Here is a 122,128-nt window from a genome sequence, read left to right as displayed (position 1 = left end):
TTTTAAAATGATAAAAAATATGAATAAAAAAATTGAAATAAAATAAAAATAAAATTCTAAATTAGCGGTCAAAATAAACGGTGCTACTCAAGCAGCAGAATAACACCACTTATAAAATAACCCCACAAATTAACACCAAGAATTATCCATTCTTAATTAGCATGGTCTTTGGAATTTGGGCGTCCATGTTTCTTAGACAAGTTCTTGCAGAGCTTTATAGGCTGAAAATTGGAAAACGTACCCCCCAAGTGGGATAGGATGATCTCTAGAGGGATCAAGCAATTTCCCCTTGGGTTTCTAAATGGTTCTTCAGATTTATTAAGAGGGATTTGATAGAAATTGAGAAGCATGAAAAATTAAGTGCTTGAGATAAACAGAAAATGCTTAAAAAATAACGGATTTCAATGCTAATAATTGTACTATGATAGAATTGGCATGCTCCCATTTGTTTTGTTTCCATCAATGTCATTGATTTATATTCCACTTTTCTGGCCGATAAGAGCAACAAAATAGCAGGGGGGCAGATACTTGAAATTGGGTCACATTCCATCGATTTATGCATAATGGATCCTGAACGACCCATTAGACAGTGCTTGTATGAAAAAGTGACTGAAATTTATGATAATCATGTCCAAGTTAGTTAACAAGTGCATATCATTTACCGACGTCGATTCTTTAATTCTTTATTCTCTTACGTAGGTCCGATAGAAGCTCATAAGTCATGAACTTTTTTTTATTTTTAACCCTCCTCAACACAAATTAAACGGTTACAAAGATATAAGATTTATTGAAGTGTGAGTTCTCGACAATTTTCTTAAAATAAACAAAAGCAGCACTGAAAATAAAAATAAAAAAGCAGGATAAGCCAAAAACTTGACTCCAACTCATTTTCACAGGAAAAAGCCGCTCAAAAACGATTTTGACATAGTCTGATAAGCAGCACAAGTCATGAACTTAGAGAACCAGACCTGATGAACCATGTTGAATCATCCAATCAAAATTTTAAACAAAAAAGTGGAGTTCAGATCCAACAATGATATATACCCAACTCAAAATGCCCGATCAATGTGGATTTCTTTGACTAATCTTGATAGGAATGAAACACAAAGTCAGGATTGGATGTCTGTCTACTAAAGCTGGATTTGTTCGAGCTCTTAAAATGATGCTACAGTTAAGACCAGACACTTGAGAATGAGAATAATAATAAAATGCTATAAAACGTGTGTGGGGGTGTCCAAGCGAATGCTAGCTTGTGCCATATCCTTCTATGGGAAGCAAACATGAAACTAAAATACGAAAGTTATATATGCGACGACATACTTTCCTGCACAAACATGAGGGGAGCGGACTCTCAAGGGGACTAGACATGAAAGAGGTCGACGACAGGTTATGATCTATGTAATTAAATTATGATGCAGGAGGATTTGGTTCTGATAATTCTGAATTGACAGATTCTACGTTGATGGTTAAACTATCTCGGAAATATATATCATACAAATACAGCTGAAAAATGTGAAGATTTTTCGAATTAAGATGAAATTGTGCATGCATCCGTATTTAAGCTATAATTTTGATTAAAAATATCAAATTCGTGTATATGATTCTAATTTGAAAACTTCTTGTTAGAGTGCACATCATGGTCACCACACTATGCTTCATAGTCCCCGTTTCAACCCCTAAATAAGTTATTTTTCTACTGAAGTGTCAGTTTAAGTTATTTTTTTTTTTTCTTTTATGATAATATTTCGCTGTCACTTTTAAAGATGATTCTTATTTCAATTTGGGTCAGATTTTTGCCAAGATATTTATTTTATTCTGTATTTTATTTTTTCACAATACTTGGAAGTTTATATTTTCGAACAAAATTATCAAAATATTGAATTTCCTTAGCTATTATTTAAGCACCTCTTATGGGTTTCAGAACCAATTTTCGACTATTACGAATAAATCCTATTCAAATTCCCTCAGTTTAAGCTTCCCAACTCAAACCTCAGTACTACTGTAATATGATCATCTGTACTTAGGTCTTGTTTTCTGGACAAACAATTCATTATCTGCAGGTGCTGTTTGTCCCAAAGCCTCTTTAACTGTTACTGGTGATTGAGTACTAGTAATCAGGGGTGCAGGGTAGGTGGGGGAGGCTACCCTTTTCTTCAGTCCTCTCTCCCTTTGTTTTGTTGGGACTGTATCTTCGTTATATTGATCAGTACTCTAATGGCCAATATTTTCTCGGATAATTTGTAGTATTGATCTAGATAATCAAGATACATGAGGCCGCACATTTGTATGGCCATGAAAGGTAGGACTGTACAGAAACCGACTGCACTGATGTGAACTGACCAGCCAGAATCGATGGAGAACTGGTCGGCGTGCGGTGAAAATTTCAAGAAATCGACATTTAGCAATTCGGTCTCGATTTGAAGCTGGACCGAATTGCTGAATCGACCAATATAATAAAATCTTTTTTTTTTTAATATACCCTTATCGAAACGATGCCGTTCCACTTAAGTGGAACAACGTCGTTTTAATTAATAAGTATTACAACAAATACTGGAAATGACGCTGTTTGGCATTAGCGTCGTTTTATTAAGGAAGGACGTAAGAAAAAAATAATAAGTTTGAAACGACGCCGTTCCACTTAAGTTTAAGTGGAACGGCATCATTTCGATAAGAGTCTTCTTCTTCCCAAATTCGATTTTGCAACTCTCTCTCTCTCTCTATCTCTCCTCTGTAACTCTCTCTCTCTCTCCTATGCATCTCTCTCTCAGTCTCTCTCATTATTCTCTCAGTAGAACTGCTAAAGAACCGACGCCGACCGAGAACCGCCTTGATCGATGTCCTCCTCCCCATCGATTGGTTACGGTCGGCGCTTCTCCCATTTTTCCAAACGTCGGTCGGCGTCGATTTTGCCCAAAAATCATACCGACGACGTCAATTTTCACCCCTAATGAAAGGAGTCACGTGCACTTTATACAAACCAATTCCTCAACAGACCAGATCAGACCAGACTAGACCAGACTAGATCAGACTAGGCTGCCGCTCAACATACAATTACAATCTATGGAGCTTATCTCAGTTTGAAGAAAATACTCTAGCCCTATCAATTTTAGTATCTACTCCCTCAAATTACTAAAAAATTAACATAAATATTATTAAAAACAAAATCAAAACATTTTGGGGGAAAAATCAGAATTGCAAAAAAAATTAAATAAAATATTCAAAAATAAAAAACGATAAATTAAAAATATTTTAAAACAATATAAAAGAAATTATCCTAAAAAACAAACAAATTAATTAAATAATTAATTGATAGAAAGCACACCAAATTCAATGAGGAAAGACCACCAAGTCAAATGTTAACGAAGTCATTGAATAATTAAAATTTGAATCGTCACGCAAATATTATACAGTATAAATTTTTTAAATATAATTATTCAATGATGAATTGTTATTGGGCTGGGCCTTCGGGCAAATATTACACAATCACTTGCTGGTGATTCGGAGTCCACATAACTCCGCATGCTGGCCTAATCCCTCCCCCCCCCCCCCCCCCCCCCCCCCCCCCCCCCCCCCCCCCCCCCCCCCCCCCCCCCCCAAAAACACAAAGCTACGGGCTGGTAATTTGATATAAAAAAACCGACTAGTTTGTCCAAGTCTCAACAAATATGAGCATGGCATCATTAAAGGAATCAAAAGGAGTGGTTTTAGAAGAGAGAATTAGTTCTTTACCTCATTTTCAACAGTTCATTTTTTTTTTTTTAAATAACTGTTACTGTTTTCAAATTGGATATGTTAATTATCACTGCTACAACTTAACTTAGTATTTCCAACCACTGAATTTGAAAACAAACATTGCTATTTAAAACAACACTAAAAAAAGAGATCTAATTGGCAAGCTTCATAATATCTGTGCATCTGAGTATACCTTTGTGCGTTTTTTTATGTGTTGCTTTGAGAGAAGTGACAAAAAAGGTAATGAATTTACACATCCCAATTAAATTCACTAGATTATCTTGCAGAGTTTCGGAAGGGATCGATGGGAATGATTGCGCTCCTGCCATCACAAGTAGCTAAAGCAGCTTGGAAGGCATGACCACTCAGCTGTAGATATGTATAGCTTTTATTGATGCCTTGCCTATTTGTTCTTTTGTTTGAGACAGTGAAAACAAACTAGATCCAGACAATTTTAATTACATCCTCGGCCACGAGGAATTGATTGCTTTTCGTTTGTTTCTGGTTTTACAGAAGCGACTCAGACATGGTGTCCCCCACTTGTGGCAATATTATGGATAAGGCTCTTTGGGAGTTTAACCAATTGCCTGACCAAGACCCCCAAACCACAATGGATCGATGGACAGAGCTAGCTTCGCAATATTACTATAGATGTTTCGGCAAATTTCATCTGGATTGTCAGCAAAGCTTGTGGGTTGCCACGCATCGATAAAAGTGTTAAGACCTATTTTAGGTTTTTTGATTTAAGAATTATATTTATACTAAAAATAAAAAAGCTCTACTTGAGATTATATCCGGGAATATGGTATATTATAACAGTAATTTTAGATATAACTGTAAAGTTCCTAATATCGCATAATTATTTAAAAAATAAATAAAATTTATTATTAAAAAATTAACTTTTTTTTATGTAAACATCATATTTTATTCATTTTTTTATTCTACAACAATGACACAATTCACGATTACAAATATATTTTCTCATATTACAATCAGCTTGTAGCGGCGACAGATTAGTTTTGTTTTGAAGGCGAGTGTTTGGGTATAGCTTATTACCAAATATTATTTATAACACCCACGTACAGTTCAACCTTGGAGACGAAGACAATAGATATCATAGTCATCAAGTTTCACTGCATGCATGAGATGATAAGATGCACAACCAGCAGGAAGTTTCTTGAACAGGAAGGGGCGGCACTTCTGAGTTTCTTGACTTACTCGACAATGTCCGTGGATTTAGGGTATTACCACCTAAAAGTCACAGAAACATGGGGTACCAACCCAAATTTAAGACACAAACAATATTATTACCCCCGGATCATTCTGGCCAAAAGGAATCAAAAGAAAGCATTGAAAATCGAATCACATTGACGTTGAGAAAAGTTGAACCGAATAAATTAAAGTAACATAGAATACAATATCCTAGTTTAACTTTTTGTTTAAATATTTTAATATCCATTAACTAGATGAGGCCTCATTGAATGATTGTCCCACTTCGGAAATTTATATATCTTTACCTAATCACAAAAGCTTAGTTCTTAAGCAAAACTTGATCATCCAAACAAAGAGTATAAATATTTCCAACCTCACCGCCGAGAAAATGACTTCCCGCCGACCAGTTATTCTAGTCCAGGCAATGCGAGCCAACTCAAAAAGAGCGAACTTTCAAGTGTCCCAAAAAGAGGAAGTGAAGATTAAAGAAGAGTTTCATTGAGAACGACCATATCAATATTCGAGTACGAATATGTAAAAACCCACCACCAAAAATATATTTCCTCCATTTTTTCTTTATATATTTTTTTCCTTTTGGGGGCTCGAGAACTTGGAACCAAAATAGAAATTAACCCAAAAAAGCGAAAAAAGAGAATTGAAATTTTGACCTAAACATTCGGACTCCAAAGGCTCCACAAACGAGAATTTAATAAACCCAACACGTCCGGCAGCACCTTCCGGGCCAAACCCTTGTGGTTGTTGCTACTGCCAGCCGCCACCATTGCCGCTTCAACCACCGTAGCCTCCTCCTCCTCCTCCTCTTCTTCCTTCTCTACCACGACCTCTTCAATGGCCACCTCATGCTCTTTATTCTTCTCCTTACCACTTCCTTCCACAAAAACATCACTCTTGTCCGTCCAGCTCGCAGAACCCAGGTCGTTTTCCAGAGAGGTCCCAGCAAAAGCACAGCTTTCCTCAATCTCCTGTATAATCGGAGTCTCCGAAACATCGGTAGACTTTTCTGGAGCGCGGCGACTGGTCGGTTTCTCTCTGCGTTTGCCTCTGCCGCTGACCTTCTTTGACTGTTCTCCATGGGCCAGATGGTCCTCGAAGGCCTCGATGGCCTGGTGGATTAGCTCGCGGTTGGGCGAGGAGTCCCACCTAAACCAGTAGCTGGTGTAGCAGTCGAAGCAGTCGCAGTCGAACATCGGAGGTTTGTGGGTGTTGTTACTGATCTTCTTGTTGTTGCTGCTGTTTAGGGATTTCTTGGGGTTTTTTCTCTTGGACTCCTGGGTGATCGGAGACGGGGTTGTGGGTTTCAAGGAGCGGGTAATCATGTAGGCCAGGACTTCACGGTCCTCTAGGGAGAGCACGGAGGCTAGAGCTAGAATCGCCGCTGGGAGGAGCTTCAACACGGTGAGAAAATCTCCATCGGAAGGAGACGGAATCGCAGACGTCGAAGACGACGACGGAGACGGAGATGGGTATACTTTACCTTTCTTTAGCTTCATCTCTGCTTTGCTTCGGATTAAAGTGGAGGTTTTGATGGTTTTGGAGGTTAAAAGAGAAGAAGAAAGAAAAAGGATTAGAGTGATTTTTATGGGTGAGAGATAGAGAGAGACAGAGACAGAGGAACAGTGATAGGGTTTTAATTTGCTTGATAGACAAGGCAGAAGGGTACGTAGAGGTCACCGTTCCTTGCAGAGAAGAATGGTCACGCTCTGTTATTGGAGCGTGTTAGCCACGGCGAGTACTGAGGAGGTTTGGATGATAGCTGCTAATTACCTCTTTTTAAAGGATTCAAAAGCTCCTAAGATGCTTTACTGTTTCATGTTAGAAACAAAGATATTGTCCAAAAACTGTTCTTCTGCCCTAAAAAGAAAGGAATATACTAGTGGCAACGTTTCATCAAGTCATCTATGATATGTTTGTCCATTTAAAAAGGAAAATGGTATTTCTTTTTAGAGAATATTTATACATAATATTTTTTATAATATTTTATACAATTATATTTTAAATAAGAAATATTTTTATAAAATATCTTATGAAAATAATATCATTTTATAAAATATTTTCATTTTATAATCTTATTATATAATATTTTGTGTAATATATTAGGTATATATCATTATTATTATTTTTTTTTTTATGTGTTGTTGGGTTAAGGTGAAAGTAATTGTTGCGTGAGTGAGTTCGTTTGTTTTGTGTAATTTGCAAAGGAGTTGCATGCAGTAATTATTTTTACAAAATTTTTTAATTTATCTCATTTCATATAATTATTATAAATTTTTAAAAGTTTTATATAAAATAAAATAAAATAAAAATTTAACTTTTTTAAATTTTAAAATAAAAATAATTTTAAAAATATATTTTTTAATAATATTTTATTTAACTTTTTATCGCATCTCATGTATAAAAACAAATAAATAAGAAACCTAAAACCTCTTAGAATTCTTATTAAAACAACATATACATGTTATCCTTTTCATTTCGTCACACATCTCATATAATCTGAGAGGTCAAACCTGAAACAGCATGTTTTTTTAACAATCGTATCGTTGGGGCCTTCGAAAAAGAAGTGATTTGGAGAGCGCTGATCAAAGACGTACGTGCATTTACTTCCCGAAAAGGTATACGATTTTCAGCCACGAATATTCCCATAAATTGAGGGTGCATTTACTACGTACTTGAAATAACGTGGAAATGCTAATATTCACCTCAAGTCCGATGCGAAGAACCCCAGATGTTGATTGTAGGAACATAAAATATTCTATGGTCGACACTAGCGAGCCACCCAGGCCAAAAGTAGATGCAATTTTGATATTGACATTCTAACTCATTGACTCGAGCTGTTCCTTCTTCTAATTTTCTTGGAACTTCCCATGAGATTAATTTTCATGATATCATAGTTACAATTTTTGTATGATCGAGACTATCCTTATCGTATCACTGTTCTTGTGTTTGCTTGGTAGGTAGACTCGAGTCGTGCCATCTTTTATTTTTTAGGTGTGTTTTTCTTCTTTTTTTTTTTTCTAAACAATATCATACGCCACAAAAGTAAGTTAATTCGGTTCTAATATCTATTCATAGAAAGAGAAATATTATTTTTTTAATTTTTAATTTAATTATTTTATTTAAATAATTATATATATATATGTATATAGGAACTACTTAAAAACAGATGTAATGGAAACGTCACGTTGTTTTCTTTGGGCCAGACCGATAAAAGATCTAAAAATCTCAAAAATTAAGGACCGCTCTTATTGGCTCGTCAACACCTTCGAGGAGATCATGTTGAAGATCATTTTCTTTGAGCTTTTGGACCCCTTCCTTGCGCCCCTCCAATGGACAGTGTCGTTAAACCAACTAATATAGGTTGTAATGTCATTTCTGGGTAGGTTGAAGAAAAGCCTTCCGTACGAGTCTCTTAAGTTTCATTAATTCTATATACTACGAAAGGCTTCATTGATCTATTTGGGTTTTAGTCAAAGTGTTTGGTTAATTATTAGGGCCCCCGTCAATCGAAGTGTACATCATTTGCCTTAATATGACTTTTAATGGGCAACTATCATTTCTATATATATATATATATACATTATACGTTTTGTTATTTATAAAATGCTTTAATTTGAGGAAGATATAAGAATAATAAATGTGGCTAATTAGAAGATAAACGTTTTGACTTTAAATAATAATGGAATTATGGAAGCCTTTTGAATTTTAAAGAAAGAAAACTATACACGTGTAGCTACAGATTAATTAATGCTTTAGAGGCCAAAATCTTTTATATATTCAATTTTTTAAAATTTGTAGGCCTTAGTTTTTGAGTATTTTTAAGTGTGTATACGTGAGACGGACTTGTTTGTTTTCAAAAAATATCTTATTTCATTTTACCTTATCATTATAATTTTTTAAAATTTTTACATAAAATAAAATAAATAATTTAATTTTTTTAAATTCTAAAATAAAAATAATATTAAAAAATATATTCTAACAATATTTTATTCAACTTTTTAATTTTAATCTCATCTCATCTTTGAAAACAAACGAGCTCTTAACCATTATAGATTTGTGATTAATTACACGTGATTTCGTTAATTAGTTAGTGGTGGGGTGGATAATTATATATACTCGAGGGTGCGTTGAATTAACATGGGTTAAAAGATATTTTAAAGTGGAAATATTAATGCACCCCTAAGAATTAGTAAAATAAAATTAGTGCATAATTGTCACCAGACAATTAAACATGCCGTAATGATCAGACAAAATAATTATTGAAATGCAATGGACCACATGGTGACTACTGCTTGCTACTACCCACAATCTCTGTTTTTTTGTTTATTTATTTATGATTTTCTTTTTCTTTTTTTTTTTTAAAAAAGAACACCATGGGCTCTGGTCATCTCCGTATAAGTGCTAAGTGCTTGACATGCAAGATCTTTTTGGTATTCCCTGTCTTTCGAAAATGGCTAAGATTATTTGTTATAAAGGACTCCCATCTTCCACTTGCAGCTATGTGGAGTGGCCCTACAAAAGGTAATATAAATTCTGCATTGCTAGCTTGAGAAGGAACTATTCTTATACTTTATTATAAATTTTCAATGAGCTTTAATTCTGACATTGGATAGCATTTTTTTCGAATATGGGCCGAGTGTTACCTTCGTAAACCATGTATTCAGTGTCTTTAAGGATTGGAATCACGCAGTAGTGTTTCTTGCAACTCTTCTACCCCTGATTTGCAAGCAAATCGAACAGATAATATCACATTAAAAGGCAGTATTGCCAGGCACCAAACAAATACCGAGCGAAGATGATTGCCCACATGATCATATGTTGAATAAAACAGAAAACCCATATTAAGACACTTGCAATCATGATAACGAAATTAATGACTCCACTAATAACCTCTGCAATCATCATGCATGCGTCTTAATTACTGTCATAATCACGATCACAACTAGTGTCGACCCAGAAATATAATATCCATTGGAAAAGATAAAGTGGCAATTAGTAGATATTTGAAAGGAAAATATATTCTGATTTCGCATTGATTGGAAAATTGGCATGATCAGTTCCCAAGGAGTGGAAATTACAGCGGAAGTTTTAGCAAACATGATTAATACAACAGAGATTTCTTTTTAACGACCAATTCAGGCAGCATGTTTAAAGAAACTACATTTTTTTTGCTTATACCAGAACAAAATCTAGTCCTGAAACTATGGCACCAAACTATGTAAGTACATGCAGAGCTAATCGGCCTTCTTATTATCTGTAGGTTGAGCTTTGTTAATGGCTGCAGAAAGCTTATCCTCCTCAGTCTTGGCATAAATCTCATTTCTATCCCTGAAATACTTTTCGAAGGACCTTGGAAGGAATTTCGGAATCAAAAATCCAAACAGATTGATTGAGAAATACACTAGGTTGGCAACTGCAAGGCTCCTTCCAAACCAAAACCACGCAATATCCTACACCACTAACACAATACCAATCAGATTATCAACTCCCACAAGACGAAAAAAAGAAAAAGAAAAAGGTAGTTTATTGTCAAAATGCATGCATGAAAAGGAACAGGCCGGCTGAGAATTACCTTAAGTTGTGAACTTGGAGGCAGTGTTTGGTTAGTCCAAACGTCGTTTAACCAATCAATGATAACAAAGATCCTCCGGACGGTATAGAGCAAAGGCACTAATGCCCTCACAGGTGGGGAAAATAAAGACAACCCAGTAATGACGTTCTCAGTCAGTATCTGGAAAGAGAGCAAGAACAAGTGAGGTGTGGCTGACCGGACAGCATGGTCATCTGCCCTGGAGAACCCACCCAACACGTAAGCCAGCGGCAAGAACAGCCCTATCGTGGTTCCCAAAACCACGTAGAACCTAAAGAATTTACTTCTCTGGGAAATTTCCTGCGACGTGGAACCGACACTACTGCCGCGGGAAGGAAAGACCCAGCGCGAGAGAACTAGAACATAGGCAGTGGTGAAGGCAGGGAAGACTAGATCGAGGAGTGGGACGAGACCGCTGACTGAGAAAACTAAGATAAAGGCTATGAGTTGGAGTTCTACTAGGCGCAGTGATTCCATTATGTTACCCATCACTGACTGTTGCCGCGGTTGGTTTTGGGGGAATGGCTTTTTTTGGGGTGGTGCAGCTGTGTCGGTTTCTTCAGGCTCCGTCCGAGGAGCCACAGCTAGAGATATGCCAGACATTTCTTAATTCCTTGGATGACTGTGTTTGTGTTTCTAGCTTGATTGCTATTCAGATCTTCCTGCCGGTGTTACTGAAACCTGGAAAAGAAAAGAAGCAAATTTTACTGGTGATTATTGACAGTAATGATTGCAAAGTTGCAACGCTAAAATTAACCATTCTTTCTAATTGGCGAATTCTTTTGGAAGTGTTTAAGATCATCCCGTAATCTGCAATTCCGGAATTAACTCTCTGAATTTAAGTTTTAGTTAGATGATCAAGAACGAAACAAAGCACCTTGTATCCTTCAAATTAATAAAACCAACGTCAAAATCAGATACACTACAACCAAAGCAAGATCTTAAGAAGAAGAAGAAAAGAAAATAGATCTTACTGATGGCTAGGAGCGAGAACATGTACACAGTGATTCGTTCGAAACCGGTGCCTCCGAACCAAAAAGGTAACAAACAAGGGTCATGGGGAGGCAACAAACAAAGAGCCGGTGACTGCCGCTGTGAAGCTATTTGAACGTGGAGCTATACTGGTCTGACAAGTGGGTTAGATCCACGTGGGGGAATCCCAGTCCGACCCCTATGTCTACTTGCTATGTTTGGGCTTATCACGTTTTCGTTATGCCACGCTTTGACCTTATGTATATATGAAACCAAAGAGATGAAGTTTATCAAGTGGATGTCAGACACGTCAGCTAAATATGAAACCAAAAGAAAGCAATCTGTTTAGAGCGTATCCGGGCTTATGCCCGGCTTGAAGTTAACATGGGGCCACCTTCGGCCCAATTCGCTTTTCTGAGCGAAGCTTCTCATAAAATTAGAAATTTGCAAATGTAGTATTAGGCCTGTTTGAATAGACAGTTCATATGAAATAAAATAATATATTTTAAATAATAATAAGATTTTTTAACTTAAAATGAGATGAGATAATTTATAAAAAATTATATATTTGGATAGTGAGATGAGATAGTTTTGATTTTTTGAGATTTGATAAAGGAAATTACTAAAACCACAACTGGATATTCCCAACTGAGATCTTGGTTTTTTTTTTTTTTTTACTTAATAATTAAGTAAGTATTTTTTATTGACGTTGTAATTTTTTTAAAAAAAATATTTAAAAACGATAAAAAAAAATGCATGAAAAAAAAAGAAACACACTGCATAGGATCCCAGTCGGGATCCCTTATGTATGGGTGTGAAGCACTATTTGATAAAGGGGTGGGTTCCACCAATGATTGAGTAATAGTTATGAATATATTAATAAAAAATAATATTTATGAGTAATTAAAAAATCTATCATAAATAAATTTAAATCCCAAAATATATTGGGAGGTTGTTGGCCGAAATTACTTTATAATTCTAAAAAATAATTTCTATTTTTTAAAAGATATTATTCTTAAAGATATTATTGTTCTAAAAAATAATTTAAATCTCAAAATATATTGGGAAGTTGTTGGCCGGAATTTATAATTTCTTTTTTTTTAAATATTTTTATCTATTTATTTTTCTATATATAATAAATTCATCATTTTTTATTCTAATTATAAATTATAATAATTTTGATATTGTAATAGATAAGTATATGAATTATGTTGTAGATTTTTTTAAAATAATTAATTAATTTCTAATAAAACTCCAAAATGCATTTCTATTCAATACTCACAAAATTATCAATTTCTTTGGGAAAATATATTATTCTAATAATGACTTATTGACTATTCTATTTTAATCACAAAAGAATTTATTTTACTGTGTGAGATTCTTTTTAAAGACTCATTTGAATAGTGAGATGAGATGGTTTTAAATGAGTTGAATAAAATATTATTAGAATATTATTTTTTAATATTATTATTATTTTAGAATTTGAGAAAGTTAAATTGTTTATTATATTTTATGTGAAAATTTGAAAAAGTTATAATGATGAGGTGAGATTGTTTCTCTATCCAAACAAGCCCTTACTGTTTATGTCAGAATATAATGAGATGAGTTTGAAAACTTATAGATGAAATAAAGATGTGGAATTAACCGTTTAGATGGACAAAACTATTTCATCCGTACAAACCAGATGAGATAGTTTCATCTCATTTGGCAAACCAAACCAGGCCTTATACTATTTTCCATTGTCTATCATTCTCTCGTGATAACCTTTTTTCATTTTTTTTCCCTTCTTGGATATGGACACAGGTGAAATTGGAAGATTTTAACTATTACTAAATCAAACTTCCCTCATCCCCGCAAGATTCAACAATTCCAGCCATCCCATGATTTTTAGCTAATTAGTTGTTACACATTCTTTGTACAACAAATCTTTTTTCTTTCCATGCATACATTATTTCACTCAAGCTTATATATGTGTATGAAATCAATGAATAAACAAGATAAATATTTCCCACATTCTGTTTCTCAACCTGGTATTAGGCAAATATCAACCCTGACATACCTTTTTCATACCTTCCATGGCTTCAAAAATACCTTCCATGGCTTCCTCTTCTGATGATTCCTCTTATTCTTCTTCTTCTTCCCCATATGTCCTTCACCCCTCTGATTCTCCCAGCCTTGTTCTTATTTTCGGTCATCTCACTAGTGACAATTTCCCCAAATGGCAACGTGCTTTTCGTCGCACCCTCAATGCCAAAAACAAACTTTATTTTGTTGATGGCACTCTCAAACCACCAATTACCACCTCCACCGAATATGCTCAATGGAGTAGGACCAAATACATGGTCCTCACTTGGATTCTCAACACCATAAATCCTTCCCTTACCAACTCTCTAGACTACCATAATAATCCTCGTGATGTTTGGCTCCACCTCGAGTCTCATTTTTGTCATGGAAACAACGCTCGTCTCTTCCATCTCAAATGAGATATCTCTAATCTTCACCAAAACCAACTTTCCATCCTCAACTACTATAATAGCATCAAACAATTATGGGATGAACTCGGCAACCTTCAACCCCCCACCGATGCAAATACCTTAGAAAAGAGGGCTGAGGACGAGCTGTGTGTTCCAGTTTTCTATTGGGCCTCAACGACTCCTTCGTTGCTCTCCACACCCAAATCCTTGCCACCGATCCCCTTTCTCCCCTCAACAAAGTTTTTTCCATCCTTTTCCAAGAAGAAAAACAACGCCTCCTCCATGTCAGCCATCAACCACCTGAAAACATAGCTCTTACTGCTTGAGCTTCTCATCCCCATCCCAATAAACCCCCTCTCAAATGCACCGAGTGTGGCAAAGATGGCCATCTTCGTTATCGTTGCTGGCATATCATCGACTACCCTTCTGGCCGTGAACCTCGCAATAATTGCACCACTTCTCTTCTTGGGAAGCCGCCTGTTGCTGCCAATTTTGCAGGTGATAGCTCCAGTTCAATCCCAGGCCTCTCACTAGAAAACTACCAACACCTTATGGACCTTCTTCAACCTCTTTCCTTGACCGAGCAATTCGTGGGTAACTCCCTCACGCCAACCTCTGTTTTTAACCCACAACATAATTGGATTATCGATAGTGGTGCGACCGACCACATGAGCCCTTGCCGATCCATCTTCTCGCACCTCCAGTAGCCACCCATGGCTCTGTCCATTCGGTTACCCACGGGAGAGACCATTCCCATTGAAGGGATTGGCTCTGTTTTTCTCTCTGAAACCCTCACTCTCCACAATGTCCTATATGTACCTACTTTCTATTTTAACCTCATCTTTATCACTAGTCTCACCACTCACTTATCTTGTATTGCTATATTCTCATTGTTTTTTTTAGGACCTTCAATTGAAGAGGCTGATTGGAGCAGGTGAAGCTTACAATGGACTCTACATTTTTTGGCTCCGAAAATGCATTGCTTTCTCCGTTCAAAAAATTGATAATAAGACCATATGGCATTGTTGTCTAGGTCATCCTTCAAGCTTTATATTTCTACTATTTTTTATAGTCCTTGTATTCTTTCTTATTGTGATACTTGTGCTCATTCTAAGCACACCCGTTTACCTTTTCCAGTTCATGCAAATAAAAATTTAATTCATTTTCATCGATTACATTGTGATATTTGGGGCGGTTATCCTACTGCCTCTATTTGTGGTGTTCATTATTTTTTTACTATTGTTGACGATTTTCTCGCATTTATTTAATGCGTTTTAAATCAGAAACTTTTAGTCATTTAATGCATTTCTTTACTCTTGTAAAAAATAATACAATTCCATGGTTAAAATTATTCGTATCGATAATAGTCAAGAATTTCTAATCTTCAAACCTACTTTCATGACCATGGCATCCTTCATGAACGTACCTGTGTTGAAATTCTTCAACAAAATGGTGTTGCAGAACATAAACACAGACACCTCTTGAATGTTGCTCGGACTCTTCGTTTTCAAGCTCATTTACCCCTTAAATTTTGGAGAGAATGTGTTCTTACTGTTGCTTACCTCATCAATAGGACCCCTGGTCGGTCTCTTCAAAATAAAACTCATTTTCAACTTCTTCTCAATACTGCACCCACACACTCTCATCTACGTGTCTTTGCTTGTCTTTATTATGCTCAAACCTTTACTGCTCATCGCAACAAATTATCTCCCCGAGCATCTCGTTGTATCTTTATTGGTTATCCTAGCAACCGCAAAGTTTACAAATTATACAACCTTGACACTGACTCAATTGTTTACTAGCGTGACGTCATTTTTTATGAAAATCAATTTTCTTTTCAACACTCAATTCCTTCCCATCTCAACCCATCCTAAATTTCATCTTTGCCTACTCCCAAACCTATTCCCTCCTCTACTCCTACACTGACCACACCTACAGACCCAAACCTCAATTCTTTTCTTCCCTTTCAAACCCTACCTCCCCTATTCCCTCTCAACCTAGCCGTGCTATCACCTGTCCCGCTTATCTTCTTGATTATGTTTGTCCTACCATTTTTACGGAGTCCAATGCATCTTCAATCGATGCACAGTCCTCAGGTACTTTTCATCCCTTATCTACTTTCCTTTCATACTCTCGTTTTTCACATCCTCATCATTCATTTTTAACTGCTCTCATTGCTTCTATTGAGCCTACTTGTTGCTTTGAAGCCAATTGTCACTCTCACTGGCGTGAAACTATGGCCTCCGAACTTCATGCCCTTGAGGAAAACTACACTTGGACACTTGAACCTCTCATTCCTGGCAAAAAACCTATCGGTTGCAAATGGATTTTCAAGACTAAACTCTACGTTGACGGTACCATTGAGCGCTACAAAGCTCGACTTGTAGCCAAATGCTACACTCAGGTGGAAGGTATAGGCTATCATGAAACCTTTGCTCCAGTTGTCAAAATGACCACAGTCCGTTGCATTCTAGCTATTGTTGCCACCAAGAATTGGGTCATTCACCAAATGGACGTTCACAATGTCTTTTTGCACGGTGAACTTGATGAGAAAGTTTACATGCAACCCCCACCAGGCTATTGTATTAAGGCCTCAAGCAAGCTTCCCGAAATTAGTTTTTTAAACTAAAATCTGTTCTTCTGAATGCAAGTTTTGTTCAATCTCAGGCCGATCACTCTCTATTTACCTTGCTTACTGCTACTAGTCTCACTATTATCTCGGTATATGTCGATGACATCTTGGTCATCGGTAATGATCTCTCTCAACTCACTTTCTTCAAGACTATTATTTCCTCTCACTTCAAAACCAAGGACCTTGGACCTCTCAAATATTTCCTTAGTCTCGAAGTCGCTCGCTCACTTTTAGGCATTTTTCTCAATTAGCGCAAATATGCTCTGGATAGTCTTGCCAATAGTGGTCAGCTTGGTTCTTGCTCTGCTCCCTTTTCCATGAAACAAAACTTGAAGCTCAATGACACGGATAGGGATTTACTTCCTAACCTTGCTCCCTACCAACGGTTAGTTGGACGACTCATTTATCTCACCATCACTCGACCTGATATTGTCTTTGCCGTCAACATCCTCAGCCAATTCATGCATGCTCCTAGAATTTCTCACATGACAGCTGCTACTCGTGTTCTCCGCTACATCAAAGGCACTCTAGGCCAATGTATTTTTTTTTCTCATTTTCAAATGATCTTCATGTTCGCGCCTACACGGATTCTGATTGGGCCAGCTGCCCCACCACTTGACTTTATACCACTGTTTCTTTTTTTTTTTTTTTTTTTATCACTTTTGGCTCTAGTCTTATTTCATGGCATACCTAGAAATAGACTACAGTTGCCCGTTCCTCTACCAAAGCCGAATACAGTGCCATGGTTGCCATCACTTGTGAACTAGTATGGTTGCAACAACTTCTTCGTGATCTTGGCATCTCACACAAAGGTCCCATGACTCTCTACTGCGACAAGTAATCTGCTGTCTTCATTGCTTACAACCCTGTCTTCCATGAAGGAAACCAAACATATTGAGATCAATTGTCATATTGTTCGTGACAAACTCCGCTCTGGTCTTCTCCCCACCGCTCACTTACCTTCTTCCAAGCAACTCACTGACATCTTCACCAAAGCTTTGAGTAGTGATCTTTTACATCATCTATCTCGCAAGTTAGGCATTACGGATCTTCATGCGCCAACTTGAGGGTGAGTATTACTAAATCAAACTTCCCTCATCCCCGCAAGATTCCACAATTCTAGCCATTCCATGATTTTAGCTAATTAGCAAATCACACATTCTTTGTACAGCAAATATTTTTTCTTTCCATGTATACATTATTTCACTCAAGCTTATATACGTTTATGAAATCAATTAATAAACAAGAGAAATATTTCCCACATTCTATTTCTTAACATTAACGATTAACATTATACACTAAGACCCCATTTGGATTGCAAGATCATCTCAACATCCAAGCAGCACAAATATAAATACTTTTCAATTTCAAATTTTCAACTTTTTCATCTAACCATTACAGCTTTTCTAAATTTCTAAGCAAAACAAAAAAAATAATTCAACTTTTTCAAATATCAAACAAAAATTATATTCTAACAATATTTTAACTTTACAATATTTTTATTTAATTTTTTCTTTCTAGTTTTTTATAAAACATCTTAACTCAAACTATTTTACTATTATTTACAAATCATATCATTTCATCTGACTATCCAAACGAGGCCTAATAAAACACATCATGCTGGATGGGTTATTGGGATTGGGATGAATGTAATCGGATAATTATATTCGAGTTGTATTTTTTTTTTTCAAATTTTTAAAATGGATTAGATATAACTATTGTGATTTACTTATAACTATAAATTATTGTGATTTACTAGATCATATATAAGCATGATATTTATCGAATTATATATGGCCTGAAGTGAGTTGCTTGATTAACATCAAATTAGCATGCATATATGTTAAATTCCAACTATAGGCATGATCTAACCATCAATTTCGCATGGGAATAGAATACTTTGTTTCTCAATTTTGGTTCTGATAAGGGTATGATAGGCTTATTACTTTCTATCACTTCTTTACTATATCATAGTATATTTGAAATTTTTAAATTTTTTATTATTTTCTTTTAAGTGTATTTTTTAATATCCTTAATCATTAAGAAAAAAAATAAAAAAAGATACAATTCCACTAATAACTATTTCTTTAACCATTAAGTAAAATAAAATAATAATAAAAAATTTAAAAAATAAGATAATAGTAAAAAGATGGTAAGAAATAGTAAGTCTATTATTATCCATACTTTATTGCCATTTTCATTTTCTTTTCTCTAAGTTAGTTCAGTAATGACAAAGATGTAGAAGAACTAGATAGAGAAACAACAAGAGACCTAATGGCTCGTTTGGATAATGAGATAAGATGAGATATGATGATTTTAGATAGATTGAATAAAATATTATTAGAATATTAATTTTTAATTTATTATTATTTTGATATTTAAAAAAATTGAATTATTTATTCTATTTTATATAAGAATTTAAAAAAATTATAATAATAAGTTAAAATGAAATAAAATAATTTCTGTATCCATGCATAACTAGATACATTCAAGCCCTCCAATTTGGATCATCATTTCTTTTTCTTTTTCTTTATTCAAGAAAGCAAATGTCTAAAATTTAATAATCTCCTATTTTCCTACCGTTACGATTTAATTTAATGGTCACAACTCACAAATGAAGGATGAGCACGACGTCGTGTTTGTGAGAGACTAGCGCCGGCCCTTTTTCGCGTCGTAGGTAGCCGCACTTACATACAAACGAAGTTGTGCCACATATGTCCGGATGAGTTGTCACTCCATGATTGGATATTGTATTTGCTGGGCCTACTGGCGAAGATATTACTGGCTGAGACTGGCCAATCCCATAACGTTTTTTGGGAGGCATAAAAATGAAGAAAATATAAATAAAAGCAATAAATTAATTATTTGCCAACTCAGAACGACAGAACCTAAACCAGCAACGTCTAGTGGCGAATATTATATTCATGTTTATATATTTATTATATTTATCTCTGGCTCAGGTTTGCCGGCATCTGTCCACCGGCTCACGTTAGCAGCTCCTCCCCACACGGTCAGAGTGGACCTCCCCCCAGATTTTGACACGTGTAAAAGTTCTCCCGCTTCTTACATCTATCCGTTAGCCCTACCTCCTCTCTCTCTCTTTTCTGCAACTCCTCCCTTCCCGGTTGAAGAACTAAAGGAAGAGGAAGAGAGAGTAGAAAAAGAATTGAAAAAAATAAGATTTTGAAAAAGAAAAGGAAAAGAAAAGTGGGCAATGGGGAAACTGCTATGTGATTCGACGACCGTTGGGGAGACATTTCAAACCTCCTCACCGAACCGTCCGTGGAGGGATCCGAAGTCTTCGCCAGCTTCTCTAGATGCAATCGACGCCGAAGATCTCGTTGACCAAACCACCACGACGACCACCGCTTGGGACGACGTTCATGGACTGGAGGACCAGCAGAAGCGCCACCTCCAGAGACTTCACGCCAAGGGGGTCCTCTGGAAGCGTCCCGAGGATGAGTTGTCCTCGACCTCGGTCGTGTTCCGTCTGTCGCACGGAGGGGAGGTATCGGCCGATGGAAACTGCCTCTTCACGGCGTCGCAAAAGGCCATGGCCGGGCCGGGGTCGGCGCGTGGGGTAGACGCGCGTGAGTTGCGGAGGCGTACGGTGAGGCGTTTCTTGGAGGATTTCGGATCTGCCGCGGCGGAGGAGAAGGAGGCCATCGACGAGGTGATTAGGCACATGTACGCGCCCGATCTGAAGAATGGGTGGGGGATCCACGTGGTTCAGGAACTTAAGTTGCTGGCCAAGAAATCGGATCGCTTGGCTTTGGATGCCGCCATTGACGAGCTGGTTCAGCTTGGCATGCTAAGGTTTCTTCGAAAAAAAATCTTGGATCTATTTGTTTTGATATCAAATTTTTTAGATCTAATTGCTTCTGCTGAGGCAAATGTGGTTCAGAAATCTCTTTATCCATAATGATTCTTGAATCAAGGAAATCTCTTTCGTATTTTTGGAATTTAACATCCTTTCTTTTTCAATTTTCCCATTCACCAATTTAACAGTTTTGGTGTATGTATGCTGACTGTTTCATTGCATTAAAAGAGCGATTTTTGTGGTTTAATTGTTTGCAAATATATAACAGACTACATTGTTGAATTGCGCATGTCTTTTTGCGGATTTTGGTGGCGTATATTTTACTTGTATTTTTAACGGGCTTACATTTCTGATTTGAAGAGAGGTGGCGGCGGAGTCTATTTACAAAGAAAGATGTATTCAGGTGCATGATGGCCCGAATTGGGCCAAATACATGTCGATCTCTGGTTCATCTGATGATGAATATGATATCGTCACATTGCAGTATACTGAGGAGGGTCTATTATCTATAGATGAGAATAGGGAAGGTCATGCTGCAGCTTTCGGAGATGATATAGCTATAGAATGTCTTGCAACGGAGTTCAAGAGGGAAATATACGTGGTAAGGATTCAGGAATAACATTTTGTCCTTACACTGATTCTGTCTTTTTTTGCTTAGGTCAATTGCAATTTGATTAGGATAATTATATTTACTAGTTGATTATAAACCTTCACAATCCTGCCTTGGATCTTGAAGTTTTATTGTTTGGTATGATACTAAAGTTTCGTAATCTGGTTAGGAACATGTTTTAGATGTGCTAGTTTCTACGCTATATTTAATAGTGCCACATGATATCTCACAGTTGTAAGGTCACTTGTTGAAGAATGGATCAGGGATGTGATTGGAACTCTGGTTATTGTAGTCAACTTGTTAGTTCCAGCTGTTATGCATTTCCAATTGTTTTTTTATTTTATTTTTTATCAAAGTTATGTGATATATGCAATTTGTCTGTTTACTTGAAGAGCACCAATTTTCTTACTTTCCATGTGTTGTTAACTTGTCTTCAGCCATAAGCCTTTGATAATAACCATTAGTTCTTTGTTTGGACGAGAGTTTTTTAGGTCAGTCCTCTCGCATCCTAATCATAAAAGCTCACTCCTTCTGGTGTTGCTCCACCATCTGAAAATGGAATAGATAAATAAGCGGCAGGCTGATCTGGCTTGCGCATCATTCTTTTGTGGCTGTCTGTAATTTTGGGATTGCCTTTCTATTTATTTGTTTGGGAGAGTTATTTCAAAATTTTCGTGGAATTTGGTACTCAAGATTGAAAATCAAATTGTCAGATTATATATGTAAGGTGTAAACAATTTCTTGTTTACCTACAGAAAATGGTAGAAATACTACTAACATTACCATTCTCAGAGCAACTGCAATTACTCTTTATTTTTTTTAACAGTACAATTACTCTTCGCTAACATCACTACCATTATTGCCATTGCCATCAAAGAGACTCCACCGCCTCTGTCACCACTGCCAGCTGCTGTGGCAACCTCCATCACTGTAACACGACCAAGTCACTGCCTCTAGCTACTATACTTTAATTTCTTTATCTTCGAGTATACTCATCACTAAACAAATCTAATGGAAAGTACAAGGGTGTCTTTAGTTCAGCTTGTCTTGTAGAATTCTCATTTGAAGTACCTGATCGTTGGTCATCTAGGCATATTATTTTAATCTGCTATATATGGTCAAGTAATTTGCACTGCTAAAGGTGATCAACTGTGATACATCTTATATGTTATTATATACACACTATGAATCATCATTAATTAAGCTTCCTTGTGTTAATTCATTTCTTACAGGTGCAAGCACATGGATCAGATGCAATGGTTGAGGAAGAAAATTGTGTATTCTTCCTCCCACATCGTCCTAGGAGTCAAATTTGTGAACCTCCCTTTTTCCTTTTCATGAAAGGAACAGGTAAGGGAATCATTATATAAATGCATTTTGTTGGTGATTAGTTTTCGTTTAGTTATGACTTCTGATTAATTTCCTATGAGCTCCTCGTGGAAAACCCACCCATCACTCCATATAGAGTTGTTATTCTGTCATGCCCATACCATTCTGGCATTCCCTTTTTCTTCTGGTTTTGCTTCTCAGCTTCTGCTTCATTTCTATGTCATCCCTTTAGATCCAATTGTAAGCATTTGTACTTGCAGGCTGGTGTGGTGCTGGAGCTGATCACTATGAGCCCCTGATTGCCCATCCTTCTTCGTATGTTTCCCTGGAGAAGGTTGCAATGGTACTTTGAGGATATTAGTTCTACAGTTTTGTGGCTCAGAGGTTGAATAGAAGTAGGTGTTCCATTTATTTATTATTTCTTCCGGTAATGTTTCACATACAATCTAGTTCTCCCTGATCCTTCTGGGTGGCAAGGAGAGTTTAATTGGTAGAATTCATTCTTGAGAGCAATCGGCTGTCTTTGACTCTAACAAGCAGGTCTTATACCTGCAATTGAGCAAACCTTTAGAAATGTTTTTGCCGGCTTCTTTTGTAGTTGTTGTTGTTGAGTGAGCTTTCTTAGTGCTTGTATCGTCTAGGTTCCAATTTTTACCGAGAATGGAATAGTGCCATTGTGTTGTATCTTAGTGCTGGCCAGGTTTTATCAGATCTATGAGAGATGTGACCATTTTTCTTGTCACCGCTACATGAATATCATGTTCTTTGCAATTTACCTGCCTGGAAGTTCAATAGTAGCAATGCATTGACATTCCATATAACGTCAAAATGAACTAACGTAAAGAATATTGATATTTTATTCAATAATACCTGTAATGAATTTTGAGTAAATGATGTGTATGTACGCCAGCATACGAATAACGTCAAAATTGAAAAAAAATATGAGATTAATTGTTAATTTATTGCCTTCGAACTCCCCTTGTCATATATATTTTGAATTTTATTTTCCCTAGTCTCTTTTCCAATGAGTAGATAAAAAAAAAAAATCTTTCTTCTCGTATAAGCAAGAAAAGAGAACGCCGTACTCGCTGAACGCCACACAGCGAAAATACACTTGGATAAGAAAGTATTGCTTTTTAACGTCTTTTGGGCTGAGCAAAAATCTGACTCTGCTCCGGCTTCGACTTGTCGGAGTCGGAGTCGGAGGTTTTTTCCTCTTGGAAGTCGGAGTCATTGATGAACTGATTCCGGCTCCGCTCTGATCCGACTTCGCCTCTAATTTTATACATATTTTATAAAAAGATGTGTTTTTCTATATATTAATTATTTATATTTTATACAACTATATCTTATATAGTTAGTTAAACTCAATAATATACTAGTTAAATAATATATTTATACTATAATATATAGACTAAATTGACTAATAATAGTTTAGTATAGACTATATGTAAATATCATACTATTATAAATTTACAATATTACTACCATGTAACACAAAATTACTAATGTATAAATATAATAGCATGTAATACTAATGTATATATAATATACTATAAACACTAAGATGCATGATAACAACAACATGTAATATTGTAATACTAATGGATAAACACTAATCTATAAATTTATAATAACATATAATACTAATGTATAAAAACTAAAGTATTATTCATATAAATTACTAATAGTATTAATTACTATATATAAATTAGTAAACCACTTTAAGCTTATATATAAATTACTATATAAATCACTATAGTATTAATTACTAATACTATATTACTATATGATACTATTAACTATAGTGATATACAAGTATTAGACATTAGTGTACTAATACAATCAGTGATATAGTTAGTATAATATTTATACTAATACTGTTATATAGTTATACTAAATTAAAATCATTATAGCAAATACTAATATATAATTATGCTAATCACTATAACTAATACTAATACTAATACTAATATAGACTATAGTTATAACTTATAGTATTATAACTATACTAAATCACTATAACTTATACTAATATAGTTATACTAAAATTTAAATCACTATAACTAATACTAATATAGTTATATTACTATAGGGTACTATTAACTATAGTGATATACTAGTATTAGTATTTAGTGATATAGTTATACTAAATTAAAATCATTATAGCAAATACTAATATATAATTATACTAATCACTATAACTAATAGTAATACTAATATAGACTATAGTTATAACTTATAGTATTATAACTATACTAAATCACTATAACTTATACTAATATATTATATAGTTATACTAAATCACTATAACTTTTTTTTTTTTAAAAGAAAGTGGGTCAAATATGAAGTTAAGAAAGATTAAAAAAAAATCAAAAAATCCGAATCCGCTCCGACTCCGCTTTGACAAGTCGGAGTCGGAGTTGGAGCGGATTCTGTACACCTCAGAGTCGGAGGTAGGATTCGACCTCCGATAAAGTCGGAGTCGGAGTCGGAGGGCCCAACCTCCAACTCCGAAACAGTCGGTGCTCAGCTCTAAACGTCGCTGTTACCATGAAAGGCCCTTTTGTGAAACTTCAACTCATATTCAAACATGTGAAGTTGTAGGATCACTCTTTTTTTCTTTTAGAGGAATCTGAATAAACCGACCATGCATCTTCCGAAAGAAAAGGCCAATAATTCGTTGAATCTTCGTGCATTCATGTCATCAGAGCATCCATAAACCAGTTTTGGGACTAATGCATGGTTTGACAATTGGAAAGTTGTAACGGGACGGCAATAATGTTGAAAATCTGGGGGGCGTAAATTGCCATTCCCAAAACCATACACACATCCACCAATAGGCTTGATTACCTTGGTCTGTTGCTTTGCTTTCTATAAATAATGTCTCACGTTTGCTTAGGATGCTGCTACTCGGCTGCCCAGCAGCTGGGCGTGCCTCTTAGTTCCGCGTGGATGGTAATATGAGTATAGATGGTTTTAGATTAAAGTTAAATAAAATATTGTTAGAATATTATTATTATTTTGAGATTTGAAAAAGTTGAATTATTTTGTGTGGAAATTTAAAAAAGTTCTAATGATGAGATGAGATGAGATGAAACTATTTCTGTATCCAAACGGGATGCAATTGTACTTTTTTATTTTTTTTATTTTTTCTTTTAGAGATTTTTTAAATATATTTAAACATTTAAAAAAAATATACAAATACACTAGTAGTAACATCTTTAACCATTAAGAAAAAATAATTAAAATGCATGAGCAGTCAAAACAAGACTAAGACAAAAAGAGAGGTAAAGTAACATTTTTCCTATTGCTAATTTCATGAATAGTGACTCCAAGGCCTATTATAGTATGGTCCTTTTGGTTTTTTGGGTGATGTTTACAGGTCTGTCCCTTTTTTCTTTTTTCTTTTTTCATTTTATCCTTTTACACCCTATACTTGGTGTAATTAATATACAGAACCAATATGCATGCACTAATCTCTTGAATATGTCCAGTACTTCCTGTTTTACATGTACTGGGCAATTGTAGGGACACGTACGTAGCTACGTCGGATCGTGAAATATTCCCAAAGGGATTATCAGACAAGTGATCAGATTTTGAAGTGTTAAGCTACGATCGATATTTGAAAATGGTGAATGTGTATAAACTCTTTGGGTTGGGCAGACGTACAGAATTAGATCTGACAAATTATTATGTACGGAGTGAGGAGTGTTATCCCCTAGACTAGGAGAAGGGCTCGGGTCGGAATCTAGACGAGTTAGAGGTCTGGGCCGAGCTGAGCACACTAAAAAGGCCCAGGCTCGAGCCCATATATGAGACATGGGTTGGGCCGAGCATACTTCAAAGGCCCAAACTAAAGAAGATGGGTAGATAGGAAATCATGACAAACATATAGCTGGGAAGGTAGTCTGACACCCCACTAGCCGACGGATAGGGACCCTCACTGACTCTAAATATCGATGCCCAGACATGACAGGAGGGTAGGAATATCTGAGTGAGGCAACGTCCCATTAATGAGAGGAAATGAGAGAGTAAGGCAACGTTGCATTAATGAGGTAAAAGAAACTTAGAGAGGAAGACATGTCACATTGGTGCAAACAATATGAGGTCCCGTGTCGAGGGCAAGTGCCCTGAGTACCTAGCAAAGGTCATACTGCATTGATAAAATGGAAAGAGCTGTGAGGGAAGTATACCCCGCATTCAATACATCCTGGAGCTAGGTACGCTCAACATTAAAGTCTAGTGTAAGGAACAGTCATTGTCAAACCTAAGTATCAAATAGCACGATAGGTGGGCAGCATAAGTATCTGATCTCATACAGAGCGACACACCACAATTATGAAGGCCAAGTCGACTGATATAAATAGGCATCATTTGCAATCAATAAAAAGGTTAACTTCTACACACATTTTTAAAATAACTTTCCTTAAGATTTACTCTCTTAATCTCTTATATTGAGTCTGACTTGAGCGTCGGAGGTATCACGGATTCCGAGCTCTCCATTCTCTTCTTTACAGAGAAGAGTCTAAGTGTTGCCAACGTGGAGTTATCCAGGCCTGCGAAAACACGACATACGTCATTTCTGAACAAATTAAATTAAATTAAATTAACTATATCGGGGAAAAACAACATATATAAACCGAATACATTTATATATATGACGAGGACCAGGTCTGAGGTCGTGTCTTTGTTCGAATTGCCTTCTTAATTGGTGACGTTTCCTTCATTTTTTCAGCTCTTTTATTTTCTTTTCGAACTGAATGAACGCATCTCCTTTACGAGCTGCTTTTTCTCAAATTAAACCCACGTGCCAGGCCGCTTCAATTATAATGTGGAAAAAGCATGCCAAGCCAAAGCAAAAATAAATAAATAAAAGCATGAAAATAACATGATTTGGTGTTTATTTAATTACAAGCTGGCTAGGAGCCTAGGAGCCCTCTCTCTGCCGACCCGCACCAAAGAAAAAGTCGAAATTGCATGTCACTACCTTTATAGTGCTAATTAATCTCTGCACGCTTGCTATCGTAAAATCTTTTATTTCATTATTAATTGTTTCAAAAGTTTAAATTAATAAGAAGATTATTATCACAAATAATGGAAAAGAAATTATTTAGCCTATAATAATTGCATACACTGAAGCGAGAAAAGAGATCAGCTTATATATATATATATAAGATCATGATGTTTCTTGTCATGAATATCTCCACTATAGCTAAATTAATACGCTTGGTGTGTTTAATTTTGTATGTTGCTGACGCAAACAAATGTTTCTTTGACATATTCGACCCAAAATAAATAAACAAATAAAAGGAGGATTCAAAACCATCAACAGTAACAGTACTGGAAAGCAAATTAATGGAGGCTAATATAAACATGAGATAGAAGAAGCACCTAGCTTATAAACAAACGCATACATTAATCTCACCTGCCATGGCTTTTCAAAAAGCAAACCCCTCTCGTGCATTACAATAATTTATAAAGTAGAGAGCCTACCTGGACTCCACCAAAATATCTTCCCCCAGGCCAGCCTCCCCAGACCAGTACTATATAAGTCATTGTTTCCACTGCTCCATTTTCAGTCAGATGTGAATCCTCTCACTCTGCATTTTAAGTTTATCAACTATTCCATCATCTCTACCTAGTTCCTAATTCTAAAGCAGTGTTCCCAAAAGTTCTTTTAACCCTACTTAGAATCCCTCATCTATATATTATCCTTTCTTTTTTTTCCCATTCTAGAATGGATTCAATTCGGGCTGAAAAGCTTAGAGCCATGAACAGCTACAAGAAGATCAACCAGTTCCTATACAATCTCATTCTTCATTCTCTCATATCGTTATCGTGTAGTTTACTGTTTTCCTACCCTTACTGGTTTCCCTCTCTGTGCTGTACAATGAAGCATTTCCTGTCTGCCTCTCTCCCAAATCTTTCTGCTGTCTTCGCCAACCCCAAGTGCTTGTTCGTAGTAGTCAATGTCATAGTTGTCTTCCTCGTGGGAGAATCAAAGCTTGTGGCCTCAAACTCATCCCCGGTCGGTGACCTTTACGATGAATATATTGAGAGGAGTCAGAATCTCAGGGGACAGAAGTACTCCACTTTTCAAGAAATTAGGGAAGTGGAGAAGAATTCTGAAACTCAAGATCATGGGTATAATAATATTATTAACCACGCATGTCTCAGGGAAGAGGAATCCAATCGTCCAGATGAAAAAGTAGAGAAGAAACTGGAGTGGAATTTGATTGAGGACAGTAGTAGTAGTACTACGACTAGGATTGAAGGGAAAGAAGTGATCAAAGAAAAAGAAAAAGAAAAAGAAGTTGTTAAAGCAGAAGAAGAAAAAGAAGTTAATGTTAAAGCAGAAGATGATGTTGAACTAGATGAAGAGGAAGAGACTGGATTGCCTGCTGAGGAGCTAAACAGAAGAGCAGACGAGTTTATTGCCAGGGTCAACAGACAGATGTGGATTGAAGCAATTTAAGATGTGCTTCCTTATGGAAGTAGATCACAAAATGCAAAGAAAAGGGCATGCACATATGCTCATGTACTACTACTGCATGCATGCATGAGACTTGCATGGCTGACGGGGATCATACTAATCAATATTTTCAATTAATTCATGATGATCAATGTTCGCTAGCCTATAAATTATGTAAGCAATCTCTTTAATTAGCAAAGGAAAGTAAGATTTGTACGTTTCAAGAGCTGATTATATAATGATATCGATGATGATCTATAGCGTTAAGATAGAATTATTTAGCGTAAGCCCTGATCTATATATAAATTATATTATTGGTGCCTTAATTATGAAGTATGATGCATTTCCTTTAATTCATCGATTAAGAAAAACTGATGTTGGAGTTCGGATTTAAACTCCAACAAAATTGAATTAAGTCGAAGCCAGATTTACTCACTTATCGATCCTACTCGATATTATATATTGTGCGTACTTTTCCATATACATCTCTCCAGTCAGAACAAAGATAAACCTAGAATTAATATGATGATTTTATTAGTCGTTGTAGATCAAGGAATATTAATTTATTCCTATATCAAATAACGATAATAATATTATAAATCATAAAACTATTTATATCATGAGAGAGTCTTTCTATTTGATACATATCCCATCCACATGATTCGGATAGTAATTAATTATATGAAGCGAGTCATGCCTTATATACTTGATACCAATTTTTCACATGACCCTTATAAATGAAAGGCATGCTAGCTAGACGTTCAGCTACATATACCCAATCACAATTTATTTACAATTTTTAATAAAATAATATTTTTTTTAAATATTTAAAAACAACAATCAAAATAAAATTCAAACTAAAGTATTTAAAAAATATATTATTTTAATCCATAATTGTAAACAAATTGTTAACAAGTTGTTAGTCTATCATTTTTTATATTGTAAAAGTCTTTCTACTTGAAAGTCGATTATAAGAGCTTATTACAAAAAATATATATAATTTTAAAATTTATTTATTTTTATCAATTTGACATGCATGCCAGCATATAAAAAATTTCTCTCTCATACCATCTCGCAGATAAAATCTTTCACACTAGTCCAAATAGCAGTGTAATAAAGCAATGGAAAAAGCTAGTATACTGCCTGACTTTACTTTCTCATTTTGACCGCTCATGTATTTATAATTTTTTGACTTAACGATTAATGAAGTGATTTTTAGTGTATTGATATATATTTTTTTATTTTTTAAAAATATTTAAATATGTAAAAAAATGTAAAAAGAAAAAAATGAAAATAGAGATATATGCTGACGGGCACGCTCAACGGTCAAAACTAGGTGGCACGCTAGCACTGCCCTAGAGCAATTAGCTATATTTGGGATCAATTTGCCCGTGACCTAGTGCAAGCAGTGTGACGATGAATTAATTAATGTTGGGGTTCTTAATAGGTTAAATATGAAGCTAAACAAAAATTCAAATCCAATTCCACTTTGACAAATTAGAGTCCGAATCGTATCGAAACTTATACAAGTACTCGGAGTTGAAAGTCGGAATTGAATCGGATTTAGAAAATTCCGATTCCGATTGAGTCGGTACTCACCCCTAGACAGGTGGGAGTGGGCTGGGAAGTACAAATATTCCATTTGGATTCGGGAGCTTCGACTGAGATGGGCCAGTGTCCATATTTATTGACTTTTGACCTTTAATTTTCGTCGCTGAAATTCCTTCCTTAGCTCCGAAGAGAGGTGAAAATAAATAAATAAATAAAACAAGAAGAAATTAAGGAAAGAAAAAGGAAGAGAGGAGTTGATCATCTGAAAGTTGGAAACAGTGACTATTCCAATTCCATGGTAGGGTCAGCTACTACGTACCTAACATGAGTTGCTGACAATTAAAACACATGCATCATTGGCATACCCAATGACGACGACGCATTTTAATCCACAAACAAACAAAACTTAAAAAGCATTTTACGCTTCATGTGGTGCATGTGAGTACTTCAGGCTGCAAGCTGGTCAAGATGTCCCTTTGATTATATTTTAATTTATAATCAACGATTTTCTTAATATAAATGAAGGATTACATGCAAGAGAAAGGGATATATTGCGTAAATACGTACAACAGTACTACTCCCTTGTAGGATATATATGTAATTAAGTGCATAAAACGAAAATAAAAAATAGACAATTCAAGATCGGCGTCGTTCCTCATGATCTCAATCAAGGAGGCTAGGCTAGGCTAGGGTACGTACCACCAAAATCAAGTTAGTTTGCATCATCATGTAGTACTTCAATTGGTAAAGTGTGGAGTTTGAAGTAATTTGAAAATCATGATCAGTATTGTTATGTCTTGTTTTGGTATCTTTGGTAGAGTTAGATATCTACTTCCTCGATCTTACTCTTCCTCCATATCCTTAATTGATTATAAAAAGTAAAAATATAGTTGGATATATAGCTTATAAACATAGAACATTAATTTAGATCGTTGATGACAAATTAAATAAGATCAACTACGGTTGTTTTAACGCGTGTGACTCATATGTTGGCGATGGATGTATGGGGTGATCGATGCAAATAGTACCTCAGATATTTGAGGCTAGGTTGAATCTAATAGTATCGTGCAAGTAGACATCGGATGTCTGAAGCCACAGCTAGCGCGCGGTGCATGAATCTCACATGTGACTAAGGACGACGCATGAGCCATGCATTGATCTTTTTGAGGTGTTTCTTGTCCGGACTGAATGTTAGTGTTATTGTACGCATGGTATAGTATGCGTGTGGGTCTTAAGTTGCTAAAACCACTAATATAATAATAGAAGAGGAATATAAAAAAGGAAAAACAACCTGTGAATAGGGGCCTCTTTCCGGGAAAATAATGGAACAATTTTATGTATTTTGGGAAATAGATTCGCTTCGTTTAAGAATATCCTCTTACTACTTTTGAGATCGATCGAGAACGTGTTTAGTGTACGTACGCTTCGTTATGAGATGGGATGATTTTATTTCTCTCTTTTGTTTTTATTGAGTTTTGCTACACATAAACTAGTCATGTGTTAGCACACCACTTACGGTAAGATTCTTTATAATTTTAAAAATAAATAAAATATTAATATTTTTTAGCATAGTTGATGCGGAAAACTTCAAGATCAACAATATATTGAGTGTGTAAAAAAAATATATAGTTTCTAAATATATTTTCTCTCTTTTTTTTTTTTTAATTGGAGGTGCGGTTTCCCGATAAATTTTTACGGTGAATGTATTTTTGTAATAAAATTAAATTAATTTTTATTAAATAGTTTATTCATAATAAAATCAATCAGTATTGTTCGAAAGTGCCAAAAGTTTTCTAGTATACTCTCTCCTTTAGCCTATAAGTAGTCCAGTTAAAAAAGACTGGACTGAGCCTTATATGGATGATAATGGTAAGCTGACGACAGAAAACAACATATAAGTCCTGAAATTGTAATTAGATTGGAAGTTTGAAAAAAAAAAAACAGAAAAAACATAGGAAACTCAGCCTCCATACGTGTATTATAAAAAAAAAATAATAATAATACAACTAAAATCGTAATACATGACATAATTCAATTTGAAGAATCAACATCATCTCAAATTTTGTCTGAATTCAAGAGTCTGATATGAGAAAGAGATAACACGTGAAATAGGTCCGATGAGAAAGAGATGATGATATGAAGTACGTCCTACCTACGACTCAATCCTAGAAGTTTATGAGGAATTTTTTTTGTTTCTTTCAATTAAAGAAGTAGTATAAATGCTCGGGCTCGGCCCATTACCATATGATGTAATTTGAGTCCGGCCTGCAAAAAGGAGTCATTATGATCTGCTAAGCATTCTTGTTTTTTTCATAATTAATAAAAGGAATTAGATGACTAATTCTCGTCTCTCCCCCTTTCCATCTCTTTTTCCGTCCCTTCAAATATAGTTGGCACTTGGCAGGCCGCAGGACAAAGCAGCCTTTCGGAGATCTCAAGAGCCTTGTAACCCTCGATGTTTCCCAAGTGGTTATTACCTTCTCTTCCTTTATGCACGCTCTGAAATATTGGACTTAACTCTCCCAATCCCATCCTAATCGAAAATTTCTTTCTTTCTTACCTTCCATTAGCAAACAAAGAAAGTAAGAAAGAGAGATGGCGACCCTTTCCTCAACACATTGCCGTTCATATTCGCCGTTACCATCATCTTCGTGTGCGTCTTCTTCTTCATCTTCATGTTCTAAACTCGGTCATCGTCAGAGGGTATCGGTCTCTTCGGTTCCTAAACGCTGTCTTGCGGTTAAGGTCTACTGCGTACAATCCCAAACGAGTTCTGCGGGCCGCATGCAAGATGGTTCGTTTCTTTCTTCAATTAGCTGATTCCCCGTTCATAAATATATCTGAGTATATCAGTTATCAATATTTATTTTTATTTCTGAAGTCTTTTATAAATTTATCTCTGTATATCAGTTACCGATATTGTTTTTTATTTCTGAAATCAGTTGTGCTTTGCTTAAATACGCAACGAGAACTGAAGGAGACCATTGGAAAATGATAGTTATGAATTAGAGTAATGCCTAGTACAGTCTTGGGGAAGCGCGGCAATCGTTTTGAAAAAGATTTGGCCTAGTGTTAAAAAAAATTTTAGGATCCGTATTTACTCACTTTTCAAATAGATTGTGCCGCGGTTACGCACTCCGCAAATATCATTTCTCTTTCAATTTAGGTTCTTTTCTTAACTAGTTCAACCTGGTTGATGTGGCATGGTTAACATAGTAAGTCAGAGTTTTAAAACTCAGTTCATTATCATCTGTTTCTTAGTTTTTTTATTAATCGGACTGGGAATGGTTAGATTTGATGTCTCATTTGACCCATTTGATATATGATTAAGCATGTTCCCTGCACTTGTCTGTTTCGATTGTTGCGATTTCCCCCTCTTTTTCTGTTTTTTTTTTTCACTTGGATGGCTAGTGGGTGTAGGTGCAATGGCAACCACAGCAACGCCAATTGAAAATGAGACCCCTTTCAAGAAACTGAAGGATGGGTTGTTGTCAGTTCCATCTTCAGTCGAGTATAATGAGGCAGTGGCATTTGATATCAACGAAAAAGAGCCTGCTGTTAGCATTACTGTGGTTGGGGCCTCTGGGGACCTTGCCAAGAAAAAGATATTTCCTGCACTTTTTGCACTATTTTATGAGGATTGTCTCCCCAAGGTTTCTGCTACCTGTGTTTTCTATTCTTTTCCCTATTTTCTCTTTTTCTTGGGTTAGTTTAATATTAGTGGATGTTCTATATATACTATTTGTTATTTAAGTATGAATTCATTTCGTTGCAGCACTTTACTGTGTATGGTTATGCTCGGAGTAAGATGACTGATGCTGAACTTAGAAACATGGTTAGCAAGACCCTTACTTGCAGAATTGATAAGAGGTAAATTTATCTTCCTTGACTTGATGCTTTTACTTTGGCTGTCTGGTATTTCATGTTATGCATGGTGTATTTCATGGGAATTTTGTCACATAGGAAATATTTTGAGGTGTTTAGGTTGTGATATGTTTTTTCTGCTAAATTTTCAGGGAGAACTGCAGTGAAAAGATGGAGCAATTTCTTAAAAGATGTTTCTACCATTCCGGACAGTATGATTCACAGGAAAACTTTGCAGAGCTAGACAAGAAGCTGAAGGAGCGTGAGGTAATTTGTGCATGGTCATCTTACTTGCAAGTGGTTCATAAAGTGGTGATGCTTACTGGCTTAATTTTTATCAATAGTAGTGTTTATCTTGGATACTGCATTCTAGCAGAAGCTGTATACTCTTTTTTATTTTATTTTTCTAAAAAAATACAAACGTTTTCATATCAGCTCATTTATTTTATTTTCTACAAATAAAATACAAACGTTTCATATCAGCTCATTGTGCAACACCTCTGTACTCAAAAATCCATTTACATTTCAAATATGGCAAACTGCTGTTTCCTCCACCAGAAAGCCTTATAATCTCTTTCGGAATATTATGCAGATCAAGATATTCCTGTGAAAGTTACTTTTGCACCTTATTTTGCTAAACAATTAATTAAATTCTTGACAACACCACCCCTTTGTAAATGCATACATTGTCTTGCTGCCAAAATATCTTCCCAAGCATCCATCACAAAGTCCAATGACACGCCCTTGCCCATATATTCAGTTAACCACAACTTGAGAATCTGATTCGAGATCTTTTTTTTTTATATATATAAGTAAACGATTATATTGATATGAATAGGCATAGCCCAAGTACACTGATTCGAGATCTACCTGAATGAAGTGCAAGTTCAAACATAGTTTCAGCTCACCAAGAATAGCTCTAGCTTCTGCCATAGTATTTGTCCCTTTTCCATTATGCTACAAGAAAGCTGCTGTGTAAACTTCCCCTCTGCATCTAAGGGACGAACTGATTTACAAAGACTGGAGTCCTGTTGAGAGGGGGATGATAAATGGGTGGGAGACAGAGACTCAGATATTAGCTGTTTCATGTGTAGGGCTTGGTGAATAACCTCCCCCACCCTGCCCTGCCCCACCCCGATAGAATATAAGCATGATTTCAAGCCAACCACCACCTTTATTTTCAGCATTAAAGAATTTAGCATTGAGGCTGACAATCTACTAGTGTGCACTGGTACACCAAGTCTTCCTTGAATTGAGTAGCATTAAGCACTATAGCTTTTCTAGTTGCACAGGCTTTGCAAGGAAAAACCACTGCTGAATTTGCCTTGTTCACTAACTAACCCAAAAGTTCCTCATAAGAGTTTAAACATCCCTGAGAAGGCTTTCAAGTAGTTTTTTGATCCATCCAGGATGACATTCTGACATAATTCAGACAAGCTGTCAATAGTCTTAGCATATCTATTCACCTTTTTTGTTGTTTGTCGTGTTCATCTATTCTGCCTTAAGGAATTTCAGTTTGTTTGTTTGATTGTTTTTCTCTTTTTTTTTTTTTTAATGTGAAAACGGTTAATGCACACAATCTTGTATTATAAGAAAATGACGTTACAAATGTCAAGTACTCAATCTCTGCCTTTAGAAAATGCATGTTACATTCTTGTAAAATTGACATTTTCATGCAAGTTGGACTTGCTGAACTTCTGTCTTTATGGAGCCACTGCCTTACTGATTTTGTGTTTGAATGGATAGCAAATGGTTCATATGCACAATTCTAAATTATAATGTTATGTTGCATCATTATACCCCCAAATGCAATGAAACTGCAGTTAATATTCCTTGTCCAAGGTTAAGATAGGATACGGAGTTTTTTTTTCTCTGTTTCAATTAAGATTCAAGTACTGCTCTCACTTGCACATGCATTTATGTCCTTTTTTTTTTTACAATGAGGAACTGCTTCTGCAGGGTGGAAGGGTGTCTAATCGCCTATTCTATCTATCCATTCCTCCGAATATATTTATAGATTCTGTAAGATGTGCTAGCTTGTCAGCTTCATCTGGTAATGGGTGGACTAGGGTCATTGTGGAAAAACCCTTTGGTCGGGATTCAGAATCCTCAGCTGCTTTGACAAAAGCTCTCAAACAGTACCTAGAAGAGGATCAAATATTCAGGTGGGTGTTTTTAGCAAAGGTTGTTTTTTTATTTATTTATTATGAATAGAATCCTGACCAAAATCTGATTATATGGTCAATTTCTTTTGCAGGATAGACCACTATCTGGGGAAGGAGCTTGTAGAAAACCTATCAGTTCTCCGGTTTTCTAATCTCATTTTTGAGCCACTATGGTCAAGGCAATATATACGGAATGTACAGTTGATATTCTCTGAGGATTTTGGCACTGAAGGACGTGGAGGGTACTTTTCTTTCTCTCATAGATATTTGTATATGATCATATGTGAGTAACTCATAAGTTATTTTATGTTTTTGTTGGATTGAATTTTAGGTACTTCGACAACTATGGGATAATAAGAGACATAATGCAGAATCATCTGCTTCAAATACTAGCCCTATTTGCCATGGAAACGCCAGTTAGTTTGGCTGCCGAAGATATTAGAAATGAAAAGGTTCCCCCCTCCCAACCCCCCCAAAAAAAAAATGAAAGAAAGAACCTGAGAAGTTCCTATTTCTAATATGTTTTTCGGTGTTACTTTCTATTAAGTAAATTTAATATTTTCCTGGTTGCTAGGTCAAAGTTTTACGTTCAATGAGGCCATTACAACTAGAAAATGTGGTCGTAGGGCAATACAAGAGTCACACAAAAGGAGGTGTTACCTACCCTGCCTACACCGATGACAATACCGTACCCAAGGACAGCTTAACTCCAACATTTGCTGCAGCTGCCCTCTTCATAGATAATGCAAGATGGGATGGGGTGCCTTTTCTAATGAAGGCTGGGAAAGCATTACAAACCAAGAGGTATGTGTTGTTTAGCAGGAGCTTCTAAGTCATATTTTGTTTGTCTGGGAAAGCATTATAGGTTATGTATTGTTTGCTTTTTTCCACAGGGCTGAGATAAGGGTACAATTTAGGCACGTGCCGGGTAATTTATATAACCGGAACTTTGGGACAGATCTTGATCGAGCAACAAATGAGCTTGTTATTCGAGTGCAGCCTGATGAAGCTATTTATTTAAAGATCAATAACAAGGTCCCTGGTTTGGGTATGAGATTGGACCGAAGTAATCTGAATCTTCATTATGCAGCAAGGTATTTCTAATTTTTTGCATTTCAAAACTACTATTGCATTCTCCACCTAGGTGTTAAGTATCCCTTTTGTTTTGAATGTTTAGTTTTGTGTATAATGAAACTAGAGGCAATAATTGAAACCTTGAGATGTAAGATGGTCATCTGTGACTTTCATGTAATTTGTTATTGATTTGAAAAAAAGTTGAAGAGTCGGGTGATTATAGCATTGGATTATGGTGCTACTCCACAAGTGATATTTAAAAGTTCAACCAAACTCTTTTTCATGTAATTTGTAGATATTCAAAGGAGATTCCAGATGCTTATGAGAGGCTTCTCCTGGATGCTATAGAAGGGGAAAGAAGGCTGTTTATCCGGAGCGATGAACTGGATGCTGCTTGGGCGCTTTTCACACCTCTGTTAAAAGAGCTCGAAGAGAAGAAGATTATCCCAGAATATTATCCGCACGGGAGCCGAGGACCTGTTGGGGCCCACTATCTTGCCGCAAGATACAATGTCCGGTGGGGTGACTTCGGTGCAGATCAATGATTTTCAGAATGATATACAGTATATCCGTCAGATTAGGGAGCATAAAGCTTCAAGGTTCTTATTTGCTCATTTGGGTGCAGTAGATTAAAATTATCAGGGCTATCAGATGGAGAAAGCCTGATTCACCTAGTCCGGGGGAGATTTTAGGAGGGTGAAATTACATGGGTAGATACATAAGGCAGCTAGGGAAGAAAAGGATTTTCCTACCCTTTTTTCTACGCGTACTATTCTCTCTCCTTTTTCACGGAATTTGGATTTCTTGAATGTGTGAATTGCAGTGAATGTATCTTCCCCATTTTACCTCAGAAGTCTGATAATTAAAGTTACTTGGTCAAGACCCTTTTCTTTTTTATAAAAGAAAAGAAAAACTTGGGAACTGTTTGAAATTGAAATGAATAGATTTGGGAGCTGACAAACAACTGAAAAAAAATAAGATTTTGTTGCATCTATTGCATCTATCTACCATCTTTAGTTTACATTATCACAACTCAATGCTCTGTTCAATGCACAGCAACGTCTCTTTTTTTTGTTAATGTATGCCGTCTCGTACGTGCTGCAATTCGTTCAGCCCATGAAGAAATCTTTGAAACACTAATACAACACTATAAGTTTTAATCCGAACTATAAAACCAAAATGAACTTGAGAAATTACTATTACAACTTAAGTTATTACATATTCTGTACGTCTTAACTATGAATTGCTTCCTTTTATTGAATTATCTTACTTCCGAAATTAATGGGGTATATTTATATCGCTTTCTTCACCGTGTAACTGCAACTCATAGATTTTATACATCTTCTCTGCAAAAATAATAAAGAGAAAAATTGACACGGATGAAAATACAAGAGCAAAGAACCGTATTCATGAGCAGATGGTCAAATGGGTATTTTAAATTGTCAAATAGATATAATGAGGGCTTGTGCTAACACTAAAATTTTATTTAATTCCTATCATCATTGTGTTGACGTGACAATGCACATTGATCCTTTGATTTTTTTATTTTAAATAATAAACGGTGTAAGATAATAGCCTCCTATAGAGAAATGTGTTTACATGAAAATAATTCCAGAACTGACGTGGCTTAATATAATTTGTTAAATTATAAAATTAATTTTATTGAAAAATAGATCTAACAGATTAGATAAAGTCATGTCAGTTTGTACATTCATTTTTATGTAATTTTTTTATGACTGTAGCACTTTCCATAGATATATAGTACGAAGTCAAAGTAATGAAATCTAATAGAATAACTTGGTAGAAGTATTTCTGATTGAATTGCACATCCATTAGACCTCGTTTGGTCACATAATTCAAATGAAATTAGATAAAATATTTTGTTAAAAGTTGAATAAAGTGTTGTTATAATATTATTTTTGTTTTCAAATTTAAAAAAGTTGAATTGTTTATTATATTTTGTGTAGAAGTTTAAAAAAATTGTAATAATTATATGAAATGAGATAAGATGAAATAGTTTTGTTTTGTACACAAAACAAGCAATGATGAGGAGGTCGGGAGATAATTGGATGGTGGCCATCAGTAATGATAAATAAAAACGTATGAGATTTAGGACATATTTAGGTAATGAGATGAAATAATTTTTTTTTAAAAAAAATTCTCATAAGTTTCTTTTCAAATCTCACTCAAATATAAAATACTTCTCAATTTTAAAATTTCAAATTTTTTATCTAATCATTATCCAAACACAAAAAATAATACAACTTTTCTAAATTTTCAAACAAAACAAAAAATCATTTTAAAATTTTAAAATAAAAATCATATTAAAAAATTATATTCAAATAATTTTATAATCTTATAATGTTTTTACTCAAACTTTTCCCAAAACTCAATTATTTCACCAATATTCACGTAATTCTTGAGAGAGAGATAAACAGGTTTGGTATGACAACTTAGACCAGTTGGAAGCAATGACGTCAAAAGGAAGCAAAGATTGGTAGCGGATAGCCGTCACGCATTTTGTCATTGACAGCCATGTGCTGACGCCTGACTGCATGGAGCATGGAGGACAATGTAGGGGTGTGGAATATGATCTATTGGTGGCTGTAAGACGTACTAGCTCTCGCTCTAACAAATATCCCTTTGATGGATTTTGATGGAAGAATCAAGAATGTATGAAATTGGTGGGAAAAAGTCTTTCCCGACCGATTTCAATCGTGAGGGGCTCATGAAATATAATCAACAAAAAAAAGTGTTTTATCCCACAAATTTCTTGACTTATCGAAAATAAATATTTTTTATAGCAAGATTAATCACGGGAAAAAAAAAATTTCCGTGGAAAATATAATAGCACTTGGTAGCCTTTGGTAGTAAATTATCGTGAAAAAGAAAATATTTGCGACAAGTTATTTTTGTGGCAAATTATATTTCTAGTAAACTATTTCATCGGAAATGTCTATTTACGAAGAACTCTTATGGTGAGAAATAATTATTTATGGCAAAAAAAATGTATTTGCTACGAGTATATCTATGTCAAATATTAAAAGAAATAAAAAAATTGTAAAAACAAAAAAATGAGACCGACCAAAAAATAATCATAAGAAATTGTCTAATGAGAACGCAAGAATAAAAAAGAGTTTAATGCTTTGGAACTAGTTGGAACATTAGTGAAAACACTTCATAAAAACACTAGCACCACTTGAGGATAACAATAAATCTTCAATCAGAATTTTAATTATCAATCCAAGCAAAAACATGTAAAGAAAAAAACAAATATTAGAAAGTAACATAAAATTGGAAGTTGAAGAAGATTAGGAAAAATGACCCATCCTTTAACATGATAAATATCCAAAATTCATGAATAAACCGTGCCTTGCATATGTGAGAATGAGAAACAGAAATCATACAGGATTTTAATGTATTTAATTAACAGTTTGTCTAGGGGAACCCTTCAAAGTGAAATGCAATATTAAACATAGTGTGCAAATTACCTTCAAACCTTAGATCATCTATCATTCAATGGTATGAGAGAGCAAAATTAGGAAAACTAGCTAGGGGGGAAAGGAAGAGAAAGGAGATCAAAGAGGCAGTGAAAAAGAAGGAGATAGGAGAATAAGAGGGATTTGTGGGAGGATGGAGATCAAGCTAGCTGATCCTGTGGGCTATATAGTGAGGGATGGAGAGGCTTTCATGGGGGCTTCTTTTTATGAGGGAGAGAGGAATGACGGGCAAAGAATTGTCATGTTGCCTCTCCGATTTATCTCTTTATTATTTTGTATAAATTATGCACACGCCTAGCTAACAAAGCAATAAACGCAACAGATAAATACCCGATTAGATTTATACAGAACATGCGTAACAAGTTACGGTCTTAGATACACATATTTTAAATTCCACGGATCTGATTTAATCGATCCCCAGCTCCAGACGTTTTTCCCAGAAATACTCAATGATTCAGTAGGTCATCTAAAATATTGTGTTTGGAAGGCCAAGTGGAAGCCTCGAACCCAGGGATGTGCTGTGCCATATCATATAGCTCATGACTGTAGTTTACCTGATCATGAGTACCCTCCCTGCAACGATCTTCCACTTTATGATGTAATCCTGCAGGGTGGCAATCTTGAACGGTACAGAAGTGTGCAGATCATAACTACAGCCAATTGTGATATATATATATATATATATATATAGAGAGAGAGAGAGAGAGAGAGAGAGAGAGAGAGAGCTTTGGACATGCATGAACGCGTGCAATTATTAAAGGTTCTCTGTATCTTTGTGCCACACACACGTTTCATGATATAAGCCTACGTACAGTTGCATTTTTTTTAACTTGTTCTACACCCTCTTTTCTTCGCGCCCTTATCCTGAAAAATGATGCTTGTTAACAAGCACCGTTTGCATGGCCTTTCTGCGCCGGCCCCCTTCATCATTAAAGTTCTCCATTGATCCTGATATATGCATGTGCTTCAAAATACATATCATGTACAGCTTTAAACTATGTCCAGTCGCCGAGACTAGAGGAGATTTCAAATGATGATGAACCTGTACGTTTCCTTAGAATTCTGCTCCAATTTAAAGCTGAGGTTAACTTTCATGTCTCATGGTATGAAAACTGATTACCTTGAAGTTCAACAATCTCCTATATATTACATAAGATCATACAAAACTCGAGGGTACTTCAAATGGATCACCAGTACTACAGATCACTGTTTAAGTGAAAGCAATGTACTGCAAGTACTTCATAGTCAAACATGTGTCGTGGAATGTGAAGTTTAGCAGGAAATTCTAAGCAGAATTTCATGACTGCAGTACTACTGAAAAATAAAAAATAAAAAACTTTTGATAACAAGCTGTCTCAAATCTCAGGCTAATCGCGGGGGAGAAAAAGTCTTCTCGAAAGAAAGAGATTGGATTGGGGATATGACATGTTGTTAAAAAATATTGGATTAAGCTTAATTAATCTCTTTCTTTCAAATTATAGTCTCTAAACCTACTAAAGTAAGATTTTAATAAAAAAAAAATAATAAAGCTATATATATATATATATGAATTAAGAGACGTTGGGTAACATGTCAATAGCAAACTTTTAAAGGGCCCCCTTTTGTCATCATAGTGGGCAACACACGCCAGAAACAATTGAAGAAATATAGACCTTTGGGGTAATATATCTCACCTACCCACTACTATCAATGCGATTTCTCCTCCAAAAAGCAGTGAGAAAAGGAGGAAAAGTCATCTCTTAATGAACGCCTTGTACATGAAACTTCCAAGAAAATTTTGAGAGAAAATAATGCACCTTTTTTTTTTAATAAAAAAGGATCGTCTTAAGATCTGTATCGATCTATAGCCATAACTAAAGTTTCAAAAGTCTTATCATTTGCTAATATGTTTGGTCAATGGAAAAATAAAAAAGTCGTGATTTTTTGGATCACATATATATTTTCTCAATCAATCTGTCGCATGCAAGATTAATGTGAAAGCATATTCAGCTTTTATTGAACGTTGTCACTCTTTTATTTGAGTGGACTATGACTCCTATTCCAGCCTTCGAATTCTGTGTCCTTGAATTCCCAGCGATTCGAATTTCCCCACCATTTGCAAGTTTTTATTTATTTTTTTAAATTCTTTTAACATTTTCTTATTGACGCACCCATCAAGCAACTCTGTCACAGTCTCGCTAGATTTATAACTTCTGGCAAAATTTTCAATCATATTTGCTTATCAAAACTGATCTGGCCCATGTTTCATGATTGGCAGCTTACATGATATATTTAAATATAAACATTAAAATAATGTCTGATCTGCATATATGGCACCAAGCGTTGAACTTTTAACAGACTCCGTAATCCGTATTCGAAGACCTACTACGTACGTACCTTCCGATCGAGTTCTGACCCCAAAAAAAAAAAAAAAAAAAAAATGATAAACCTTAAAATTTTAGAATGCGTGATCTTATCCTTAATTCTTTTAAATCATAACTCATTGACATATTAAACAAAACTACTTATTATGTGCCCAAAACCCTTTAGCCATCACATCGTTTTTCTTATTCGTTCATGCAGACCAATTGGGCCTCAATCTATTAGCAAATCACGTTACCTTTTGAGGCACAGTGGTCGCGCGCATGATTGCGCTAATTTTCAATGACATTAATGTACTACCACTTTATAAAGGAAGAGAAGCATTACTCTTATCGAAAATATGTCTCGTTTGTATCTTAAAAAGTACGCTTTATTTTTTTATTTTTCTTTATTTTTATGAATTTTTTTAATCATCATAAATATTTTTAAAAAAATAAAAAAATTTATAACATTATTAAAAAATACATTTTTAGTCCCTAAGAAAAAAAAAAAATCATTCGAGATACTTTTTGAATCTCAAATTCGAGATCCAAAGCATTTCTCATAAAGAAAATAAAGGATAGTGAGGTCCAATTCGATCTAGGATTGGAGGAAATGATGTTTGTTGCTGTCCAAGGCTACTTTCATGATCAAATGGTGAAATTGTCGATTGAGGGAGACTTCCTGTTTTTTGCTTGTTAGGACATTAGAGCTGGATCCATGGTGGCACCTTCATGTTGTTCTATTGCCAATGAACATATAGAAAGTACTTCGATTTTACAATTTATCATATCATCTCATGGAATTGTTATTTGAGGCTCTATTTAGATGTTAAGAATATCTCAGATCATTTGTAAATAATAGTAAAAGAATTTATAAATAATAATAAATAACATGTGAATAAATAATTTTAAAATATATAAAAATAATTATGTTACCAAACATAACACAAGTCGTGGCATTTGCGTGAAGATGATAAAAATGAGAAGTTGATCATATTTGTTTCCTTGTGCTGCATATATATATATATATGTATGAAAAATTCTATTCATAAGCCTCACATACCACACACCATTTTTTTTTAAGTTTTCTCTTATCAAATATGTAGTATATAGATGATGAGTAGAATAATTTAATTATTTTAAGAAGAATAAAACCAAAAAAATTAAAAAAAATAAAAAAATTATGGTGTGTGATGTGTGAGACTTATAAATAGCAATGATATACATATATATATATATATATGGGTAATGATACACCTACAACTACTTTACAATTAGTTTACAATTCATTTTCAATCAACCAATGTAATTGTGACATTTCGTTAAAAGATAATTTCAATTTTACTTAACTATCATTTATTTTAAATACAATAGTAAACTAGTTGTAAACTAATTGTAATCTTCTCATTTTCCTATATATCTTATATATAATAAGTGCCAATAAGCAGGCAGCTGTCTCCCACTATTTTTTCCCATTTTGCCCCTCATTTTCTGTTGTTGTCCTCCTTTTGTCGTGTAATACTTTTTTTTCCAGAATTACCCCTGCTTTTATATTTGTTTTTCCATTCTATCATTGATTTCTGTTTTCTTCTGTTCTCATTTTTACAGTTTTATCCTTTTTTTTTCTTTTTGGCCGTCTATATCTTTCGTTTTCATTTTTATAACTGCTTTGTTTTTTTATCCTGTGCGCGCGTATTTGTGCTAGCTTTTATAAGATTCTGGACTTTTTTTCTCCCATCTTCCCACCTCTTCCACCGCTTTGTATAAGAATTATTATTTTTTCTCTAATTTCAACTATTTTACTTTAATCAGATTGTGATTTTTGTTTTTAGTGTTTTCCACTACTTCCGCCGCTTTCTGCTACGTAAAGAAATCATATTCATCTTTTTTATTTCCTACAGTTTTGATCTTATCACATTCTAATTTTGTTTTTCATGTTCGCCGCTTTCACCGCTTGCCGCTTCGTTCCCTACTATAAATAGAGTGCTCCCGTTATAACATTCACAAATCTGTTTGTTCGCTCTGTGTTCTAAATTTGACCCTCAGCTCTCTAGTTTCTCGGGTATGTCCTTTTATGTTCATTATTTCCTTTTCTTATGTTCATTATTCTGAACTAAATATTTTTGACTATCTCTTCAGTTATTTATTTATATGCAATAATTAATTGCTAGAAATAAATCAAAAAATAGTCAAAATGAATGAACAACAATAAAAAGTTACATTAATATTTAGACATTAATATTTAGAATAAGAAATCTAAATTTAGTTGTGAATTTCATAATCAACTAGGTATACTTCAGTTTGTATTGTGCTCGGTTAACTATAAACTTTTCTATGCTTTAATGAAATAATACACATTCATTTTTAAAAAAAATTAGCTTCAATAATTTCAGACCCAATACTTACTATCTAAAATTATAATGTAAATTCATAACATAATAGACATATACGTGACAAAGAAAGCAGAAATTGTAAATTAAAAAAAAGTACAGCTACGAATAATAATGTAAAAACTAGAAATTATAGCTACAAAAAATAAAAAGCATCTATAAACAGAGTGGGTCATTCTTTATATGCAATATATAGATGAAATGCTATATAATATATATATATAGATGCACTCACTCTGTTTTTATATAGCACTCATTATTTATATGCAATATATAAATATTTGGATTTGAGCATTGCTATTCATAAGCCTCACACACCACACACTACAAAAAGGGTGGTGTGTGGTGTATGAGGCTTATGAATAGAATTTTTCTTTAGATTTACATCTTAGGTAGAAGATCTCAGATTTTAGATTTAAGATAATAACAAAAAAGAATAAATAAATCTGCACATCTGACAAGCAAATAATATTACTATCGACAATAACATCTAAGATTTCAGATTTGAGATAATAACAAGTCTTATAAATAAATAACAGATCGAAAGATGTACAGAACAAAAAAAAGTTGTACTTCTACAAACACAAGTTCTAAAATAAAAGAACAAACAAAATCGTTTAGATGTAGAGAATACCTGTTAAGATCCATGAACATCTGTTAAGTTCTCTAGGAAACAAAATAAATGGAGGAAAAGAAATTTACAACCAATAACAACGAAATAATAAAAAAAAATAAGAAAGGAAATTTGTAGCCCAACAGATCTGAATCATAACTTCTTAGATTTAGAGTTAAAGTATAAATATTTTGAAATTTATAAAGAAAAAAAAATTAAACAGAGGGAAATGAGGTAAAACCACTCGGATCTAGAATTAAATGTGAAGATATCTCCAGGTCCAAAACAGAAGATCAAAATTATAGATCTACACAATAGAAAAAAAAGTGTACTTTATACAATAATAGATCTCAATAAAATTTTTTCAGATCTAGAATATGTCCAGTTTATAAAGATAAACACACAAAAAACGATGCATCTGAAGTAAAATTTTTGTGATCTAAAATGAAATGTCTAGATCCACTAAATTCAGAATAGAAAGAAAAAAAAAAGATCCGAAAAATAAATATAATAGAATGAAATCGAAATATATAGGACAACAAATTTGAAGCGAAAAATTCTCAGATCTATAGTGAAGTGGCAACCAATGTATGCCGTATTCATCATTTCTGTTAGACGAAGGAGACTATAAATGTGAGACAGGCCGTTGTGATCAAAGAGATAGATATTGAAAGACAACAAGAGAAAAAAAAAATGAACAGTAGATCTAAAAAATAAATACATAAGTTTAAGAGAATTCCTTTCAGACGATTCCACAAAAACAAGAAATAAACATAAATCGAAAAAAGAAAAACTGAAAACACAGATTTGAACATGGTCTCTTCAAGTGTGTGAAGATCTGTTCGGATCTTTAGGGAAATAAAAACAATAGAAAAAAGAAAAGTGAAACATATAACCTAATGAAGAAGAAAAAATTTTCAGATCTGAAACATATAACCTAAGAGTAATAAAAAACAAATAAATATCATATCGAACCAAACAAAAGTGAAAAAATGTATATATAAATAAAAAGAGGTAAATATTAAAATTTTCAGATTCGAAAAACAGATCTAGAGATATGTAAGCATTTGAAAAAAAAAAAAAAAAAACCCTGCAACCAAATTAATCACTAAATCAACCCAGAACACAAAAACCGAAGTCAAAAACAAAAAAAAAATGAAACCTTTCAAATAGAAACTTATATTTGTGTGGGTTGACAAAAAATTATTTATGCGAAATAAAGAAACGACCACAGAGAGGGAAACAAAACAGATCAGGAAGAACAAACTAACATACAACAAGCGAAAAAAAAAAAAAACATTAAAGATGGAGGTTCAAATTCGTAGGGTCGCGAAAAAGAACCTTGTAAAAAATTAGAAAATATAAAGAAATGCAGAGTTAGTGGTTTTTTACAGATCTCTAGATCTGTAAGCATTTGAAAAAAAACATGGCCCTGCAACCAAAATGTGAGGAATCATGAAAAACCCTAACGAGAGAGGGTCATTGTTGCAAAAAATATACAAAGTTGAAGATAAATTAGAGCTTTAGATATGAAGAGACGAGAGAAAGAGAAGAATAAAAGTGAGAAAAAGAAGAGGAAGAGAGAGAGACTGGAAGAAAAATCTGGAAGAGGTGAGAGAATGAGAGGAAGAAAGATGAGAAAAAGAAAGAAAGGGAGGTAGAGAGACGGGAAGAATAATCTGGAAGAGGCGACGAGAGAAAAATAAAGAATTTATACGGGCTGGCATTGAGTTAGGGGTTTTTTTCCTCAAAACGGTGTCGTGTTGGTTTGGGATGGGTTGGCTCGTGCTGGATGAGTTTTTCTCAAAACAGTGTCATTTTGTGGTTTGGGCTGGTGGATGGATTGGGCTCTATGAATGATTCCGGGCTTAGATATATTAGGCCGCTTTGCTTCTTTGTTTTGGGCTTCATATGATATAAAAACTCATTGTTATGTGTTTGTAAAGCTAGCTACTAGCAAATATTTTATTTAGGTATATGAATTGCACATAAAATTGTATTAAGAATTTAAAATGTCAAAAAATTAAAATTCACATTGTTATAAAATAAAAAATAAAAAACACGAACGGGTTGGATTGAAAGATAAAAAAAAAAAAAAAGTAGTTTAAAAATAAAATAAAAAATGTTATTTTTATGAGAAATCTCACTGTTGAGATTATAATAAAAAGGTTGTTTGTTTGCTTGTTGAGATTTTTCGAAATCTAACTGTGGTAATTTCTACTATCATTCCCCACCCAACACCGTTTTTAGCACAAAATCGGTTGCATGCATACATTTCATAATTGTAACTTGGTTCTTGTAAGTCGTTATATTATAGTTATAAACATTATACAGATCATGTGTATAATATGTATTGTAAATAACAAAAAAATTCTAAAAACATAGACATAAATCTGTACTCCACTTGTACTTAAGATTTCTATGTTATGGTTATCAATATTTTGCATATAACAAATGTGATTTTTTATGATGAAAAATAAAATCTTAAATATAGATGAAACTCTATCTATTAATATTTAACATTAAGAAATTATATAAATTTAAATTATCATTTTATTGTTTATTATGGATTGACAAATAATCAATTTTTTATATGTTTTCAATTGGACACAATGCACGTGTCTCCGCTTACTAGTGTGTATATATAGACAATATATATATATATATATATATATATATATATATATATATATGCACACACAACTGTTTAGCTTGTTTCTCGGTGGGGACAATACTTGATAGCGGGTCCGTCCCACCGAGGACACCTTGTGATGCAAGCTAAATGTTTTTGTCTATCTATTACTCTAGGGGTACCCTACTCATGATTTGCTAAAACAAAACAAAACAGTTAACAGAACAAGATACATTGGCCAATAAGAGAGAAAACACGGATATCTCTCACAGTAGAACTTCTTGTACAAAAGGAAATTATGTCTATTTTCTTTTCTTTTCATTTCATTTTCTTTCCTTTTTCTTGTTCCCCTTGTAATAGAAATAGAGACTAGAGAGAGTGTTTGAGAGAATCTTTGTACTCATAGTGAATTTACCAACTCCACAAACCTTTGTGGGCATAGTTACAATATCAAATCACGTAAATTCTTTAGTGTTATTGTATATACTATTATGTAATGTACACTACTCCGCCATTTGTGGGCCATCTGGCCATAGTACATTTTTAATGTTCCATTACACAATTATAATAGCATTACTTTTAAAGAGTATGGAGGATAATGGCTTTAGTTTTAAATTGAAGGATTATCAATAAAACTGAAAAGACGGTCTCTTTTTTTAAAAAATAAAATAAAATAAAAAATAATCTTATGTAAAAATAATATAAATTATAATCATTACGCAATTTAATCCTTTAATTATTTTATCTTAGCAGTTAAGGCTGGTAGAGTGTAAAAAATTAAAAATAAAAAAGTAGCATTTTTAGGCTTTGTTTGAATTCGAAACTTACCTCAACTTATCTTATATTATTATTATAATTTTATCAAATTTTTACATAAAATATGATAAATAATTTAACTTTTTCAAAATTTAAAATAATAATAATATTAAAAATAATATTCTAATAATATTTTATTCAATCCATCTAAAACTATCTCAATCCAATACAAATGGAGCCTTAATAATTATTGTGATATGAATTTTTGAAAACGAAAGCTAAATTTCATTGACAAATGACATTGAAAGGTCATCAAAGCCCTTGGAGGTCACCTTCTTCAATCATAGAGGCCCCCAACTCTGCCCTGTTCTCTTGGAACAAAAGGCCTGACTGACTGAAATCACCATCGACAAAAGGTGCCTCTCCCCCTCCCCACGACTCATCCCCAATAAGCAGACATGGCGGAGAACAACAAGTCTACAGACTTCCAAATTATGGTTGCAAACAAGGATGATAACAAGAAGCAGTTGGCTCCTAAGAGAAGTTCCACCAAGGACAGGCACAAAAAAGTGGATGGTCGAGGAAGGAGAATAAGGATGCCGGCTCTATGCGCTGCCAGGGTTTTCCAGTTAACCAGAGAGTTAGGTCACAAATCTGACGGTGAAACAATTCAGTGGCTTTTACAGCAAGCAGAACCATCAATTATAGCTGCAACTGGAAGTGGGACTATTCCGGCTTCGGCTCTTTCGGTTGCAGGGGCCTCTGTTTCTGAACAGGGTAACTCTGCTTCAACAGGTTTGCATACAAAGATGGAAGGGCTAGGACCGGGTATGGGGTCCGGAGGTAGGACCAATTGGACAATGATGAGTGGCAATTTGGGCAGAGCTCATGCGCCAAGTGGGATGTGGCCCTCTATTAGTGGAATTGGGTCAGGGTTTATTCATAATTCAACCCAGTCGTCGTTGAATCTCGGCAGCGAAAACTCAAATTTCCTTCCTAAATTTGGGTTTCCTGGGTTTGAATTTCCTAATATGAATTTGGGCCCAATGAGTTTTTCCACAATTATGAGTGGAGCTAACCGTCAAATCCCTGGTTTGGAGCTTGGGCTTTCGCAGGATGGTCATATTGGGATGTTGAATTCTCAAGCTTTGAGCCAGTTTTACAGACAGATTGGGCAGAGCCGTGGTGATGCAGGCTCCTTGAATCAACATCAGGAACCTTCTGATAAGGATGATTCTGAAGGGTCAAGGCAGTAGAAGTAGGATTCTAAGAGAAATTAATCGTGACAAGTAGCATAGCCAAGACTAAGCAGCTGAATAGACTGCCCTGGTTTCTTGCTAGTCTAGATGAGTGTTAGGAGTTCATAGTTGAGAGAGTTTGGAATTTACTTGGGTTTTTTTTCATGTGTTGGGTGATTCAATACCGCATTTTTCATTTGCAGGATTGATTTTCTTTATAATGCAAAGTTTTCATCCTGGTCTGCAACATCAGGTTTTGCTCTTTCTATAGCTCTTCAAATGAAACTTCTTTCGTTTGAGCAGCTTACTGAAACACCTTCCTATTCATTCTGGTCTTTCACAGGCGCAGGGTGACCTACGATTTTGAGGTGCATTATTTGCTATCAAGATCTTGTACTGCTTGGAATTTTATCTTATTCTCTTACAGATATCGATTTAAACGTGATCTATTTCTGAAAATAAAATTCAGATGTAGTCATGTTTGTGAGCTATATATATATATAAATAAAAGAGTGCAGTCTAGATGGTTTTCCAATTTGCACAAGGCAGCAATTTCCCATCTAACTGTTCAAGAAAAATAGGTGTGCAATGATCTTTTTATTTTTATAGTTCTTCAAAATGTGGTAGATTTCTTGGATACCCTTTCTTTGCATCCAATGTGAACAAAGTCATTTCATAACTTTTTTCTTGTTTCCTTTTCCCTTTTGGATGAGAACCTGCTTAGCTGCAGAAAATGTTCCTCAAACCTGGAAGCTTTACCCTAGTTTGAACTATTCTTTCACAATATTGTTCTACTTGTTCGGGACAAAATCTCAGTCTGAAAATGATCTTGGAATATCAAGGCTCAGCATGTTTTAGACGGGGTCAAGTGTTCAGTGCCTAAAGATCTGATTCCTGTATGACGCATAAATGTTAAAAAAAAAAAAAAAGAAGAAGAAAAAAAAAGAAAAACAGTATGCCAAACAGAGTTCGAAATTACTCAACTGCATGACTCTCAATAGTAATGTCGAAAACGAGCCACTAAAAGTCTAAAACTCGTATTAGGGTTCCTGTCATTGCAACTGTAAGGTGATTTTAGTAGAAAGAGATAGAGAATGGATTTTACCCGTTCAAAAAGGATCACAGAAGAGTTCCTCTTAGGCATATTGGGTTTCATAAAGTCACCCTAGATCTGTATCTTACCAACTCATTTAAACGAGGCAGTACTGAGAATCAAAAAATTACGATAGAATGAGAATATCAAGAGTCGGAATCTAAACAAACCTGAAATTATTGTAGGAATAAATTTAGGAGAGAGAGAGAGAGAGAGAGAGAGAGAGAGAGGTGGGATGACCTACATCTAGCGAGCCCATAAACGTTGTATGTTAATGCAAGATGAAGACGTTTGTCAATATGATCAACGTGGGGGGCAGAGAATAAGAGGTGAAGGACACATATATTTCCAACCCCTTACAGAGGGTGGGCGGGCAAGTGTAATGGGCTCGCTGAAGACTCAAAAATGATGTTTGTTCTCTCTGAAGAAGATGCAAAACTTGGTAGTAAAAAGCCATTTAGAATCTTCCTGGGCTTGCCAACCATACTGGGTTCCAGTTTTCATCCTGAACTGTCTGGCATCTACCACCATGCCCATACAGCAAACCCATACAAAACCGTGGCCAAGCCTTTTGCTATTTTGCATTTTGTCTTGTATGCGATGGTAACTGAAACGCTCTATTTCCATCAAACATAGCCTTGCAGTTTTGGGAATTGTGCTGTATTATAGATTAAATGGTTATGTTCATGTTCGTATTCTTTCATCAAAATATTTTACGTGGGGGGGGGGGGGGGGTATAAGTTTAATTAGGCCTGCTACCCGCCCTACGCAGACCGGCAGCATGGCATCCCACCCCTGCCCGGGCGGTCCCCCCAACCCTAGCTCCGTCCCCGTCCTATACAATCCTCTTAATTGAAAGATGTTGAAGAATCATTCTTTCTACTTAGAATCTAATACATCTTGAAATTATAGTATGTCCGCCATTTTTTGATTTAAAGTTTACGCACGAAGAAGACCACACGTTCTTTAGCCATATGTAGAAAAAAAATGTGATACAGTGGGGCAAATCCTATGCAATCCAGCCTGTTAATTTGATTAAAATTCATTAAAAAAAGCAAGCTAGGACTTCAAGATAAAAATAGGAGGTAGGAAAGTGGCGATGAATGATGGGGGTTGCAAGTGGCCAAATTGCTGGCTCAGAAAACAGGGGTGGTCCAGTTGGGAGTGAAAACGTTGGACCACGCAGACAGGTAAGACTGGGCTCACTCAGTTCACCCCCGGTGACTGCAGCTAACACTCTTTTTTCCAAAAGAAAAATCTATGATCCTTTGCTTTCATTCTCTGGGATTCCAACCTACCCCTACCTCTACCCACTGCTTATATCACAGCCATTCAATTTTTAAGGCCCAACACATTAATATATACATATTAAACAAAAACGAAGATTTAGTATATCTAGCTTTCTTTTTTTTTTTATGATTCTTGAATGTGTGAATAAGTTAAAAAAATAAATAAAAACAAACAAAAGACTTGAATAAAATTTAAGAAAAAAAGAGAGAAAAGTCATGCATAAAAAAAAGAGGAGAGAAAGGAAAAAAAATTAAATAGGACTATGAGAAGAATAGAAAAATTGTGCACGTTATAGTTTTATTATTATAAGAATATATATTTCTCAGATTTTAAAAATATGTGTATTAAAAAAACAAAGAATGTGACACTCGGCAACGATGTAACGGGTGAAATGAGGGAATCTGTGCCTGACGGATTAGTAGAGCTGTGGTGTCAGCGGCGCAGAGTGTTTCGTGGTGGACCTGTTGAGGCCTACGACGAATCGGGTATGTCTTTGACTTTTTTTTTTTTTTTTTTAAATTAATTATTTAATTTAATTTAAATTAAAATTTGAATAAAATATAATTTTCGTTTTAAAATTTAAAAAAATTTAATTATTTATTATATTTTATATCAAAATTTAAAAAAATTATAATAATTATATAAAATAAGACGTGACAAAATTATTTGTAAAAACAAATAAGGCTTACTATGTTGAGCAATGCTATACAACTTTTTCAATCTCTACATACCATATTTTTTTAAATTTTTAATTTTTTTAATATTTTTTTAATTTTTTTGAGTTTATTCTTTTTAAACTAATTCAATTTATATATTTATTATTCATATATTAAATATTTGATAAAGGAAAAATAATAATAATAATTTTAAAAATATAGTATAGAAGTTATGTGAATAGTAAAAAATTGTATAAATTTTTTCTAATATGTTAATCAAGGTTATGTTTTTCCTCCTCGTATTGATCACTGTTTTTTGTTTTTGTTTTCTGATTCCTCTCATGTTTCCCATTTTTTTTTCTTTTTTGGTAAAACGAGGATCATTCAAGTCAAACAACATTATTATTAGTCTTTATATATTTAAAATAAACATCACAACATCATCCAGGGGGTACTTGATAAATGACACAGTCTTATGGCCGGTTGGACCAACGTTTGACAGTTGATACTGTTATTACTGATCCAAAAAGCACCAATCAATCAAACGTTTCTGCCCAAAACTCAGCTATTTCCCCATAAAAAAAACCTGCAAATCTCATGCGTTTTTAGATCCAGTGTTGTAAAAGAAAAGGAGCCCACTCACATGTCAATGTTGCCTTGGCAGGTGGGCCTTTCAATCTTTGCTTTCCTGGTACGGACATATTGTCCCCTAATCTTCTTTCTCTTTTCTCTCCTCTGTTCGCTTTCAGATAAAAACAAAAAATCACTGTTCCATGGATCTCGTCATCAAAATTTGCAAAAAATGAATGAATAGGTACTTGATGTGAATAGTTTTGAAAGACATTGTTCACTTTAATCAGAAGCTAATGCCAAAAGTGCGAACGCGCATGCATGGTCGAGAACAGGCTCAAGTCTCTCAGACTAAAATCCTTAGAACCGCTCAGCCTATCTGCAATATTTTTCATGCAGATCTTGACCTTGGTTAATTAATGTTGCATGTGACATTCCCCAAAATGCCTAGACAAGTAAATCAAAGTGCTACCTCTTTTTCTCTCTTCCACGTGCTTGCAAAAACAGTCATAACGAGTGGCATTAATTGTGTTGTGTACCCATTGTGCCATTTATGGCGCTCCTCTTTCTCTTCATCCTCCCCAATCTCTCTGTTGTTTATTTTATCACTTGCTTTTGTTTGACTAACGCCATAAGTATCCTGCACTTCGTCTGTTGGACAACTACAGGGATTTGTGTGTGGGTGGCCGTGATCACCCAGATGAGCCTCTTTTTTTTTTTTTTTTTTTTTTCATGAGCCACTTATTTTATGAGCTTGGTTACCGATCAAATGGTGCAGATTGAAAATGGGACAACAATATAGCAAGTATTGGAGTAATATTTTATGATCTGCACAACCCCCAAAAGTTTGTGACTCCATCTCTCAGGTTTTATATAATATAGAACTGATTCCTCCCACAAACAGTCACACCCCCCCTGTCTAGTCTAATATAGTATTCCTCACACCTTGAGGCTACAAGGAACTGAGATGGATAAGCATATCTCCAAGTAGATGGAAACAATAATAATAAAAAAAAGGATTATGAAAAGTAGGATGATTTTTTACAAACATCTTTAAAGACTTGTACAATATGTCATCCTCTCTTATTTCATTGCGTTGATGTGGTGCTATTTATTGCCTCTTTTCTGTCACGAACCCTTTCCAACATACATATACATATATATATATATATATATATACATATATATATATATATATATATATACATATATATATATATATATATACATATATATATATATATATATATATATATATATATATTGCTTCCCAACACAAGGGTATAGAAACGAAGATCTCCCTTGATGGTTATTGTTCAATTAGATCGGGAGCATCTTGCGCCATCGCAGCCTCCATGTCTCATCAACAGCCCTTCCTTTTTGACTCTCAACTCAAATTACCAGTAGAATTGTCCTTTTCTTGATTGTATTGACCCAGAAAATATGTAATTGGGACAACTTCGTTAGTCTAGTTGTTTTCTGATTGATGGTTAATGCGATAATAATATAAAGCTGAGTGAGAGAAATTGCATAGGACCAGAAGTGATTCTAGCAGCAAGTAGTCCAAACAAAGTCAAAATTGATCTGTACTTGGGGGTGCCCCAAAGGCCGAACAAAAATCCTACTAAAAAAAACTTCAAACGATAAATAAATGTGACAGGTGTTTCCTAGGCCAAATGACTTCCAAAAAAAGCAAAGCAAAATCTTACTACATCTCATTTGACAACTGATATCTGATATACCTATAATTAATTAAAGCCCATAAACATAGGGTGGGTGGGTGGGGGGGACATATAGTACCAAACAAGACCCACTTGTTCAGTGCATAATAAACTGAAAATAGACCCTATAAATAGCGCCCCCTAAAGATCAGAAGCTGATATCATAAAACACACTCCAGGCCTAAGTCCTAACCAAAAAGAAAAAAGATTTGAGCCGCCTGTGAAATAACAAGAACACGAGCCCTAGACAGCGGGGGTGGGGGAGAGCGATGGGGCCCATTTTAGCCGGGACAGGCCAGAATGATAGTCCCATGCGCTTCTCTTTTCTTTTTTTTCTTTCTTTTTTTATGTGTATATTTACATTTTCTTTTAATTGTTAATCTGTTGTATGTCCCTCCAAAAACTCTTCGTCCAGCTCAAGAGCCACCACCACCCAACTAACTACACATTACAACAAACCACAACCCCGATTCAGATATCAGAATCCAAAGGCATAACAAAGAAAGTGCCAGAGAGAGAGAGAGAGAGAGAGAGAGAGAGAGAGAGAGAACAAATATAATAAATAAAGGAAAGGAAACCAGCAGAGCAGAGATTCCAGAGGAGAAAGATACTCTCTTCACGCCCCCCCCAACTCTCACTCTCCCTCTCTTTCAAGCTCTTCGCTTTGTGTTTCTGAATATCATTTACAAATGGATTGTTGGTCTTCTCCTATCGTTATGGATGACGAGTTTGAGAAGCTGGTGATTCGAATGAACCCTCCAAGGTACTTTCTTTCAGTCTGTTTGGTGTTTCATTCCTTTGATATGTGTCGGAGTTCCGTTTTATATTGCAATTTGGTCTTTTGTTGAATATACGCGGGTTCTTTCTCGAAATCTCCACTGTCGTGCTGAAAGGGTCGAGCCTGATGGTTTTAGTAACTTGTATTTGTGATTTTGACCCTTGTTGATTATGGAATTTGCAGGGTTACAGTTGATAATACCTCGAGCAGGAAAGCAACTTTGATTAAGGTATTTGATTGAATTCTCTGAGTTCTTTTTGTTTATCTTGTATGCAATTCAAGAGACCCTCTGTTACAATGAGTTTTTATGTGAATTTTCAGGTTGATAGTGCAAATAAGCGTGGGAGTTTGTTGGAGTTGGTTCAAATTCTCACTGACTTGAATCTTATAATTCGTCGAGCTTACATATCTTCAGATGGGGAATGGTTCATGGATGGTTAATTTCTGATTCTTAAATTTAAATATATTACGACATTGAACTTGTGGTGTGATTAACTTTCGTTATTTCCGTTTGTTCTTTGCAGTATTTCATGTCACAGATCAGAATGGGAACAAGCTGTTTGAAGATGATCTTGCCGAACGAATTCAACAGGTAGATCTGCGAAACCAGATCCCTTTTTTAAATTTATTAATACCAAATAGGAAGTTCCTTGAATAATTTTTAGACTGATACGATTCTAGAAAAAAAATATGCTTCTAGAAAAAACATGTAGTCAATTACTACTGTATTTCTTTTATTGGTTTGTGTAGTCCTGCAAAATTCCCAAATTAAAAGATATTTCATCCCTATGCAAATTAATTTCTTAATTCAATGCTTAACTGTCATGGAAGGAACCTAGTCGATCAACCGTACACAGGTACGTAGACATATTAAATAGAAGATAGTGCCATCATATTTAATCACCATCCTCGATTAAATACATCAACTGTTAGATAGATACTGATAGGGCCTGGCAAAGAAGAGGCTGTGGTTGCTGTTGGATCTGTAATATAATTATTTAGCGATATTCTGCTTGAAGCCATGTGAATTACGCGTTTTAGATGATGGGTAATTTTTCATGTTACAGTTGCTGGGACCTAAGGCACATAGCTTTCGGTCCTTGAGAAGGTCCGTGGGTGTCCAAGCTACCACGGAACACACAACAATTGAATTGACTGGAAGAGACAGGCCAGGCCTGCTCTCAGAGGTTTTTGCTGTTCTTGCTGACCTCAAATGTAATGTGGTAGCTGCAGAAGTCTGGACCCATAACTCAAGAATGGCATCTGTTGTTTACATCACCGACGTGGTAACTGGAGTGTCAATTGAAAATCCTGATCGGCTTGCTAAGATCAAGCAACTTCTTCTTTATGTGCTAAAAGGGGATAGAGATAAACGGGGTGCCAACACTGCAGTTTCGGTCGGTTCCACTCATAAGGAACGGAGGCTTCATCAAATGATGTATGCTGATCGCGATTATGATATGGATTACGCAGATTGTGTGCCAACTAGTGACCGGAGCAAACTTATTGTAACTGTAGAGAATTGTACAGATAAGGGATATACGGTTGTGAACTTGAGGAGCCCTGACCGTCCTAAGCTACTGTTTGACACTGTATGCACATTGACGGATATGCAATACGTGGTATACCATGGAACTGTCATTGCTGAAGGACCAGAGGCTTATCAGGTTGTCTTTTATTTCGTGGGATTGCTTTGCTTCCATTTGTTGTTGATAATGCTTACTATCACTTGAGTTGAAATCATTGGCTTTCTATGTCAAACGCTATTCTCAAATGTTTTTACTAATGAACAATTTATTTGTTTCCTCATTGTTGTCAAATTCATTAATCCCTTTGAAGGTGCTTGACTACTGGTGTAAAGAACCTCACTGTTGTTCGCTTGTGTAGGAATATTATATCAGGCATACAGATGGGTGCCCTATTAGTTCTGAAGCAGAGAGGCAAAGGGTAATTCATTGCCTGAAGGCTGCTATCAAGAGGCGAACTTCTGAGGTAAAAGCTTGGTGGGATTTAATTTTATGCATATTTTTAATACTTGTCCAACTCTTTATGTGATGTTAATGCATATTCATATGATACAGGGTATAAGACTAGAATTCTGCGGTGAAGACAGAATTGGCCTTCTATCTGATGTTACTCGCATATTCAGAGAAAATGGTCTATCAGTTACCCGAGCCGAGGTTACCACCAGGGGTTCCCAAGCTGTAAATGCTTTTTATGTGACTGATGCATCAGGAAATCCTGTGAAGAGTGAAACAATCGAGGCAGTTCGACAGGAAATTGGCCTAAAAATACTACATGTGAAGGATGATGCCTGCTCAAAATCCCCAACCCAAGAGAGTGTGAGATTCTCTTTGGGTAATCTCTTCCGAACCAGATCAGAGAAGTTCCTATATAACTTGGGTTTGATAAAGTCATGTTCTTGAGCATTGATATGGTTTTTTTTTTTAATATATATAAAAGAAGTTCTGTCCAGTGCCTGTAGATATTAAGAAATATCTGTGTAGCTGTTGATGATGCTTTAGAACCACACACCAAAGGTTTAAGGTGACTACCTTGTTGATCTTGGTCAGGTCTTAAATTTGAAAGCTTTCATCTGGTAAAGTTTCGCGTATATAAAGTTCTTTAAGCTGCTGCATTTTGTTTTCAATGTTGTGTGTACACATTTCCTTGGTTGCAAATTTTGGTCTCTTGGCGTCCTTTGGTTATACAAATCATCTCAATTCATCTCATCATTATAATTTTTTCAAACTCTCATATAAAATACAATTTAACAATTCAACTTTTTCAAATTCAAAAATAAAAATAATGTTAAGAAATTATATTTTAATAATATTTTATTCAATTTTTAACTTTCATCTCATATGATCTGTGTAACCAAACTAGATCTTATATTCAGTATAATACAGATGCACTGCTTTTTAGAACATTCTCTCTCTCTACACACATATATATATATATATATATATATATATATATATATATATATATACGTCGTTCTTCTCCTGCGCGTGGCAGAATCCTGATTTCAAACTATTCGTTCAATACGGACCATAACAAAAATCGATTCTTTTATTGTGCGGCATCAAACATGATGTAGCAGGTGAAAATGACAAGAAAAAATGTCAATGATTTGGCTCAAATTACAGCAATGAATTTGCCTTTTGCTTTGTGGAAGGGGGCAACGATATTCATCCAAAAAATTAGATGAAAAAGATGGCGCCGACCCCTTGATATACAGATGAGCACGCCGCCAAAATGGATATTGAGTTGGGTGGCAGTATAGTAGTAACACAGCAATAAACATTCATCAAATTGATCATGTGCAAAAGTTATTCACAGGTAGTTTTCATTCCAGCCAATTTCTTTTGTTTTCTGTGGTAGGTAAGGTCACTACCGGAACGGTAGCCTCTCCCAGCTCTCTGTACTCACTATTCCGCGTTGCATCATCATCAGTGGTGTGAGAACTAGCCGTCACTTTTTTCTAGTTTCTTTCCCAAATTCCATTCTTAGCCATACTCGTTTATCATTTGTTTGTAATATTTTGCCTATACAACTTGTTTGATCCCCACTCACTCTTTCCACAACCATGATGCTTCACTTTATCCATTGTTTTTTCATTTTGAAAAAATATTGAATGCTATCGTCTTTAACTATATATATTAATTGATTTAATACATTTTAATTGATATTTTATTTAATTATTTGATATGAAAAGTCACTTAAAATGCGTTATACCAATAAATTTGACTTCAATTGAATCCGGAATTAAAGACAACTTTACTCTTTGAACTCTTAGGCCTGTTTGGGAATACGATTGTTTTCATGTATTGTATTTTTAGATATTCTTAAATATTTCATTTCTAAATATACTCAATCACAAAACATTTCTCAATTTTAAAAATTCAACATTTTTATTTAATCACCATTTAATCATTACAACTTTGATAGACCCTTAAAAAAAAAAAAAAAAAAAAAACCTATCCAAATACAAATTTTCCAAACTTACAAACAAAAATTATATTCAAATAATTTTTTCAAAACTCAATAAAATATCTTTACTCAAACTATTTCATTACAATTTATAATACATTTTAATAATATTTACAGATATTCTTAATATCCAATGAGCCCTTAGTTATATAGATTCTGGCTATAAGGGGCTTTTTCTTTTTAATCTTTATTATTTACCATTTTAAGTCTTTAATTATAGTCTAAAGTACAATGAAAAGTGACAATTTGAGTGGCACCCACTGAGTTTTATGACAAAAACAAATGAGGTACCTTCAGTTCCAAAAGCCAATTTTCATTACCAAAAGGGGTTAACATGTAGAAAGTTTTAATTAGTTGAGAATGATTAGGATAAGGAATTGATGAGTTTTAGAATTTTTTTTATTTCTTTAAAATATATATTAACAATGTTTTCTGGTGGATATATAAAATGACATAACATTGACAATTCGAACTTTAAAAAATAATTATCTTTTTATTTTCAAAAAAGGAAAGTAACAGAGACAAAAACAAAGTCTGGTTTACGGTGGCAAATCATTATCAAGAAATTAGGTATCCACTGGTTTGATAGCACCATGATGACTGTATAATGATTTATTTATTATTATTATATTCAGAAAGTCCACCGACAAAATCTGAGAAAATTGAGGGAGGGGTCGTCACGCTTCTCCACAACCAAACGTCCCGTCGTTTTCCAATTCCACGTGATTGATCTCCACCTTCCATTCCACGTGGCACTATCCTAGTTACACAACAAGCTATCTGTACATGTGGGGCTTGTATCCCTGTCTTATGTTGTGGCCACTGAGAGTAGTTGTGTGGGGCCCCCAAAAGATTGTACAGAAACCCATTCGGATCTCCGTTTCTTTGATTTTCCTTTTTTTTTTAGTTTCTAACTTTCTACGGGCCACCTCAGTCAGTGAGTCACGTTGTCTGGAGCATTTTTATTTTATTATAAGAATTTATGTTAATTAAAATTGATATTTTGAATTATATATTAAAATAAAAAAAATATCATATTATTCATACTTTAAAAAATATCTAAGAAGTTTTTATAAAATTGCCTTCAATATAATGGTCTTTATCATCTGCAATCAATAACATGGAAGTCTATAGTGATCTGACCTATAGCACATAGAATTGTTCCACGTATATATAATACTCCATTTTCCCATGTAATGAAGAAGTTTCTCCCGCATGTCATATGAACTCCCTCGTTCTTTTTATCCAACCAGACTAACTTAGTCTTCGCCCCATTTAACTAATTGAGAATAATTAATAGTAGATTCTATAAAAATAAATTTATAAATTAGTGTAATTTTATATGATATGTTAAATCTACTTTACAATAAAAATTAAGAACTGTTACAAATACAAATAGATTACATAAAAAAGAAATTACAAAGTTATAATAGTATCCGTTAGACCTATTTTATAATAAAATTAACTTTACAAGCTACCATAATTATCAAGTTATTTTAGTTTGTGAATTTACTTTTATGTAATCTATTTGTATCTAGTATATAAAAATTTCTTTATAATCTAACATATCACATCAAATTATATTAGTTTATACATTTATTTTTATGTCGGTTGGACTGAACCTATACTTATCCCACTCACAGCTGACAGCCCTGAAGAACCAAAATATCTCTTCTTCTAAAGAAAAAGATAGAGATTAAAGTACGTGCGACAAATTAAGGGTACTACTACTAAATAAATATCGGAGAAGCCGTGTAAATCTAGATTCAAAAGTTATGACAAGAAATCGATCTAGATGTCTTAATATTGTTCGTAGAAGTGATACAGGTCAAGTGTATTGAGTCTTTGTAACATAAATCCTACAATATTGATGATTTTTGTACTAATTACGCAGAAATGCATGTGGAGCAGCATTAGCCCACCGAGAACCATATTGGAGCAAGAACTTGGTGGAGAAAATGAACCCTACATTTTCAGTGGAACATCGCGTGGAAAACGTGAGAGCTTTGTCCTCTTCCCCCCATAATCTTGGCTACATTTTTTCTCCAATCTAATAGGTAGACCAAATTTAAAACAAAAAAGAAAAGCTAGTGGAATCGAGATAGTCTTAGTTCTGCTTTTAACTTTCTTAAATATACTTTAAGGCTGCGCTTAGATTCTAAGATGATCTTAGTTAATCCGTAAATAATAGTGTTTTGTAAATTACATTGATATGTATTTGAATATATGAAATAGATTAAGATATATTTAACTTTTTTTTTTTATAGAAAACTGAAAAAGTAGAAAAAATCCATCAATAATTAATTTAAGATGAGTTGAGATCAATTTAACAACACATCTAAAATAAATGTTCACAAGTGAAAAATAAATTAACTATCTTTTGTACAACGGAATCTTGTCATTTGCTTAAAACTGGTTCCGTGCTATCCATTGGAGGACACGTTCATATGGGCCGGCATTCAGCAAAACACGGGCTTGCTGGCTCCGGCCCATTGAAAGGTTCATTCGGTTTTGGATAGATTGGCGAGCCCAACAAAAGCTGCGTTTCTGAGTTCACTGAAGTAGGCTGTTTGGGATTCATACTTATTAGGCCCTCGTACACTACCACATGCAAAATGAGAAAATAAGCTTAATTCAACCAAAGCATAATGGAATTGTGAATAAATCACGTCAAGCTTCACATTAACCCGTTGCCATCTGATTCGAATTGCACGTAATGTATGAAAATTCTACCGTATTCAACTCTAGACCTTGTGTAAAGATCTCAACTTTGGTTAAAAGTGTTTGACACAGAAAGTGTTTCATCTTATCAAAACAATTTTCTTAAATTTTCACATAAAATATAATAAACAATTCAACTTTTTCAAATTTCAAAATAATAAAATTATTAAAAAATAATATTTTATTCAACTTTCAACTTAAACTATCTCATCTCATCTCATTTCATCTCTTTATAAACACCGCACCTTAATGGTAGGACTTTACTTCTTTATGGGATAGAAAAAAAAAAAAAAAAAAAAAAATCCCTTGGTGCAGAACTAATCCAAAGAAGAGTCCTCTAAATTGGGTACCATAGTCCCCAACAGTTCCTAAAAGAAGCAAAGGAAAAGATAAAAGCTGGGAACATCCACATTAGACTGTTGGAAGCTCACCACATTCAGCAATGACCACCTTCTTTCTAGGACGGTCTCCTCGGTCGGTCTCTTGGGATCCAATTAGCCTAACAACATCCATGCCTTCCACAACTTGCCCAAAGACAACATGCCTTTGATCCAGCCATGATGTCTGCCAATTATCAGATATAGATATTATAACTCACGTCACGAAAGCCATAACATGACATGATCTTCTGATCACTATCACTAAGCAAATGCGACGTTCCGTCAAACAAACTAGCTCACAGATATAGAAATGGTATTGTTTAATTGGGCACTCAATTAAAGTTCAAATCAGCAGTCCAGTATGTATTCAACAGCCAAAAGCTTATGAAGATACCTGTATTGGTAGTAGACAATGCAGAAAGGAAGAATAACCGACATAAGAGTACTTCAGAAACAAAATAAGAAAAAAAAAATCCTAATCCTCCCTGATAGGGCTTGCACAGGACAATTTAGCTGACCGCCTCCTGCAAATTATCTATTTCTGGGTTCGAAAGTGGCACTTCTGGTCAACTGCTCTGCCATTCGAATATACAAACTAGCAACTGGTGCCCATTTTTATTCAGAGATTACATTACCAGCAAACAGACATAGAAACATATATTTCCGATGTGTATTCTCGAATCTCTAAAGTAGAATTCCATAACAAAAGAACATAGGAACAAATAACAGTAAAGCATTTAAAATTTCTCCGCCAATTAGAAATAGCATCATAGAAGGCTTCTACTACGTTTAGTTACCTTGACAGTGCATATGAAGAATTGACTCCTATTCGTGTTGGGGCCTGCATTTGCCATGCTAACAACTCCCGGTCCAACATGAGACACTGCAAATTATCATTAAGTTGTGCAAGGGCACAGTCAAAAAAAAAAAAAAAATTTTTTTGAAGAGTTGACCACAAGCATTATCTAAGGTGGGCTTCAATTGACAGAGTCCCAACCTTTTGCAACAGTGTTATGAGGAGTAAAAATTAACTTACACTTGAAGTTCTCATCTTTAAATGTCCGACCATATATACTTTTACCTCCAGTACCCTACACAAATTTTGAGTTGAGTAGAATTAGCTGGTGGATGTAGTAATAAGTTCAGGCTTGAACTCCCATTAAAACAGAACCAAAGGTTACAAAATAAAACGTTAAAACTTCCGAGGGTGCGGTGCAGGGGACCGGAGTTTACTCTGCAGAGGTGGGTCTGAAGGGCCCTACCTTGGAGAGGTTCCCCGACATCAAAAAAAAAAAAAAATTAACTTTTCCTTTTCCATAAGCAGAACACAAGATGGACACCTGGCATTTGTTCGAAATACAATGACCAATAATGTGATAAAGAGATTCAGCGTTGGAAAGAGAATAAAGGCCAAGAAGAAATCCATGCAACTTGCCCTAAGAAGTTGGAACAACACTTTGCTCAGTCAAGCATATGAACCTCACTCTGATGCTAGAGTCCAATGAGAATTTCATTTGAATACTCAGGTAAATCATTTTACCAGAACCCAGTATAAATTATATATTGAGGTTTAAATCAAACGGATGTAAGGGAAACAGTAAGGGAAACAAAACTATATTTCACAATGGAAAACATTGAGGGAGCCATGAACAAGCTGAATTGACTCTTTCTTCTTCTATAAAACTTGGCTTCTTACCAATCTATATAAAGCCCAAAAAATGCTTTATTACAGTGGCCAACAAACTCAAATGCTGCAAATTGGTTGAAATTTTTTTATGTTAAATCTTATTGAACTTTTTTGTCAATTCAAAGCCTGATTGAAAAGATTAGCAACAAAAAACCAACGATACTGATGATGCAGTCATTATTGCAGTGGACAAAAAATTATCCATGAATGTAGAAGTGTGAGAAAAGCACTCACATTTCCCTTATCAAAGTCCCCTCCTTGAATCATGAAATCCTTGATTATACGATGAAATGTGGAACCTTTGTACCCAAATCCCTTCTCTCCTAATCAAGATACAAGATTGATAATTCAGAGTGAATTTGCATACCGAATGGAGAGAATGAAGGTTGAATGAAATGCATCCAAAAAGGTCACCTAAATAAGATAACTGAAAGAAGGCAAGAAAACTCAACTTGTACCACCAAAAAACTAATAAAACAACCTGTGCAAAGGGCACGGAAGTTCTCTGCCGTTTGGGGCACATCATCACCGTACAACCCGATCACAATCCTTCCAGCAAGCTTCCCTACTGGATTCCCAACGCTAATATCAAAATACACCTTGTTGGTAACTTTTGATTGTAAAGTCGCTTCCTGAAATCGAATGAAGAGAAGACGAAAGCTCGCTAACAGAGCACACAATTCTACAACGTTTAGCTCTTAATGCCTCAAACTTCTCACTAACCCACTAATCCACATTTAAGCGTCGTTGGCAAAGCACTTCGAAATCCAGCAAATATACGAGTTCATTCATTCTGATTGATACTAATCTTAGAAACGTTGATACGTAGACTAGATTACGGTTTGCTAGCATAACATCCGCAAACAAAATAGAAGCATCAGAACAAAAGTAATTATTTTTGTTTCTTTCCTCCAAATTTCCTTTAAACTTTCTGCCATATCCGCACCAACCAAGAGAGTTAACAGAAAATGCATTAGAAAGAAAACCCTAACCTCAGCACTGGCCCTGACCGAGCTACGAAGGACGGGCCTCCTCCCACAAGGGTTCGACGACGAATATTTGAAATGGGTTATAAGCAAAGACCGGGAGGCGAAGCCCAATGCAGACTGTGAAATGTCCGACGGCGACGCAAAACTCCGAATCTTAACCAAACTACACGTGGGATTCGGAACCCCGATCTCGCCCTTTCGTGGACCGGGTAGCGACGCCACACTCGGCTGCAAGTCCAAGAAAACCGTGTCAGAGAGAAAGAATCGGACGAGAAATATGTAGTTTTTCTTTTAAAGGAATTTCAAACTAAATTCCTATTGGTTTCCGAGAAAGTGTAGGAAAAAGAAAATGAGAAGTAAGAGCAAGAGAGGGTTTCTTTACAAGGGCTGTAAAAGAGGCCGCCATTGACGGAGGTGGAGTTGGAGTTGGGACAGTGAAGGTGAGTGCGCGAGTGATGAGGCGAACGGGGAACTGGTCAAGCTGGTTCTTTTAACAATGCAAAGGGACGATGCTTTCAAGCTGAGTTTGACCAAAGGCCTTCCTGTAAAATGACCAGAAACTCCCCTATGCTTTTCACAAATGACGATTGCATCCTCTGGCAATGGCATCATTCCTATTTTCGAAGATAATAGTTGCAGTCGAGATTATATAAGTATTGTGTAATTATTTTGAAAAAAATAAATAAATATAAGATTTATATAAAAAATAATAATTATAATAATATATTATACTCTTTTTTAAAATAATTATATATCGTTTATAAGCTTCACGATTATATGTAACATTTTTTTTTCTCAACATATGTAACATTACTCCTTTAGAAATATTTTCAACCCTCATTCCTAATATGTAATTTATTATGAATCACTCTTCATTTTCACACCTTATATTTATAATTTTTTAATAGAATGAAGATATTTTTCATAAAATATGTAAATATTTTTATAAGATGTGGAGTGTGGGGTATGGAGTGATAAATAGTAGTTAATGAGAAAATTTTTTTTTCCTTGTATAGATCTTTTATTTGAAAATTTTTTCTTATCACCTATTATTTACTACTACACACTATATTTTATGAAAAATAATCTCACACTTTATAAAAAATACTTTACATCTTATAAAAAAGTTATAAATATGAAATATGAGAGTAAATAGTGACCCCGTAGAATTACACATTAAGTTATTTTTCTTTAATAATTATATCAAGTTAGGTGTTTTAAAAAAAAAATATTTTATGGGTTTTTCATTTTAGGAAATATACTTGAAACTAGTCAATATTTCCAATGATCCATATTCCTGAAAATATCTTAATCTGTTAGGACTACACTGTCGACCTAACAGCCATAGCGTCGCCATTATATGTACTAAATGAAAATTCTTGGTTATTTTCTTCGCGACCCTTCGTCTATTTTTCGCTATACCACAACTTGGAAGTCTGCGTAGCCACAATGGCAGTGCGGTTAAAGCATTTACTTTCGGTTCCGGTCCCTCATTATCAACTTAATTATTCTCAACGACCCGCGTCTTTTGCAAAGAAATCCCATTCCCAGTCCAGATTACCTGCAACCAAAATGGCAGCCAGTGGAATTGATCGCACAGCTCCTTCTCCCACTAAAGTTATAGATTCACATTTGCATGTATGGGCATCTCCTCAAGAGGTAAAACTCACTCCCTCCATTTGTGAAGGAACTCATCTCAAGTTCTCATAATCAATGTTTTCAATGTGTGATTACTTTTAGAGTGTTTATTTTTATTTTATTTTTCTCTCGGATGCCGAAAAGGGTGAAATTTGCATGTTTTTTTGTTCTATTTTCTGAAGGCTGCTGATAAATATCCTTATTTTCCTGGCCAAGAGCCCACTTTGCCCGGAAACGCCGATTTCTTACTTGAGGTATGCCTTTTATGCAACTTATGTGTGTTTATCTCTCCCTGTATTTCATGCTTTATTGGTGATATTTTGATGAGGTTCTCAGGATTTGTTGGAAACATATTGGAGTTTTGCTTTTGGTCATGAACTGTTTATGTCTGTCCAATTTGGATCAAATATTTGCTTTTGAAGGATGTACTTATTTCCTTTTGAGTATGAAAAAGAAATCCCATATTTTTCTGAACGCATATGTTTCTTTCTATCCACAGTGTATGGAAGAAGCGGGCGTAGATGGTGCACTGATTGTACAGCCCATTAATCATAAGTTCGATCATTCTCTGGTGACAAGGTCTGTTGACAACAAACTTAAAATCCCACATGTGCATGTTAAAAACAGCCCATATGAATTTTTTTCTCGGCATATATGAAACAGCCAGCGCAACTTATACTCATGTAGAAGTGAGTAGAACCCAGCATCTGGAATGGTATATTGTAGTTACCTCATGGAAGTCATAGCTTAAAATTTATACTTTTAGCTTTTGAGGACCTTTTCATTTTCCATTAAACACAGATTTTCAAAGACAGGCATGGTCAGGGGTCAGAACTGGTTCATTGGTTGGTAGCATGTTTTATAACTCCCACACTTTTCATGCTCCATAAAAAACGTGGGCTTTTGTTTGTGCTAGCCAAACAGTGAATTGGCGGGACCTGCAGTTGCATGTTTCTTTTTTTCTTGGTTTATTATATGGATTTCAAATTTTTTCCTTATTTGATTTCTTCCATGTTATGTTCATTCCCACGCAACAGCATAGCAGCATAAGCTATTGCCTTATGCCTATTTGATCCTTGAACAGTGTCCTGAAGAAGTACCCAACCAAATTTATTGGTTGCTGCCTCGCAAATCCAGCAGAAGATGGAAGTGGGGTTAAGCAGCTTGAACATCTCGTTTTAAAGGTTTCCAGACAACCCCATGTACCCACTATTTTGTCTCTGAGGAATTATTATGTTTGACACAATCTACTTTCATGCCAGGATGGCTATCGAGCTGTTCGCTTTAACCCATATTTGTGGCCATCTGGTCAACAGGTAGTAATCAGCCAGTAGGCGTTGTCTCAACTATTTGTCCTGATTTTTTTTCTTTACTCTCGTTGATTTCATAAGTCAGCCTTTTGAAAACTAGATACATATGCTAAGGTTTTATGCACTAGTTAGTTGATTGTCTTGGATGAAGCAAGGGAATTTTCTGCTCTTTTCACATACATTAAACTCTTAAATGCTGACTGTCCCCCATGGACCCAGAGATATCCCCTGAAAGCATCTGATTCCTGAAAGAGAGATAAGAATATGACTAACTATTCATATCTCAAATTGGAAGTTTCTTTCCAGAATTCCCACCCAATGGTCTGCGAATCCCTATAACTATATTGCATGTGCATGTGCATGTGGTGCTGAAGAGGGCAAATACATTTGAAGTTATTTTGCCATATGATAAATAATATATATATATATGCCACATAAGACCATTAAAATATAATGTTGTATGTTTCCTTGCAATACCCCCCTCACATGGCATGTCCTGAGTCTCTTACAGCTGTGCTAGATTTTTAACGCATATCAAGGAAGCGACAGCTGCTTTTTGTCCCTCTGTACTCTTCATCACTTTTTATCCGTACATATTCTCTTGCATGTGCTAAATTCTGATGTTCATGTTTGAAATATTCCTTGCATTTTTTTTTTCTTTTTGCAGATGACAAATGAAGTTGGGAAGGCAATTTTTTCCAGGGCAGGAGAACTTGGAGTGCCAGTTGGTTTCATGTGTATGAAGGTATTCTGATTCTACTCAATTCGAACCACATTAGCAAAAAAAAAAAAAAAAAACAACTTATTTGTAAAATGTATTTTAACTTGCTGTTATCTTTCACAAGCTTGTTCTTCCAAGTGACAGAAGGATTCTACTCACTAATTCATGTGCTCAATTCATTTGTATTCACCTACTTTGTGGCTGAGACAATATCTGGGTACATAAATATTGGATGCCCGTGGTAAAGATTGTAATGTATTAATCAGATGGATATTCCAGGGTCTCAGTCTGCATGTTTCGGAGATTGAGAAACTTTGTACAGAATTTCCATCAACAGTTGTTTTGCTTGATCATTTGGCATTCTGCAAGCCACCATTGTGAGTTCTTTCAGAACTTCACTCTAGGTTAAGAAAAGCTTTTCAATCCTGATAGAAAGCGATATAAATTTTCTTCATTTGCTGTCAATTTTCAGAAATGATGATGAAAGCCTGGCCTTCGCTGAGCTTTTAAAGCTATCTAGATTCCCACAGGTAACGTGTCCTGTATACCTTTAAATGACACAGCATGGATGTAATTCCTGCTTTCCTCCCAACTACATTTGCCATCTTGAGATCACAAAGGCTGATCATACTTTGAACTAAGATATCATGTTCTTGGAGTGCATTTTGTTTTCACTTTCTTTTGCTAGAAACTGACACCTTATAATTGCATGAACATGTGTCGAGCTTTACTTGAGGAACCTTAAGTTCTTTACTACACAGGGAGGGTTCCCGAGGTAATTGTATTTCTAAGATGCATGTAACAGATTAGTTTGTGATGACATCGATTACTTATTAAAAAAAAGATTAGTTTGTGATCACGTAAGCTTTTATTACAAGTTTCAAATGCTGCCTCTGTACTACATCTGTCAAATGCCCGAGCATGGGTCCTTGTAACTCAGGCATTCTTGTTTTTCTCCTGTTCTCTTTTGTTAGGGAGTTTTAGCAGTCAGTGTGTTGATGTCTAACGCACTTGATGCATGATATGAATATTAATTTGCAGGTCTATGTAAAATTCAGTGCGGTTTTCAGGGTGTCAAGAATGCCATTTCCATATCAGGATTTATCCCACCCATTGTCCCAAGTTGTATCCAGCTTCGGTGCTAACCGTGTCATGTGGGGCAGGTAGCTCCATCTTTTCTTTATACTGCTCATTTAATTTAAAGATAATGTTTCATATTCTTCAAGGCAATAAAATATGTAATAAGCAAATGGGCAAACTCTTTTTTTCTTCCTGAATACTTTTTTATTGCAGTGACTTCCCCTTTGTTGTTCCGCAATGCGGATATAAAGGAGCAAAAGATGCGGTGACCCATATTGCCAATCAAGTTCCCTTATTATCGTCTGAATTGGAGTGGATAATGGGTAAAACAGTCATGCAACTCTTCCAAGGCCAATGGCTTCAGTCTTGAAACAATGTTTTGGTTTGGATCATTGAACACTAGTTATTTAGTCTGGTGATGATAGAAATCTTCATCGTTGTTTGTCACGTAATTCTAACCGAAAACTACCTATTTTACTGTATAATTTTCATGAGTCTCCGTTGCGTGCCTTCTGGATGTTGCTTGCTTGTAAAGTTGAAAACTATGCGAGATTGAGCTGAGCTCGATGCTCTCACTGGGTAGGTGTGATGTGCGGATGGAAATAAGCAATACAAAGTGAAGTAGCATGGGACTGACAAGTTTCATTGAAAGAAAGCAAGGGAAGAAAAGAAAAATAAGGAAGAAATGCACAACCCTCCCAGAAGAAGTCCCAAAAAACAAAGTGATTTATATATTCACTCTTAATTAGAAAGCACTAAGTAAAATTTATTGATGGACTTATAACACAGATGCTTGGGAAATTAGATGGAATGAAAATTTTGTGAATAATAGTAAAATAATTTATAAATAATAGTAAAATAGTTTGAGTTAAGTATTTTTTAGATTTTGAAAAAAGAATTAAAAAGTTGAAAAAAAAAATATTATAAAGTTAAAATATTGTTAGAATATAATTTTTTAATATAATTTTTATTTTAAAATTTGAAAAAGTTGAATTGTTTTTTATTTTTTGTTTAAAAGTTTTGAAAAATTGTAATAAATAGGTTGATAGTGTTTGTGTTATGTTTGAAAATGACATGAAAATAATTTTCAAACATCCCCCTTATTAACAACCATAAATGTTGTAGAGCCTTATAAATATTACCCCCAAATCTAGGCTTAGAGCCTTAGAGAGGTGAACTGGCATTTGAGATGTATATGATATGATGGAAGATTTCCTTTATAAACCTTGTTAGTCTGTACAGAACTAAACCCCGTCACTACACCGCACACCCTGTAAGAATGAAAGAATTTTCTTGGCAGAAGCATTTTATGCCAAGGGTTTTGAATACAACTTCTAAAAAATGCACAACAGAAAGAAAATACAAATCTTAAAAGGGCTAATCCTCTATGCGTTGAATTTCACCCATCATGATGCGATTGCTGGTGACTTTGAAACCAAGGAGAGCAGGATCAATTTGCCTCCCTTTCTTCCCCTTCTTTTTGCCACTTCGTCCCCCTTGTGTTCCATCTGTTGTCTCTGAAAATCCTGCCATTGACTGAGCCTCTGCCGGAAGTGTCTTTTTGGCATTACTCTTCAACATATCTATAAATGATGCCTCCGAAACATCAGCATCTCCGCAAGAAGAAGTACGCCGAAAAAGTATGTCTTTCTTGCCGGATGCCATGATGTCCGAACCTTGGTTTACTAAATTCACACCTGGGTCTCGTCTACCCCCTGAAGATTTAGAGAAAATATCATCAACAACTTTATGAAGGAGAAGAAAGGAGTAAGAAGAATTTGAAAAGTATGTACCATCGGCAGCACCACTTATAGAAATTTTCCCTCTCATTACTGGATCTGAGACCAGCTCAGACAATCCTTCCTGTGATGATGAGTTGTGGGAGACAGGAGGACGTCTCAGCAAGATGTTCTCTGGCCCTTTGGATGGAACAGGCACCCTGGCAGGAAGTCCATCAAAGAAACAAAAATCAGTTAAGTATGTCAGAGTCTTGCATGATTCTATCATTATAAGAAAGAAAAGTACAAAAATGAATAAGAAAAACAGCAATCAAGAGTGGCATATCATAATAAGAATTATAACAGTTCTCCCACACCCTCTCCAAGGTCTCCGTGCAATTTACTCCATTCCATCTCTATACTCATAAACCAATAATTTTGACAAGTACCAAAAGCCAGCTAGTAATTTTTTATCGAAAGGTATCCAGTTCCTTTAGTACAGCTCTAATGAAATAGAGCTACCGGGGTTTTCTCTTCAACAAAGAGTCAACTTATAAAGCATCAAAACTAAGGAAACTTACCGCTCCTTAGAGATTTCCTCCACAAATGAATTACTAGATCCAATCTTATCATTGTAGAAGCCTGTTTTCCCACCTGGGTACAAATTTAGAAAAAAAACCTTATCACTGTTGATACAAGCATAACACAATGGCTTGAAAAGAAACAATTGAGACTGAAACTTTTTGCGGTACCAATTGATGATTGCCTGCAAAGGGCATTAAATGAAATCTCCCCACGATCTAGAGCAGACAAACCAGCTTGCTCAACCATGTCTTCTTGAATCTCGAAAATCGGACCCTTCCCCAAACCCTCACTTATGGACCCATACTTCCTCCCATCAGCTTCTGAGAACTCGTGGCTCGTAGATGACTTGGCAATCATGTTAGAGTTTTTGTAAATTGCCTGACCAATCTCATTGATGCCTGCCAAGTGTGACTCTCCCTCAATCAATGCTCCAGAATCAGATCTAAATGGCATGGTTTCACTGCTGGCCCGCTCATCCTGCAGTGGTTCAAATGAATGAGAACCATAAGAGCCCACTTGAAATGATTTAGTCAGACATGCTTCTTCGTCTAGATGAACACTGAATGGGTGATCCGAGTAGCCTGACCCAGAATAAAGGCCAGATGGTGCCCTTGTTTCCTTGCCAGCATCTAATGGCTCTGTAGATTGATGACCTGATTTCTGATGAAGCAGTTCCATCAACAATTGTTTTGACTTCTCATCATTGAACCCATCCGACATCCATAAGGATGCATCTTTAGAAGTTCTTTTAGCTTCTGACTCCCTTTTCTGTCGTTCAGCATTAATATGCAGTTGTTGAATCCGAGATTCCATCCAGTCATTCTCCAGCTGCTCATTGTTCTCAGGCCAGCGGCCCTCAATTGCATCCAATTGCGAGGCATGAAATTGATTGGGAACCAAAAGATGGTGGGGATTATGAGGGTGGATACTAGATGAATATGTACCCACTTGAGCATTAGATTGCATACGTGTACTTGGTTCTTGCATATCTAAACCATGAGCACGGGCCATAGCTAGAACATCCAGATTCATCCCTGGAGCACCAGCAGGCAAAGACATTGACCGCTCAAATTGCATTGAGGCAGGGTCATAGCGCTCTTGCCAAAGGCGCTCCTGTAATGAAACATTCCGCTCAAGATGATTCAGATGCTCCTCGTGGGATGGCCGCTGATAAACATCCAATGGGCCAAACCCTGAAGAATGAGCACGGTGAGAAGCAGCATGACTGCTGAGAAACTGATCAGATTCATCTGCTGGCCATATGGAACCCATATGCCTCTCCCCCTCGATGCCTGTCCGCTGCCTCAATCCCATTAACTGCCGAGCCTGCAGCTGGTCTTGTTGAAGAAGCTGTTGCTCCAGTGACGGCATCTGTCCATGCTGTGTGTGTGATATAAGCTCAAGTAAATCTCTCTGACGATCTTGTTGTGGCATGTGATTGAATTTTGCACGAATAAGTTGATCTAAAGATGGATCAATATGCCTTAAAGGATGATGAGACTGTTGTTGCAGTTCGTGTAGAAGGTGTTGCTCTAATAAAACCTGATCAAGAACATTGTTGGCTCTGATAGGATCTACATGTGACTGCCCAAGCCCTTGATCGTGCAATTGACTACGTAAAAACTGTTCAAGAAGCACCTGCCGGACTTGAGATTGCTGTTGCTCCTGCAAAAGCTTTTTCTGTTGATGAAACTGCTGCTGTTGCTGCAATTGATGATGTTGTTGGAGCTGAATCTGCCGTTGCTGTTGCAACTGAAGAGTCATAAGATGATCCAGATCCGGTGCAGAAAGGTTGGCCAAGTGTTGGTGGTGTATAAGATTCTGACTAGGCACATGTTCTAAAACTGATTCATTTAAATGTGCATGAGACAACAAATTTCTCTGTTGGAGTTGCTGCTGCTGAAATTGTTGTGCCATAAGCTGCTCTGCTAAATCAAAATGGTTGGATTCCTGCTCCATCAGTGACAAATGACGGGCAGCCATGGCATCTTGATACAAGTTGGGGTCAGGAAGTGTATTTTTTCTATAAACATCAGACCATGTCTCTGTAGGAAGAGCTGGATCAGCCATAGCACCAAACGGAGCATCCCTTCCCATGCTCGACAGAATGGATGGCTTCGTATGTTTTGTATGACCTTCAAGTTCAGACCAGAGTAAGCCAAAGGGATGCAACTTATTATCATTTTGATTTGGTAGTCCAGGTTCTGTCAATTCATTCGGAAAAGGACGGGTGAAAGAATTTTCGGAAGAATGATGATTGCTCCCACTAGATTTCGCAATAGAATATCCAGTGTTTCCTGGTCTTCCCGGAAACACAATTTCTGGGAAAAAAAAAGGAGGAACAATGAGAATTCTTTTTGTGAAAGTTGAATCAATCTGTTACAATAATTGAAAATAAGAAAATAATCACCAGAAACACTAATAATAGAAAACAAACCTTCTTCTTGTGTATTAAACTTGGGAAAGCGTTGACCCTCAGAATGAGGCAGTTGCAATGAGACCTCAGGCTCAGATACTCTTGACGGAACATGCTGAGCAGAAATACTATTGAATTCAGGCAGCGGCTGGCAAAGGTCATTTACTGCAGATGAATTGCTTTTCAAAATAGAAGCAGGAGCAGTTAAACTAGCCTCTGACTCTTCACATAGCTCTAACTTAGAGTTTGTTTCTGTGCTATTGGCATATCCATTGTTGACCTTCAGATAAGGCATGAGTTTACCCAATTCTTGGAAAGGTGTTCCCTCAGGAGCATCTGCCAAGCGGACTAGCAAGTCTGTCCCAAAAAATCCTTGTTCAAACCATAAAACAATGTCAGCCCCAACAAATGGTCCCTGGGTCACCCCTTGAGGATCAATGTAGAACAAACTTAACTCCTCATGTGGGGTTACCCTTTCTAAGTCATTCTTGTCAGTGCTGCCACTTTGATTCTGCTCAGGAGAAGGCAAAACAAAGAGAGAACTTGAATCGACAGGAAGCTTGGATCTCATATCAAATGAAGTGGGAAACTTAATGGCATCAAACTGAGCATGTGTGGTAAAGTCAGAGTCTGCCATCTGCCATCTTTCACCAACATTGATCAGAGAAGGACCATGCTGATGAGTACCATCAATCTCTAAGACACCTTGGACACCATTACTTTCTGAAAACTTTGGGCCAACCCATGAATTGCTCCAGTAATTTTATCTTCTGCAGTATATCTTTCTGTAAATGACGTACATTCAGAATCTTTCAGATGTAGAATTAACCAAAATTAAACAAATAGGGTTCAAAGATATGCCCCAAGGGTCAGTTAAGCAGTTACTCACCATCTACCATTTTCCTCTGTGAGCCATATTTCAATAAGGTACCACCATCATCAGCTTGATATACGTCCTCAATTGCAGCTTCATGTGAATTATCAACAACCTCTTCAGTGAGAATTGAGGGCAAGAAGCCCTGATTTTGTTCAGTTGAGTCTAATTCTTCAGCATCTAGACAAGGAACCGCTTTGCAAGATTTAGACCAAGCATAAATGTATAACACAAGTTAAAAGCAACTGAGCTGAAAATACCTGTTAAATTTTCTGTCGATCTTCCCTTCCTATTTGAACTGTACATCATCCCACTACTTGTGATCTTTCCCCTCCATATATCACCACGGATGGCCTGTTAACATTACATGGACCAATTACGAGCACAACAGATTTTAGCAAGTTACAAGGAAAATGGATCTTTGTTATACACAAAAATCAAATGAGAAGAAAAAGTGAATTAATTACAGGATTCAATTAACTACCTCCTCTTCAGCATCAGGGGTGACAAAAGCCAATGGTTCAATAAAACCTACTTCAGTAATAGGGGGTAACTCCATCTCAGCTGGCATGGTAGTAAAAGATGGACCAAGCTTTTGCCTCCGATATATGTCAAGAAGCTTTCCCCTTGGGTACAAAAAAGAAATAATTGAGTCACTTGGTCTCCCAGGGACACTTTCACATTTGGCAAAATGAGATGCACCAACGGGACCTGCTGATGAACCTCTCCCAATAGCATTTGACCTTCCTCGTCCAAGAGTAAATCCCAAGCTTGAACCCTCTACCCGTCCTCTCTCAGGTCCAAATCCAGGTGCTGCCCGGTAGGCATTTGAACCACCAGAATGAACCTCCAATCTATGGCGTGGCCTCCATTTATCACGAGAATCAGAGTCACGCTCAGAAGCTGAACGGTTGCTGCTAACAAAAGATTGATTGTCACTGTGAGCATCTTCCTTTTCTACATCTGTCCTCTTCTCAGTTCGAGAATCCTTATCTTTGTCTTCAGGGCCCCATCTAGATGACCATTTGCTATCACGCCGTGTTTCATGCCCAGAAGTACGACCCTCATGCCACCGATCAGAGGTAGGCAATGCTCTACTTTCACCTGTTTCTCTGACTGAGGCATTGTCAACACGGCGTTCGGCCTTCCTGCGATCTCTTCTAGCACCGAGTAAGCCAGTTTCTCTTTCCTCCTCACGCCAGCGACGGCTGCTTTCATTGTCAGTGACAGTCCTCCTCCAATCTTTCCTGTCCTCAGATCCATCCAAACGCCAGCCCTCTTTATGGTTGGGGTCAGTAGGGTTTCCAAAAGAAGCAGAAGTTGGAGCACGCATTTCCTGTTACACATAGATATCACTAAATATGGTTACCCATTGTGACAAATGGAAATTACAACAAAACCTTTGGGAATATTCATGCAAACCTGGCCATATTGTCAAGTTGAAAATAATCAAAATTAAAAAGAAATGATAATAAAACTGAATACCATTAGTCTATAATATTCATACATCACAAAACATTCAAACAATAAATTGCTGAAGATGCTTAAATAGGACTAACAGCCCAAGAGATTACACACCATCTAACCTCAATTTATTTAGTTACACAAAAAGTATTATCATAAACTCCACTTCTTAGAAATGGGCATCATATTGGAAGTTTGTGGACATTGTATTGGAAGGCACGTGCCTCTAGCATGGAGTATCAATAGCCCTCCCACTATGAAAAAATAAGGGATGAAGCTGAAAGATATGGTACCAAAGATGGGCTAAGTGAGTGGCTAGAATACCAAAATAAGGGATCTGTGTTTAGACACGAATGCAAGATCAAGCAGATCACGTGTTTTCTGAAAGTAAGCATTTAAGAAATACCTGACAAGAATGAATCAACTTTGTGACCTTCATTGGATCTTGCTTTATATGGAGAGGAGATTCAGCTCAAGCCAAATGAGCGTTAGTATAAATGTAACACCCCAATAAAAAACCCAAACCACATGGATTATACTCCAAAATGACTAGTCAATGATACAATTGGAGTCTCATTGGAACATTATAAAGAGTAAGAACTTCTCCTTCTCAAGCTATGTGAGATCTCATACACCACCTACCTTATCCTCTTATCATATGGGGTATCACAATCTCTCCCCCCCTTAAATTCCCGTCGGGCCCATCCGTCGTAGGTGGCACGACTCAAGTCCCACATTTCTAGTTGGAATAGACTCTGATACCATTTGTAATGCCTCAATAGAAGGTCCAAACCACATGGACTATACTAAAAAAAAACATTTGTCAATGATATAATTGGAGCCCCATTGGAACATTATAAAGAGTAAGAACGTCTCCTTACCAAGCACAATGTGGGATCTCATACCCTACCTACCTTATCCTCTTATCATATGGGGTATCACAATAAACTATTTTTTTTAACAGGTAAATGAGCCTTAATATAAACTAATTGGGGCCTGCTACATGGATTATTTTCTGCCACTCAACTCCATCTAGGATTATATCCTCAATTCTCTATAGAACAACCACGTGTTTCCTTATGATTTCAACTTAAATAATTTTTTGCCTCCCTTTCTCCCACTTTATTTTTCCACATTGATAAATCACTCTCACATTGGTGCATTTGAAAGCCTCTGATGCACAACTCTCTCCCTCTTTTTTTTTATAACCGTGGGTTTCCTGGCCAGCTTGCGTGCACCTCGACGCACAACTCTCTCCCTCTTATCTCAAATGGTGCCACCCTAACTTTCTCTCATGAATTTAAATGAAAGCAATAAATCTAGTTGGTGTCACCATTTACGTACTTCTTTTATTAGTGGATCAGACAAAACAGGCACCTCTATTTCTGCCAGTTTTCCATTATTCTCTTATTTTTTAAATAGAAAATTGGTGCAAAAATTTACAGGGTACCGTCCCCTTTAAAAACAATTAAAGACTGATGTACAAAAAGGGAGCTACCGTCAAGAATGTGCTCCATGATCATATCCAAATCAACTCAATCATCAAAATTAGCTCTAAGTTGACAGCTACCTTAATGTCTATGTTTCAATTATTATTATTATTTTTATATGCATATAGGTTGCAACTATTAAAAATGCCCAAACTCAAATATAATCTAATTCTCAGGAGAATATCTAATGTCTAACAGGAACATCAAGGAAAGGCACATATGCACCTCAGAGTACTGTGGGATATCAACCTATCACTTTAGCCTTGGAAAATTCAGATATAAAGGGTATGCGTACACACCATAGGGAGGGATGATGAACAGGAGGGGAAAAAAATTAAAAAACAAATTTTCTATAACAGAATTCCCAAAAGAAAGTAATTAAAATTCTGATGAGAAGCCTAGAAGGGTGGTGGATCTTCTGGATTGTTTGAGAGGTTTTCAGGTAATCCCAAAATTGCAGCCATATGGAAAATGATTCCTTTGTCTCATGTGGTGTATTTGGCTTGAAAGGAATGGTCGGAGTTATGAAGACTAGGAATGCTAATCGGAAGAGCTTAGATGTTTCTCTTTCCAATGTTATTTCTTTGGGTCTTTGCAATTTTTTTTTATTATTATTTTTTTTTGGGGGGGGGGGGGTAATTTTCATGATTTTCTTGTATACTTTTCTAGCTCCTAAATTGTAATTAGGTGTTCTCTCTTGTATACTCCCTAGAAGACACTGAAAGAGATTACCAACAACTTAGTTATGACACCAACTAACAAGCAACTTCTAAGAACCTTTTTTTATGGCAAAATAGAAGTTGCATTTAGATAGTGACAAGTTTGTAGTCAAGATACCAACTGGGCTCCAAATACTAAAAAACACCTATTGATACAGTAGATATATACCAGAACCTCCAATATGGACACAAAATAAGATAACGTTTGCACATCTATGTCACTTTATTGCCAAAAGAAAAGCAAAAAGAAACTGAATTATACCATCTTAGGCTCAGTTGGTTTAGCATAAAGCCACTGGGGTGACAGAGGTATGCTACTTTCTGATGCCACCTGATCTGCAATAATGAAAATTAACAACTCTTTACATCAGAACAGAAACAGGAGGCAAAATGACAGCATGTAACACGCATAGGACTCAATAGTTCATCCTTTTGGCAAGAAATAAATCCAACTCAACAACAATACCTTTCAACTCATCAAGCAACCCCATAAGTGCCCTGTCCTCTTCATTCCCTTCAGCAGCTTCTCCTGGCATAGTATGAACAAGATGAAAACACTTATTATGTTAAGCTTCCATTTGCAAAGTGCAACTGGAAACAAACAATTTCCCATCACAAAAGCAATCAAATCCACCCCAGGGCACCCATAAATAAATAGAGAAAGAAATAGCTTATAATTGTTGTCCTGAAACGTGTATAAGAGCTCAGCGCTCAATCGAAAACAGATAGAATGCTCCAAGCACTGAACCAAAATGCTCAGAGCTCTAAAATAGGAAAGATTTCAGCCAAATAAATAACTAACTTCCCAATAGCCATCCTCATGGGCCAACAAATCTCGGACAAAAAATCAATTTCATTCCTGGGCACTCATGAACTAAACCGTAAAAGACTAGAACAACCCTGTGGTTATATAAACCCCTAAAATTCTGTACTGGAACGGAAAAAAAAAAATGAAACCAACATAAATAAATAAAAATGATCTGAAATATGACCAATAAAAGGGAATAAAAATCAGAAACGTATTTGCAGATTATATTGAAAACCCTAATTGACGGGGCTGATTGCTCAAAAAAGAAAATGAAGTAATACACCACAAACTATGATGCTCCAGATCAACAACCCCTAATCTCGCATCGAATCCAAATCTTGCGAACCATCGGCTACGAGGTTTTGCATTTTCGGAATAAGCCAAACCAATCGAAACCGATGAAAATCTCGAACAAATTCAAATGAAAAAGAAAAACGAAGTAGAGTGGAAGAGCGGGGAAATACCTTTGAAGGTCCAGGAGTGATCGGAAGGTTTAGATGAGATGAGATCGTCCGGAAGATCGAGCTTGCCTTCCCCCATTAATGAGTCGCGAGATTGAGCGCGCGAGATTGAGCGCGCGAGAGCGAGAGCGAGAGAGAAAGAGAGAAGGAAGATCCAATCGAGCTAGACAAACAAACACCGACGCACACCGGATTGGAGCTCCGAAGATACAAAGCCAAGGTAGTCAAGAGGGAGATAGAGAGGGAGAGAAGGAGGCACAAGGGAGAGTAGCTGAGGTAATTGTGGAATTTAGGAGGTTCGGGTAATATAGGGTTTCGGAAACAGCTTTTGGGAGCACTCGCAGGAGGCAGAGGGGGAAAGAGAGATGAGAAGGGTGAGGGAGGGTTTGGGTGGTAGTCACGGCACCCAAATCAACTAATCAAGTAGAATCATTTCCGCCGGTTGCTTATTCAACAATTTACATTTCTTTCTTCTTTTTTTTTTTTTTTTTTTTTTTCTAATCTTGTTTCAATTTCATCTGGGATAAGATGCAGTAATTCCTTATTTTTATTTGAGATCCAATTGTATACATTGATTACAAAATAAGCTGGTAACATATTCTGTCAAATCATTAATTTGTTATAACGCAGAGTTTTATAGTTGTAATATTTTTCATTTTAAGTTAACAAAATAATAATACTTTTTTAGTGCATAATGGATTTTTTTTTTCTTGTATATGATATCATATCTTAATAAATTTTTACATCGACGAATATATATATATATATATATATATATATATATAAAGCAATGGACTTTTAATTAATTATATGTCGGTCAACTAGGCCTAAAAGCACGATAACGTCCATGAACTCCTCGCTCAATTTTTAATTCAAAGTTTACATTTAAGTCATGGACTCATTGTAGTTGATGTGTGAGATTGCAATAGAAAATATAACTATTAACAAATTATTAAATGTTTAATAACCAAATGTTTAAACTACTTTTAAACATATTATATTTGTTTAAAAATAAATTAAGAAATACTTTTTGATGTAAAAATGACCATCATAAGTTTTTTTTTTAAATTATAACTATATTCTTAAAAGTTCAAAATTTATAATTATTTAAAAATTATATAAATATTTTTGTTCATTAATAATTTTTTTAAAATTTGAACTACATCTAGAATGATGCTTTTCTTTTTAGTTTATTGAGATTAAATGCATATTTAGGATTGCAATAAGAAATATAATTTATAGCTTTAAAGTTTATAACTTATAACTTAAATAATAATTTATATTATTAAAATGTTATATACTATTTGTCGTTTGATAACTATATGTTTAAAATATTTTTAAATATGTTACTTTATTTGAAAATAGATTAAAAAATATTTTTGATATAAAAATAACAATTATTTAAATTTTTAAAGATTATAACATCAAACATATTATTAATATTTTCATCTATTAACAGTCTTTTTAAAATTTCAATTATATTCTATATTATTCAAAAAAATACATTTAGGAAAAAAATCAAATATATTTTTTAATTTATTTAAGATTAAAAGTGTTAATATGTTATATCCAAATAACTTAATTTTTTCATTAAAAATCTTTTAAAATTATTTAAATACTTTTTAACACTCGTACCGCAATTCTAAACAAACTTTAAAAATATTTTAATACGCAAAACCTAAAACACTTTTTAACACTCTTATCGCAATCCGAAAGGGACCGAGTCTACGTAACAAACATCCAATTAATTAAAGATGAGCATCCATTTGGCCGTTTTCAAAAGATGAATAGCCATGCTATTAATCTCTTTACAATACAAAAGATTTGCAAGGCATTTGGTTTCTCCTTTTGCTCCCTCGACGAATTTATAAGCATTTGGTTTTACAATATTCCACAATGGGCCTTTTTTCACAATCTTTGGAATTGGGACTTGAGGCATTTCCTCCACAAATGAATAAACAGAAACGAAGGAACAGCTCCTAAAACAAACTCCTTTTGGCCGTTTTCTCATCACTGCATCGGTTAAACATCATTGGCCCCTCCATCAATGTTTCTGCAACATCATTCATTCTCCCTAAAAATGACTCCTAACACTCAACTTAACATTTCGAAACTGCCCTTGGTCCCCCTACGAACGCAGCAAGGCTATTTACCTTGCGTCCTAACAAATTATAGAGTCCACACGGCATATTGCAACAAAAAACAAACAGTAAATTATGCTTATGAATTACATGTTACAATTAACTCCAACGAGACTTGCCAAAAAGAAACACATCTCTGTATATTGAAAATCTCAACAAGGAAAAGGAACACACACAGACATCAACCATCCACACAGTCCAAAACCGGACTCTACTCAAGTGCTCTCCCAAACCCTCGATCTATCTCTTATCTCTTCCCACAGTTCCTTGTATCTTTCAAATTTTGCACATCATCTACATCCCCAGCAGCTAGCCTCTTCTTCTTTCTCCTCAACTTTTCACAAATGAAAGCCCTCTCCATCTGTCCAACCCGCTGCGACAGCGAGTTTAATAATCTTGTCTGCATCTCGTTCCTCACGAAGAGCTCTGCCATCAACCTCGTCATTCTCTCGTTGTCCTCCATTATCCTTTCCAGCAGCTCACTGCTCCTCTTGCTCTCCACTCTCCCTCCAGGACCGTCACATTCTTCTTTCACGCTCCCGTATTTATTATCAATCTTCAATTGCTCCTCTTGCTTCGACGAGTTTTCCTCAACCACTTCATCCAAACTCTCAGGGTCGGTGGAAGAACCAGAAGCAGTTTGACTCGTCCCTACGCTCTCTTCCATACATTCATTAGCAGAAGGAGCTCCTTCATGATCCTCAACCAGTTCTTCACCCTTTGCCTCCATTTCGTTACCGGCTGTATCGGCTCCTCCGACCTTCTCCGAATTCTCACAAACCTGCTCCAAAGCTTGCAATTTTAGAGTCTTATCGGGCTCTCCAATAGGCGTTGACTCAGAAACGTTCGTTGTCTCAGACTCAACCGAATTAGGTGCTAAATCATCATCCATCTCTCCATCCTTCACCTCCATTTCGGTGCCTGATGCATCAACGCCACCCAAATCCACGTTCTCCGACTCCTCCGAATTCTTGCAAGCCTGCTCCAGAACTTGCAATTTTAGAGTCTCATCAGGCTCTACATCAGGCGTTGGTCGAGCAACGCCCGTTCTCTCAGACTCAACCGAATTAGGTCCCATATCATAATCTATCTCTCCATCGTTGACCTCCATTTCCATACCTGCTGCATCAACACCACCCAAATCCACCTTCTCTGACTCCTCATAAGCCTTTTCCGGAGCTTGCAACTTGTGAGTCCCATACGGCTCTATGGTAGCCATCCTCGAATCAGGGATAGACTCAGCGTCGTTGATTTTCTCAGAATCAACCGAATCAGGTACCGAATCTTCAACTTCATCCTCCACCTCCTCCAACGTTTCACGATCCACCGATAAATTGCAGGAATTATCCACCATATTACCGGTGGAAGATTCAGTTTCAGAAGCTTGCGCTCGCAAATCATCACCTTCCATTCTCGAAGGTTCTTGGTTTGGATGCACGGCTTCGGCCTGGAGAGTTTCACCGACATGACCTACATTTTGTTCGCCGGACGCAATCGCGTCCACTAACTCCTGCAACGCGATCGCCCTCTTGATAACTGCCTTCCTGCAGTCCCTAATCCCAGAATCCACACCTCTCACCGAGTCTAACTTGAAGAGCAAACTCATCAGCGTCTCGTTCACCCTCAGCCTCTCCTTGGGATCACTCCGGATTGACTCCTTCGTGGCCTTCTCTGACATCTTCCTATCTATCTCGTCGACCTTCCTCCTTATCGCCGCGATCTCCCTCATGCTCTTCCTCACAAGGAACCCCCGGAACACCTTCTGAATCTTCAGCGCCGAGTCGGACATGTTCCGCTCCGACCCGACGAAGTGGACTGGGATAGACACCACCTTCCGAGAGGGAGTCGCTTTCCGCTGCACAGGGACTTCTCTCGCTCTCGATGGGAAACTCCAATGGTTTGTGAAGAAGGGACTATCCATCACAGATGATCAAAATAAGAGAACCGAACTGGAATTCTCCTGGTAAGAACTAAGAAGCGTAGTAATTATGGCTTTTGAGATTTTGGAAATTGCTTTCTGTGGCTCAAAACTGGAAACGGAGATATTTATGAAGAGAGGATTGAAAGTTCGAGAAGGGAATTGGAAGCAAGAGATGTGCTTCTAGGAGGGAAATGAAAGTTCGAGAAGTTTCTGGTCAGAATGTTACTTTATTTCAAAATGGGGGGAGCTTTATACATACGGGAGGTGTCCGCGTCGAGTTCTAGAAAACTGTCGATTGTTCTGGGTTTCCCGCGTGTGACGGACATGGAGCGTTGGACTTGAAATTTTCCTATTATTTTTGTTACGGTACTCTAACGGGCCAAAAGCCCAAATAAGTTCTAAAGTCGGCCCAGTTTTGATGGCATTCCCACCACTACCGGTACATAAGAAAACATGCAACACAGCTTCGCTCAAAGTTTGAAGATGTCAAAGGAAGAAGACCAAAAAAACAGAAGAGAAAATTGCTGAGAAAGAGCGTGATCGTCTTAAAACTGGTAGAGCTGCCGAGAAATTAATGCTTTTTTTTGTTGTATTTTAAAGTCTCAGACGATGATAGTTATCAAACCTTATTTATTTACCGAAGCAGTCATAACATAACCAGATGGATTGTCAGGTTAGTTCATGTATAACCACCACATCTCATCACAAATGTTACAAGACGAGATCCAGATGAGCTTTTGCATGTTTTAAGTTTTTAACATTGAGGTGATCTGAAGCAAGCATACAGTGTTTTCTACTTCCTCTGTTTTTCACTATACATCTAAGCAAGCACTGTCAAAGAAAAACAATAGGTTGGTTATATGCCTCAGAAGGATAGAATAACCAAAGAGCGGCGATACTCTGCCGCTAGGCATGCTCGTTCTTTTCAAATATTTTTTAAATATATTTAAATATTTTTTTAAAAAAAAAATATCAATACACTAATAATCATTTCCTTAATTATTAAGAGAAAAAAATTAAAAAAAAATTAAATATATGAGCGATGAAAATGAAGAGTCATCTCTCACTTCAAACAATGAAGACGGGGGTTATAGTAAAAAATTACTGAACGGCAGGAAATGATTATGCCTGGAGATGCAATTACATTATAGAAAAGATATTTACAACCGTGAATTGTGCAACTGCCGCATAATCGCTTTGAAAAAAGTGAATAAAATATAGAATCTACATGAAAAAAATTAATTTTTTAATAGTGGATCTTATTTTTTTTAAAACAATTACGCTACGTTTATGCATTTTACGATTATATGTAGAATTACTCACTACATTATACGACACAAGATAAAATGACCAAAGATTTTCCATTGTATAGTAAACGATAGCCAGCAAAAAGAGGATCCATGGCAGTGCATACCTAATTGTCATAGAAGCGGGAACGACGTCTTTGAGAAGTGCGACGATTGGCGGTATCCCTTGGGTCATTTGTACTCACAAAATCATCATCAGTCTCATCTACCCTATACTCAGAATATTGAATATTCTACAGACGTTACAGAAACCCCATCAGAAATGGAACTATCATAACTTGTACGGTGATTTCCACTTCTTCTATCAAGTCTTGACCTTCTTCTGTTTCTAGAACTCCGGAAGTTATCAAACACCTGATAAAGGATACAAGAGGTCCACCAATTCCCCTCATCCCCAGGGAAGTCCTCAAATTCATCTACAGTTTCATCATCCCCATATTCAATTACATAGTCTCCCAAAACCACACCACGTGGGACTTCGGAATGAATAGTGCTCAAAACATCTATGATCTCAGAGGACTACTGGAAATTCTCCCAATCAAGCTGCCGAGCAGGATCAATCTTTGATGGACGAGCATGAGGGTGCTCCAGTCGAGCATGGTTTTGCAGTTCTAAATACGTCCCCATAAATTTACATTGTTCCTCCTAACAATAACGTCTCTTCTCATCTAGATATAGACGGGCCTCGTCAACAACCACCCACCCAGTAACCTCTCCTCTACACAAGGGGCAAGTTGGTTTATAGTTGCCTTCAGATACCACTGGCTCACTGTTTTCTGTGGGAGTTGCATTTGATGTTGAAGCCGATGACATACCATACGCACTTTTGAAACGGTCCAAGCAATTTGAGTTCAAATGGTCTGTGTCACACACAAAAGGATGGCATCCTTTCTCATGAGATGAGCATTGAAGGAGTACACCATTGTGTGGAAACTCCAACCATATCAGGCAAAACACATCCTCCCAAGTAGTATTTAATTGAATATCTTCCATGTTGGATACAATGGGTTTGAATCTTCCTTTACACAAAGGTCTTAAAGCGATGAAGATAATATTGAATTGAAAATGTACAAGCAGATAGCATGCAGCCCACTTTCCTTAGATAACGACTGTCAATTACACAAAAAAGTGATGGAAATACTAAGGATAACTTGCCAAGTTTTTATGCCGAACCAAATGGAACAAGCCCTTTATGTAGAGTAGAACAACATGCTATCATACAAAGCTTAAATATAGTATTATTCTGGAGTCCAGAGGAAAAACCCAGATGGATATATCATATAAAGGCCCAAGGAAGGAGACGGAAAGTTCGTTCTCTTTGGTTCGTGTGGGCGATTGGGTGGGCTGGGGGGTGTCTGTTTGAGACTTTCAGGAGTTCGCAGAGGGTCTCCTCTATAGTTATCAAACCTTACAATTCCAAATGCTTTTCGGCAAGTACAGCAACCACATGCCCGTTTGAATAATCATAGGATCTTCATTCTGCTGGGAATTATTATTCCTGCCCTCTTCAATAGATCGCTAGCAGCTCCCCCTGCCTCCAAAATAACATCTTCCTGCGGAGATAAAATTTTGCATCCATAAGTAAACTGTGGAACTCTTGAAAACAAGGAAAAAAGAAGGAAAATACATGTTGATAAACAGTTATGGTATCTGGTTTAAAATATGGCATTTTGATTATCTGATTTGAATTCCCAAAAAATGCATCAGCTTTTTAAATTTCTACTGTGAATCTTCCTAACCGTTGACAGTTGACTGATACCAATGAAAATTGACTACAAAGTACCTCATTTACACGCAAAATCTTCTTATCCTTCATGATCCACTGGCCATTGCACATTACAGAGACCACGTTTTCAGTTCGCATGCAATACACAAGGCTGGAAATGCTGCATAATAGTCAAATAAACATTCAATAATTGATCTTGGATCGGATTACTGCAACTTCTATATTCTATCTTGTCAGGTTTATGCATATGTGATACCCCTTATGATAAGGATAAGGGTAGGTAGTGTATGGGATCCCACATTGCTTGAGAATGAAATCTTGCCCTTTATAAGGTTCCAATGAGATTTTAATTGTATCATTTACTAGTCATTTTGGAGTATAGGTCATATGGTTTGGGCCTTCCATTGGGGTGTTACAAATGGTATTAGAGTCTATCCCAACAAAAAATGTGGGACTTGAGCCGTGTCACCTACGACGGACTGATCCGACAAGGATGTCGGGAATTTAAGGGGGATAGATTGTGATACCCTATATGATAAGGACAAGGGTAGGTAGTGTATGAGATCCCACATTGCTTGTGAATGAGAAGTTCTTACTCTTTATAAGGTTTCAATGTGACTCTAATTGTATCATTTACTAGTCCTTTTAGAGTATAGGTCATATGATTTGGGCCTTCCATTGGAACGTTAGAGCATGTCTCATTAAATCCGGCCGGTAAATAACTTTAAAAAGTTAAGTATAGCCAATGGTCAATGATTTTTTCCATGCAATTTAGTCGCAAAACACACTACAAATAGAAATTCCAGAAAGAAGAGCAAGAAGATTCATTTTCGAGATGGATGAACAACCATTCAAGTAATGGAATAAAGTCATCATCTACGAACAAGAATACTGCATATCTTTTCATCTAGGATAGAGTGCATACCAGTCATGGACAGGAACCATGGGCCAAAGGGAAGGATTGACGACAACCAAGTCAGCCTACCATATGAGAGACACAAACATCAATCAGCCTCAATTATTGAGAGAATCAATAAAACAATCGGGCAGTTGTGTTCTGATGGATGATATAACAAAGTCTAGCTGCATGGTGATCCAGCATACGGAACTCTTTCTACCTATAATAAAACTTAGAGAGAGGGGGAAAACTTAAAAGGAGAATGAAGCAAAAAGAGAGGAGTGACTAATTTGAGCAAATAGTCCAACCTTTTTCCCAACCTCAAGTGACCCTATTTCATTATCCCAGAGTACTGATTTTGCACCATTTATTGTCGCCATTCTGAGAACTGTTTCAGCAGGGAGAGCGGTGGGATCGGTGGTTCCAATTCTATGAACTTCCCGTCCTTTGTTAATAAGAGAAGCCAGGTACATCTCATCAACTGCAAGAGTGAACCCATTGAGTGATTTCGAGGCATCAATCTTAAAATGAGAATCTTTCAGTTACTTATAGTAAATAGATACACCTTTTACTTCGTTAGTTATAGGTTATGCAGCAGACCCTAGAGAAGCTGACATTACCTTTACCTCTCATTTGGTCTCCTTAAATTTGAACATCGGGGATAGCCATACCTAGTATCTATTTTGCTTGCAGTGTATGTGTGATGAAACGTGTCTGGGATATTAAAGAAGTAAAAGAAAAAGAGCAAATTAGGATAAAAGCCAACATTTTTTTTTTTGATAAGTAAGATAAAGCCAACATTTTATTGGGTATTATCAAACATGACGAAACTGTGAGAATGAGAGGATGGAAATTCAGAATGTGGACAAACCAATGCTCATTCTGTTATTTGATGGTGCGCCATCTGTTCCCAAGGAGACACAAATGCCAGCATCAAGCATCTCCCTAATAGGTGCAAATCCAAGCATGCGCATTGCAGAGGCAGGACAATGAGATACTTTGACTCCAGTGCTAGAAAGAAAACCAATCTGAACAAAGACACGCAGATCAAACCAAGCCAGCACCATAAAATGAAAGCAAGCATGAGACAACAATACGGACACCACTGGCAGTCATTGATGCATACATAACAGAAGTAATTACTGTACAGAATCCCACTCACCAAGGCCACCGGTTCACAATATTTTCTCCCAACACTTCATCTGCCCTGACTTAATACACATTTCACTTAAATGCCATACTAGCATTGACATGTGAAGCTTCAGATAATACTACCATTATTAGTATGAGTTCTAAGGATCAATCATCTAAGAGCAGGGAAACACAGCATAGCACATCAGTTTTAAAGCTAAACATAGCTACATGATAAATATATTGATGGTTAAAGATCAGTCTTTCTTGAAAGCTTATCTGCTTCTTGTAGTAAAAAATTAAGTATACGATGTGCAGTTTCATGGCATCCATGGTTAACATAGAATCAGAAAGATCACAAAAGATAATTTCAAACAACCTGGGTGGTAAAATAGATGTGCAAAAGAAGAAAAAAGCAAAATATATGTGCAGCGATGCCTGTACTTTCAATTAACAGAACCCAAGCCAGAAGATTCCCAAAACAAATTAAACTTGGTCAATAATGAAAAATCAACTCCACTGGCACTACTGCCAATCCTCGTTGCTATTCTACTCACCATCTTATCTAGAGTATAAGACATCATCCTTACTTTTGTTATCCATGAACAAGATGGTAAAGAAAGGATATTTATTTAATTTCCTTAAAGTTCAGAAAGTAATAAGAGGAAATACAAATTACCTCAGTACTGTTGACCCAAACTGTATGAGCTGAAAGCAAATTGTTTTGGAGAAACCCAATCTTCTCCAAGTACGTAACCGTCCCATGATCAACCTTTCGAGTATCCATCACAAGTTGATTCTCATAGGGTATCTCTGCAACATGCTAAACACCAGAAAAGGTCAACCTGATCAAGTTGACTTCCTGCGTAAATTTATTGTTTAAATCAAAGAACAGTTGAAGTTCTCGAGATGACAAAGCCAATTGAAATTTATTAATTTATTTTTTTAACCTTTCATAAGGAGTCAACTGAAACTTATTTACATCCATTTTACTATTTAGTAAAATCTACTAGAAGGATCGAATAGAAATGTAGTTTTTGTATTATTTGCACCATGCGAATGTTAGCCCGTAATGTGGCAGAAAATTCAAATGTCATGCATAACAGGGATGCCTAGGTAACATATTTCTACTTTGACAAGAAGGCTGCCGCATGCATCATCCAAACTTATCAAGATAGATTATTGAAGCTCATATAGATGTCCTCATATCTTGAAAAAGAAGCTAGCTGCACAAACACACACGCCACAACGTTCAGTACCATATGGATTCCAGTTTTCAGTTCTCTCGTGGCGTCTCTTGTTTCAAGTAGCAAACGATCAGTTGAATTCATGATTTGTCTAATTCCAAACCACACTCTGATTCGTCCATCTGCAGTATTATGATGCTTCTTGTAGAGCTCCTTTTGAGACTGCCCTTAAAACAAGGAAACCAAATTGAGGACCAAAACAACAAACAGAATGTATTAATAGCATATTTAATAATAGAAAGAAAACAAAAATTAATCGTAGGCAAATTTTGTTTAGGATATAAACTCGCATTGATTTAACATATGGGTCGTCCATTCAACCTAAAAACTTAAAAGCAGTATTTTTACGCCTAACAATTCTACATCAATCGTCCACTTTTGATGCAACTTCTAGATATGAGATTCTATCATGCGTGAAATCCACATAGAAATCAAAATTTTAAAAAATGAGTAGAAAGATACAAAGAAGAAAACTATATGGTACTCGACCTGAATACAATCATCAGTGGTTCTGGTCGCCCACAACGCCGGCAAACCCTCACCGGAATCCATGGTTGATTGGACCAAACACGCACGCAAGCCCAATAACTCCACCGCCTTCGCCATTCCAGATACGTGCTGCCCCCCGGCTTCAGCAAAGCACGTTACCTGATTCGAGAAAACATCAAACATCAACAACCACGGCATTAGAAACACCTAAAACAAGAAACAAAGAATGTTGTGGGAGCTTACACCGGAGTGAATGAGTTCGATGCCGCACAGTAGAGTGGAAATATAAGAATCTTCCTCGGTCATGTTGGACTCGTACGGCCATATGCGGCCGTGCAACCATGTCATCAAGTGAACGTCGTCCGCTATCCCTCTTGCTAGTTGCTGAGAGGTGTGAACGTGCGTGTTGATGAATCCTAGTTACATATATAGAATCACCCAAATACATAAACACAATATAATAAGCTAGCCTACATGGGTTATAGAAAGAGAAATCAATTTGATATATATAGGAGAGTACCTGGGAGTAAGATTTGGGCGTGGAGGTCGATGATTTGGTGAGCGAGAGAAGAGAAATCGCGAATAATATCGGAAGATTGACCGATGGCTTTGATTGTATCGTGTTGGATGAAGATCCCACCGTTGCGAAAGACTCGGCTTTGAGGATCCATGGTGACAATTACGGCATTGTGAAGTATGATGGACGAGTTGGTGTCCGTTTCCGCCATAGCTCTAGCTATCTGTATCGCTCGGTTTCGGCGTGGGTTTGTAGAATTTCAATCAGTCAGCCGAAGATCATTGTCCTAGACTCCATATATATATTATATATGTATATATATATCCAAAAACAGAAAACAGGTGGCATTAAATCAATAACAAGTGTCGCCCTTCAGTCTTGTACAGTCTTACCTTTTCGTCTTTTCCCCTTGCAAAGCGTTGTGAATGCCATTCCTTTTTGGGACGATTGAGTGAGTAATGTCTCCAATTTTTTTATTACTGGATTCCTACTATATATATTCGATAATTAACGGCACTTAATAAAATAGAATGTTAATATTTATCAAAAAAGTTTTATTTTCGAGTCGGTGTATATAACAAATTTAATAAAAAAAAAATTTATGTACAACGCATTTAATAAAGTATTTACATACCTAATTTAATTTGAAAAATTAAAATTAAAATTTATATCTTATAAATCAAATAGTACAATTTAAACAGTATAAATACACACCAATCTGAAAATAGAGTAATTCATATTTATTTAGTTGAAGATATGATAAGGCTGGAAAAGACTCCATTAAATTTTTTCTTGCTATTTGGGCTAAGTAATTAGAACTTGATTGACCTGGTATTAAAGCGGCTCAATTATGAAATTCTGTCGGTTGGAATATACTAGGGCTATTAATGGAAGGAGTTTGTAGGCTGGGAGGATTTGACAGCCTCCTTGTTAACTGACTAAACATTTTGCGTTTGAAACCTGTACGCGGGAGGGATATGATCCCATGATTTTGTTCAGCAAAACAAAGATATGTAGGTTCTTCTCGACCCTCTTGGCAATCAATTGGTTAGAAAATGTGAACAATTTCAGTGTTAGGTGCGTGGTAGTTATTCCAGATTAATCATGTCATGTAAGAGATGGATCCTGCAAAATGTACATGGGATCACACAAAACCATTTTATTATTTCATAATCGCGCAACAGTTTTTTAGGCAACTTGTATTGTAATTATGTACAAGTAATCATGTATTTAATATATTTATTTGGAAAGTAAGCATGTCATCTTGAAAGAAAATTATTAGGTATGAATGGCGAGATACTGTCATCCTATTACAATGTCACGTAATTAAAATTATTTATATAAATAAAACTTTAAATTAATATGACACTTTTGTAATAGAATGAGGGTATCAATGATGCTTTTATATTATGAAACTATATAATAATTATTTAATATTTAAATGGTGAGTTTCACTCTATTTTTAATTTTTTTTTTTTAAGGTAGAACAAACTCCATTCATTCATAACAGGACATTACAATTTTGACATGAAACATACAGAATACATGAAGCCAACTATTGCTTTTAAGGCTCCCCAATATACAAATTTCTTTTTGACTGACATGATCTAGTCCACTGCTGTAACTCTTTACAGACAAACCATCTGAGAGACAGCACTTTGTCCTAAGACAGATTTAATAAATCTCACATTCTGTCCTAAGACAGAATTAAACAACTCCACACTCTGTCTAAGACGGAATAGAGGACACACTCTACGAACAAAAATTCAAGAGACTGTGCTTTTTTTAACCTAAAACAAATGTAATAACTGAAAACATAAAATATATATTAGAAAATAGCGAATTATAACTTGAAAAACTGTAGATTTGCATTTTCAACCTTAGAGGAAATAAAAAAAAATGCAAATACTGAGACTGTGGTGGTGCATGAGGGACACGCGCCATCCTAAAAGTACGATAGAACGAAACCGATAGCCCTGGTCCCAAAAAAACTATGCGTGGCGGATATAGAGCTTCCCTTACGTGGATGTCATGTGCGCACCCCTGGTCCCAAAAAAACTATGCGTGGCAGCGATAGAGCTTCCCTTACGTGGATGTCATGTGTGCACTTTAAGCCGCACGTGTGGGTCAAGCGCTGTTCCGTTTGGCGAGATTCTTCATCCTTCTGAACGATCAGCGACTTGAAAATTTTGCAGTGGGGCGCGTGGTGGTCGTGTGGCTCCGAAAAACAACAAATCTGTATTTTGTCCTACTATGAACGAAAAAATAAACAAAACCAAAAAAAAAAAAATAGAGAAAAGAAGGAGGAGGAATGGGAAGGAAGGGAGGAGCCAAAGCTCCAACTCCACTCCTTGGGAGATGTCTTTTTAGATAAAAGGAATTTCATTCCATCATAATTGATCAATACCCTGTTTAAGACTGAATTTCTTCTGATTCGTATTCTTCTCATTGTCATTGCAACCCATTCAATCTAGAAATTCATAGTCTTCTCATTGTCACTGCAACCCATTCAATCTCTGTAGAATTCAATCTATCATTCAGGATTCGTTTGTTTTCAGGAAACATCTCATCTCATCTCACTTTATTATTATAACTTTTTTAAATCTCCACACAAAATAAAATAAACAATTCAACTTTTTCAAATTCCAAAATAAAAATAATATTAAAAAATATATTCTAATAATATTTTATTTAATTTTTTAACTTTAATTTTATCTTATCTTATCTCTTTTAATCTTTAAAAACAAACGAGCCTCTCCCACAATTTCAGAAAATCAACATCCCATGTAGAGGACTATTATTTACAGCCCAATCATCATAATTTGCAGCAGGGCAGCTGGCAGCCTTATAATACATGTGTTGAACATCTTTTTATGGAAAGCAGAAACAACTTACGTACGTGCAAGTGGTACGTACGTGCGTGCATAGTGGCAACATATATCATCATGCATTTTATGTTTGTCGGGTCGTTATAATTGGTGGGTTTCATTTTCCTCCATATTCGGAACTATACACTGACAATCAGGGATATTAGTGGAATTAAAGTATAAATTTAATTTGATTGATAATTTCCATCATGGCAGCCAGGCATGCATTAACTCACCCAAGCACCTTTGTATTGGGCTCATGCATATAATAATTAATTTCCATCAATTTCATATTGACCTTAAGTCTTAGCATCATATTATTCAGCCTGCACATACATTTTACCTTAAATTAAAATAATAAGAAGATGCTGAAAGTAAATAATAAGTGCTTCCTCGCACATCAATCTAATACTGGGTGGAGAGAAGTAAAATCCCACCCGTACGCACTAAAGAAGTTAATTGATTTACGCAAACCCCATTTAAATCACGTGGTACAAAAGATTAATGTTACATATACATATATATATATTGTGACCATTGTGAGTTCGACATTATTTTTTCTGAAATGTAATGATTTCAAGGAGATTATTATAGATAATTATAATAATAAATATTATTGGATTAGCTTCCGAGAAATTTCTGTCCTATTTAATTTAATTATGTATGCTATAAAGTCCGAATGGCTAAAAGTTCTAAATACTTTTAATTCATATTCAGAAGGCTGAGATTACGTTTAGATGAACTGAGTTGAGATGGTAAAATATTGTTAGAATATTATTTTTTAATGTTATTATTATTTTAAGATTTAAAAAAGTTAAATTATTTATTATATTTTATATTAAAATTTAAAAAAAATTTATAATAATAAATTGAAAAGAATTGAAAAGAATTTATTTACCAAACCAAACCTTAGTAAGCATCGTGACCTCATCAGTGCGTGGATGAATATGTTACACAGGAGGGGTCTTTTTATTTTTATTTTGTGATGACGTCGGAGTTTCAGTGATATTTTCATCAAAATCTCACTCCAAGTCATGTTGTTTATCAATTTGAAAAATAATATTTATAAAACGATTATCTTGTAAAAGTAAATTTATAAGTTGGCGTGTCTCGACGTTAGATCTATTTTATATATAATAAAACAAGTTTTAAGATATAACTGTGTACAACATCAAAAGAAATTAATTAGTTTATAATTTAACTTTTGTCATATTCTAACTTATAGATAAATTAGTTGAGTTAGTCTACATACCGTCTTTATTTAGAGACTGTTCAAGCAAGCCTATATAATTATATTTAAAAAAATTTAAAATTACAATAATATCATTTTTTTAAAATATATATTTTTTCTTTTACCCACATTCGTCAATAAGACTGTATACACAATCCCTCACTCAGGATTGTAAATAGAATTTCTCAAATTAATCTCCCTGATAATTTTGTGGCACTTTCATAGAGCCATAGATCAGGTGACGTGTGGAAATTCGAATTTCTTTTGCTAAAATATGCATGTGGCCGGATGGAAATTGGAATCATTGTCTGCAAAATATTTCCTCTTCATGAGTCTAGATTTAAATAAAAATATCATGAAAAGATATATATATATATATAATTAATAGAGATCAATCTGATCTTATATTTAAATGATACAAATTAACTAAAATTAAAATTTGTAGAGAATGATTCTACTAAATTAATATATATGATCAACAGAGAAGGCGGCCAGAAGTCAAATAATTTTCACAAGTCAGTACTTTGTGGGATATTGAAGATTTCCACTAGGAAAATTGAAAAAAAAAAAAAAATTCAAGTTCAACAAGAATATTTTTGAGTGGGATTTGTATGAAACTTTCTGAGATGATCATAAAAAAATGATTTCCAAAATATTAATCCACTCGATCGATCGGCTGATGATCACCACGCTAGCTTGGTCAGCTAACCCTCCTAATAATATATATTAAGATTTTTAGAGTTAATATTATCGTACGTACGTATAATATAACCTAGCTAGCTAGCTATAGTTAATAATTATGTCAAACTCTTTAATATTGAAATTCATGACTTACCAAATTAATGATCTCCTAAACGAAACAAATTAAATTATTAAAGGACGAGAAAATGTCAATTAATTTACGAAGGAATCGGTCTTCAAAAATCCCTAGCTATCTATATGAGAGATCAGAGATCGACAATTCATCAAATGCATGCCACAACAGGCCAGTGACCATATGAATACAAGAATATCAATTCCTGACATATATTATTCAAGCAAGCTAGCTTGATGCGAAAGGTCCAATGCTCCATTCATATAGTTGCTAATTATTAATAAACCGAGAGACAAAAATAAAATAAAATTATCGACTAAGCACCATGCAATGATCTGTTAACTTATAGCACATTATAATTAAAATTAATTATTTTGTAAGGTAATACTGATCAATTATATATTATAAATCGGTTTAAAATGATTTATCTATATTGTCGACCCACCATATATAATTGATTATAAAAACCATTAATGGCTAATCAATAAACTAAAACGCCTGATCTCTGACCACGACATCATGATCATGATCAGTTATATAACTATGACTTTCATTTAAGTACTTCACAAATAATCAGTTATATACAATAATTATATATATATATATATATATCACCGACCGTCCAAGGAAAAATATCCTAATTCAATGATCTTATATATAACTTTGAAGTTATTGTATTTAACTATAAATTGTCTGATGTAATCAACCCAATAAAAAAATAAGTTGAATTTTAATACTATAATTAATTGGACTTATTTGGTACGAATTAAGCTTAGACTCCTTATTCTTTTTCTTGGTTATAATAAAGTATTGTTAATACACAAAATATTAGACAGCTTGGAATTAAAATACATATCCGGCCCGCTTATACTAGCTAGCTAGCAACCTGAAATGGCACACAAATTAAGATCGGAGAACTCACACCAGCTTGAATCTGAAACTTGTTAAATACAAAGCGAAAATGAAGTAGTTAATTACCTAAATTAATTAAGTTTGCAAATTGAGTCATAGATGTACGTACCTTATAATTAATAAATACATAATTTAGGTTGACTTTATTAGCGTACCACACGCATGCATGCTATAAATATATATACATATATATATATATATATATATATATATATATTAATGGTGCAGCTAGCTAGCTAGCTAGGGAGTAAAATTAGGGCGATATTCGAGGATCCTTGAAGTCGTGCCTAACGTTCCAAGCAAATCAAACTATTTATGCTCCCTTCAAACTCAACTGATCATCATGATATCATGAACTCGATCCGTGATCTAGTTAATAAACAAACCAAACTTGAACAAAAATTAAAGCGGCTTAGCTATTAATTAAATGAGTCTAACTCATATAATTAAACTTTAAGATCAATCGGTAATGGAATTTATAAAATCCTATAAGAAATAGTTATAAACTAATATGTCAATTACATGTGAACAAGTTTGAATTCATTCAAAATGTAAATTATAAATACATGCGCTGTATCAATTAAATATAATACATGATGTCAGAGATAATAAGCTCATGAAGCTCAATAATTAGTGTTCAAATAAAAATTAAACAAATAGAGTTTAAATACTCAATATTAGACTCGCGCGGCTTGATTAATATTACAATTGTAATATTTGTAAAGAGAGATAAACATAAATTGAACCTTACAAAATTCACTAAGTAATATTTAACGATAAATTAAGATATATATATATATATATATATATATACACGCTAAAAAGATTTTTCTTTTATTTCAGTGAGCTCCCTTTATTAATATAGAACATCTTTTTGTTAAAAAAAAAAACTTAAATAGAACTTAGTCCAAATAAAGTGTTAATAAATATTTATATTATATATATATATAATATATATATTTATTATGCAGTAGAACTTAGTCCTACTGCATCCAAGATCTTATCATGTAGTACTGCATATTATATTCTTCTATTATATACATAACGACTTAATTAATTTCTTGTTTTGGGTAACTAGCTAGCCTTAATCTGTGCCATGCTTCCACGTTACCTACCACATGTCATATATATATATATATATATGATTAATTAGTTTATCCTAATATAGTTGATAATTTTATAGTAACGTAATCACAAGAAGTACTACTTTTGGTTTTCTGAGCAAAGTTAAATGACAACTTGCCTGTACGATCGAGAGGTGAAAATTATCAACGTCCACTTGCCGCCATACATGCCCAATTGTTGTCTGTTTGTTTCTTTCCCCTCAGCTCGCTCTTAAAATATAACAGAATTTCGAGCAGAGAAATTATTTCTACAAATTTAAGTTTATACAAGTTTTTGAAAATAAATATAAAAAAAATTATTCTTTATCAGTAAGACTAACTTTTTTGCAAAAAAAATTTATATAAAATTTGTATATTTAAAATTTTTGCCTAGCATTAAATTTACTTTACTCTTCCGAGCATAGATAATGGGACACTGTCTACAGAAATATGAATTTCAGACTCAGATCTCAATACAAGCAAACCAGCAAAAATTCATAGCAGTTCAATTTACAAAGATAGCTTGGATGTTCTTTTTTTCCCATGCACCACTTATCATATTGATCTACTTCAATTGTACATGCTTAACTATAAAAGGAAAAAAAAGAAAAAGAAAAAGGAAATTATAGAGATCAAGAAAACTCGATCCTAAACACTTGCATCGATCACAGCAATCCAAGACATAAGGAAAAGATCAGCAAAGGCAGAGATCATTTAAAACTGATTTATATCAACCATTCGAGAGGGGCTAAGAAGGTGATAAGAGCCATAACGCTTAAAGACACATCCTTTCTGAATATCACGGCCATCCTCCATTTCCAGCAACACCTTGTGAAAGATATCAACGTTGCATGGGAGGACAAGGGGGCCTTGGTTGTCGTAACCATATTCAGACTCGGCCTCTTCGAGCAGCATCTTGAACAGAGGATGGTTTGCGTACTCTGTTTTGATCACAAACTTCTGTTTCTGAGGTCCGACATAGACCGAGAAGCAACCCTCGGGAGCAACCCGGCGTTTCCTAGGATGTTTTTCCTCTTCCAGCGAGATGCTGAGGGAAGGACACGATCTGGTTTTCAGTGTCAAAGTACGTTCGGGTCCCCAAGACCCCTTGCGGCCTCGTCCGATGGATTTGCATCGCTCCCATGTCTTGATGATCAGCCCCTTCTTCCCTTTTTCCCTAGTCGCATCCATTTTTGTCGATCGGTACAAGTATTTACCAGATCAGATAACAGCAATTTATCAGATATATACGTCGTATGAAGAAAAGCTGGCTATATAAGTATATATGAGCTTGCTTTTGGAAATCACTCAAATCTCCGTATTCTAGGCATACATGAATGAACTTGTATCAAGGTATGAAAAAAAAAAGAAGAAGAGCTATGGCCGAGGGGATTTGAAAAAAATATGGCTTCGAAAGTATTGGGTATTTGGCTAGGTAGCTAACCCCTGTCATAAACCAAATGAAACCTTACCTTGCCCCTTGGCTTCATTGTGTTACTCATACCTCTCTGATTATATTGGAAAAATCGGTTAAAATTATGCACGAAAAGAGAGAACAAGAAAAAAAAAAACACAAAAAAAAAAAAAAAGGGATAAAAAATTCAGAAAATATAAATAGCTCGTGAACCCATAAGGAATCAGCTGGCTAGGGTGGCCATTTGAGTGTTTTCAAGAACTCTGGAATAAGGAGCAGGAAGACAATAGCTAGGGGAAATGAAACGAGATCAGAAGAGTCCGTAGCTCACTGCTGGATACTGCCCTCCATCTCTTGCTTGCTGTCTTAGTTGACGATACCAAATGGCTTTCATTGCTCAAATATATAAAGCCCAACTTGGATATATATAAAAATATTCTTAAAGAAAACCCACTTGTCAACCCTACGTACAACCTCCTATCTTTCGATCTCCATATAGCAATTGTCCAACTTTCTTTTTCGCCCTTACAAAGACGTGAAGAGTCCAGTTCCTTTGAACTGTTCTTCTCTTCTTGTTTGTTTTGTTTTGTTTTTATATTTTTCTAATTAAACAAGTATTAATGCATTCATTAATTAAGAAAGAGATCAATCGAAGCGTAGAAATCCGTTCATTGGATGGAAGTGGGCAAACACATTTAATTACTTTGTAAAGACTACTACCCTTTTTTATCCTTTTTAATTAATTTCTTCCTGGTAAAGGACAAAATGGAGGTTGATTAGACTAGTTTTTGAACTTCCTTTCTTTATTAATGGTGTCACGTCTAGAACGAGTAACGGGCCAGAGACCGATGGCGCTAACCAGCAGATCAGATTGGCTTTTAATTAATCCGTGAAACATATCGTATTATTGCAGAGTATTCAAGATTATCCTGGCATGCAGCCGATTAAATTGACAGCGTTAATGTAGGAGCTGGGAATATGGTGGATGCAGCTAACTAGCTAGGGGCTGAAAACTTGTAAAATTTTAGCCGCCAAAGAAGTTCACTGTACTCTATCTACGGGGTTTTTTCTCTTTTCCCTTTCAATATATTCAACGCTTTTCAAGGAATTTGTGAAGGCCTAGCTAAGAATTCATGAATATGTAGAAGTAGCTAGGTACAATTAATATAATACAAATTCATTGAATTTTACTCCATCGTTCCATTAGCAATTAAATTCGTAGATTACCTGTCTCGAAAGATACCCTAAAGTTAGAACTAATTAATCTAAATTTATAATATTAATTTATATATATTGGTCGTTCACATGAATTTCTCGAACGGTATTGCACGTTAATTAGTCAAGTATCGACTTTGTTTTTCTGCCAAATAGTCAAGCGGCCTCCAGCTTCTTGTGCCTGTGCATTTTAGGATCAATATTTTTTTCCTGCTTGCAAAACGATATTAATGGCCTTCAATCATTTCAATCGTACTATTTATTGGTTAATTAAACCCGCGGGTGCGATAAGAGAACCTTTTAACGAAAGGAAAAGCTAGATAACCCATTATCGATCGTAAAGAAAACTTTCGAATAGATTTATGATTATTTTTTGAATAACATCTAAATAATGAAGGCCTGAAATGACTACTATTAGCCACTCGTAAGCTCAGGATCAGTGTCAGGAATATTATAACTTTGATTGATGTTTTTGCTCTCTCTCTCTCTCTCTCTCTCTATATATATATATATATATATTATAATGTGGTATATTATATATAATTAATTAGATCCACTTCTATCAGCTTCTACAGTACTATAAAGTGATCATGGACCTGATCGTGGTGGAACTTTTTAATTACATTAACATATATTTAGGAACGCTTTCAAAACGATTGGACTCCATCTTAAAAAAAGAAAGAAAGAAAAGACACATTATTTTGTAGAGTGAAATTTAACTTAATTTCTATTAATGTGGATGCGGGTATAGCTAGTTGATCCTTATAAATTATCAGTTCGTATAGGAAGTATTTATATTAATGTTAAGTATAGAAAGTATAATTAAGTAGATGATGTACGTAGTACTATATATGGTAATATTTATTACTTGTGAAAGTTGTTTATTAATCTTCATCTGCATTTGTTTCAGACAGCATTAATATATGTAATTGTGATTCGTCTGATTCTTCGTACGTACAGCTTGCATAACTTATTGCCTTTGATCATAAAGCCATGTATTAATATTGCAATCTTTTATTTGCGGAGATCAATTAGCTAGGACAATTATATCTATTGTTGATCAGTACTGATCATGATGATGATGCCAATTAAGTCTAATGGATAATGCTAGTCCTCCCGCTACTAGCTCTCGTTGGGAGCTACTACTAGCATTTTTATTTTTATTTTTTACTTTGTGATCATTAAAGAATTATTTTTTAATAATATTGTGAATTTAAAAAAATATATATATTTAAAAATGTTTAAAAAAATACATATAAAAAAATAATAAAAAAAACATACCAAAATATCTAGCGAGAACCAGCGGTGGCTGTAGTGCCGCCCTATAAATTAAGGAAGATGATACTCTCACTACTAGTTTTTACCAATGTTTTGAATACCGTACCGGACAGCGTACCGGTCAAGGCACTGGAACGAAATATTTCGGTACCGGTACCGTTTCGGAATAGCGTTTCGGGATAGTCGATATATAAATAAATTATATACAAATACATATATATATAAATTATAAATAGTCTAGTCTGAATTGAGGGTTAAAAAATAAGTTTGTAGTTTGAAAAAACGAAAAAAAAAAAAAAAAAAACACAGGCCGAAATATCGGCTGGTACCGGCCGAAATATAGGCCGGTACAAGCTGAAATTGAGGCCGGTACGACCGGTACCGGCCGGTACGGCCGGTATTTTGGCCGGTACGGAACAGGTATAGTACCTCTACCGGCCGGACGGCCGAAACGAAAAATTTCGGCAGTACTGGCTGGTACGGTACGAAATTTAAATCTTTGATTTTTACAGCTCGGTGTTACAACTGAAATTTTTTATTTTATTTTTTAATTTTTCTTTTTACTTAGTAATTAAAGAAATATTTTTTAATAATATTTTATTTTTTTTATTTTTAAAAAAATATTTAAAAGTGTAAAAAAATATATGTAAAAATGACAAAAGAAGAAGAAGAAGAAGAAGAAGAATTATTATGCTTAACAGTAGCTCCCGCTGGGAGCGGTGGCACTGCCCTAATCTAATACTTGCCAGCACTTAATTAATAATTAAATCATTGTTAACATTTTATCGCGCGATAAATATCATGGTATTAGTTTGGGCGCTAGACAATTAAACTGCATGCAGATGCAGTTGAAACCTTCAATATAGGCATGCATATTATATGACACTCGATCGGAAGTATATAAGTGATCAATATTATACATATATATATATATAAATACTTACGTGTATATATGTTTAATATTCTTTTAATGTATGACGCGATGTTTTGACATATGTATATATATGTTGGAGTGGTTTAGATTTATAAATGAGTTGAGATGGTTTGTAAATAGTAGAATAAAAGTTGAATTATTTATTATATTTTATGTAAAAATTTGATAAAATTATAATAATAATGAGATAAAATGAATTGAAGTAGATTGAGGTGAATTTTGAATGCAAACGAGATCATAATCTCACTGTATAGATACCCTATTCTCACGAAATATACGAAATATAATTTCATCGTCAAACGTACGTAGGAAATCAGGACACCGACTGTTGACTTCTTAATTAAAGGCTAATAACTGTCCAAGAAACTGATAGCAACCCAGCAGCCATCGTCAAAATATTAGACTCTACTACCATAAAACGGTTGTCTCTTCTGTCGACTTTAAACGTTGACAAATTAATTAATTAACCTATATATGTATATATAAATATGCGTGTGTCATACCAGATGTCTTACAGTAGTTGTACTACTATGCAATCAAATTCCTAATTTAGTTTAGATTAATGCCCAAGACGTTTCTCGAGCCATAAATTAATTTGTTATGTACTGACCTCCATCTTTAATTTGTGACAACATTTTACAATTAAAATCCTCGTAGACAATTCATTAAACAGTATCTGGAAGTTATAATTTCATTTAGAAAAACTCTACTTGCAACCGGCTAGAGAATCCTTACATAACCGGTTGAATAAAAAATTTATTTATTTTCACTCATTTCGTTCTTCACCCTATCCTCTATTTTGATCTCTCCTTTATCTTCTTCACCCTCTTCTCTTCTACTCTCCTCATCTTTCTAAGTCAACAAATAACTTCTCTTCATTGTCATGGGTCACAGTTGGCAGTTGTGAGTTCTGTATAGCTCTCTATTGTCGTGGGTCATATTTTGTTAAAGACCCGCGACTAGTAGTTGTGACTGTGGGTGATGCCTTGATGGGTTTGCGGGTTTAATGACCCACGAGTACGACTAGGGATGTAAATTTAAACTAGAAAATCGGTTCGGACCGGTTTTGAACCGGTTCGGTCCAGAACCAGTTCTTGAATTATGCAAACCAGTCGAAACCGGTCCGGTTCTACGATTTCGGGAACCGGACCGGACCAGTTGGAGAAAAAAATAAAAAAAATTAATATTTTATATATAATATATATAATTATATATCATATATGAAATAATTTTTTATTATAATTTATAAATTATAACATAAAATATTAAGCTTAAATATGAACATTTATAATTTGTTTGATTATATGTTATTAATATAATTATATATAAGATAATGTTATTATAATTTATAAAATAAAAGTTTAATCTTGAAGATGAAAATTTAATTGATCATATGCTTTAAACATAAAATATATATATTAAATTATATTATATATAGTCTAATATATTATATACCTATACTAATATATAAGTTTATGACTAATACTAATATATAACTATACTAATATTATAATATTAATACTATTATATAGTCTAATATATTATATAGTTATATTAATATATAAGTTTATAACTAATACTAATATATAACTATACTAATAGTATAATATTAATACTATTATATAGTCTAATATATTATATAGCTATACTAATATATAAGTTTATAACTAATACTAATTTTTTTACTAAAACAGATTTTTTTAGTAGTGTAGATTTTGTAATAGAAACAGGTTTTTAGAATAGATTTTTTGAAGCAGTTTTTTTTTTTTTTTTTTTTTTTTTTTTTTTTTTTTTATTATTATTAAAAAAATTTTTTTTTTAATGACAAACTTACATTTTAAAAAACCAGAAAACCAGACCGGAAACCGATAAAATTAGAGATACCGGTTTAGGAGGGTAACCGGTACGTAATCGGTTTTGGAAAATACAAAACCGGTACATACCGATTCGGTCCTAAATTTTATCCAAAACCGAATCGAACTGGACCGATTACACCCCTAAGCACGACTATGGGCCATACACATTTACCCACAGATCTCTAAAAGATCTAACTACATATACAAAGATTTGTATGACCCATGACTTTGGCCATAGCCCGTGGTCTATGCAGTACATATCTAGAGATCTATGTGATTGACCAATTACAACTTGGTTTTGTTTATTTGTTTGATTTAATATGTAATTTTGTAAGTTTATTTGGTTTGATCTATATGTTTGTTTAATTTTTGTTTTCATTTGGATTTGTAAGATCTTTAACTTTGTCTCGTGCGATTTTGTTATACCTTTTTGTAAAAAAATGTAGTGTTGTATGGGGTGGCTGGAAGGGTACCCGCCCTCAGAGGGTGGGGTTGAGGCTCCCCTTGCTATGCCTAATTTATTTGAAAATGAGTGGTTTGGATTCAGAAATGAGTTGAGATAGTTTGTAAATAGTAGAATAAAAATTGAATTGTTTATTATATTTTGTGTGGAAATTTAAAAAAGTTGTTTTGAAATTTGAAAAAGTTGAATTGTTTATTATATTTTGTATGGAAATTTGAGAAAGTTATAATATGAGATTAAATGAATTGAGGTGGGTTTTAAATTCAAACGAGACCTTAAAAGAATTTCCTTAAGTGAAGATAAAGACTAAACACAACGCATATCAAAATAATTTTGGCCATCAAAAATCATAATTGATAGTCTTTAAATTCCTTTAAAATTCATAAAAATTATGAACCCATACATAAATTGAGGATATAAAAAATAAATGTGTTAAGAAAACTAAAAGACTCTATTATCTTTAAATGGAAAGTTATTAACTTAAAATATTTGTAGTTATTTTATTTTATTTAATAAAATAAGGAGGGACTTGAAACAAAAAACAATCCTTATTTGATAGGCTAAAAGAATACACTATTTCAACTTTTCACCCAAACATGAAAACCAAAATAACTTTTATAAATTTTCAAATAAAATTACTTTTAAAAATTTATGTTCAAACAACTTTTTAAATTTATATATATCCATCTTCACAAATCCAGCTGATACAAGATTTATTTTTTTTTAAAAAATAATGTATTTAGGTTTCCTATCTCCTTTCCCAAAATATTCTCAACATTCCAAAATAGGCGCCAAACATATATATTCCAGCTTGGCATTGGCACGTTCCCCAGTATAAACGAACTCCAAAACCGACGAGCGAGAAAGAAGGACACCGACTCTAAGCCCGACTATATATAATCCTCGCGCCACTTCTTATGCGCTCTTACGATCATGCTACCCCATTGTAACCCTTTCTTCTTATCCTAATTGCTTGTTCTCTGAAAACCCTCGAACAAAACCCTAACCCCATCCCCAGCCGTCCCAACCTTCACCGTCCCTAACCATGGACTCTGTCGTCAAGCAAGAAGTCCCCGAATGTAATCATCCCCTCCCGAGCCTAAATGATCGACTTCCGCAACTTCTCTCAAACAATATGATTGACAGTAGTTCAAGCGGTTCTTCCGATATCGAAGACCCCAACGACGCCGCTTTACCTTGTGATTTACTCGCCCCAGCTTGGCCGCTCGTGAAGTTTGAGGAGCCTTTGCCTGTGACAGAGGCTTCGCCGGTGTCGGCGATTTATCCGGTTAATATGGTGGTGGATGGTAGGGAAGCAATACGTCCAGTTGTTGGCAGCTGTAAGCAGTTTTGGAAAGCCGGGGATTATGAAATCAGTGAAGGTGGCGATGCAGCTTTGACTACTTCTGGTAAATATTGTTAGTGCATGCTTTGTTTTCATTGCCAAAATTATTTGTTATATTGTTGTCGTGTTTTTCTTTCTATGCCTTTCTTGTTCTTGTTTCTTTTACCTGTTTCATATCTACGTACGGGAATGCACGTAGATTATATATATTAATTTCGCATGCACGTTGCATTCAAACATGAAAATTATATATATAATATGCCCTTTTTTTTAATGAGAATATGATCATGGCGATAATGCATCTTGAAGCACCATGCTTTCCCAAAAAGAAAAAGAAGGAAGATACTGGGAACTGTTCATCTTGTTATACTGTTGAATTGCCTATGATCATGATAAAGCGAATCAAGTTCATGATGTGAAAATACAAATATTATTTATTACTCACCAAATTGAACTGACTTCTTGATTAAAGAATTAAGTTTAATTATGAAAAAGTGACGATCAATCATACATTTTTTTGTTAGTTCGGATTCTTCAGTTTCTACCCTATCATGGGATTGAGAATTCCACCACTTTGGCTCTTGTATGATCTACTTTGCGGTCTTATGTAACAAGGAATTGCTACAGCTAAATGTACTAATCTGTTTAATTTTAAGTATATTTTGAACTTATTTTATTTAATATTTTGCAGTGGGCATGGATCACGTCAGGGTCCATCCTAAGTTTCTGCATTCAAATGCGACCAGCCATAAATGGGCTCTGGGAGGTACATATAATATATAGATAGTCGTTACAGCGTGAATATGTTAAATTATTTCCTTTCCTGTTTGTCCCTTTTTATTTCCTCTCTTCTTTTTCTCCCTGGATATTAAAGAAGGTTATGCATAGAAGAATTTACTGACCGCTGATCTTAATTGCACAGCTTTTGCGGAGCTTCTAGATAATTCTCTAGACGAGGTATTTACATTTTTTATAACTTCAAAAAATAAAAAAGAAATATCAGATTGATTGTCATCTCTTCATTTATTTCCTGATCAACTTGTAATTGGTCAGGTCTGTAATGGAGCTACATATGTTCTCGTAGATGTGCTGGGAAACAAGAAAGATGGTACTAAAATGTTGCTAGTAGAAGGTACGTACGTACATAAGTAGCTTTTATATTGTTTGCTTTTTTTTTCGTTTCGATTGGTTTCTGGAGGTTCTTTGTTTATATTCTTCGTCTTGCTCTAATAATGTTGAAAAATGCTCGGGAAGATCGTTTGGCTTCTCTTTCCTTTCATTTATTTCGAATTTAGTATCCTGATTTATTAGAATTTATTGGGTTTCATCGTTTTGGCTGCAGATAATGGTGGTGGAATGACTCCTGATAAAATGAGGCAGTGCATGTCTCTGGGCTATTCTGCAAAAAGCAAAATTGCCAACACCATTGGTCAATGTGAGCGATCTTTAATCACTTTCAAAGGATCATACTCACAAATCTTATGTAGAAATAATTGGCTCTCGAAACAGTACGTACTCCTGCCGAAAACTAGAATCTTTACTTACATTTTCCCAACTCTCTTCCAGATGGAAATGGGTTTAAGACGAGTACAATGAGGCTAGGAGCAGATGTTATTGTGTTTTCACGCTGTCTAGGGATTGATGGACAAAGGTATAAGATCCTTTGGTTTTTGGCTTTCTTATTCTGTTCTCGGTATATTTATGGGCTACATGTATATAGTAACCGTCTTTAATCGTTTGACAAATATATTTCACCGTAATTGCAATAAGGAAAGTTGCTGAAGAACATAATTATTGCTTTCTATGAGTTCTTGCAAATGGTTTGACTTTGTTTGCACGTCGACTTCAAAACTAATTTGTTTGTATTTATTGGTTTAGCCTCACACAAAGCATTGGAATGCTATCCTACACATTCCTGAGGGGTACTAAAAAGGAAGATATTGTGGTCCCAATGGTAAGAACACCTTTTATGATTATTGTGCGTATATACTTGTTTTGAGGGGTTTCCAGAGCAAATTATTTTGGTTAACATTCTTCAGGATGCTTTGTAATTATCACTTCTAGAACATCCGCATTGGACTATCCTCTTGTATCACTGATTTTTTATTTGGAATGACAAGATTGATTACGAGCATACAGGACAGCGGTGGAACAAGATGATACGATTTTCACTAAATGACTGGAATAGGAATTTAGCAACCATAGTGCAGTGGTCACCTTATGAAAGTGAAGAAGATCTTCTTAAGCAGGTGAGTCTTCTTGTGTTTACTACAATTTTATCCATTTTAGTCTTTGTTTGATAGATATTTGGTCTACTTTTATCAAAGTGAGGAAAATGGAAAAAAAGAAGGCGGGGGGGGGGGGGGGGGGGGGGGGGGGGGGGGGGGGGTTACCAAACATAATGGCCAGGGGATTTCTTACAAAGGAGAAATGTTCCGTTACTACTGACTTTCACTTTTAGTACAACTTAGGACTTGCTTGAATATTATAATAGTAGCTCCCTCTTATGAGGCTGCTTTCTCTTATGGAACACGAAATTTTGAGTATGCTCTGATAAGATTGAGTACGCCAGGGCTTCATGTTTTAGATCTGTTTCTATGTATGTGCGTGAATTGAAAATCAGAGTCCTAATGATTGCAGCAACATTTCTTCTCTCTGTTCTGAATTGTACCGTGATTTGTTGGGCTATAACTGAGTTGTGCGTTTCCGTCACCGGTGTAGAGCTATAACTGAGTTGTGCGTTATAACTGAGTTGTTGGGCTATAACTGAGTTGTGCGTTAACTTGTTTTTTTTCTTTTTCATATTTGATGGGATCCTCATTTTATAGTTGTATGTCTCATCATCATTTTATCTCGTTTTCTCATTCTCTACCACGTAGTTCGATTTCCTGAAACATTGTGGTACGCGTATAATAATATACAATCTTTGGGAAGATGATGGAGGAAGTCTGGAACTTGATTTAGACACTGATCAACATGTAAGTTTCTAACCCTCTTCCTTTTCATTTGCGCATTTTATTTCTTCCAAAATTCATTCAAACTTTAAAGGTTGTTTATGCAGTTCTATAGTGCTGAACATGTATAATATTTGACATAACAGGATATTCAACTTAAAGGAAATAACCGAGATGAAAAGAGCATACAAATGGCAAAAAGATATCCAAACTCTAGGCACTTCTTAACTTATCGACATTCACTAAGGGTATGTGTAAATTTCTTGCTCGAGTTTAATACGAAATGTTGTTGTGCTTATCGACATCCCCTTCTTAACTCATCTTAGTGTATGCGTAAATGTCGTTGTGCTAAATCTCATATTGTCTTGATTTTACTAGCATGGTTTTCTTATTGGCAAGTACTTTTTGGAAAAGGGTCTTAGAAAGATCTGTCAATGTGTAATCTATATATACCATTTGAACTGTTTCATAATAATTTTTAGTTTTGTCGATACCCTTGAACTCTGGACATAATCTTCCAGGTTAGTTTCCAAATTGTACTATCAAATTGCAGAAGTAACTGGCATTCCAAAGGGATTAATTTCTGTCGTGGCGATTTTCATCCCTAAATGTGAAAATTCAATGTGTTACACGTTGTTAGATGATGGTTGTCTAAAGTATATATAAGCATGGGCTGTTACAGGTTGGGAAGAAAGTCAGGCCCCTTTGCAGATCGAATATACATCCCTATTTGTCTTTTAATTTAGCTAATGGAGTAATTTTCTTGTTGGTTTAGCTGCAGTCTTTGTTTGTTAGTTTGTAGCCTGAGTGTCGGATTATATAGGGCTCTTAGTATATTTTGTTTGAGCAAAGCTAATTGGTTATTGGTAGGAACTGCTTTTTTTTTGTTTAAGAAGTTGAAGTTATCAGTACAAGTCTCTAGTTTCCTGCTACAGTTACTGACAACATCTTCTGATCTTGTACCTGCCAGAGTTACGCATCAATTCTTTATCTCAGACTTCCTTCTAACTTCAGAATTATTCTGCGTGGGCAAGATGTTCAACATCATAGCATAGTGAGTGACATGATGTTATCACAGAAGATAACATACAAACCTCAGTATAATCCAGAGATAATGCCAGGAGCTTCAAATGTAATGCTAATATTTAATATTTGAGTACTTATTTAGCATAGTTGTCCGCCTTCCACTATTGTAACCTGTTTTTGTTCTTATTGCTGTAAACAGATGGTTGCCGATGTGACTATTGGATTTGTAAAAGATGCAAAATATCATATTGATGTTCAGGGGTTCAATGTTTATCACAAGAACAGATTAATCCAGGTTTGTTTTTCTTGTTCTTTGTACATCACGTACTGTATTATAGCATTCTTCCCATTGATGAATCAAGCAAAAATGGTTGAGACTAACCCTTCCTGTCATGATTCATGGGGGTGGATCCTTTTGTATGTGTCGATTGACTGTAAATTGAATAGAACTATTTCAGCTTGTACAGAGTAATATTTTTGGACCCATCCTTTCTAGATGTCCAGATTCTAGTTTCTTTCCATCCATAATTACGAATTCATGAGAAAAATAAAAACTTTTGCCAGTGATATTTTATGACTATTTCACCTTAGACCTGGTGGTTCTGCATTAAATTAGAAGTAGCGGCAGTTTTAATGGTTGCCATGATTGATAAAGGGAACAAGTAAAGTTTCATCCTGCTGGATTTCTAATGTATAATAAAATAAGTTTTTTTTATTGCATTCTTGTCATGTTTTAACTTTATATTCTCTTTTATTATGTTCTTTGACGCGCAAATGTCCTCTATCTTTGCCAGCCATTCTGGAGGGTTTGGAATGCTGCCGGGAGTGATGGTCGCGGAGTTATTGGTATTGTTTCTTCTCAGACTGAAATCCCAGAATCTAGTAGTGTTTGTGACATTGTCAGGAGTAGTTTTAATGTCGTCATTAATTCGAATTCACTCTTGTTATGCCCTCTTATGCAACACAGGTGTATTGGAAGCTAATTTTGTTGAACCAGCTCATGATAAACAGGGCTTCGAGCGAACGCTTGTGCTTTCAAGACTCGAGCAACGATTGGTGTTGATGCAAAAGAATTTCTGGTTTGTTTTCTTCTACCGTGTCCATACCTTCAGAAAATCTAGGAGGAGATGAACAATCTAATCTCTAAGAACTACTTTTCTTAGGTCTACAAATTGCCAGGAAATCGGTTATGCTCCAAGACGACGTCCAGATAAAGAAGCTTTGGAATCTAAGAGAAGGAAGTCCACTTCAGGCGCAAATAAAAGATCCCGACCCCGAGATCGTGCAATTGAAGATGGAGTTTTGCATGAAGCACCACCACGTTCAGATTCAAAGGTAGCTGCCATAAGCGAAGTTCGACACGTAACCCTGACAGTAATTCAAAGATTGTAATCAAGTTGGACGAAGATGATAACGAATCTGACAAAAGGTTGTATTATTGGTATTGTTAGATTCTACGAGCTCATATTGCTCGACTGTTGCCATTTGTGTTTCCATTTATAACCAGCTTTGAAATTTTATCCTTTTTCTTTGCCAGATTGATGGAACTACAGGTGACTGAGTTGCAATCCAATTTACAGCAGGAAAGAAAGAAGTGTAAAGCACTTGAAATTCAAGTAAGCAAACAGTGGATTTTTTATTTTTTATTTTTAGAATCATTTATCCAAAGAATGGCTAGGATTGGCAGCCAAGTTGATTACACCTTACTGCTTGCTTATGCAAGTTGGTCAGAATTGCATGTTATTGATGAAAATATCAATTGAATTGTTATCAGCTTCAAGAGAAACAACAACAAATAGAGGAGCTGGATAAAGAGCAAGTAGTTCTGGTTGATATGATCTCTGAAGAAAGGGGCCGCCGAGATGCACTGGAGGAGAAATTGAGGAAAAGTTTGAAGGTTAGCAAAGTTTTAGCAATCTGTAGATCATAACGCAATGAAAATGTTTCTTTTGCTAATTAATGAAGTAATTTATATGCTGTAGGATGCATCCACGACTATTGATTTCCTGCTTGACAAGGTGAATCGGCTGGAAGAAGGCAGGAAGGATTAAAGCTGCAATCAAAATTAGGAATACTGGAGGCTGGAGCAGAATTAGCTTATGTCTCTGACCAGCCTTGATGATCAATACACTGTTGCCTCACAGATAGAGTAGTGCGTTCATATGGTTTGTGATAAGAATATAAAAGAGGTTGTGTTCCACCTTAAATTTGATGTATATATATGGAGCACAAACCCCTCGTACATGCATGTATAAACTTTTTAGATGCTATTAGGAAGCTATTTTTGTTGATACAAACGATATTATATTTTGCATGAATTATTAGATTTTTTTGTACTTTAAACTATGCTTTTACTCTTTTTTTTACCTTAATTATTCGAAATATGAGAAGCCAGAAAAAAAAAAGGGAGTAAATTATCAGATTACAACACTTTGAAGATAAAGAAAAATTTAAAATTAAAATCTTTCATGTTATTGATATGACAAGACTTGATTTATTAGAAAATTTTAAAATTAAAATCTCTTACAAATTAAACCTTGTCATGCCAATAAAATGGAGAAGGTGGTTTGGATAGAAGTACTCAAAGTTAAAAATTAAAATACTTGTTATAAATAATCAACCTCAAAGGTCCACATCAACCATATGAAAGGTTAGGACACGAATACATGATTAGTTCAACGAATGGTGTTTTTGCTACCGCCGAAATACGTTGGATGGCCACTCATGACTCAACTTAAACGAGAAAGTTTCTTCAAAAAAAAAAATACTTAACCAAGACATTCATGGGCCTTGGCCCATTCAAAGCTCTGGCACTTGAATGTTTCCCCCCATAGGGCCAATTTATGGTCTTCAGACCCAAAAGGAGTTTTAGTTAAAATGAGACTTTTCGGTTTCGAGGCACAACGGTAACAGCCTCTCGCAAGTCGCCAGCCTTGGCCTGTGTTAGAAAATCATGGGAAAAGTCTCTGGGCATCTTTGTTTGTAACAAAAAACTCAAGAAATGCAAATAGCTAAATTATAAATAAAACAACTGTCAGAGGAAAGTGTATAGTTGTATCTTGTCGGCTTGAGCATGCTAGCAATTGACACTGTCGTATGGTTTACATTTTGTCTCCTGGGAAGGGTGGTTTGATATGTAGCTAAACATTGGTAGTTCATTTTACCCATAAATTTATTGCTTGATAGTGTTGTGAAGGTAGGGACTCACAAGCGAAAATGAGAAACTGCGTCCACAGGTGCGTGGTTGATGATAACATGAACAAATTCGTATCTGTTTTGACGATCTAATTATGCAAAATATCTTGTAATTTTTATATGCATCTGTCTTCCAACATTGATAATCAAACATTATGTTTGACATAGACGAAAAAAAGAAGAAGTAAAACTGTAATCATGGAATTTGGTTTTGAGGGCTAGTAGGAGAAGATGGAGGGACATATGGTATCCAAGTTCTTGGGTCCTCAAGATTAAATGTTGGTGGAGGTGGAGAGAATGTAGGGATGTGAGGTATCCAAGTTCTTGGGTCTCTTAGATTAAATGCAGGTGGAGGCGGAGGGGAAAAAAGAGATGTAGTAGGTGGAAAAGGGGGAATCGTGGGAATGGAAAGGGCAAAGATGGTGGGTTTGGAAATGGTAATGGAGGGAAAGGAAAAGATGGAAAAGGAGGAAGTGGAGGGAAGGGCAATGAGGAGAAAGGTGGTAGTGGAGGAAAGGGCAATGGAGGGAGGGGGGTAGTGGTGGGAAGGGAAATTGAGGTAAAGGGGGCCAAGGGAATCCACTTGGTGGGAAAAATGGAAGAAAGCACTTTGAGGAGTCCAAAGAGTTCTGCAATTCCTTCTGATTTCCACATAAGGTAGTGTTCTTCTTAGATGGCCAGAAACTCAGTGCATTCAAGTTGTATATGCAGAGATTATCTTGCTTAGACTTGACTGATATCACATTTGACGTGATCTTCAAACCAGGGACGTTGCAGGCTGAAGATGGGCTCCCTATCAAGCTAGCCTGGCACAATGATGTTACTGCCAGACCTTCTACGCAATTCACCCCATCGATTGTTGGTATTTCTAGCGTATATACTCCGTGTTTATCTGTGGTTCTGTTGACTGAGAATGTGATCTGTTCCGTGGTTTTGGGTGAGTTTGCTCTGAATTTGCACTGTAATTGAACATCTGCACCTAATCAATCCAACAAAAGCACACATTTGAAAAATTGGAAGTTGAATTTCATTCGAAGTACGAAACTTTGAGACCAGTTTTTGGTTTTAAGAGCCCAATTACCTGGCATGAAGTAGCTGTGCCTAGAGAAAGTGTTGCTGGAGCAGATATCACAGTAAACCACACCCACTACGGTGATCCGAGAGACAGGATTTGGTGGTTGAGCTAGGAGTGAAATTGGATGAAAGAACAGAGATGCAAAAAGGAGGAAAGCTACAATATCCATGGGAGCCAAATTTGGAGAAGGTGGGAAGAAGCTTCTAAGAAAGCATCAATAGTATAACTGATGCTCCATAAAGGCATCCGAAGCATTACTATATAGGTGAGGAATTCTGATCACTGTGCATATAATGAGCCCGTGAGTAGTGGGTGCCAGGACCAACTGTAACCAGAGAGCTAAAATGCTTTATCTATTCACTACAAACAAAGACATGTGAAGAACCGTTTTTGGCAGATTGCGCAGTGGAAGAGAGTGTGAAAGGGTTATAGCTCTGTAGCAGATTAACTAGTACCTGTAGGGTTTGATTTGGAGGTCTGTAATTTCCCATGTTGGAGAACACCAAAGCTTGGAGGCCCATGTTGCTGTGGAAGATTGAAAATTTTCGTTGTTTCTGCAGGGAAGCTTGCTTGCTTTCTGACTCATTTCTGTTTCTTTGCCTTCTGTCTGTGGCAACAAACATGCTCCCATAATTTCATCAAAACAAGATGACAAGCGCAAGGCTATCGTGTTGTACTTGTTTGAATATAAAAGGTAAGATGGACCATGTTCCGAGTTGTCCAATTTACTTGGCTAGCACTACATTTTGGTCTCCTTTTTGCTCTAGGGTAAACATTCACTTCTTGAAGCATCTAAAGTTGTATTTGAAGCCGCAAATGCGTGGAAGTTTGGCGGATTCTCATCCACAAAAATGTGGATTTTGGCTCTTATATTTGAGATGAAACACACAGCAAACGACATTGCAATGATCATATTTGATTTTTCTGGTCCTTTGTGAGTTGTCTTTTGCTAAAAAAAGAATTATTTTTGCCCCACCAGCACAAGTACAGATTTCACTTGTGGGCACCAATTTCTTGTGGAGCTAAATGTGGTCAGGAATTATGATATAAGATTATGTTACAGCAGCATTCATTTGCTAACTTGTACAGTCCAATCGTATAAAATATAAAAATATATATATGACAGCACATGGCACGTGGCACATCTTTATCTTTCAGAGTATAATATGATTCAAGTGGGAGGGAATGATTCAAGTGGCTCTCTCTCTCTCTCTCTCTCTCTCTCTCTCTCTACGAGTCCAAGGAAATTGATTGGCCCATAATGTTTAAATACTTAACATGAGAATGTTTACAGTCTTTCTTTCTGTTGCTAGCCCATGGAAATTGGGCCATGCTTGACCCTTAGTTAGCTATGTTGGTTACAATGGAGTTGAAGTATCATATTTTAATTTTAGCTTAACAGCGGTAAATGTTAAGTGTTAACGTAATAAAAAGGCAGTAATTTCTTTTAAAATCAATGGCAGAGAATGAGATTAAAAGAAGCCAAGTCAACCCCTTGACAGGTACATGACAGTTGATGCATCCATAGTTAAACAGTATAGCCTCTTAACTGTTCCCACAAAATAAAATATGGCAAACATCTACAGAGCTGAAGGCATCATCTCACCGTCCACCTCATTATATCTCCGTACATATCATCTATAAAGAAAATTAACAACTAGATGACTCGATTACTACTTGAAGGGCCATGCGTACGGACACCACTACATTTTGCCGGAAAAAGTTATCTTCCTTAACCATCCCAACCATCATTGCCACGAGTTTCCTGGCCCAAATCACACATAATTTGTTTTATTCTTTACTCTTTGATGTTTTTTCCCCTTCATATGGGTGTCAACTACGATAGATAGAAAGATTGAAACCATGTCAGTTAATGTAAGCTTAACTTTCACCTTCCATTCCCCTATACAAAAGAGAAATTTCAAACACATTAATAGTTAATACTCCATGCAACATCCAGTACTACACATGTTAGACATTAATCAGCTCTTTATATCAAAGATTAGTGCAGGAAATCAACGCCAACAGGACACTAATGTATCTGACGTTGGAGATCATAACAATCAAACCCGCTCCTTCATTTTCTTTCCTCTGTATGTATAAATTCAAAATTCCTGGGGTCTAACTTGTTCTGTCACCCTCAGAGCCAGAGGGCTCCAGCCTCCTTGAGAAGTGGGACTAGGGTCCCATTAATGTGGGAAGCCATGACTCGGTCCATGGCACCAATCAGCTTCCCTCCAATGAAAACCACAGGCACAGAACCGGGAGAGTTTCCGAGCAGCCTGACCAACGCCCTCTCGATCTCTTTGCCTCTTGGGTCCTGGTCCAGCTCGTACACCGTCGGGTTCACGCCCATACCACAGAAGAGCCTCTTCACAGCGTGGCACATGCAGCAGCTGCTGAGGCTGAAAATCACCACCGCGCTCTCGGAGGCCAGCCGCACCACTCGTTCCAGTGGGTCAGGACCAATGCTCCTCACCGGCATATAGTAACCCCACGAGCACTCAGCAGCTTGGTAATGCATTGTTCTATTAAATTTGACTACGAAGCAGTGAAACAAAGATTAAAAAAAAAAAAAACTTTAGACGTTGGACGCAGAAGAGATATGGTCAAGGAAAACAAAAAAAACACTCGATGAAAAACGTTGGTTTTCGGTACCGTCCAGATGGGAGTGTAAATGGGTGTGGTTTTATAGGAATTGGGTAGGAGAGGGTAACAGCGGTAAATAAGTGGAGTTTGTCTGTAGTTGTCGCAGCGCGTGCGTGAAGGTTCTCGTGGTTTTTGCTTCAAAAGGATTGTTGTCTGTACTGAGTAGCGCGCGAGGTGTAGATAAGGACAATATGGATTACTCCAAACAGTAAAAGCTATAAAGTGTGAAAAGCAGGGATTGTCAGCTATGGAAGGCGGCTACGGATGGGTATTTGTATTTGTCTACGCTGAAGGAGAACCGAACCGTATCATGAGACTCCGTTTCGGAGCAAAATGGTGCGTTTTGATGATTCAGGCGCTGGCGGAGACATGGGCACAGGCTTTTACAGGTAGAGGGTTTTAAATAGACGGCTGTGTCCGTCCTTGTTGTCGGACCCTAAGACCGAACCCTCGGCCTCTGACGTGACCATTACGCGCATGTTTTTTGGGTTTTGCATATGGATTCTCAACGTTCGATCAGATCATGCTCATGCACATGAATATTGGTGATGATCGAAAAGCATCCTCGGGTTTGTCACTGGCTTTGACCTACTCCCATCCCATGAAAGCTGTAAAGGAATTAAGTGCGGAGATTTTTATTCGTTTGATTATTCAATTTATTTTATCTTATTATTATAATTTTTTTTAATTTTAATATAAAATATAATAAATAATTTAATTTTTTTAAATCTTAAAATAATAATAATATAAAAAAATAATATTTTATCAACTCAACTCAATTCAATATTTAAACACAATAATCTATTTGAATGTTCCATTAAAATATGCTTTACTTTTACTACCCTGCCTTTTCCTCAGTTAATTTCTAAATCTTCTATAAATATCGAACGAGAGCTTGGGTATAGAAACTTGGAATCTGCTTTAACGTTACAGTATTTTAATTAAAATTAAATAGGCTTATTTATTTTAATTCCCTGCTTAGCATATAATTTTTAAACGTAGCTATATATATCTCACGTAAATGGCATATGGACGAACACAATAGGCATTCATAAGTAATTGGATAAAATCCAAATACAACTGATCTGGTAATTCCACGCTGGCCTTTTGTGACAACCAAGATCAGTAATACAATCTGGAGCATACATGCATGCACTTCCATTAGAAGCAAGCCATAGATATACAGTACTGAAGTAAAAGACTCAAATTAAGCACAGTTAAGAGCTTTTCATAAATCATCTACAACCGTTAATTAAAGATAAAAATTAAACACCTAGTTAGCCATCTATCCTGTGGCAGAATTAAAGAACTCATAGCAGTCATCTGTCATCTTTCAATACCAAATATATTTTAGTACTGCTTGATCATATGTTATATATATATATATATATATATATATATATATATATATATATATAATAGAATAATATTAGGTATAAGTTTTAAATAGACAATATATATAAGTTTTCTTTTGTAAAAAAATAGATGTCACTAATAAAGAATAATATTTTTTTTTTTTACATTCTTTTAAAGTGAAATCTATTTTTTTATAAGAACTTGTATGATGTTTGTCTATTTGAAACTTGTACAAATAATTTCTCTATATGATATGAAACAATCTCATTTACATATATATATATATATTGAGTAATGCTACTCATCATTCTATTTCTTTTAATCTCCTGATCATCATCTCATGTTATGACATTAAATAATTGGAGACTATTTATTACATTTCACTTGTGAAGCAATGATCTAATAGTACATCATAGGATGATGAGATTTCTCGGGATGATAAATAAATTTCTTCATATATATTTATCTATAAAAAAATTAGATACAAAATTGACGCATATATATGTTTTAAATATGCATGGATGGAGCAATTGCCCCCAACAAAATATATGCATTAAATTTAAAGATCGTATGTGTGTGTGGATCGACTCGATCGAGCCCATTTTAAAAATTTCCAGAACGTATATTCCAATGAATTAATACCACTGTTCATATCGTTAATTAAACAAATAAAAATAAATAAATAATACTAGAAAAGAGGGACTTATTCCCTGCTGGTTTGTCCACCTAAAGCAATGACAAAGTGGCAGTTGTGATAGAGAGAAAAGGGCAAGGCGTGCCCTGCAGCACTGTCTGGATCGGGCGGCGGGTACGGATATGCGCCGAGTACCGGCGAGATATGAGGATCTGATTCCATTCAAACCGGCAGAACCCGGTAGTTCCGACTCCAAACTTAGGGTTCTTTTGGTTAAATAGT

At 35.4% G+C, this 122,128-nt stretch overlaps 15 protein-coding genes, 1 long non-coding RNA gene and 1 pseudogene across 20 annotated transcripts; 7 read left to right on the top strand and 10 right to left on the bottom strand.

Annotated features, from left to right (window-relative positions):
- Window positions 1-5,420: 5,420 nt before the first annotated feature.
- Window positions 5,421-6,698, bottom strand: LOC121256284. The gene has a single exon (XM_041157028.1). The coding sequence runs from the start codon at window positions 6,453-6,455 to the stop codon at window positions 5,613-5,615; it is 843 nt and encodes a 280-aa protein (XP_041012962.1). The 5' UTR covers window positions 6,456-6,698; the 3' UTR covers window positions 5,421-5,612.
- Window positions 6,699-9,961: 3,263 nt separating this feature from the next.
- On the bottom strand, window positions 9,962-11,638 carry LOC121254114. Of its 3 annotated transcripts, XM_041154077.1 has the most exons (4): window positions 11,524-11,615; window positions 11,427-11,434; window positions 10,532-11,230; window positions 9,962-10,409 (listed from the first exon to the last, which is right to left on the bottom strand). In XM_041154077.1, the coding sequence occupies exons 3-4, from the start codon at window positions 11,150-11,152 to the stop codon at window positions 10,194-10,196; spliced, it is 837 nt and encodes a 278-aa protein (XP_041010011.1). In that variant the 5' UTR covers window positions 11,153-11,230; window positions 11,427-11,434; window positions 11,524-11,615; the 3' UTR covers window positions 9,962-10,193. The 3 variants fall into 3 exon arrangements, with proteins under 3 accessions (XP_041010011.1, XP_041010010.1, XP_041010013.1); XM_041154076.1 differs by lacking the exon at window positions 11,427-11,434 and having other exon boundaries at window positions 11,524-11,638; XM_041154079.1 differs by lacking the exon at window positions 11,427-11,434 and having other exon boundaries at window positions 10,279-10,417; window positions 11,524-11,638.
- Window positions 11,639-19,605: 7,967 nt separating this feature from the next.
- Window positions 19,606-23,075, top strand: LOC121255953. Its single transcript, XM_041156522.1, has 4 exons — window positions 19,606-20,443; window positions 20,808-21,048; window positions 22,290-22,407; window positions 22,647-23,075. The coding sequence occupies exons 1-4, from the start codon at window positions 19,842-19,844 to the stop codon at window positions 22,736-22,738; spliced, it is 1,053 nt and encodes a 350-aa protein (XP_041012456.1). The 5' UTR covers window positions 19,606-19,841; the 3' UTR covers window positions 22,739-23,075.
- Window positions 23,076-32,768: 9,693 nt separating this feature from the next.
- On the top strand, window positions 32,769-38,395 carry LOC121255696 (glucose-6-phosphate 1-dehydrogenase, chloroplastic-like). Of its 2 annotated transcripts, none has more exons than XM_041156180.1 (10): window positions 32,769-33,206; window positions 33,824-34,065; window positions 34,188-34,282; window positions 34,429-34,543; window positions 36,236-36,441; window positions 36,534-36,683; window positions 36,773-36,893; window positions 37,016-37,245; window positions 37,335-37,535; window positions 37,811-38,395. In XM_041156180.1, the coding sequence occupies exons 1-10, from the start codon at window positions 33,008-33,010 to the stop codon at window positions 38,058-38,060; spliced, it is 1,809 nt and encodes a 602-aa protein (XP_041012114.1). In that variant the 5' UTR covers window positions 32,769-33,007; the 3' UTR covers window positions 38,061-38,395. The 2 variants fall into 2 exon arrangements, with proteins under 2 accessions (XP_041012114.1, XP_041012115.1); XM_041156181.1 differs by having other exon boundaries at window positions 32,770-33,206; window positions 33,833-34,065.
- An 11,682-nt stretch (window positions 38,396-50,077) lies between these two features.
- On the top strand, window positions 50,078-51,460 carry LOC121256535 (transcription factor TCP20-like). The gene has a single exon (XM_041157377.1). The coding sequence runs from the start codon at window positions 50,207-50,209 to the stop codon at window positions 51,002-51,004; it is 798 nt and encodes a 265-aa protein (XP_041013311.1). The 5' UTR covers window positions 50,078-50,206; the 3' UTR covers window positions 51,005-51,460.
- Window positions 51,461-56,591: 5,131 nt separating this feature from the next.
- On the top strand, window positions 56,592-59,744 carry LOC121256533 (ACT domain-containing protein ACR4-like). Its single transcript, XM_041157374.1, has 7 exons — window positions 56,592-57,079; window positions 57,278-57,323; window positions 57,416-57,530; window positions 57,619-57,686; window positions 58,162-58,761; window positions 58,982-59,086; window positions 59,176-59,744. Exons 1-7 carry the CDS (start codon window positions 57,006-57,008, stop codon window positions 59,518-59,520), a joined length of 1,353 nt encoding a protein of 450 aa, XP_041013308.1. The 5' UTR covers window positions 56,592-57,005; the 3' UTR covers window positions 59,521-59,744.
- A 4,310-nt stretch (window positions 59,745-64,054) lies between these two features.
- LOC121256518 (photosynthetic NDH subunit of lumenal location 5, chloroplastic-like) lies at window positions 64,055-67,417 on the bottom strand. 2 transcript variants are annotated; one of them, XM_041157347.1, is made up of 7 exons: window positions 67,247-67,403; window positions 66,868-67,092; window positions 66,357-66,507; window positions 66,110-66,198; window positions 65,225-65,279; window positions 64,986-65,071; window positions 64,055-64,372 (listed from the first exon to the last, which is right to left on the bottom strand). In XM_041157347.1, exons 1-7 carry the CDS (start codon window positions 67,268-67,270, stop codon window positions 64,220-64,222), a joined length of 783 nt encoding a protein of 260 aa, XP_041013281.1. In that variant the 5' UTR covers window positions 67,271-67,403; the 3' UTR covers window positions 64,055-64,219. The 2 variants fall into 2 exon arrangements, 1 of the variants encoding a protein (XP_041013281.1); XR_005939017.1 differs by lacking the exon at window positions 64,055-64,372 and adding an exon at window positions 64,416-64,617 and having other exon boundaries at window positions 64,885-65,071; window positions 67,247-67,417.
- An 831-nt stretch (window positions 67,418-68,248) lies between these two features.
- On the top strand, window positions 68,249-72,112 carry LOC121256521 (4-sulfomuconolactone hydrolase). The gene is made up of 10 exons (XM_041157352.1): window positions 68,249-68,523; window positions 68,685-68,756; window positions 69,002-69,081; window positions 69,587-69,686; window positions 69,765-69,818; window positions 70,480-70,557; window positions 70,813-70,910; window positions 71,006-71,063; window positions 71,575-71,696; window positions 71,827-72,112. Exons 1-10 carry the CDS (start codon window positions 68,314-68,316, stop codon window positions 71,981-71,983), a joined length of 1,029 nt encoding a protein of 342 aa, XP_041013286.1. The 5' UTR covers window positions 68,249-68,313; the 3' UTR covers window positions 71,984-72,112.
- A 702-nt stretch (window positions 72,113-72,814) lies between these two features.
- Window positions 72,815-82,599, bottom strand: LOC121254999 (protein ESSENTIAL FOR POTEXVIRUS ACCUMULATION 1-like). The gene is made up of 11 exons (XM_041155296.1): window positions 82,152-82,599; window positions 81,346-81,408; window positions 81,142-81,215; window positions 77,691-78,542; window positions 77,467-77,560; window positions 77,222-77,386; window positions 76,354-77,055; window positions 74,084-76,237; window positions 73,913-73,985; window positions 73,407-73,552; window positions 72,815-73,328 (listed from the first exon to the last, which is right to left on the bottom strand). The coding sequence occupies exons 1-11, from the start codon at window positions 82,225-82,227 to the stop codon at window positions 72,991-72,993; spliced, it is 4,737 nt and encodes a 1,578-aa protein (XP_041011230.1). The 5' UTR covers window positions 82,228-82,599; the 3' UTR covers window positions 72,815-72,990.
- A 1,937-nt stretch (window positions 82,600-84,536) lies between these two features.
- Window positions 84,537-86,210, bottom strand: LOC121254998 (nuclear autoantigenic sperm protein-like). Its single transcript, XM_041155295.1, has one exon. It carries the CDS (start codon window positions 86,208-86,210, stop codon window positions 84,537-84,539), a length of 1,674 nt encoding a protein of 557 aa, XP_041011229.1.
- Window positions 86,211-86,962: 752 nt separating this feature from the next.
- Window positions 86,963-88,510, bottom strand: LOC121254315 (annotated as a pseudogene).
- On the bottom strand, window positions 88,460-93,796 carry LOC121254314 (5-methylthioadenosine/S-adenosylhomocysteine deaminase-like). The gene is made up of 11 exons (XM_041154308.1): window positions 93,529-93,796; window positions 93,252-93,424; window positions 93,009-93,167; window positions 92,532-92,681; window positions 91,952-92,095; window positions 91,013-91,169; window positions 90,450-90,622; window positions 90,169-90,224; window positions 89,301-89,403; window positions 88,934-89,070; window positions 88,460-88,889 (listed from the first exon to the last, which is right to left on the bottom strand). Exons 1-10 carry the CDS (start codon window positions 93,734-93,736, stop codon window positions 88,981-88,983), a joined length of 1,413 nt encoding a protein of 470 aa, XP_041010242.1. The 5' UTR covers window positions 93,737-93,796; the 3' UTR covers window positions 88,460-88,889; window positions 88,934-88,980.
- Window positions 88,791-104,640, top strand: LOC121254317. Its single transcript, XR_005938602.1, has 4 exons — window positions 88,791-88,914; window positions 92,553-92,559; window positions 103,253-103,258; window positions 104,626-104,640. It is a non-coding gene; the product is annotated as an uncharacterized LOC121254317 (long non-coding RNA).
- LOC121254316 (auxin-responsive protein SAUR32-like) lies at window positions 100,927-102,439 on the bottom strand. Its single transcript, XM_041154309.1, has one exon. It carries the CDS (start codon window positions 101,641-101,643, stop codon window positions 101,167-101,169), a length of 477 nt encoding a protein of 158 aa, XP_041010243.1. The 5' UTR covers window positions 101,644-102,439; the 3' UTR covers window positions 100,927-101,166.
- A 5,008-nt stretch (window positions 104,641-109,648) lies between the features above and the next one.
- LOC121254997 (protein MICRORCHIDIA 7-like) lies at window positions 109,649-115,261 on the top strand. Its single transcript, XM_041155294.1, has 17 exons — window positions 109,649-109,723; window positions 109,880-109,914; window positions 110,011-110,089; window positions 110,300-110,392; window positions 110,524-110,608; window positions 110,836-110,911; window positions 111,078-111,206; window positions 111,837-111,935; window positions 112,058-112,159; window positions 112,882-113,043; window positions 113,137-113,232; window positions 113,732-113,783; window positions 113,905-114,016; window positions 114,101-114,328; window positions 114,445-114,553; window positions 114,712-114,834; window positions 114,920-115,261. The coding sequence occupies exons 1-17, from the start codon at window positions 109,654-109,656 to the stop codon at window positions 114,986-114,988; spliced, it is 1,719 nt and encodes a 572-aa protein (XP_041011228.1). The 5' UTR covers window positions 109,649-109,653; the 3' UTR covers window positions 114,989-115,261.
- Window positions 115,262-116,225: 964 nt separating this feature from the next.
- Window positions 116,226-117,942, bottom strand: LOC121256375. The gene is made up of 2 exons (XM_041157152.1): window positions 117,214-117,942; window positions 116,226-117,111 (listed from the first exon to the last, which is right to left on the bottom strand). Exons 1-2 carry the CDS (start codon window positions 117,374-117,376, stop codon window positions 116,471-116,473), a joined length of 804 nt encoding a protein of 267 aa, XP_041013086.1. The 5' UTR covers window positions 117,377-117,942; the 3' UTR covers window positions 116,226-116,470.
- Window positions 117,943-119,077: 1,135 nt separating this feature from the next.
- Window positions 119,078-119,950, bottom strand: LOC121254104 (glutaredoxin-C1-like). Its single transcript, XM_041154066.1, has one exon. The coding sequence runs from the start codon at window positions 119,729-119,731 to the stop codon at window positions 119,348-119,350; it is 384 nt and encodes a 127-aa protein (XP_041010000.1). The 5' UTR covers window positions 119,732-119,950; the 3' UTR covers window positions 119,078-119,347.
- Between the last annotated feature and the right edge of the window lie 2,178 nt (window positions 119,951-122,128).

This window comes from Juglans microcarpa x Juglans regia, chromosome 3D, assembly GCF_004785595.1.
Source record: "Juglans microcarpa x Juglans regia isolate MS1-56 chromosome 3D, Jm3101_v1.0, whole genome shotgun sequence".
Taxonomy (NCBI): Eukaryota; Viridiplantae; Streptophyta; class Magnoliopsida; order Fagales; family Juglandaceae; genus Juglans; species Juglans microcarpa x Juglans regia.
Note: the sequence above shows the minus strand (reverse complement) of the source record. Positions and strands in the feature narration are given on the sequence as shown.

Bases quoted from the DNA above. Each gene is read 5' to 3' on its own strand.
- LOC121256284 (XM_041157028.1), bottom strand. From the start codon at position 6,455: ATGAAGCTAAAGAAAGGTAAAGTATACCCATCTCCGTCTCCGTCGTCG.
- LOC121254114 (XM_041154076.1), bottom strand. From the start codon at position 11,152: ATGTCTGGCATATCTCTAGCTGTGGCTCCTCGGACGGAGCCTGAAGAA. The intron at 10,410-10,531 runs GTAATTCTCAGC...TTAGTGGTGTAG, and splicing joins CTCCAAGTTCACAACTTAAG to GATATTGCGTGGTTTTGGTT.
- LOC121255953 (XM_041156522.1), top strand. From the start codon at position 19,842: ATGGGGAAACTGCTATGTGATTCGACGACCGTTGGGGAGACATTTCAA. The intron at 20,444-20,807 runs GTTTCTTCGAAA...TCTGATTTGAAG, and splicing joins GTTCAGCTTGGCATGCTAAG to AGAGGTGGCGGCGGAGTCTA. The intron at 22,408-22,646 runs GTAAGGGAATCA...TTGTACTTGCAG, and splicing joins CCTTTTCATGAAAGGAACAG to GCTGGTGTGGTGCTGGAGCT.
- LOC121255696 (XM_041156180.1), top strand. From the start codon at position 33,008: ATGGCGACCCTTTCCTCAACACATTGCCGTTCATATTCGCCGTTACCA. The intron at 34,283-34,428 runs GTAAATTTATCT...CTAAATTTTCAG, and splicing joins ACTTGCAGAATTGATAAGAG to GGAGAACTGCAGTGAAAAGA. The intron at 36,442-36,533 runs GTGGGTGTTTTT...TTTCTTTTGCAG, and splicing joins GAAGAGGATCAAATATTCAG to GATAGACCACTATCTGGGGA.
- LOC121256535 (XM_041157377.1), top strand. From the start codon at position 50,207: ATGGCGGAGAACAACAAGTCTACAGACTTCCAAATTATGGTTGCAAAC.
- LOC121256533 (XM_041157374.1), top strand. From the start codon at position 57,006: ATGGATTGTTGGTCTTCTCCTATCGTTATGGATGACGAGTTTGAGAAG. The intron at 57,531-57,618 runs GTTAATTTCTGA...TGTTCTTTGCAG, and splicing joins TGGGGAATGGTTCATGGATG to TATTTCATGTCACAGATCAG. The intron at 59,087-59,175 runs GTAAAAGCTTGG...CATATGATACAG, and splicing joins TCAAGAGGCGAACTTCTGAG to GGTATAAGACTAGAATTCTG.
- LOC121256518 (XM_041157347.1), bottom strand. From the start codon at position 67,270: ATGGCGGCCTCTTTTACAGCCCTT. The intron at 66,508-66,867 runs GTTAGGGTTTTC...ATTCGATTTCAG, and splicing joins CGGTCAGGGCCAGTGCTGAG to GAAGCGACTTTACAATCAAA. The intron at 65,280-66,109 runs GTGAGTGCTTTT...AAATTTGTGTAG, and splicing joins GGGACTTTGATAAGGGAAAT to GGTACTGGAGGTAAAAGTAT.
- LOC121256521 (XM_041157352.1), top strand. From the start codon at position 68,314: ATGGCAGTGCGGTTAAAGCATTTACTTTCGGTTCCGGTCCCTCATTAT. The intron at 69,819-70,479 runs GTAGTAATCAGC...TTCTTTTTGCAG, and splicing joins TGTGGCCATCTGGTCAACAG to ATGACAAATGAAGTTGGGAA. The intron at 70,911-71,005 runs GTGAGTTCTTTC...GTCAATTTTCAG, and splicing joins GCATTCTGCAAGCCACCATT to AAATGATGATGAAAGCCTGG.
- LOC121254999 (XM_041155296.1), bottom strand. From the start codon at position 82,227: ATGGGGGAAGGCAAGCTCGATCTTCCGGACGATCTCATCTCATCTAAA. The intron at 78,543-81,141 runs GTATAATTCAGT...TATGTGTAACAG, and splicing joins AACCAACTGAGCCTAAGATG to GAAATGCGTGCTCCAACTTC. The intron at 76,238-76,353 runs GTTTGTTTTCTA...TTTTTTTCCCAG, and splicing joins GTTTAATACACAAGAAGAAG to AAATTGTGTTTCCGGGAAGA.
- LOC121254998 (XM_041155295.1), bottom strand. From the start codon at position 86,210: ATGGATAGTCCCTTCTTCACAAACCATTGGAGTTTCCCATCGAGAGCG.
- LOC121254314 (XM_041154308.1), bottom strand. From the start codon at position 93,736: ATGGCGGAAACGGACACCAACTCGTCCATCATACTTCACAATGCCGTA. The intron at 92,096-92,531 runs GTACTGAACGTT...TCTGGTGTTTAG, and splicing joins TGAAAACTGGAATCCATATG to CATGTTGCAGAGATACCCTA. The intron at 90,225-90,449 runs GTTGGACTATTT...CTCATATGGTAG, and splicing joins CACTTGAGGTTGGGAAAAAG to GCTGACTTGGTTGTCGTCAA.
- LOC121254316 (XM_041154309.1), bottom strand. From the start codon at position 101,643: ATGGATGCGACTAGGGAAAAAGGGAAGAAGGGGCTGATCATCAAGACA.
- LOC121254997 (XM_041155294.1), top strand. From the start codon at position 109,654: ATGGATCACGTCAGGGTCCATCCTAAGTTTCTGCATTCAAATGCGACC. The intron at 109,915-110,010 runs GTATTTACATTT...GTAATTGGTCAG, and splicing joins TAGATAATTCTCTAGACGAG to GTCTGTAATGGAGCTACATA. The intron at 113,233-113,731 runs GTTTGTTTTTCT...TATCTTTGCCAG, and splicing joins ACAAGAACAGATTAATCCAG to CCATTCTGGAGGGTTTGGAA.
- LOC121256375 (XM_041157152.1), bottom strand. From the start codon at position 117,376: ATGGATATTGTAGCTTTCCTCCTTTTTGCATCTCTGTTCTTTCATCCA. The intron at 117,112-117,213 runs GTAATTGGGCTC...TGGATTGATTAG, and splicing joins GCACAGCTACTTCATGCCAG to GTGCAGATGTTCAATTACAG.
- LOC121254104 (XM_041154066.1), bottom strand. From the start codon at position 119,731: ATGCATTACCAAGCTGCTGAGTGCTCGTGGGGTTACTATATGCCGGTG.